Source organism: Aythya marila (assembly GCF_965140915.1).
Source record: "Aythya marila genome assembly, chromosome: 1".
NCBI lineage: Eukaryota > Metazoa > Chordata > Aves > Anseriformes > Anatidae > Aythya > Aythya marila.
Window position 1 is genome coordinate 103,868,512 of NC_139042.1, and position 112,386 is coordinate 103,980,897.

Here is a 112,386-nt window from a genome sequence, read left to right on the forward strand (position 1 = left end):
AAAATGTGCTATCCGGCATCTAAAGGCAGTACAGTTTCAGCCTCAGGCTTTTCCACAACTGTTGTGCTTGGGGCTACAATTAAACTTTTCAACTTTGAAGAGAAATATTTTTAAAATGAGAATAATCCTCCAAATTATTCTGACACAAGTTGGAATGTTTACTTTTCATAAATCAATAAGGAACATTTCCACACCCGGTGATGAACTTTAAACAGGATTCAAGGTGCTGCAAGAAATTTACCACCTCCAATACTCAGGTTAAGGCAGCATGGGGAGCATTTCAGTGACAGGCAGCGGTACATGATGGAGTTAGTCAGGGGAAAGATTTATTTACTTCTCTTTGTAGGAAATGGATTTCCTAAGATCTTAAAGCCATTGAAACACAGTTCCTAACACTTTAACAATCTAGGGCATGCATTATATACATGATACTCCCTTGCATATTTTGCAAAGGATTAAAATGATTAGTAGATATTGTAAGAAGTCGCTGACATGAGCAGTATGTGCTACAGATGGTTATAAATACGTCAGTAGAAGTTTGCTTCAAAAGATTTCATTGACGAATGGTGTCTTTCTTTCTTTCTATTTTTTTTTTTTTTCTAACCACAGTGCAGTATTTTCAGGACATCCATTGCATGGCCATTCAACGTAATGGTGGCATTGAATAATCAGTCATTAGGTGAACAACTAGAGAAAAGCTATCAGGACAAAATTATATACTTTTAATGTATGAAAGTAGCATGATCAGAAGAATTGTCCATACACTCATGTTTCTGGGAAGGAAACAGCATCCACTGTTAAGTTAGCCATGCTTTTGAGCATGGGCAATAGGAAGTGTTCCCACACCCTTGCTCTGCCTTTCACACACCTGAGCTATCTACAAGCTGTCAGTAGGGAGGGCAGACAGTTATCTCAGAAGCTACTTTGACCTTGGCTGTTCCCTCTGAGGGAGATCTGAGCCAGTTGGCTGGTCACTCATGTCAGCCAACCCACCCCAGCCCATGCCCCAAGGAGCCAGCTATCCACCTTGTGCTGTAACCAGGAGAGTCCATGCCTGAATGGCCAGGCCAGAGCTGCCTGCAAATACCACTTTGAAGCCCTGGAGAGAGAAACAGAGCAGCAGGGCAGCCACACACACATGTATATGGGCTCTCTGCTATCTGGCATTTTAAGGGGGTGGCTGTTCACAGGTGTTATGGGGAGGTATACACCAAACTGGATGGGTAAAACCTTCTCCTTCCCAGCAAGCCATCTCTGCTTCTGGGGATCAGAGGGCTAGAAATAATAAGAGGCACTTTAAATCACAAATTTAAAGAAGTCAAAGGTCCTTCTTTAAAGTTAGCTCTAACCACTTTCTCCCCAGATAAATTCCTTCATACTTTAATTCCCAGGATATATTACTAATTTTCATTTGTTGAACTATTTCAGTTCAATCTGAGTTCAGAGCAACAATTTCTCTCTCACACTCAACTCCCCACTTCTTGCCCTGCCCAATAATCTGAAGCACACTGTGATATTAAGTGATATATAAGTGATATTAAGGATGCATTTTGGACAGCTTTTGTTTCTTGTTCATACAAAAAGGAATGACAAACCTGCGCTCAACCATGACTGTCTGCATGACCAGGACATTTGCCACCATGTGATTGATTAACTTATATACAAAGAAAGGTGAATTGCGAAAAAAATGTTAAACCATTTTTTCTTTCCAAAATAGTACTTATGCTCTTGCCAGGCAAGGGAATAACTGTGTTCCTCTTTATATCAAAATTTTAAAAGAGGTTGGTTCAAAGCAAACAGTAAAATGAGCTTAGAGGATTCCTAACTTGATCACAGAATGATGTATGCAGTCTTCTGAAATATCTGCAATTTTTTAGAATCAACAAATTGCCTAAAGATTCAAAACACCCAACAGGCAAATCATTTCTGGTTGACATGTTATTACGGTTTCCTTGGGCTCCATCTGCCCTTCACCCAGCTTGTAAATTCTCTGGATCGAGGAGCGTCTTCTTTCCCCGTTTGCAGAGCCTCCAGCACCAATGGTTCCCAGGCCGATGGGTATTGTTTTCACTGTAATAATTGCAAATATCTGATTTACCATGGAGCCTCTGTAGCCCTTCTGAGGTTATGCAGCTCTGCTTCCCTTAACTTTGCAGCCCAGTTTGCAAACTGTACTTATTCTGGGGAGTTTCTGACAGAAACTTGGCTTTTAACAAGGACTTAAATTATGAACAGTTGCTATTAGACTGTACCGAAATGCCTTCTTGAACAAGGGTAGACTGAAATCCACACATACGTGCTTTGCTGTAGGTGGCTTTCAAAGCCCACTTCCCTGGAAAGACGTGTTGCCTTACTCCTCTCCAGGTGTTAATTTCAAGCACTCATGAGCCAGAGAGTTCCTCTGAGGTGACAGAGGTCCTGTTCCAGAGTCTGCAGTGGCTTCCCAGCCACGTCATTAGTGCCTTTGGGGAGGAAGCATGGCCCCATGCTGAAGGAACCAGGCTTCCTACCTGGATGTTGAATTACTGGAACTGCAAATACTGTGCTTTGCATTAGTCATGAAGAAAAGGCCTCAAAATCCCCTCTGCCAGCATCCATGGCCAATATGAAGCATCAACGGCACATGCTGCTATTTTTGCTGGGATTATTACTAATATGCATTATAATAAGAAAGCTGCTCCCTACTCCTAATGAGCAGAGAGGATTTAAACATCTCCCTTGAAGAGAAAACAGGTGATTCATCTCTCTTACTGGGAGGAAAGACTGACATATGCTGAGCATATTGTACCCTCTCTTGTGAAGCGATAAAGCTTCCTCTGTAGGCAAGGAACACTAAGAAGAAAATGCCTTCCTTTTCTCTCCCTTCCCCCCAAAATGGAAACCATTTGATCCTTCCCTACGCTATAAACAAAGCTGCCTGTGTGCAATTGAGAAGAGCTGTTCAAAGATGTGAGATGTACAACTGAAGTCAACCACAGAAAGAATGGCTGAGGCTTGGCTACAGCTAATTAAAGTCATTCCTTTACTTATGCTGGAAACCCAGACGATCTAAAAATACCTTGGCTCTTTTTTCTGCCTCTGATTTTAGGCATGTGCTCTCTGTTTATTTCTTTTTGGTGGCAGAAAAATGTTACCTAAGAAGTTGCCCCTCTCTTTCTTTATTTTTTTTTCTTTACTTTTTTTTTTTTTTTTTTTTTTTTTCACATGGGCTTTTCATAAATCCTTTCCTGGACATAGGAATACATAGCCAGGACACAGATTTTACAACAGTTGGAGAATAGCACACATCTCATACATCGGTAAGGTATATTATAAAGTATAACCATTTCTCTGTTGAAAAAATGCAGGTGCCTCATTTGTGGTGGGATTTTTTTTTTAGACTGCAGACCAGCTAAATAGCTGAAGCAAGATTCTTACCCTTATTTTTTCCAGCTTGTCACACAGTTCTAATACCATCAGCTTGACTTCTGTGAAATGGTCCTGAAATTGCTCACACCCAAATTTTTTCTTTGAGCAGAAGGACTGGATTAACAAAAGGAATGTTGCTTTACACCATACTGACGTCTGTGTATGTGCAATATTGGCATCTCAGAGAAAGGGTCTGATCTGATCTGTCTGGCTAATTTTGAAATAAGTCAAGAGAAGTTCCCCAGCTTACTCTTACTGGCTTTTGTTTGAGGCCTGGATCATAAAAACATATTGAAGATCATGGGATCTGGAGGATGAATTTTGAAAAGTTTTCAATAAAATGGGTGTTTCATCATTGTTAGGAACACAGAAGCAGAAAACAACTATTTATAACAGCTTTTAGGTTGTTGATTGCTCTTTTCATTTTTATTAACTACTAAGAAAAAAATAAATAAATGACCTGCCAGTCACACTGGCATACAAAATACAAAAAGAAGCTGATGATTGAAAAATGTATTTTTTCCCAAACATGGTCATGAAAATGCTATCTTTAACCAAAACTTCAAATGTCAAACTAAATGATGTGTCAGTTTCATTTTTTTATAAGCTTCATAGCTGATTGGAAACAAGATTATATTTTCAACCTTTTCAGCTGAAAATGTTGATTGAAATTAAATATCTACTCCAAAATAGCAAATTTTGCATATTACATGAGCAACAGCTCATTCTTGTGCATATAAAAGTAAGCATTTCATGGTATGGCTGTAATACTTACACTACAATCCAAGATGGTATGAAAGAAGAAAGCAACAAGAATAAAACCAGCTTGTAAAAGGACCGTGGTATGACAAGAACAGCAGAAAGCACACGACCCATTCTTGCCTGTTATAGTTTTTAAGTTGCAGCTCTTATTCTCGCTTTTGCAAAATCAGTCAGAAACTTTAGTCTATGCAGGATTCTCACAGGACATTTAACATACTGTCATTTTATTTTATTTTGTGGGTGCTCTGTCCTTGCCTTTGGGGAGCAAGCTCCCTGTGAAGATCTAGCAAAGCGGCTTTCTCACTCTGGCATCCTGGGGCTGCTGCAGTCACTCTGGACACCCAACACTCCCCTCTCCCGACCATTTGGGTCTGTTTCCCAAGCCCAGACACTGCTGCATCAATAAAGGAGCTGCTCCAAAGTAGTTCCCCCCAAGTTAGCTCTGCAGTCCTGGCATTTGCCTCCTGCTTCCCTTCTCCCTCCTTCCCCTCTCTGTTTGCTCAGCCTCTTCCAGGCCCACCAGCAGATGGGGAAGACAGTGCTGCTCTGACAAATGTGTTCATCTTCATTTGGATAGTCCGCAAAGCTACACGTGTGTGGGAGACCCTACTGAATATACACACCCAGGCACTGACGGGACTCCTGCACAGAGCACTGAAGTGTGCTTTGAAGCTTGGAAAAGATAAAAACTACCTGCAAAGCAGCACCAGGTCCTTCCCCTGCAGCTAAGTTTCTCTAGGTACAAAAGAAGCCCACCTGTGGGCTACCGAAGAGCTATTAAGAGATATATCACCGGAGCCAAGCCGCACATCTAGGGGTGTGCAGAAGGAGGGATGTACTAAGGGGAGGTCTTTATAATACCAGCTCTACTCCATTTGGCCCCAACAGACTGTCCCATCCACAGTCCATCCACCCATCATGGCATGCAGTGTCCTTCCAATATCCAGGGGTCCCTGTGTCCCTGCAGCGTACAGGGGCTTGGAGTAGGGGGGCAGAGTAGATCCCTTGCCCCAGCGCCATTGCTGCCCCCAAGCATGGTGCTTGGAAAGCTCCTTCTCACATGCTCAGCTCACAAACCTCCCTCTCCACTCCTTCAACCGCTGTGTTCACATGCTCTGGGAAGGTATGCCAGCTTTCCTGGGTGATGCAAGGGATGGTGAAATAAATGCAGTAAAAACCTCATTAAAAAGAGCTACCTCCTGTCAAAGCAAGCCCTGAGCTCTGAATGGAGACCAGAGCTGAGTGGGGTTTAATGGAGAACAGAAAAACCCTAGACTTTACACTTTCTGCTACAAAATTATATGAATAACCACACTTACACAGAGCATATAAGCACACATGTGGAAAGACTTGCAGTAAAGTATGATTAAGACCCTCAGAATTGCCAAAGCTGAGCAATGGCAAGCAGATGTTTCACAGGGACGTTTGGTACGGCAGCATCATGGCAGGAGGGAGTTGTGCCTCTCAGAGACTCTCAAAAGCCCCTTCTTGACTCAGTCCCAGATCTCTGGGAGTTTTCTCTCATTCACCATACCCTTCAATTTAAAGGAGATCATGAAATGTAGAGAGATGATGTGGTGTGCCCAATCCTGCAGGTTAGGTCAATAGTACGGTCCAGAAACAGCCATGGACATCGCTTCATGGAAGGCTGAAAGCTGCACAGCTTCCAGGACTGGCAGCCTGTGCATAAACTGAAATAAATAGCCTGAAGTGGCAGCTTGACAAAAGGTCAGGGAAAATGTATTAAATTAGTCTCCAGAGTAGTGTCTGCCCAAGTACTGAAAGCTGAGTTATCTGAACCAAATACACAGAAACAAGCAAATATATGTGTATATATGTATATAAATATGAAAGGAGTGCAGATAAGAGAAATAGGTGTGTTGCTCTGAGTTTATTTTCTTGGCATTGGAGCTGAATTTTGAGTGGCTGCATGCCAGACAAGGCACGAATTTACCCCAGTCTGTCAAGTCACACCATTTTGCTGCCAGCCCTCTGCCCAGTGCAATTGGAGGGCTTCACCTTCCAGACCGTGTGGGCTGCCCCTGTCAAGGAGCCATGGTTCAGCTCTACATGGACATGACCCAACACGAGGCTGTGCTGGGGGTCCTGTGGCCATCGGGATCACAGCACCAAGCTGTGCCCCTGCCAGCTTGCAGCTCAGGACCTCGCCTGCAATGCAGCTGCTGCAGCCCTGCAGGGCTGCAGAGACCCCTCTGATACCTTGGAGGCAGAGTGCCCAGGTGTGAAGACCCCATATCTTTCTTCCCCATATATTTTTTAATTTTTTAAACTTACATTACTAAAACAATAAGATTTTGCTCCTCTAGGGGCAGAGAGCGTCTTTTCTGCAGACATGCAATCTCTTCCCAGACAGATGTTAGGAGGTGAAAATATTTTTCTTTTGGGTGTCCTTTTTTACTCCCTCTCTGTGGCACAGTGAAAAAAAAAAATAAAAAAAAAAAAAAATTACTGCAATAACTTTCTGCCAGTGCTTTCCCTGGGTCCTGGCAAAGGGTGTGCAGCTGGCTGAGATTCTGACTAGTTAATCACAGCAAGTCAGGCTTTAACCTTTAAATATCTGAGAAGGGGCCACCCGTAACAGATATAAGGCTTGAATTTATGGTCAGGTTCCAATGGAGAATTTATGGTACTTTTCCCCAACATTTTTGTGTTCGACTGCCATACTGAGATCATGCTACATAAAAACTGTCAAAAAACTTGCAGAAGATGGACAGAAAAAGGAAAAGCAATTGAATCACTAAGTATAAATAATTTTAAAAACAAGTCAGAAGATTCCTATTATAGCTGATACCCTGGGTGAAAGAAACTTCAAAACATCAAGATAAATGTCAAACACTCACCCCTGGAAGTTAGATTGCTTAGAGCAGGTGGATATTTTTTTTCCCAAGCAATAAAATCACAGAAAAATCTCATTCTGGGTTAACCAAAGCTAATCACAACTCCAGGTCAAAGCATCATACATTGATTCAGTATGATAGGAAAAAAAATAGCATTCAGAAAATTTCGAATGTTTCAGCTCTGTTTTCATAATGACATTTTCAGCTTCTCATTTCACAATAACATTTTCATTTCAAATTGACCTGAAAAAAGGTTTTCAAAAAAGGAATGAAGCACTCTGATCATCCTGAGGCAATTCCCTCCTTTATCCTTCCTTTCTTCACTGCTAATGAACCAAATCAAAACCCCAAACCATTACCACTTTAGCTGCGTTGCTTAAAAGGAGAAAGAATTCTTCCAAGAAATTGAAACCTTTTGTATACCAGCCACCTAATATTTTTTCATGGGTTACAGACCAATATAGTACAAGTTCTCTTTGGATTGTGGACAAATCTAGTAAGTGCTGAATTCGTTTACTCCAGAGCACTTTCAGCAAATACCAAGGATGCCCTCGTTAATATTCCACAAAGGTTTCAGGATCAACAGTAGCATGCATAATAGTATTTAATAACAGCCGGGCTTATTATCAGAACAATTTGGCCTCATCTGGCCTCTTTTGGCAAAATAACATGCATAATAAGGTATGTTAATATTAGGCTCTTTGGCAGGTCTTAGAAGATGAGACGGTACAGCTGGCAGGATGAAATGGAAGCAGCTGGAAGAGGAAGACTTGGTTTCTACATATTAAAACATTTGACATTTGGTATCTGAAGGGAACACTGTTTGTTTAGAGCTAATAAATAACTCGCCAACAATGACAACTTGTAATGACAGCTTTTATTATGGTCTGGTTAATCCTCAAATTCAGCTTTGTCCTTTTAGACCATCTGCCGTCAATTTTTTGCTGTTGTTAAGTGTTGCGCACTTGAAAAGTTGTAGCCGTGCAAATACAGAGCGCGTGTCCTGGAGTCGCTGCGTGGTAGGGGGCAGAGCTAGAAGATAAGCAAAAGTGAGTGCACAGATATCCAAATGGGCAAGCAGAGATGTTACCATAGATCATACGGTATACCCTCCAAGGCAGCAGTCAGCGGATGCTGGTTTGCGTGGAGGTCTGTTTGAATGCACTTTTCTTCAAGCATTCACTTTTCTAGGCATGGGAAAATGCCACTTTTCTTCCCACTGGATGAATGTGGCCTCTTTCTGCCAGAGAAATCATAAGCCTCTCTCTCTACAAACATCAAACACATGCCAGCACCCATGATGCCTTCAAAGCCTGCAGTGATAACTAGGCAAGGCCATACATATTCCTTGCAGACACATCTGGTCAGTGTGGATGTGATGTTGCTGTTTCTGTCATGGTCCTCATGATGTCTGATGTCACTCATTTTTGGTACATCATTGGAGCTAAACATAGTTCACAGAAAAGAGTGCTTTGCACAGAACTATGCAGAAAATGACCTCTGCTTTCAAAATCCTGGCTCCAGTGTAGTGACAGGATTGTCCTGTCTCCTTTATTCCTATACCTAAAATACCTGAAAAAGAGGTATTTTTTCACCTTACTGAAAAGAGCCACACCATAGAGGCTCGTCAGATATCAGAGGTACTTCAGATATCTCAGTAGATCCATCAAGGTTTTCCTGGCTCACACTCTGGAACTGAGATATCTAGTTGGTTCACTGAGCTTTCACATACTCTGCTGGATCTCCAGCACTCTGCTCCTGCCTGCAATAAGGTTTCCAGCATGACCTTGAGTGAAGTCTTCAACTTCTTTGTCCCACAGGATTCCTACCTGTAAATGGGAATAACATCCTCTGTCCCAGACAAGAACTATGAGGTTAACTTCCCTTTCATTGCTACAAAATGCCTATCTGGAGAGCATTTACCATACAGGCCATACTAAAGAAACAACTGTTTTAGGCCAAAGAAAAGTCATTTGTAACACTGTAGGTAGCATATACATAAAAATATTCTTCAGTTTCCCTTAGGGAAGAAATGAAAAACTTCCAAATGAAAAGTTCAGCCTTCATCTGTGTGGGATTTCTTTTGTTGTTTAATGAGTAAGATCCCAAGGAAGAACTGACTGCCCTTTTCAGACACTTTTTTCATGTAGCGGAGTGTTTTTTCACCTGTTAATTGATTTCCATCACATTACTCACGTTATGAAGTACGCATCACAGCAGCCTTTCCTGAATATTAAGTGCAATATATAAAAACAGGTCTGTCTACTGATCATGCATTTAATCATATCTAATAATGCTTAAATATAACCACAGAGAGTAATTAGAATCAAGAGTGCACATCTTACTACTGATTTCACAGCACTTTTTTTCTGTGAATTTGCCTTTGAGATCCTGAATTAAATGAATCAAGCAGAATATTTTAACACACTGCTGCTTTATGAGCAGCCTAGGATGACCAGTAACTCTCAGCATATTTAGAAACAGGCTCTAATTAGGCCACTTACATTAGTCAGTCAAAATCGATGTTTACATAAAAAGCCTTCAAGTGAACGCAGCAGAGTGAAAAATATTATCTTTTTTTCCACCTGGGCAGATTAGATGGGGGTGCCTGCCAGGCTATCTGCTATGTGTATTTTCATCAGTGCTGAGGAGCTGCAGATCCAGCCCAGCCTAGTGGCCTTAGCACTGCTCAGCCCAAGGCGATTCAGGCTGCGAAGAAACAGGTCCTGCCCAGTGAGGCACTTTCACCACCTACAGCATGGTTTCCTGATAGCACCCAGTGGTCATCACGCTAGGAGAACAGCAGATGACTTATTTGGGAAGGTTTGATCTCTGGAAAACACCGTGAACTCAGCCCCTTGCGAGCAGCTTGGTAATTCCTTTAAACTCATGAAAATTTCCCCTTGGGGGTGTAAGAAAAGCCCACTGTGTCCTACCTCTGCTCTGACGTGGCAAGCTCATGGTGGCAAGAGGCCTTTGCTGTGGTGAAGGCATCGGCCTGTGTCCAGCTCTCTTGGGGTCATCCTCTGTGATGCTGGGCAGCTACCTGGATCTTTTCCTTTGGTTACCCCTCTGTAAACGGGGTATGGGACTTACTTTTGTGCAGAGATGGTTTGAATTTAATAAAGCTCATGACATCCTCAGCCAGCAGAGTTATAATAGCTGAGAGACACGCTTACAAATATGTCAACCCAGAGGTCAAACATATTTCTGCAGTTATGTCCATGTTTTCTACTACTGCTTTAAACCAGCTTTGTCCACAAAGCATAGAAACAGCATCCCAAGGGGGCTGGAAGTCCTCGCCATGGCACTGGTGCCTTCAGCACCTCACAGCTTATTGGTGCTACCTGAGGTAGCTTTCTCTGTCTCTAAAATAACTCTTTATAAAGCACTTACAAATTTAGTGACAAAGGCTAACAGGACACTGAGGAAATTCAGAAATTCAGGACACTAAACATTCTTTTCTCACTACTCTGGACATGATCATTAGAGAAATATACATCAGGAAAGCCTCATAACCAGACAGTCTTGGATTTTTTTCCACTAACTGAGCCACAGATGTCCTTTACAGATAGAGCTATAAAATACATATAAATGTTTGTTGCTGTGTGTTTCTTTTTTAAATCTGTCTCACTCCCATCTTTCATTGGGACTTTGATTTGACTTCTTAGAAAAAGCAATGAAAAACCTTAATTAAAATTTTGCTGCTCCCTGGACATCTGTTCCTGACTGTTATATAAAATATTACACATCGTTATAAATATACATTCAAATTTTATTTTAAACACATTAGTAATTGGGATTTTATAGGGCCATAGTGATTTAAGCATAGGATTGCAGCAATAGAGGCATATGTGCACACACATGGCCACAAACCTATATAGATGTCAATATATGTATAGGATGTATATGTATTCATATGTGCATGTATAGAATTTTGTGATGTCAAAAAAAAAAAAAAAAAAAAGAAAGCTATTTGTCAAATAAGCAGTCAACTTTTTTGTTTACAGTGTGTGCTTTGCTTCTAATATTGGTCTTGCAACTGCAAAAAAAAAATGACTCAAACTTCCTGTAAGTGAGGGTATTCAGGGACAGCAATAACCTGCAGCATTTTTCATCCTTTTTGGTGCTTTATAAATGGATATCTGCTACAAGGCATGCATACTAAAGCGCCTCTTAAGGATGCATTTGTAAGCACTAGTCCATTCATGCTGCATCCAATGCATCCATCCGTTACTGTCAATGCTGCAAAACTTAAAATGTTGCAAAGAAAGCTGTCAGGGCTCATCATTCATTTATTCACTTGCTCTGAATGATCCAATAGATGTGATTTTTTTTCCCCAGACACTTTTGAAAGAACTTGCAATGGGTTTAAAAATAAAAGCCTCCTTGCAGTTATGAACCTAGTTACCATCAGAGACCTGATCCATCTCCAGGGTGAATCTAAGTAGTCTCAGACTTTCTGAAACTTTCCTGTGATCACTTCATGTCACATAAAAATGCACAGCTAATTAATAACAAGTCTTTATTGGAAACTGCTCCAAGTATGAATCACTCCCACTTAATGTTCAGCTAGAAAGTCTAGGAGCAAGAGCCCTTGAGCATGCTGCCTCAGAACTGCTACTGCATTTCCAAGGTGTCCTGCTTTCAGAACCAAGGAGACAACATGTGGCAATTCCTCTCTAAACACTCCAGCCCAAAGCTGAAGGTGAGGAATTGGCCAGAGCAGTGCGAGCAGAAGAAAAATCTCGGTATTTCTTCTCATGTCATGTCAGACAACATGGGACAACGAGTGCAGCAAATCAACTGCTCCACAGATTCTCTCAGATAGGTCACTTGTTCACCTTTGGACTTTCCCTGTACTCCTGTCCCTCTCTGTTTTCATTCTTTTTTCCTTCCACATAGTCTCTGGAGCTACTGCATTGGCCTCTCCCAACACATGCAGATGCACAGAGCATCTCATCTCAACAGCACAAACTCAAAATGAAAACAGTCTGATGTCTCAAGTAGAAGTTTGACAAGGATGCGTGAAAGTCCATGAGACTTGTCATACAGTCTGTGGGACACACTGGCCTATTGTATGTGGATGTGTCTAATGCTGGATTTATCTAAGCAGGACGAGGCTTCACAAAATGTTTGCTCTTACCCCTTGGTGGTCAACAGGAGGAAATCTCATGTCTGTGTTGAGTTACTGCCTTTAGCTCGCACGTGCCTCTGCATTGCCTGTATCAGTAGAGGCCCGTAATTTAGTGCTATATGCTGTATTATTTCACAACTTCATATGAAATTTTTCCTGTACTCATTCTTCAAACACTCCTGTAAGTCAGAGGCAAGAAAAGAGTCCGATGAGGAAGGATCCCCCCTACAAAGGTACCGTAATGAATTTCAGGGTGGTTTGTAAAGATCCCCAGCCATATGAGAGATATGTCTGATGATTCCTTATAGATAAATGTCTCAGCTGGGTTTTGCATCTCTTCAGCATTATATCTGATATATATGCTTGATGGATTTTCAAAGCCTCCAATTTACTGGGGTAGCTATCAGGAAGACATGGAGGTCTGAGGCCTCAAAGCAGGCATCAGTTTCGAGTATTGACATGTATCATGACACTCTGGTTTAATTAGTATTACAGAACAGGTGAAGAAAATCTGTCTTAATAGCACCCTATCTCGGGAAACAGGTGTCTCTGGGAATGATGTAATACACACAGGAATTAACAGAGTTTGCATCAGATACAGGAGATGTCTTGCTCCATGAAAAGGGATTAAAACACAGATAAGCCTCCCTTTTTGCAAGCCTGGGAAACAATTACTGGAGCCAGCGAAACAGCCTGAGCTGGTTTGCTGTGCACAGCTCAGCAATCTGAAGAGCACTTTATCCAAGCAGTGTGTGGCCACTCTTTATGGGGCAACAGAAACCTCAGACCAGGTGTTGGTCCTGGAAAATTAATAAGGGATCTCGTAACCACCTGACATAACCATGGATTTCCGTGTCTTTCTCTAAAGCTTAACAGAAGCCCAAGCTTCCTGTCGTGGTGACTGAAAGAGACTCTCACACTCCGTACGTGACCTGGTGCAACCAAAACCCAGCTGTGTCACCAGTGCCCCACGGGGAGGTAACTTCCTCCTCACTTCTTCACCTGAGGCATGAAGCTGGTGCCCAGCATTGCAGGCCCTTATACAGCAAACCATGCTGAGCTGCAAATGGGTGACAGGGAGCTGTCCCTGGCCCTAAAACCAGCCAGCATGAAGAGCTGCAGGATGCAAGCTGTATCCTGGCAGTGGAAGAGGTGGCGAGGATGTGCTTATCTACCCTCTAGGGAAGAAAACAGCTCGTTTCATGCAGGAGTGGATGTGGCAAGTCTGACCTAAATCTGTGACGGCTCTAGTGCAGCAGACTGGAAACTCAGTGGCAGCTCCAGATAAATTAAAAATGGGGCAGGCTTTTGTTGGATTGTGGAAATGATTAGCGTGAAACATGATTGTGTCGTACTTAATTGCATTAATTGAATGTTCCCACATCACGTTTCATATTCAGAGCGCTGCTGAATATTGTATGGAAAATAGACACACAGAGGCTTAGCCTAGCAGAGAAAGACATAGATTTTCTGATTGTGAAAGCATAAGGATATACCTGGAATGATTCTGCATGTTGGGTGTTTCCTCTAAAATGAGCAACAGGTGAATAGTCAGGTGCTGGTTTTCATTCTTAGATTCTGGCATTAACTCCCACGTGCACTTTTCAGCAAGGGCAGGAGTCAGACTCATAAAGAGGCTGCTTGCAGGTTCAATCAAGCCTCACTGACAGATGGTACAGTGGGTTTCTCTGAGCCACGTCTCAGGATTTTCTTCTTAGTTAACTGTATTAGCTAAAAATCAGAGCTGGCTAAAACCTGCTAGTTTGCATATTCAGACAAATGCTCTAAATCTTCTTACACCCCTTCAGTTCTGTCAGCCTTTGAGGGTAATTTTGCTGAGAAAGATGTTTGTGATTGTAAAGTTGCCATAGGCATTTTAACTGGAACAGCCAGTATCTGTTTGGAGCTAGTTTGGGCATTTTATGGGAACCAATGTTCTTATGAATATGCTTATCAAGCTCTCAAGTAGGTAATTGTTTACATCTTTCATCAAGCTCTACACAGATAAATATGTATTCACTTTGAAGGGAGAAATCATTTTTTCTGACGAGCACAATGACTGGCTACTTCAACACAAGTTCTTTGTTGTCTGACTGAAAGGTCAAGTTAACAAGTTCAAGCCAGTACGACTGCTCCGGTCAATCCACTGTGCTCCACTGTATGATTTCCTAAAGGAGCCTATAATTATTTTAAATTGACGGATCTGAAAGGCACTTCCATTCCAATATCTTTTTAACTTTAGAAATTGCCAGGCTGATACTCAGATATCAATTTTCAGGCGGCTACCGCAGGAAAGTGCTGAGCAATGGTCATCACACTCTGTTTTGACGATCTAATGAAGGTTCCTGAGCACACAGAAAATTCGCCTGCAGTACAAGGGTCAGTAGGCAGGCATCTGAAGTTGCAGGGACAGAAAAGCTGAAACAGAGTTTCTGGAGCGGACATGGAGGCATGAGCTTTGGCTGTGGCTAAGTGTCACAAGTTGGCTGCTCCTCATTTTTTGGCCCATCTTCTGGCTCAAGAGCTACAGTTCTCATCACACAACATAAGGAGCTAGTTCCAACATTACAAGATAGTTTAAGAGTCAATACTGTGCAACCAGGGTCAAAATCCAAATGTGGTGTAGCAATGGGGCGACACAGCTACAGAGTGTTTGCTGTTGTGTCAGGATACCACCCCCAAAACCAGGTGCATTGGTCCTACAGGAGGTGTTAGGAAAGATCTCAGCACTTCTGTATCTGAAAACAGAAATATTATTTCAACTATTGGCACTGTCTACACGTACATGGGAGAACCCTGTTACGTTTTTCTGCTGGAATTGTTTGAATTGACATGTTCTTACTTTTAGAGACATTTCCAAGATGATGATGTTTTGTAATAGTTCATCATCTTGAAAATTACAATCCATTTCCACTTCTTTCATGAGGAAGGCAGTAGGTTGTCTGCAAAAATCCTGTGTCCTTGATTTATGTGTTTAAACTCCTGTATTGTTTGCTCGTTTTCTTCAAAAAGAGCAAAACACTGTCATGCCCTGCTCTTATCATCTGCCAGATGACGCTGAGCACTCCTTGTTCTGCTGGCTCATCTTCCTCAGACATTGTGTTTGGTCATAAAGCGGTCTCCCCCAGCAGCTGTATTGCCAATGAAAATCCTTCATAGGTCATGTATTAGAAGTTGGCATGTTGTACATGTGAAGGAGCCAAAGTTAGGAAACCTAGGTGTACAGCATGAGCTTTATAACTCAGTGTCCATGCCTCTAAATAATGACTGTGTGTGTGGGTTTTTTTTTTTTTCAAGGAGTCATCCTTATCAGTTTTCATTGCCCTTCTGTCATTGCTGATCCTGTTTTCAATGCCTTGGGCTTTAGATAAAGGGGAAAGGATGGACACAAATCACAGGGACATCTTGGAAGCCAAATAGCAAAAGAGCTTCAAATGTTATGTAGCCTGATATCTGTCATCTCAGGAGTCCCACCCATTCTCAGGGGATGTTGCCTCTCTTTGAAATCAGCGACATTTTCTGCTCCTTCCTTCCCTCAGCTCTTCCCAGAGGAAAGCCCCCCAAGCAGTGCTGAGGGGAGGTGGAGACCCGCCATTTCATCACAAAGATTTCAAAAGAATGGGACTCCGACAGCCTGAAAGGAGAAACAAAAGCCAAGGGATATTTCCTCTTTGCCCTGTTAAAAGGTGAAAAGGGACTCGCAGGGTCTCTTTTCTCTTCTTTTTGTTTGCAGCTGAAGAGGTGCTGGGGCTCAGCTGGGGGAGTTCCTCTGCTGGAGGAGGCTGCTGTAATTGCTTTTCCAGCTGGACTGCTCCAAGGCAGCCTCTCCTGCACCCTGTGAACGAGGACCCTTTATTTACATGCCCCGGGCACAGAGACACCTAGGGAAAGGCCAGGGCATAGACACTGTCCTGCTAGGTTTCTAACAGGTACAAGGCTCTCGAGCACGTGAGAAATTTTGGGTGCCCTTGCAAAGCCAGAACCATTCCCATTTAGAAACCAGTGTGTGGTCAAGCAAGATCATAGCTTGAATTAATGGACAGAGCTCACACAGCATTGCAGTCAGTTCGTGGACTTAGGGAGAAAGTAGAGGTTTCCCCCAGAAAACCATAAATGAAGTACTGCTGCTGTGGGGTCTGCTGAGGATTGTCTCCAAAGAGAAGTGGAATATTTTCTTTATGGTGAACCACAAGAGAATGTTACTACATCCTGCTCTTTGCATGGCATATAAATAGAACAAGGAAAGGAATGACTAGTTAACTGTTTGACCTCAGTTCAGAAAAAAAAAAAAAAATGCTCCCAAGAAACCTCAGGAACTCACCCCATTAAGCATACAGGAAAATGTCACAGATCTGGCACCTTAATTATATGCTAATAGCATCCTACTAGGAAGAAAAGCTTCAGATGTCTGAAGGAAAAATATTTGACTGAAAGGGGTTGTGTATGCTCACATAGCATTTCCCAACAACTATCACTTCTTTCTTTTTCATCTTTTTTTTAGCATTTGAAAAACAAAGAAAAAAAAAAAAAAAAAAAGCAGACTAAAGAACTAGGTGAACCTTTGACATTTGTGCTTGATTTTCAGCCCCTAGGCATGAATCAAAACCAAAACAAATCCCGCTGCAGATTTGTTCATCAACTGTGCAGACTTTCAATGACCCTTCTGTTTATAATACTTTTCTGATATAATTCTTGCTAATATTGCGAAGGGCCTTTGCCCAACGCTTCCTGGTGAACTTGTCTGCAAAACAGTTAGCATTTTTCTATAGACTTATTTGCTCCACATGGAAAGAAAAAAAAAAAAAAAAAAAAAAAAAAGGCTCAGCTGGTATAAATATGTAGCAAGGTTAACAAAGGTATGCCCAGATATTCAATGCAAGAGCCTGGTATGACTTTGATTGACTGGCTGATTTGTTCAAATCATTACTTCACAAGGACTTTTGCATTACACCTGAATGCTCATTGAGTCCTCTACTAATACCAGAAGCTAATGATTACATTTAATTGGGCAGTTCTTCTGACTAATATTTACATCCATTTGCATGCGGTGCACTTATTAACATTGGAATTGTGCTGTATTTGATTGCTAAATATTCTTTTGCAAAGCTTTTAGCTGAGGACCTTAGTTTTTTCATTGCTTCAAGCCTCAGTTTGATTGGTACTTCAAACCAGGCCTGAACTTGCAGGCAAGGAAACCACAAATTGTCTGCTGGATCCCAAAGAGGTAGGAGGCAGCCTGGCATGCCCCAAGTCTTTCCTTCAAGGTTTTACAAGTGGGAGGTGTTTCACGGGGCTCCAGCTGGGGAACTAGGATTCCTCGTCTGGTGGAGCTCACGGTGGGAGCAGAGGAGCTTCAGCTCTTGTTACAAGGCCTGCAAAACAGCACATCAGATGTGAGCAGAGTCAAAGTTGCTTGCATGTTTAAGAATGACAGCGATGAAAGAAAAAGAGATTACAATGTCTGGAAATAATTAGGAAAAAAAAAAAAAAGTTCCGGAAGGACTACTGAATATTCATAGACAAATTAAAAAAAAAAAAAAAAAAAAAAAAAAAAAAGAGCCTCTTGATGAAAGCAATCCCTAAAATAATGGTAGAGAACTTGTCTTTGTCTCCACTGAGTTGAAAAAATATTTGAGCCCAGAATGCCAGCTCCAACCCCAACTAGCAAGGGACTCGTGTGGCAAAGGCTGCATGGAGAAACTAGCAAAACTGGTGATGGCAGAACAGATACTATTGTAAAAGAATTAGTGCGTTTCCAGGGAGAAGTCATTATTCCGGAATAAAATTGTTTATATTCTTTTATTTAAGAATAACACAAAGAGGTTATTCCAGGATAGCTATGTGAAAGCCTAATGTGACAGTAGCTCTTCCAGTTATTTTATCCAAATGGGCAAGTCTTTACTTACAAGGACAATCCTGCTGACTTCCCAAGAGTGTCTCATATATGGAAATGCTGCAGACTTGAGATCTCTACCTTGCTTGTTACAAAAACGTTACCAAAAAATGTCTTTTGCTCCCATTTTCTTCCTCTTTTCTCCTTCAGGATAGCTATTTTTTTCTTTTGTTATTTTTGGGGTCTATAATTCTCAGCAAAGTCTATGTGATAATCCCTTCAGGCTTTATTTAACATTCAGGAAGTAGCACTGCTACTCGGGCAATAAAAGGGGTTTTGTTTTCTACCAGAGGGCATAAATCGGGTTTATTAGATTTAATTTATTGGATGAAAAACTGTTTTATTTAAATTATGCTAAAAATATTAGCCTTGTGTGTGTCACAAGGATTAGCAGTCATGGGACACAACAACATGGTTTTAAGAGACGTAGAATAGAGACAGATGAAGCTAACTTGAGGCTTTCTTCTTGCTAGAAGATGTGCTGTTTACTCCAATATAAACAGGCTATATGGGCTAGCCAAAAGCAAAACCCCATTCAAAGCTATTTGGGTGAGTTAGCTTTACTCTGAGATAGTCTTGTTTGTGTCCTACTTAAGTGACTCGCTCATCTGCTGGATTGGGTAGAAAGGAGAGGAAGGATTTCATGGTGGGGAGCAGGCTGAGCAGAAAGCCAGGAAGTAGAGAGGAAACTTTTCATCTAGCTGAGCTTGGCTGATCCTACAGCCTCTTGATCCCATAGCCTCTTGTACCTGCAGTCCCCACGGTGGCAGGTCCCAGCACAGCCTGCTCTTGGCGGTGCCATCCTCCTCTCTGAGGCACTTCTCACTGTTCCTCCTCCACCTCTGGTCCTTGTGTTGGGAATGGGATGCAAATGTCTTTTGCAGCGCTACCTAGAGCTAGGCACTTTTTGTATCTAAAGGTGCGTTTTCCTTCTAATTTATAGCTAAATAGCTCAAGTACAGTAAATATTTTTGTGGGGAAGACACATGGTGCTAGAGGCCCCATTGGACTGACCAAGTGTACCAAAGGTCAAACTGTCACAGACATTTTCTCCATGAAATTCATGATCACTAATATATAAGCAGCCTTTTTAAGAGAAAATTTGCCTTATGTCATTAATGCCTGACAGGCCTCATAGCAAGTTGCTCTGCCTGTACAAGTTCGTTCCTTTCCACCACCTCCATTCCAGATGAGGGGATGTAGCCATCACTCCTTATTAGCATTAAATGATGCTCTCTCTGCCAATTAATAGCAAAGAAGCTGTACATATGTCCATAGGATCTGCATTGAGATCTAATAGAGGAAAAGTGTCTGCATGTACTCATGAGTGCATGAGGAAATGGGCGTATGTCTGCGGGCATGTTCGTCTGTGTGTGCAAGTGTGTCTGCACACAAGTGTTCACAGGCTTGTACGTGCAAAATGGAGACAAACAGGCTGTATACTTGAAGCAGCTGGAGTCCATGTGAACAAAAGCAAACAACAGGAGCCTCTATTCGATCCGAATGGACAAATGGGGTCAGGGAAGTTCTCCCAAACTCTCTGCCGAGCACTTCAGCTCACACAGCAGCACTGAACGCGCTGCTCTTTCCTCGTCTACTTGACGGGGCTTCTAACTCCTTCCAGATGAATGTTGTTTATTTAGCTTATTGATTAAACCAGCTGCTGCAGCTAACAGGAACTTCACATTATACAGAAAGACAGATAGGAAACTTTACAAACTTTAAAACTGGCGACCCTTTCCCCTGCCCCGCTTTCAAGTGGATATAGCTGGTTCTTGTGAAGAGAGGCAGCTTGTGCCACACAAGGCTGAGCAGCCACAGGACCAGGAGTCCTGGTGAGGAAATGAAAGGAAGTTCTGCTTGAAGGAAATTTCTAGAGTTCGGGTGTCCGTTTCACTTTTTAAAAAGAAAATAGCTAATTTCCTTCAGCATGAAAACAAAGGTGACATCAGGAAATACAGTCACTAAAACATCTTGATTTACAAAAATGTTTTGACTGCCTTGCCACACAGATGAGTGACCTGGTGCACTAGACAAAATGCTTTGAACTTGAATGGAGGTAACATGGCTCTCAGTGACCATCTGAGGTTACCTGCAGACTGACTTTCCTGGGGATTCGTCACTGGAGCACCTTGTGAGCATGCAAGAGCTAAGACCCTATTCCCTCAAGGTGTAAAGCTCTCATGGAAAGCAGGGAACAAGGAGTTATTTGGACAAGCCAGCAGAGCAGCCTGGTAATACACCTGGAAACAGGCCTCTCAGCTCACCTCCCCGCTTGGTATTTTAGGCACAGAGCCAGCTTTCCCCAGTTAGCCATGCCTGTGACCTTCATTTTTTCAGTGGGAGGTGACATGGTTTCTTTCTTTCAGGAAGTTGTTGACCCATCTGTGCACCTGGATCAGTCATGAGCAGTGCAAAGCTGCATTGGTCCAGTTTTTCCTGAAATCAGAGGAAACTCACTCCCTAGCTGGCACTCTGGGGCAGATGAGGAGGCAGCAAGCATTACACAGCTTTCTCCTGGCTTGGTCTGCCTCACAGCTACACACATGCAAACCACAATCTCACTGTCTGATCACCCACTGATCAAGGACTGTGTAGGGGCTCCACCAAAGTAAACTGCAAAGTTTTCCTTGATTTTAACAGGAGAAATTGGAGACTCCATCTCACTCGGTCTGCCTTTCCCCTCTGTTTAGGACTTGCTGGTCTTACAGCATCTCACTGTCACGTACGAGCAAGGTCTTTGTTTGCCAACCTTCAAATACATTCACCAGCCTTTTCAAGACAGCTGAAAATCCCTGGAGGATAAAGGGGCAAAAGGGTAAGTCTTAATATCAGGCTGCTGAACCTGCATAACTGCTCTGCAGCCAGAGCAGCCTAAGTACTTCATGCCCTAAGAAAAGAGAAGTTGGGCCAAGTTTAAACCAAACTGCCCAAGAGCATAATTTCTTACTATGTCCCATCCCCAAGACCATGAGGAGCCCAACCAGTTGAGATAATCAGTTAGATATTAGGACACACATTGCAAAACCAAGCTTACAGTCTTAAACCGCAGGATTTCCTATGGAGTGATGACTGATCTCCACTCCCTTCGCCAGCACTGCAATAACTCTAGCTGCTCCATGTCCTCTGTCACACACGTACCAGATGAGCACTGTCATGTGCTGCAGTTCTTCTGAGGCTATGTTATTCCCAAGCATATAATGATTTAATTCTGCCCACCTTTCTCTCAGTAGTACATTCTATACTGCCTTCCCACCACACTGCTGTATTTAACAAAGTCTATAGCCCTCAGTTACCTTGGATACTCTTACTGCTTTGTCAATCTTGACTGAAATGTCCACCAAAAAAAGTTATTACAGAGAGAGACAACAGGCAGTCAGGCAAGCCCACCTCCATAAGACAAAAATCCCAGACATGTACTGGCACAGCGTATATGAAACACATTCAAATACCAGCTTGTAGGAGACTCAAAGCTGTGTGATGAGGCACTGCCACCAGCCTTCCTGTGCACTGCTCCTATGCCTGGTGTTTCTCCCCATGAAACAACCACCCCTTGCTGGTTTCACTTCAGAGAGAGGCACTGGGACTTGTGCAGACAAACACAGAGCAGCCTGGAAGGAAATTGCCTTCTTGTTCCTTCCTGATAGGGAGCAATCCCAGGGAGTATCTGACTGAAAGCTATACATCTTGAATGTGCTCCCTTCTGCTAAGAAAACATCCAAGGGAGGACATCTTTCCTACAGCTTGGAGAAATTCCAGCAGCTTGACAAAACATCACCACTGTGATACACAAAAAATCCCAGAGGAAAAGATAACTCAGAGTGATCTCCCTGCTGGTTGACACGTTGAATGTTTCCTTGGGATCCTATGCTTCATGGAACCCTAGAAGCCTAGATTCTTCTAGGTTGGAAAAGACCTTCAGGATCATCAAGAGATGTCTTACCACACCAAGTGGAGAGATAGCAAACAACTATTTTGCTGTGAGATGCCAATTTATCTGTAATACATCCAATTGAAACTGTGATTTTCCTCAAATCCTTCTTTTCCTCCAGGAAGTAAGGGAACTACAGCTGTGCTGGAAACCAATGTGGATAAAATGACTGAATTTGTGAACATTTTGAAAGGTCACTTTAGCAAATGAGTTTAGCAAATGAGTTTCCTCCTTTAGTACCCCCATTCACTGCAACTTTTTCAAGTCCCATCCTAAGCACAACAGCCTGAAAGGTACAGAACTGTTTAAAAGCAATCCTCTTGGCCATGCCACCCAGTGGTACTTCTACATCATCATTTCCTGTCAGTTCCCTCTGTGTCCTTTCCACCCACCCAAAAGACTTCTCAAGAGAAAGCAGAGGGCAGACAGATACTACTCCCATCTTGTGCTGTGTGACTGAAGTATGACTTGCAAATTGTTCATTTAGAAATAGGAGATGGGTGAAGAAGTGAAGGAACAAATTACAACCTCTTCTCTGCCCCAAACAGGAGAATGCCCTCATCAGTGTCTGAAAATCATTTTTCCAGTATAGCATCCTGAGACTCTAAACACAACAGGTTTTGCTGATGATATTCAATCCTTTTCTTGTTAAAATAAAGGGTAAAGATCCTCACTGGCTTTAATGGAGCTAGGCTCTTGGCTGGCTGGTGTGAGCCAGCACAGTACCTGTATGGGCAGACTGATTCCCCTAAAGCTGTGACTACCAAGGATGGGGGTGCACTACAGGGACAGCAGGTGAGAAGCACATTTATTAACAGCCATATTGTTAATGCAAATAAAGGCAGATGGCATCCCCACTTGAGTGAACGCAAACCCCTAAGAGCTTCTGAACATCCTGAGAGTTTTAATGACCTGTTCAGTTCTTAGTGATTTTGCCCTTCAGTCAAAATTCAATACCTTTAACCCTACAATAAGGCTGCTATCTAGAAGGGACAGTATTTCTCAGGTTTTCACTAAATAATGATTTTAACTGGCTTTCTTTTTTGTTGTTAGTGAGTATGATTTTTGCAAGACAAAAATCCCAGAGGAAAATATGGTCTTCACCAGAATTCATATAGGGTTTGAAGAGACTCCAGTGTGAAAGTACTTTTCTTGCAAGCAGTAACTCTACCCGTATGTGTATTCTGGTCAGTATCAATGTGATCATCTGTGGTAAGGTAGTCTCAAGGTGCCCCAGCCAGGCTCAGGGGTTCATTCTCCTGAGCTTTGGTGACAGCTGAAGAACTGTAGCAAATAAAAGGGAGAGGAAGGATGGAAAGAAGAATGTGTGAATGCATAGGAAAGTGTAGGCATGAATTTGTGAAAATACTCTCTAAACTATATAGTGTTTTTAAACCAACACGCAAACACAGTAGTCACCAGCATCTTCCAGTGGCTTCTTGTTATTTCTACAAAATCCCTTGAGGAATCCCCATGAGAAGAAACACACACGAAGCTGTGGTATAATTCCTGAAACTGTACAGGGCACTGTGGTAGCAGACTCTGTTATTGGTCTCCAGAGATCAGATGCTTTCCAGAAAATTACACCACCTCCAATTCTACTCCCTCCAGATATGACAGCTGTGGTGTCCAGGCTCCCAAACTATGTGAAGCCACTTACTGACAGGGTTACCATTGTATTGTTTCTGTTTTCAGAGATAACATTCACTCTTCCCAAGCAGAGCAGAAAAAAAAAAAAAAAAAAAAAGTAATAATAAATAAATAAATAAACACAAGAGCACGCAATCTCCAAGGAGAAGAATGTGATCAACCCCAAAAATTCTGTCATGTGCCACCAGGGCAGACAGATGTCCTCTTAGGGGTAAAACAGGCAGCAAAACAAGAGTTCCCAGGGCTCATACTGCAAGTATTCTGAAATATATTTGAGAAACAGAGGAAATAGAAACTAAAATATATCTTTTGGATTAGCAGTAAATAAAAACTTGTGAGCAGGGAAAACATTGCAAACAACCAAGACAGTGTTAGAAACATGCCAGTTCACGGTGAGATATTGAAGCTGAAGTGCTGGTCCCATGGGAATCAGACAGTGCTGGGTAGCTTACTGATTCCAGCAGATGCAGAATTTCCTTCCCTGTGTAGTGGCAGCTATTCGCTTAGCTGCAAGATCAAGAGACAAAAATAAATCAATCAATAAATAAATAACAAAAATGAAAATAAAAAATAAAATAAAAAATGAAAATAAAAAATAAAATAAAAAATAAAAATAAAAATAAAAATAAAAATAAAAATAAAAATAAAAATAAAAATAAAAATAAAAATAAAAATATAAATATAAATATAAATATAAATATAAATATAAATATAAATATAAATATAAATATAAATATAAATATAAATATAAATATAAGGGGGAAGTTTTTCTGGCATTTAAAATAGGTTTTTGTTTTGTTTTGTCTTGTTTTGTTTTGTTTTGTTTTGTTTTTCTGAGCTATCTAGCTTAGATAACAATTCTGTCTTAGTCTTATTAATGCTGCTCTCTGCCCTGTTGGAAGACTGCTCTGTGTCCTGTCAGTGCTATCTTTCAGTTTTTCCTGGTCAAATTTACAAACACAATGTTGTTTAATAAACTTTTAAAATGGTATTTCCTCCTCTCAGTGTGGAATTGGATCTTCCTCATCTGACTGACAGACCATGTAGCCTTGAATTATTTGGGGTCCATTGGCCATGTTGCTTATTGATTCACAGGATTTTCCCTGCAGCCCGATGCAACCTTCTGTTCAAAGTTGTCTTTTGCCCCTGTATGTGCCAGATTTGACAACAGCCAGCATCAGGCACATGGATTTCTTTAGCTTAGGCCAGTAACTCTTGACCCTTGGTGAGAACAGAATAATCTGAAGGACATTGCTGTTGGGTGTTGAACAACTTGCAGCCATTCTACAACTGAGCCAGACATAGTTGTGTGTCCTTGCTCACCATCACTGAGGGCCCACAAAACACGTGGACAACAGAGGGGAGGCCTGGAGCATCCCTAACACCCCAGCTGTGGAAAGAGGGAGACACGATAGGAGACAAGCTCCATAATAGCTCCCTGCATTTACCCTGAGACATCAAGATTTTTAACATCTGGTCAAGCTTGTGTTTCACCAACAGATGTGATTGCTTACCCCCAAAGTCACCCTTGTATTTTTTTAATTTCTCTTAAATGCCAAAGAGCCATGTTTGGCCAGAAGCTGGACTATGTTTACAATATCTACTGAAGCTAACTTTTTATTCAGAGTAATGTTCGTATTGTATCATCTGACTTGTGCTGACACAGTGTCCAGTGATGAGACAATATGTCCATGGTTTCTCCTCTACATGTCCTAGGATCAGATAACCTTGACCATTTCAAAAGGATCATACATGAGCTAGCCCAAAGCCATTGCAGGAAACATTACTGATCTGATCATGTGAACATGAGGCAGTTATGTATCCTTGTTTTGAGTGGAAATCAATGACAGTAGGCAAAAACCTATCCAAGAAAAAAAAAAAGTGACAGGTTTTTGTAAAGGAATTCAGACAACGCACTCTGTGCAACTTTCTTACCTCATGACTACTACTGCAGCCAGGGCAGAGGAGAGGACAAAAATGGTCATTTGAGAACATTTTATTTCTACAAAACAACAAATTCCAGACTGAAGTTTACTGCTTTAATGATGATTTCCCATGTACATTACTGCATTATGTTGCACAATCATTCTGTGTTTAAGGAAGAAAAGATTGTGTGTGCCTAATCATGAGTCAGTGCCATTGGCAATTTAGTCATTATAGGCTGATCAGACAGAAGTTTCACAGCTGGGGACCATGAATTCGACTCCGGTGGCAGCAGAGAAGGCAGACTCAGTGAGGTGGAGGACTACAGGCCATCTGAAACATGCTCACAACCCCAAGCAGTAAAAGGTCTCCAGTATTTTGCAAGTAACTTTGTCTCTCCACTGCTCTGACAATATCTATGTGCTCAGAACTGCCTTTGCAAAGTCTGTGGTGAGTAAAGCACAAGCAGAAGGGGTGCAGAGTGGCCAGAGAGGTGAGCTGTGAGATGCAACACCAGGTTGCACAGCATTGCTAGCCAGTTGAGGGAAGGGATTGTCCTGCTTTACTCCACACCGGTGCAGCCTCCCCTCAAGTACTATGTGTAGTTTTGGGCACCACAATATTAGAAGGTTAAAAAACTATCAGAGAGCATCCAAATGAGGGCTACAAAGATGGTGAGTGGTCTGGAGGGACATACAAGGAGCAGCTGAGGCTCCTAGGTTTGCTCAGCCCCAAGCAGAGCAGGCTGAGGGGAGGCCTCATGGCTGCCTGCAGCTCCCTCACGAGGGGAGCGGAGGGGCAGGCGCAGAGCTCTGCTCTGTGGGGACAGCGACAGGACCTGAGGGAACGGCATGGAGCTGGGACAGAGGAGGGTCAGGCTGGGGGTTAGGGAAAGGTTCTGCACCCAGAGGTGGTCAGGCACTGGGTCAGGCTCCTCAGGGATTTTTGGGGTGGTCCTATGTGAGCCAGGATGACTTGCTGATCCCTGTGGGTCCTTCCAGCTGAGGAGATTCTATGATTCTATGACAGAGCGTAGAACAACTCTGGTCAGTTGTTCTACCTGAACAACTCAAACAAGTTAAAAGTGGTCTTTCATCCTTCACAGCTGAGAATGACAGCTCACAGAGGAGGTGCCAGCCTGAAACTCAGTGCCATAGCACTATGTATGTTGGGTCCTGCTCTCTGGCTGAGGCTCAGGGTCAAACTTTGGGCTGGTGGAGTCAAACTTTGGGCTGCTCCACTCATGGAGCAATGGGATGGGATGCAGCCAGCACTGCAACCATATGATGCTGCCAATTTTTGAGTTGTGTTTTGAATACCGCAGTGGCACACAAGCAGGCATGTGGGCAGAAAAGGCAGCTGGTCTGGGGAAGAGTATACCAGCAGCTCCCAGATGGAGTGGGGTATACATGGATGAACTCATCACCAGGACTGCAGAGTCTGGCACCACTGGTGTTCAGAGAGAGAGAAGAGTCTCCATGGACTTTTCAGGCAATTACAAGTCCTGCATGCAATTCCTCCACCGGGGATTTTTGTGATCACATGAGCCTCTTTGTGTTGAGGTCTTCTCTGATAAAACTCACATGTTATGGGTCAGGCTGTGAAGGACATGCCACTGAGAGATGGACACTCCTAGGAGGTGGCTCTTCCTTCCCTTGCTTGCTTTGGGGTAGCAGGCACCAGACCCAACTTCTGACACATGGTATCTCACATCAAGAGTGACATGGCAGCTCCACATGTCCATGAAGTATGGGCATGGGGTAAGAAGAGCTGCAGGTGGATTGGCTGCTAAGACAGTAAGGGTTGATAGTCTCACGCTGACCATGCTTTCCTTCTGGCTGACCCACTAAAGTTAAGGGAGGAGCTTCAACATGGTGGTGAGGAATCTCCATTTTCAATTAACCTTTTTTTTTTTTTTTTTTTTTTTTAATTCAAGACGGCCAATAAAAACAATTATGAATTTAAATCTGAATGGACTATGTTCTGCTGGAAGAAAGTGCCCTGAAGTGAATCTGGTCTAATCATCTTCCCCAGGATCATCCAGTATGTCTTATTTCTGCAGAATAAAGCCATTGGATCTAACTAACAATGTGGTCAAATGACACATACAAATCAAGAAAGAGGTCTGCAAGTAGTGTCCCTGAGCCTGGGCACCCCAGCTTGGGGACCCAGCTTTCACCATGCGTAACAGGCTGGATTATTACTTGAGCAAGGCGGGTAATGAGACACTGGGCTAGATAAAATAAGCAGCATGAAATTTAACAGCATTATTATGAATGGGGACTTTCATGGCTAAGCCAACCCTGCCTGATATATTTATTACAGCTGGGGAGGAGGCACTTCAAGAAAAGATTTTTTTTTCTGATAGTGGCAACCAGGAAGAGTTTATGTATTTGCAAATGGCTTCCAAACCCTGTTAATTTCTGCTCAAATACAGAGCAATGTAAGCTTAACCTTCTTTTCTCATCAGCTGCTTTCAGAAAAGCCCTACTGGCTTGATGTAATGCAGTTCTATGCTTATACAAATCTTAAGGAACAGCCATTAAAAAACAGCAGTAGTTTCAGAAAAAAAAAAAAAAAAAAAAAAAAAAAAAAAAAAAAGGAAAAAAGGGGAGGTGTACAGAATTCAGTGATTTGGGGGAAAAAAAAAAAAAAAAAGAAAGAAAAAGAAAGAAAGAAAAAAGGAGAAAACAACTGTAGTGTGAACAATGAAGAGCCTATTGTTACTCATGCAGAAATCACGGCATGAAATCACCGTGTCCCAGGATATTTTTAAATACATGTTCAGTGGGAAGCTGTTTTGGTTCTTTTAGGAACTAAGTATTCAGATAAGTGAGATTTGCCAGCAGCATTAATTAGCTAGTGGTTAACGGTGTGCAGTTTGTCATTCAAAAGTTCAGCTGTAGGCTCATTTTCTAGAGCATCACAGTGCCACTGAAAACTAGATTATGGTTTATTTGTAAAATCCTTAAATATGCAAGTTTTCGTGTTTTCTACCTCACATTACTTTGCTTTGTAAAAATAAGCTAAAGGGTTTTAGTTTCTGTCAAATCACGGAAATTTGCTTCTTGATATGGATTAAATGAATGCTTGCTGCACTTTATTGCTTCTGTAACATCTCATGTGTCAGAAGCAAAAGACAGACGTGAGCTCCAATTTACTCTCAGGATTAGAAAAATCTGTTTTATTCAGGTTTCTTTTTTTTTTTTTTTTTTTTTTCTCCCATAGAAAGCATGATAGGAGTAATAGCAATCCTCCCCAAGGAACCTCCAGGGAAGTAATAGATAAGAGTCCTACAGACTCCTTTATGGCTCAATCATAATAGCTTTGAGTCTAAACAGTATTTATTCAACAAACCTACACCTCCTACCTTCCAGTAACAAAATAGGGCAGCTTGCAGTCCTCAAGTAGGCTGCTAATTCATCTTGAAAAGCAAACTGGTGAAGAAAGAAAGGCAAAAATGCAGCACTATGTGGTGGAAAAACCAATGTCCTGAGTGAGCAGAATGATTTGGAGAGGAAAATCTTGACTGCCACTGTTAAGCAGCAGTGAAATTCTTATGGAGATGTGCCCTCTCCTGGCCTCATTGGGAAAGCATGAAGGGACGACGTGTGCCGGGGGCACAGGCACCAGAGGGAGGTTTGGGAGCCTGTATTCCTCTGCTGAAACATTTGTAAGCAAATAAATGAAATGCGTATCAGCCTGGCCATTCCGTATTAACAAGTCAAGTCATTTGGGTCAAGATTTAAATAAATAGAGGGGCTGCCGAAAATTCAGCTCCCAGATGGCCATTTAAGCACTGATTTTTCATAAGTGCTGGAACACCTGAGCCTAAAGTGGGCTTAATCCCCTTAGATTTCACTTGGATGTTTGCCAGTAGCTTGAAAGTCACACCTCCTATTTAGATGCCTGAAAATGGTTATTTGAACCCAGCTTTCGGTCCCTGTTTTGTTGTTATTGCTGGTCTTGTTTGTTTGTGGTCGTAAATTGGGGCCCTGGAGGGAAAGCTTTACCCAAACTGAGCCAGGAAAGGCTGCCCAAACAAGCTGTGCCAGACTGCATGAGTCCTGGCTGCAAGCCCTGCACCTCTCGGGGACTGCTTTAGACTTTGGCAGAGAGCTGTGGCCCAGGGACCCCACAGCAACACACAGGCAGGTGCAAGCAGTGCCTATCTTACAGATTTCCAGCTGTGGATCATCCTTTATTTGGGTACATTGGTGTACAGGAGTTGGATCACTGGTTGTTAAAAATCACACACTTTATTTCAAATATGACTTTTGTGTAGCTTGCAGTCCAAACCATGGGCCCTTCCCCTTGTGCCAGTAGACCGAGGGTGCCTGCATTAGCAGATCCCCACTCCCTGGGGATGAACTGATGGACAACATTTAAAATTCTGGTCCCAGGATAAGCTAAAAAACTTGAATGGTTAAAATATGTAAAGAAATAAAGTATGATTTCCTATCCTTCTGATATTCTCCCGGCATCTTCACCATCCACCCTCAAACCATGGATGTCACGGAAGAATGTGGTCAAGGCACAGACTCCCTGGTCTTTCTCAGTATTCCTGTCTTCAGACTGTGGTCACTACTTCAGTAAAGTACTGGGGGGGGAGACGGTGATGCATCTTATTGATTTATAAGTCTGTGGCCTATACAACCACAGACCACATGGCCCATTTGGCTACCAGAGCTGTTATATGCAAATATTTACACTTGGACCCACACGAGATTTTGGTTCACAATTAGATCTCATTTTTCAATTGATCAAGGCAAACCATCATTTGAGAAAATTTGAGACGTCCTTCTGCTTTCCCAAGTGGCTGTTGGTTTTGTTTGTTTTGTTTTCCTGCCCAAACATGAATATGGCATGAATAAAGCACAGATCCCAGGCTGCTCCCTTTAATTCCAGTGAGCCCCAAATGTGGCCCCAAATAATTAAAATTATTTGAGTCTTGGAGTTAGCTCAAACTATTTAATTCTTCCATCCTAAACACCATGAGAAACACACGTCTAATCCTCTTGTAGCAAATTCTTAACAGAGAATGAAATTACATGGAAAGTGAATTGTGGAATATCCTGAGTTGGAAGGGACCCACAGGGATTATCGAGTCCAACTCCTGGCTCCACACAGGACCTGAATGGTTCTGAAATATTTAAAATGTTGAGGCTCTACTAATGGAGTAGATTCACGTGATATTGTGTAGTAATATAATGTCATTTTGACCGTTTGGCATACAAAAACAAGTCAGAAAAGCCAAATGCATTTCTAGTTTTTAATCCCTTACTATTCAAACATTCTACTTGCTGTACTGAGGTACTTGGGAAGTTTTCTCTCAGTTTACAGAAAATTTGAAGCAAATCTTCTGTCATCCTAGTATAAGAACTAGCCCCTGGGGCTTAAGGGGGAAATGTAGCTTTTACACCATCAGAGAGGGAAAACAAGCAGATCTTTCCTGATTTATGGCCTCAGCAGTTTCATCATAGCAGTAAACATAAAGCCTTGTACTATAAAATTACATAGGTTTGGTCTCCTGGGTAACTTGGCTGAGCTTGGAGATTTTAGTTTAAAAGAAAATATGATTGTGTTTCTGTGCTCGTTTTCAAGCTGCTGATGATACTCTGCTCCTCTTGCCACACAGTATGAAGCCAATGGGAGACATCTGGAAAGAATCGCCTAGATGGTGTCATGCTATGTAGAAATGAGCCCTCTATTGTCGTCCTGTAGCACAGTAAATACAGCATCTCCGTTAGCAGGCCATCGTCCTCCTATTCTCATGGTAACAAAAGGCCTAAGGGTTTGAGAAACATTGTTGGCACTTGTCTGGTCTTGAACTTATTTAGCTTGCTTGTAGCTGTAACAGCACATCGCCAGTAGTCAGCTTACTAGAGTCTAATTTGGTTTAGCTATACTGGTGAAACTCTCTAATAAACAGCTAATTAGTGTCTAATTTGTTTTTAATTTTAGATTAGTTTTGTAAAACTAGCTATTACGCCAAAGCATTGTACTATATATGATCACTAATTTTGCAAGCTTGTTATCATTATATTATTAAATTTGTAGGCCAGCCAGGAAGATGTTGACAACCAGCTGCCTGGAAAAGTTCAGGAATCAAGCTGTCCCCAAAAAACACACCCACTGTATACACACCAGCACATCACCTGGTGACGAACCTGGCACTGCAACCAGCTACAACATCCCAGCTAAGGAAAAAGGACCCTCCATATATAGAAAGTCTATATATAACAGTTTCACTAGTTTATTAGTAGGAATTAGAAACAACTGGAAAAATGTAACAGCAAGCTCTGTTATTTTAACTGGACTGGTAATAGCTGCTGCTACTATTTTGCATAATTGTTAAAGCGCTAATTACAGTAACAATACATTCCAATTTTTGGCTCCATTTAAAAGGAGCCAAGTGTTCATTCTAGGCATAACATTATCAGTTCTTGTTCATCCGACCATATGGATATTGAGTAAAAACCTACTAGGATTTAGCTCATTTTGCTGTTTTCTTTGTTATTTTTTTTCCCCACTGAAAATTTTCATTGAATGATTTTCTTTGACTTTCTCTTCTTTTCAGTTATGGAATGTACTTCCTGCAATCCTTTCTTGCCCTGAAGGCTTGTGAGAAGGGTTTTCAAAGGACTGGCTGCTTTTTATACAGAGAACCTGACACGTACCTACACTTCAGTGCCTGCTCTGGTGTTGTTCCCCATTCAGCTGCAGTTTGTGAGAATAAGTATTTTATCCCAGAAACAATCTGCTATGTCAGTCTAGTCTCTGGTAACTGTATCAGACAGTTTGCCCATGTACACAGCACCTAAAGGAATGCGATGTTCAAATCTCTCTGGAACTAAACTGACTCAGGTGCTTTGCTCCTTTTGGAATCCACGCGTCTATTTTTGTCCTGCTCACTCCCACAGTATCAAGCTTTCCTGTCAGGATATTGTGTGCCAGTTTTCTCTTTACCTTCTGTTCCTTCTGCTCTGGCACATTTTCTCCAGTTCAGGCTCTCTTTCCAACTTTCTCTATCCTATCAGTGTTGAAACGGAAAAGGAGGAGGAAGAGTCATTAAATGGAGGTGGATTTCCAGCTAGTGGAGTCTCAAATCCTAGATATGGATAATCATCATGCATTAGGGGATTATCGAGGAGTGAAGGTCTCCCACCGAATGCTTGTTTCAGTTCACATATTTACCTCAGGTGTCTAAACAAGGATGCTGCCTTTAGTCATAAAAGGAGCCCCTTTCCCTGCATGTGGAGGACAAATCATCCCTAACGTCCCAAACCTCAGTCAAGAGGTGCTCTCCTTTTTCCATGAGCATTCAGGGTGCAGCCACAGAAATGCCTCCATCTTTGTCTTGGTTCCTCAACATGCATCCACCCACATTAATTCCCCCCTGCCAAGTGAAATCTCTCCCAGCCTTGAGTAGCATTTTTGTTTTGAATTTGCACTTCACTTTCCTTGTGTCTTCTCAGCTATCTTTCTTGCTACCTTAGTCTCTTCCCAGAAAGTCTGGGCTGGTTCTGTGGTTCTTTAAACTTAACAGCAGCAGTTACCATTTTCAGCCCACAGCCAGTGCTGTCTGCTGGGCCTCTGCTCTAATACATCTCACCATACACTGTGTACCTACCTGTTCCCTACACTTTTTTTTCCCAAATCCATCAAAAGTCTTGTCCAAAACAAGAACATTATTTTTGGCTCATTTCCTACTCATGAGTTCTATTGGGTTTGTTAATGAATCAAAAGTTATTCAACAGCCAGAAGAGTTTTTAGACCATCACCTTTTAGGCCTCTCCCGAAACCAAGAGCTACAGCTACCACATGGAATAGCAGCCACAAGCTACCAGAGGCAGTAGAGAACATCTTTGTCGGCCACTCCATTTTCTTGTCAATAAAGGAGTTGCTGTCCTCACATTTGGTCCCTCACGTTTCCTAGGCCCTTACTGACAAATACGGCTGCGCTGCTAAATGCTTTCCAACCCCTTCAACAGTAATTCTACATGGCTAATGACTACCACATTAATTACTGCATTCGCCCCAGCCTTGAGACAATTAAGGGCCACAGTAGGTTAGTTGTCACCCACACAGAAAGGGAAAGCATACTGGATATTTTTCCTCACAGCACGTGCAATTCACAGGGCTATTGCCAAAGCTGACATGTGCTGCTGCTTTACAAGGAACTTATCACCAGTGGAAACTTTGGGCAGTATCCTTTCATATCATAAAAGTGTTTATCTCAAAAATTAGCATATATAAAAAGGAGACAAATCATCGCTTTTTCAACCAGAAATAAATCCCCCTTTTTTTTCTGCAGCAGTAGCTAAACTGTCTGGAGGTGCTGGATGGAAGAGTTCCTGTCAGCGTTACCTTGGCTAAAGAAACAGATGTTTTAAAAATTGTTTTATTTATTTTTAAGCTAAAAGTAGTTAGGTATAATAGGTACTTCAGGCATTGACAATGTAGCAAACAGTGCTCAACAGTCATAAATGGAATGATAGGACAAGCAGAAGTCTGAGTCATGCTTATTAAAAACTGAAATTAGGCACTCTGCAAGCAGTAAGATGAGAAACAATTCAAGACCTGCTCTTCGTCTTGAACATGACCTATTCACTAAAATAGAGCTCACCTGTCTATTCCCCCCCTTCAGATACAGTTTATAGAAGCTCCAATCTCATCTAAGCCAATTCCCAGTTTTCATCTTTCTTAAGCATATGAAGATGTTTAGCATACCTGTATCAGCTTTCATTTTATTAAAATGAATTAAGTTCTTTAAAAATGTATTAAAAAACTGCAAAGAACATATGCAACAGGATCCATTCATAAATATTCTTTATGTACTGGATGTACTGTCTTCCCCACTCCCAATCCTTTCCTCCTGGTGTATTCTGTACATGCAAAGTTTTGCTTGTTGTTCTTATCAGTGCTTTGGGAATTGTTTTCAAGTTACAGAAAAGCATTTTAGAGTTTGAATCTACCGAAACCTCAATTTTTAATTTTCAGAAGACACATTATATCACTTCCCTCTCTAAAGAGCACATAGAATAAGCTGTAAAGTAGTTATATTTGAAACAAATCCTGCCATATTAACTGGGTACAGAGTTTAAGAACTCGAGAAATGAGGTGGTACGTTTTTCCCCTCACATTGCATTAATGCATAAAGTGCCAGGGACTGGTATCAGGAAACACACCATAGGGCATGCAGAACCACAGTTAAACTTCCTATTTATCCTGTATTAGAAGGTAGAAACTGGGCATAGAGGGAATCACCACCCAGTAAATACTGCTTATTAGGCAAGGAGAGATACCTTATATGTGACTATACGCTGTCCATCATGCTGGCTCACTAAAATTTCAGTACTAGCTTGAGTTGTTTAGGCAACTACAGCTTTCATTAGTGTCTAAGAATGGTTCACTGGCAGGATTATATCTTTTGGGTTCCTCCATCTGCAGATATTTTTCCCATAGTAGCTAGAAAAGATGGATAGTTATGAAATGTACATGCAAACGAGCAACCATTTCTTCTTTTGAATGCTTGCTTACATATATACATTTTACTTTCATTATGCATAGTAGATAATTAGCATGTCTCCTATGTATTACTATCTAAACAAATCACAGAAGGAACTCAGGTGACCAATATGTTTAGGAAATAGCTCTCAATCACAGTTAGCAGCCCTCCATGTTTAAACTACAGGTGCTGCGTGAGGATCAGCGGACTTGGCTCTTTCCGTCAAGGGTACAACTAAATGCTTATATGTGTGCTGGATGTCATTTGATGTAAGAACACACTTGGAAACCACACCAAGGCTGACATACATTAGTCTACTCAGTCTCTGACCTCAGAGCACTAGTTTGGACATCAAATAGTTAGAAAAATATTAAGTTCATCTTTGTGTCTTGCTGCTTGTTGGTTGGAGGACATTTTAAAAGAAGACAGCGTAGTTCTTTGTCGTGGTCTTTGGTCAAAAACCTTGAGATGTTCATATCTGAAAAAAAGGAAAGTTCCATTGAGATCCTTATAAGCTTAGCTCGCACCCCTGCTCCCGTAGTACTTAATACAAAGGAAATCCACGTATTAGAAAACATGTGGAAAGAGGATTATGTCTGAAAAGGCAGGCTTATCAAGCCATCAAGCTAGCTCTCCTGACAAAAATGTATTCACTATACCGTGAAAACCAACAATCCTTAATTAAAAGGCAGAACAGTTTATGGCTCTCTTCAGCTACACAGAAAGAAGTCTATGGTGTAACTGAACAGCAAAATCATGCTTCGGAGGAAGCTGCCTCACAAAGGATACTAATTTGATTGGAAAGATTAGTGCTTGTGACTTAACACCTATCATGAAATTGCTATAAAGTGGTTCAGTTACTTGAACATGAAAGGCTAAGAGAGACAATCAGAACAGGCCAAATAAAATGCTACTTCAAAACAAAATAGAGGAAAGTAGAAGATAGAGGGTAGGGTGTTAGAAATAAAGAAGCTTTCAGAAAATACTTACCAGTGGGAAGAAGAATACGAAATTCACTCCAGGCTTTTGGAGAAGACTTGAAAATTAGTAGTAAAGATCAGTTTTGGGTAATGGGGAAAAGAAAAACAAAATTATTCTTCCCTTAGACTGTTTTCATTTACTTTTCTTTTGTTTTATTGGTGAAAAAAAGTTACTGAACATGAACACCATATCAGAAACCCTAATGCCTAAATACACAGAAGAACAAAGTAAAAGCCAAAATATCTACATTGAAACAAAGTAATGACAACCCCTCTTAATTAGCACTGAATTCACTGCTCGAACACACACCAGCCTTGTTTGTTTTCCTTCCCTTGAAGCTGTCACACATGACCTTCAGTATTGAATGGAAAGCCATTTAATCAAATGCTCTTAAAGCCTTCTTTACAGTTATTTCATTTTAGCCTTGAGCTTGCAAAAAATGTTACTGGGCCATTTCTGTCTCTGAGCACAGGTCAAGCAAAGGTTTGAGAGACAAGAAAATAACATATATTGCTACTTCACCTGAAGTCAGAGGTGTTTTTTTTTTTTAATCAGTTAGGAAAGATACAAACCCAGTTCAGCAGATACAGGTTTACAGTGAAATCAGGAGATAAATGCTTTGCTGTCAGAGGTAAAAATTTAAATAAATATTTACATATGAAACAAAAGTCTATACAAACAAACTCTTCCTGGGGCATTCTCTTTAACGGAGAAGGCACTCATCAGTGGTGAAGAACTGTTGCAGTAGAACAACGCTGACTACAGCAGCCACCTCTGTCTTTCATTTCTTTGCTCAGTTTTCACAGTGTTCCCACAGATTCCAAAGTATTAGAAGGACAAGTTTCACGCGTATCCTTCTCCAGCAGTTTGTTTAGATGCAGGAAGTTCTCTTCCAAAGATTATTGTGAAGAGAATCAGACATCGTGAAGAGATTCAATACTCGATTCAACAGCAGTCAGTCTTGCCTCCAGAGCCTTTAGTATGGTGTCTGCCTGTAAAGTAAACATGGAAAGATGCCTGGTTAGAAACAGAAATCAACAATACAAAAAACCATGCGTAGATGCCAGCATTCCATTTTCAGAGGCAATCTGATTATGCTGTGCTCCCAGCTATCCCCCAGCTGGGATCAGAACCTCTTTGTGTAGCAAAATACCACTCCTTACACAGGATCTCAATACAAAGTAAGAGCAAAAGCAGGAAGTCAGTTTAAACGCAAGACAATCCTATAGAAGAGACACGATTAAAAGCTAAATGAAAACGTGAAGGTTAGACCTGATGATCTTTCAAGGACCCAGGCTGGTCTATGAACTGCCAAAGTCAAGCTGTCTTTCTCATTACGGACAGATCTAAATCTAATCTAAAGCTGTATTTGATAAATAGAAAACGCTAATTAATGTGAAAACTAGAAACGAAGTTACTGAAAGCCTTAGATAACAAAATAGCACAAAGTGATAGCATACGTTAAAACCCACAGCGTTGACCTGGATGAAGTTATAGGTTGCTCTGCAGAAACAATTTAAGGATATTAGCATTTCACAGTGTTGATGTACACAAAGAATGATGCTAGGCTAAGTCTTACCCTTTCTAGTGCTTCTTCCAAGGCAGCTCGACTTTCCAGAGTTAGAGGTTCTTCATCAGTAGCAGCCTGCTTTTCTGAAGATCCTAAAATGTAACTGATACGCTACAGTTTAGATCATGCACTTTTCACTCTGAAGGCAGAAGAATGAGCGTAAGATTCATCCACCATTCTCGACGATTACAAGATTACAGTTAATACACTAGCACAGTAGAATGATTCCAGCAACAACAACAACAAAATTTAGTCATCTTGCAAACAAACTGTTTGGTGGAATGAAAACAGTTTTAAGTTCAAATAGTAATGCTCAGATAAAAGGTAAGAGTGTGGGGACTGAATTCTGGATGTAGTTATTGAGGAACAATTTAAGACCAGTTTCAAGTGCTACAAATCAGATAAAACCAACATAACAGCAGACCTTCATTTTCCAGACACTTTTTGACTGTAAAATAGTTACACAGGAGTATAAATTAAGCCCCTGTGCTTGTGTTCTCTGCTGATGACACACACCTCCAATGGTTTGGAGCCAGGCATATTGTGTATTACCTATGACTGCAGGTAGTCAACAGATTGCAGGTATTAGCTACGACTGCAAGGTCTTTTTCTGTTGTCTAGGGTAGAGCACGTATGTACTCACTTCTGAGAAAGTGAGAAGGAACCCTGCTGTGTTGTTTACAGGAATTTTCAGAGGTGGTACGCAGTTTCTAATACTGGTGACCCTGATACTTTCCTTTTCTAGGACTTGTCTAACATTACACAGATGGTGCAGCTACAACTTCAGCGCCACGACGCTAGCAGCAGTAACACAAGGTGCAGAAACAGCTCTCTCTATGCATGCTGAGAACGCTAACAGCAGCGTCCTTGAATATGACGCCCGGAGGGTGAGGTTTATCTTAGCGAGAAGAATCCTGCCTTTACCTTTCAATCGAGTCAATGTTGAAACAGAACAAATCCCTCTTGTAGTCCAGATGTTTCGGGGTGCACCTGTAGATGCTGCCGAGCGTCCTGGAGCAGCCGGAGCAGAACAACGTCTCAATCATGCTTTGAGAAAAAAAAAAAAGAGCACGTAACATTTACACAGGAAGGAAAATAATGACAGAAAGCCACCTGTGCCCAACTTCATCCCAAACAGGGCTCATCCAGGGTGACTTGGGGCATTCAGGGCTTCTTCGCGCCCGCCCGCCGGCCCCGCGCCTCACCATCCGCACTCTCCGGGCCGCTTGGACAGCTTCTGCTCCTTGTCCACCGAGACGCTGGCGGAGGCACCTGCGGGGAGGCGGGGGGGGGTAGAGCTGACCAACGGCCGCTAACGGCCGCCAACGGCCGCTCCGAGGGGCCGCTCCGGGCACTCACTGCGCAGCACGACGCAGCCCGTCTCCTCGTCGTTGGTCACCCAGCTGAGCGTGTCGCCCACGGGCCGCTTGCAGCCGGCGCACAGGAACACCATGGGCATCAGGTCCTCGTCGCCCTCCGCCTGCCCTGCCGGCGGCGCCATCTGCGGCCGCCTCCCCCCCCCCGCCGCCCCCACGGCCGGGTCCCGGCCGCCGCCCGCCTCCAGCAGCGAGAGCGACGAGTCCAGCTCCGCCATGCCCGCCTTCGAACTGCCCGCGCCGGAACTGGCCGTGACGCGCTTCCGCCCGCCAGCCGGAGCCAATCCCCTCCTTAGAGGGGCGGGGACTCTGCGCGTAGGCACGCCTCATTTCCATAACCACGCCCATCCCGTTTTATGGCCACGCCCCTCGAGGGCACCTCCCCGTGGTGGCCCCGCCCCCTCCCCAGCCGCTGCCCGGGGGCAGCCCCAAAATGGCGGCAGGGGCTGTGGCTGTGAGGTGAGCCCCGTGTGGGGCGCGCCGGCCCCTGTGAGGGGCGCCTCGAATATTGCACCTAAGCACGCTGCTCACAGAAAGTCCCCCACACAACCTCTCCCCCGTAGCTCCCCAGGGTGCCTCGTTGGTTTCTCAGTCTCCACGACACCGTTGGCACGCGTCCATCCCATCGCCATGTCCCCGCCAGCCCCAGGCACGCTGAGGAACACCCTAACAGCCCTCCGGGGAGCCAGGGTCACGCCCGAAGGCGGCTGTCCCTCCTCTGTCATGCACCAACATTAATTTCTGCCAAGCACGGTCCGGCACCAAGGCAGTCCTTGAGCTGCGGGGTGATTTACACAGGCATCGCTTACGCAACCTCTTTCTGAGGGCGCTGAAGCACAATGAGGGACAAAAAAAAAAAAAAAAGTATTTGGTTGGAGTACTGAGCTGGTTTAAAATGCACTCCCTCCTGACATGGCCAACAGGACCAACTCGTCAGAGTACTTTTGGTCCTATGAGTATTACTGGGATTACATAGACCCGATCCCAGTGGATGGAAGGAAGCTGAAGGTTAATAAATGTAAGTAACGCTGACTGGCAAGTGCTGATCCAGCACAGCGGGCAAAATGTGGCAGAGCTTGTCGCACTGACTTGGTTTTGCTTCTTTGTAAGAGAGAGTTATGTGTACATGGTCTGCATGGACGGGTGTCTGCTCACCCAGCTGCCTTACCTGCGCTGTGCCCTAACAGCACTAACTGCTAGCAATGCCGCTCTTTGCTTTGCCTCACAGTGCTTCAAACTCTAAGGCTGCTGCTATTAACTCTTATTTAGAAGGACAGATATTTTTCTTAACCATTTGCTAAGTATAAACCTTACACTGTGCAAATCTGTAGTGTGGGGTGTGAGCTACCTGCTTGCTGCTCCCAGAAAAGTCAACTACATGAGCACAGGTTTTTTTGTAAGACTATCCTGTTTTGTCTTGGGATGTATGGCTTACATTACAACTGATAAATATTTAAAACCTTGGTAAAGGAAGATGTTTGTGTTTCCACTAGTCAGGAACAACAAGCTGAAAATATATTCTATTGTTTTTCCTCCCGTGATTTACTGCTACTGAATTGTAAGCAGTAATATACATTATCATCAAAACACTTGTTGCCATGAAAGCTGATTCTGCTGGGTTTAGGAGTTTATTTTCAAAGTGCCTAATGTGACATAATATTCTCTGAATTCAGCTGGGGACAGCTAATTCAATTTCACACTTGGTTTTGCACAATGGCATGTATTTTTGCTATTATTTAAGTCAATTTTTTTCTAATGTAACTGCATTGGTTTGGGTTTACTAAAATAAAATCAGTAGTGTCGTGAGGGATTAACTGAAATGGGTATAGCTGGATGGATTGATGAAGATCAGAGGCGACCATATAGGCATGTTTGAGCCGCTAAGGCTATGGGCAGCACTCTCCTGGGATTCCCATCAAGTCTCTCCCTGTGGTTGTATCCTTGTCTGAGTAATACAGCTGTGGGCTTTACTGGTCCCTATTCAGTTAGCTGAAGACAACTGCAACTAAATGGGTATGGGAGTCACTGCCTCTAGAAAAGCTTTTTTGCCTGCTCTGAGGAGCCTAGCATTTGTTGCCTCCAACTTTTGGTACCAAGAGCAACATACCTTAAATAAGGTGGCGTAAATACCCCCAGCCTTCTGTATATAAAACCCTGCTCCAGAATACTGTAGAGCAACATTTGGTGCTGCTGGGAATGGGCAGGTTATGAGCAGCTTTACACCACTTTTCTAATTCTCTTAATTTTAAAGTTATGGCAGATAATTGCCCCCAGGTTCCTCCAGGGAACCTCTGAAACACCAAGTTTAGCAGGCTGTAAGTCCCCTGTATGTGGCTGGACTAGCAGAATTCAGGAATCTCAACATTATTATTTTTTTTTTTTCCTCCTCATTAATAGCATCTTTTTAACATTTGGAATCCCTGATATATCAGAGAGGTGGAGGTGGAGTTTGTGTTGCAGCATTTCCCTCCGTAGTCATTTGTAGGATATTACTCTTTACCCAGCTGCTTGTTTTCTTGAAACTTGTGGAAGTTCTGCTTCTGTGAGAAGACGCTCCCCCTCTGTTAAATTTTAATTGAAATGCATTGATAGTTTCACAGAGGAAATCACCACATACCTATTTGAGTGCTTGCGACTGATCTCATAAGCCTTATTTCAATTAAAAACAAAACAAAAGAACCAAACAGAGTAAACCTTTCTCTTACTGATTTTTTTCATTTGTTCTCTCACCCTGAAGACACAGAGAAGTCTGACACCTGTCAGGTCTTTTTGTATTCTGAGGAGGTGACTTATGTGACCAGACTGTGTGTTTACACATCCAGTCTGCTCCTTCAGCATCTTCAGCTCATTGACTGAATAACAAAGGAGTGGAGGCCTCCCAGATATAAAATTTCCTACAAGTTCCTACAGCTGGTGGTTGAATAATGGAGGAAGAACACTGTGAACGAAGACCTCTACTGACCAAAAAGCTGCAGGCAGAGATCGTGCCCTGTTAGGCACCAAAGAAATCGCCCTTAAGCTCAGCATTGAGAAACAAGTCTGCAGGAAACCAGGCTTCCGTATTTCAGCTGCCCATCTCCCAGGCAAAGAAGAGAAAGAAAGAGGAAATAGCAAGGTGTGGGATATACTATTTTTCCCCTCTGCAGGCTAATGTTAAGGCAATTGGTGTCCCCTGGGGCGGCTGCTTATGTAAGGTATTTCTAGGCAGCATGCCAAAACGGAGCTCTGCTCCGTGATTTGTGTCTTTAAAAAGCCCACATTGGCTGTATCAATCTCTAAATTCCAAAAGTTGGGTTTGGTTTCCTGATAGGCAGGGAAGTTAAATTGATGGTTTGGGGGTTTTGTGCTTCTTATAAAAACAGACATTTTTCCATGTCAGCCGTCCAGGAGGAATGGACATACTGCGTCATCTTAGTACTTTTATTCTTCCTTCTCCAAATACCGCTGGGACAGCAAGCTATAATAATTTTGCAGCTGGTTAGTTTCTTCCTTGCTTTGAGGAAAAGGGCTAGTCAAGCAATGAAGATACTTTGTAGGTTTTCCCATCTTTACAAAATCTTTACGTTCATATATTTTCAAAAGCTGCTGTTGGGATTATCATCGTCATATGCTTGGAACTCTGTAAACAAACTAGATTCAGCAAATCCTTGCCTGTTGTGCTGAAGACAAAATGAGATAATTTCTCTTTAGATAGGGCCATAAACATTCCAAGTTTGGCAAAATGTGTGATATCTCCAATATTAAAATATCTACTGGATATTCCAGAGGGCCTCTGGTGATTGACTGCAGTGGGACTTGAGCACTTGTTTAGGTGCATTGCAGAATCCACCCAAATAAATTACACGTTTGTCATAACCCTTGGGATGGAGTGATAACTCCCTAATTCAATCTTGCCCTATATATATATATATATATATATATATATATATATATATATATATAATTTATTTATTTATTTAATATAAAACAGAGACCTGAATCTCTGCACTTTCTTTCCTCTGTTATGTGGCCTGTCCCAGAAGCATGGTGAGAATGTGTTTGTCTCATGAAAATGAGCCTAAATCCAGCTATAAAGACTTGGTCTTGCTTTCTGTTAATAGCATTGTGTACTTCTATCCATTTTGTATAAAAATAATAAAAAGCTTAATTGGCCCATGAACTAATAGGATATTTAAAACAAATACACACCCATACAAACGGTGACTCTAAAAGTTAGCACTCGGAGAGCATTTTATAGATTGTTAAAATATGTTATCCCAGTTCAGAAAAATCCTAATTGCAAGGCTTTAAAAACAGTCGGGAAGTTTCTGTTTATCCCTCTTGAGTTCAAATTTCCCATGAGATCTGAAACAAATTCGATTAGCTTCAGTGAATTCCATGGATCATACTAAAACTTCTCTTAAAAGGTGAAACTCAAATAGCTGTGATATAGAGGGCTATAAATTCCAACTCTGCACTTCTGTCCGCTTGGCTTTGAGCACTTAAATACTGAGCTTTTCAAAATATTTCTAGATCATGAGCTTTTTGGTTTTGGTTTAGTCTTTTTAAACACAAGTCAATAATTTTCCCCTGAGGAGCTGAGACTGGCCAGTAGCACCCAGTCACTGAGTCCCTTCATTTTTGGAAGAGTAGGACAGAATATTGGCCCTCACATCCTAATTTACCTTCCTCTGAATTAAAGCTCAGTAAAACTTCATTTAAGAGGGGAAGAATGAAATAAGCCGATGCTCCAGAAGTCATTTTGCACATTCTCATTTCTCAGTATCCCAGCCAAAACTGAACTCTCTGATAAGAGTTCCGCTGGGTCAGCTCTAGTTTAAGGTTTAAAGGAGCTGGAATAACTCCCCCTAATCTCTTGGTGGCTCTGATGACAACACGTTCTGAACTTTTTCACAAAGAAACACCTAATCAAACATACTGGACCTGTTTCAAAGAACATGAATGTTTTTTGTCCTTTGAGATAGAAGATTTATTTTATCCTGGTCAATATTTGTCTCTGGAGTCAATGACCCTTCTTTTTCACCTCAGTCGAAGTGGGTAGCCAGTGATGAATTCAGGGCATTTCTCGGCTTGTGCCCAGCCCAACTCACAACCTTTCCAAGGCTTTAACTGGGAAGTTCACCACTGCACTGATCCCAGGAAGGAGCATGTTGAACCAGTGACCAAAGGTGCTACTGGGGCAGGAGCAGATTCATCCCATCTAATAGCAAGCCTATAACTGAGGCAGTAATTTCAGCAGCACTGCAGCCTTAATTCATTAAGGACCAGCTCCCAGAATTGCTTCTGAGACCCATTAGTGCTATTTTTTTCCTTTCACTAATTTAAAAAACAAACAAAATCAAATTTTCATCTGAATCAGAGATAACAGCAGTGGCAGGGCCTTAGGTTGGTTTAAACCAATTCTGAACACGTACTGCAGTGCTAGGAATCCACTTACTGGTTCCTTACAGAAATCAATCCTGGTAAAGTAGGCTTCATTTTGAACAATTTCATGATGATGACAGAAGTATTACAGCTGGGCAGGGGACAATCCACAGTCTCTTCCACTGGACTGTTGTGTTAGGAGGGTCACGAGTGCTTTTCAACATGCTTTCCTGTGTGAAAGTCCAGCATTTCCTAGTAGAAAATATTTTCAAAGCTAGAATTCCCTCCCTAAAAGCATCCTCTTAAGGGTCACGTGTAGTACCTTTTCACCTGAGGGCAGGATGTGGCTGTGCACTGAGCAGTAGCAGCTCAGTCTTGAGTACAGCACTGTGGTTTTGTAAAAGGAACTGTATTCCCTATGAACAGCCAAAATGGAAAAACATCCTAGGTACTCAGGATTACCTTTCAAAAGTATGCATAGTCCTAGTCACCATCACACTTACTCCATTTTTTCCAGCCTTTCCCCAGCCCTGGCCATATACTGTCACAATAAATTGCCAGGAGGCTCTTAAGACTTTTAGCAAATTGGCACTCACATTCCCCTCTCTCGGGGGCTTAATTAAGTTGAACTAGTTCCATGACACACATGATCATAAACTATACGCTATAAACTATACAGATCATAAACTATATTGCTGCATTTCGCATTTGCTGTGTTACCAGTAACAGAATTACTGTGTTGTGTTCACAGATTCTATTGTCATAGCCTTTTGGGTTGGACTTGCTGCCTTTGTGATGTTTCTTTTCCTTATTTTGCTGTATATGTCCCGCTCTGGATCAAGTCCAGTAAAGTAAGTACAATCAGAAGTGAAGTAAGTATAGCTAAGTGTGATCAAACTATCTGCATGAACCATTCATTCACTGCTTTGAATGATCCAGCAATTACATTCAACATTTATAATTGCACACCGAGATGACACTTGTGATGTTGTGATTTGGTTTGAGTGCCTCTCAACCCACTGCTACTCACTGTTGGTATTAATCACCTGGATAAAAATAGGAATTCGTAACTGTTGGGGTTTGCTGATGAGAGAAAGATGGGGGAAGAGGAAAGCACAGGGACGGGCAGAGAGGCCTGGTCTACCTGGTGTGTTGGCAAACCACACATTTTACTTATGCCAGTTATCAAGGCTGTGTATTATAAACGTGTCTGCTTTACACACAGAATGAGGGAGTACCCCACGTAAAGCACACCCAGGAAGGAAGTGGGAATAATGATGGTAAAGTAGGTGGACATGAGCTCCCAACGCAATCCTGTAAGACTTGATTAAGAGAAAATTTACCAGTGAGATCACAAAAGTAATAATCCTATATGTGGCATTGTTTAGACCATTCCAAGAATGCCGTACGTGTTTTAGAATGCACTCTTTAAAGGGGGTTTTAAAGAAATTGGGAAGAATTGGGGAAAAAAATGAGATCCAGAAAATACATCCTATGGTGAGAGAAATATACTCAAATCAATTAGTTACTCAAGGAGCAGCGGCTCAAGGATGCTGGTTATGAACTATCTGTTTCTGTCTTTAGAACAGCTTTTAGTGCCCAAGAGCCCGATGAGAACAATCAAAGGGTAAAGTGTGGTCAAGTATTAAAATGCAATGGCTGGAAGCTGCTGCTGCTCAAGCTCGCCTGTTCCGCATGTTTTATCTGAGGGCAGTGATTCACTGGAACAATTTAGAGTGGTACATTAAGTTGGTTGTGAATAATTCTTTTTTTGCTTGATGACTTAATGTCTAAAAAACACACAGTTGTATTCATCCCAAAATTACTGTGAGGAGTCAATGGGCTAATGCTCTATGCCCTGTTGTGCAGAAGCGTCTTTCCTGCCTGAAATAAGTGAGTAGCTCACTCCCTAAATACTTTAAAGTTCTTGGAATTTAAATTAACTCTGTGAAAATACTGATGTATAGCTCTCTGAAGATCTAAGCTTATTTTATATTCTTTTCTTGTTTGGCAAATCCTGCCAATAGACAGACAGTGCTTTCCTTCCCAAAGGGGGCCCACATCTGAACTGCAGTCCTTCAGCATAGTAAGCCCTGGGTAAAACTACAAACACACTTAGTCAGAGGCAATATTAATCATTTGGAAGTGTAGTTGTGAAATGACTTGAAGCACCTGCCAACCACGAGCACGTAGCATTCACAATACCAGTCAGTTTAGGAGTGAAATAACATGGTTCAACTGGGTTTTCTCTTGGGCCAGAATCTCCTGGAATTAGCCTCAGGCCATTTCCCTGCAATTAATGCTTACATTCTGTTACTCTTACCTTGGTAACTTAATTGAAATTTCAGTAGAAGTACTATTCACCACTAGGGAGACAGAGATGGGTCAAAGCTAGTGAGCAGCCCCGTAAAGCATTATGATAATTTTCAAGCTCAGAGTGTGTGCAGTACATGTAGCTCTGTAGGAGGGCATCTAGATTTACAGGGAGATCCCAGATGGGCATGTTAGTGTCAGCCAGACTTTTTTACAGCTGGGCTTGACAAAACAAGGAAATATCCACCAGTGGCAGATAGGTGGAATAGCTAACCTGTTTTAGTAGAGTATTTCCACCCAAAGCCTCCGTGGCTGAAAAGAGACACCGAGTAAAACCCCCACTGGACAGGTCTGTCCCCAGTTCTCTAAAGGATTACAGACCCTGCCCTGTGAAGAACCAGGTAGGGGCTGCTCGGGTACCTGTAGGGGATGCAGACACAGTGCCCACGGATGTGCAGCACCCACGTGCTGAGTGGGAAGGTAGTTGTAACGCTGCCTGTCAACCTGAACTTTGTCTAAGGACAGGTTTCTGTTTGCAGCTTTCTACATTTGGTTTGCTTTGTTTGCTGCTGGGTTTTCTGGCAAACACGTTTTATGCAAACAGGGATGCATTTGCCCACTGCTCCTCCTAATCTGATCAGGACACAGAAAATTCAGCTCAGCAAATTAGGCAGAGGTTCAAGATTAGGTCACAAACAAGCAGAGGGAAGCAAGGGTGTAATATAGCAGTAAAAAAAAAAAAAAAAAAAAGGAACACTAATAGTCTAATTTATTGGCACCCTAAGGCCTCTGGCATGCTCACAAAAGGTAACAGCAACAATAAAAAAGGCAACTTGCCCAAATAAACCACAAAGCAGGAGGCAAGCTAATAATACAAGAAACACATGGAAATGGACATAAAATTACACGGTAACAGAGGCCTGTTCCCATTAATCTGCTGTTACTGAAAAAAGTGGCAGAAGACTGTACGCATGAATATCTCGGTGTGTTTAGATTTTTTTTAGAAGTATCTTTTTAAAAATCACTTCTATGTTATGCTACTGAATTAAGTGCTGGGCTTACAAATATCTGTCTTCATCCCCAATATGTTCAGTCTCGCCCACTGAAAGCTGTTGTGACCAAGGAGGTTTTTGTGGAAGGCCTAGGAATCATTAATGGAAAGCAGTATTGGATGAGGTTTGCTTAGGGCTTTAAAGCATCCTGTCTTATCAGTTTTCTATGCTTAAAATATACTGGGAAAAAAAAAATAAAAATTAAACCCTCCAAATTTGCTCTTTTGGATTGAGTTCCATTTGTTTTCTAACCACCTGCTCCAATTACTCTTCTCTTCATTTCAGCAATAAAACATAGTAAAAATTCTTCCTGTTAGCTTCCACCATCCTCCTCTTTCTTCTTCTTTTTCTGTAATCCATTCATTATCATTGGCATGACTATCAACTATATTCAGCACGGCTATCTCCTTACTCTTTTGCCATGATAATCATGACACCTTCACCTAACAAATGTACATGTGCGTCACTGGTCAAGGCTGGGGAACTTTTACCTTCACAGTTTCTGTGTTCATCCGTCTCTCTGTCAAACCCAGGGGCACATAGGACGTTATGTTCTGTTTCAGCTTGCTCAATTGCTTGGTGAAACAAGCATGCTTTCACATCTGAACATTTATAGGAGCATATCTTCTTGCTTTCACTTGTCCCCAGTTGACCGTCAAGCAAACCCCTACTGCCATAGGTCAACTGTCTTTATCGTCAGCTGGATCTCTGTGGGGTCCCTGAGGATTACATTTTGGCATTGTACGACATGCAGTGATCATCTCTCTTCTACCACTGTGTACGCCGATGTCTTAATATGTTGGCAAGGCCATGACATCTGCCACAGGATAGTCTGCTGACTTTTAGCTGCATACCCATACAGAAAAGAAGTCAAAGTGTCTTCCGATAGCCGTATGCAATGACTAGATCTACTTATTCCACAGCATAATCCTGAGATGCTGAGAGGTCCCGGACCCAACGCTGTGGTCTGATTGCACCACGCTCTTCTCCGCAACACAGAATGGTTTGGTGCCAAGTCCGATGAGCAAGCTCAAGGGAGGGGCGAGGGTTGATCCTTGCAAGACAGCTGCAAGAAAGAATCCATGTCCTAGTCCCTTTTGTCACTGTTATGCCATCCCTACAAAAAGAAAGAAAAAATGGTTTGGGACCAATTATTTCAAATCCATTAGCATGCCAAGGCAGTTACCACACTGTTGTAATCAAGAGCCAGCACTAACATTTACATAAACTGTATTTCTTACAATCCAAAATGATATATCCAAGTGATATATATATATTTCTGTTCTTATGAATATTTAGTGATACAGAAAATAGGGTTAGTGGCTGGAAACATCTGACTGGAGGCTTGAACGTGATGCAGATAACACAACTTCCTTGTCCTCTCGGGGAAAACCTGTGTTCCCACTGCTGGCTGTGCATCCCTGACGGCCTGACTGAGGCTTCTGTGGACATCCAAAGTCTTCAGACAACCACTTGCCTCACAGACAGTGTAATAGGGGAGGAAAAAAATGAAGATCTGCATATCTGATCCCTTATCAACACTTCTTGCTGTCATGGTAGCCTCAGAAGGGGAATCTGCCAAGTGGCTCTGGACTCCTTGGCAGCATGAGCCTTGTGGACTCTTGCAGTAAGAAACCTGACTCAGTGTTTTGATATTTTTCCCCCTAACTAAGACCAACTTTTACCTGATATTGCGGAGGCATACAGTAACATAGCTTCGGGATCCCTCTTGCCAGACAGAGATGTGTGACTTGGCTTTAAAACACTTGTTCTGCAGCCAGCTATTGTCTCAGTTTGCAGGTGAGGGCTTCCTTCACGGACAGACAGATACCACTGCTTTGGTGGACAGACTGTACAATGTCCGTGTGCTCTTTCAATTCTCTGCTCCATCCAGATCAATTGCAACAGCTGCTTCATTCCTGGAACTGGGGAACTAATTTGGATATTTGGCAGCTCAGGGATTTTGATCTGTAGGACAGAAAAAAAAAAAATAATCTGTGGTAATATCCTAGATCTCATATGAGGGCAGATAATTTTCCTTTTTTTTTTTTTATTTATATATATATCTTCAAGATTGAAATATGCGTTAGTGAACAACATACCCACTGTGTCTCTCTTACAATAACAAAAAGTACCTATTCCTGTACACAATGGCAGTCAATCTGATACTCAGGGTGCCAGATTATATTCCTCCTGCTGACAATAAGAAGTGTCATAGCTCTACTTGGCCATGCCACCTTGTCTTTGGGGAGACGAAGTTCTTAATAATACCATAGTAAGAAGATCATCATGAGAGGTACTTCTCTGATAAAGCAGGTCATGCTCTGCTCCTGTTCTCTGCTTTCTTCAGCCCTCTCTCTCCTGTATTTAGGACAGATAAATTCTTAAAGCTAGCTTCCCATATGCAGTGTTCCTGGGGATCTATCCCAAATTTTCCCTGGTACAGTTTCTCAAACAGCAGATAATAAGTTTTCCTCAAGGCTCTGGTTTCAAGGGATGAAGCTGTCTTTCACACCTCCATCGTTAGGAGAATTTTCTCTTTTCATGCTGACAGACCCAGATCCTTTTCATGTGAGAAGTTGTCAGACCCAGAGGAGCACAGGCTGTTAAAATGGTTAGCTGTGAACTGTCAAAGCTGGTTACAGGACTTCAGTCATCAGAACTCAAATTACAGGGTCTTCACAGAACAGCATTCCCGCTGCTGCCATCAAAGGCTGACCACCTGGAGCACGCTCCATACCTCTTGGCAGGCATCTTGGCTCTGTCTGATGTGACACTGGTACAGTGGTGCTGAGGTTGCTCAGGGAGAACTAATCTCCAAGTGAAAAATAAGTCTGGGGTTTTGGTTAGCACCAGCCAGAGTCTGCATGTGCGTGTGAACTCACAGACAGGAAGAGAGATTGCTTACGAGTGATCAGGGTCCTTCCAAAAACCACATGCATGATCACTGCAGATAGACCAAACTATACTAAATATATGAAAATTTAGAATTATAGTATAATCTACTACAGGTTTTCAAAGATCAAGTCTGTCTCTGGAAGTCCATAAATACAGAATATTGACTCTACATTTTTTTCCTTACTATCTCTAGCTTTTCTGTGCTGTCACAATTTATTGTTTTTAAGGAGAGCCATTTTTGAAAAACCTGCAGTTCTCAATGAAGATTATTATTGCCAGGATTGAGGCTTTAAAATTAATTTTGTTTGAATAGGTCCATCTTACCTGGCTGTCCAGTCTGTACTATGACTCTTTGCTCTTCATTGTATTGTTGTATCTTGATGTGCAGCTTTCTTTCAGAGTGATTTTACACGTGCTTCCAGATCACTGATGAAAATGCCGAGATGCACCAGGTGCCTATGGAGCCCAGCCTGGAACATCCACAGCCAGTGATCATTCTCCAGTTACTCTTTGAGAAGACTAGCTCACTTAACACCTGTTTAACGGGTTTGAGGCATACTTCTTTTTAAAGAAATCAATACAGAATATTACTTCAAATGCCTTGCTGCAGTTCAGATAGCTCACATACATGCAACTAACTTTATCTTCCAAATGGGATTCCCCTAAAGAAATGAAATCAGCCATGTTTCACTATCCTTATCTTTCTATAAAACCACACTGTTGGGAATTACTTTTTTTGTCCCTTGGAATACTTGTTCAGTTGTACCTTATCTTAGTTTTAATTCCATGATTTTTTCATTTTGCCTGGGGCTGAGGTCAGTTACATTGGCTTGTAGTGACCTGGCTTGACCAGTTCACTCCCTTTGGGTACTGGGACACCAGGGCCCTTCCATCACATTTCATCTCATCACATTTCTTCACTGTTCCAAGGGTGGTTAAAGATTAACAAGAGCCAGCCAGAGCTCTCCTCAGACAGTTTGCAGATCTCTGGGAGGCAAGTTCTCCCGCTGATTTAAGAATATGGATAGCTAGCTGATGATGTTCAGCTGCTTAATGGACTGGAAAGAAAGCATCCCACTTTGGTAAGAGTATTTTTGTCTTGCTTCTGTCAAACAGAGAGAAGAGAGATCTCTTGAATATGCCTGCATCACATCAAAGCAAACTCCAAGTCCACCTGCCTCCATCCCATGGTGGGCGTATTACTGAGACTTTGGGGTTTTGTTTTATTTATTTTTGTAATTACCGTTAAGCAAGATCCCTGCTGAATTAGTTTTGTCAGGAACAGATATTTGAAGCTTTCATAAGTAATTAATATAAATTCGAAGTTACAAAGTTTATATTTTCCTTCCTCAATATTATTCAAAATAATTATTTCCCATACAATTATTTTCCCAATTTTGTTACTTCTGTGTAACCACTGAAACAAACGTAGCTTTTAGTCAAAGATCCCCTCTTTTTTTTTGTCTTTTAATCTGTGGCACCAGGACATTAATAAGACTTTTCAAAAAAATTTCCATTTTCACTTATACTTTTGGGTTACATTTTTCTTCCCAATGTAATTTTCCTCCTCACCTTTGAAGCCCTAAGAATGTAGTACTAGTTGGGATCATCTTGTGTTTAGCCATACAGAATGAAATTTACTGCTTTTAGCCCAAAGCTATCTGCCATTTATTTTTTAAGGGCGATGTTTGGGAAGCTGCTGGGAAGAGGAGACAGGGTATGCTCAGCTGTTCTCATATCATCATCCCCTACACCCCACCACTAACTTGATTTTTCTGGCAGAACCATAAATCTTTGCCATGTTATTTGTACGCTGAAAATTTCATGCTACCCTTGTCCTATCTTCTTTTCCTTGCTCAGATCCCCACCCCTCCTTAAACTGCCTTTTCCCAGTGCTAGTGCCAGGGAACCTCTCCCAGACATCACACATCCCTCTTGCTGTTGCCCCCAGTGTAAGTGGCTCTGTTTCTTGTACTCTCACTCAATTTACACATCACTCCTAACCCCCTTCCCTTCCAGGACCAGCTGTGAGAGGTCCCTTCACTCTTGCTACAGAACAAGTCACAGCAAAGTTTCTGGTTTCCTCTTTAAAAATCCAGCTAAAGAACTGGATCAAGGGCTTAAGGGCTGGACTGAAGGTCCAATGTTGAGTGAGGGAGTTCACCAAATGTGACTCACAGCTCACCATTTTGCTGTTGGTCACACTCTATTTGCAGGTAAGGACATAATTCTGATGGTGGATAAAGAGGGCTGAAGTCCAGAAGCAACTCACATGCTGGATTCAATGTCTTTTGAGTTGGGAGAACCATCATCTTTATTTTTAAAACATTAATAATGTACTTGCTTATGAAATTGCTGCTATCTTCCAAACTGTGTTCCCTGATAACAGTATATTTTTTTTTCTTTCCACATTACAGACAGGTGATTGTAGGGAACCAGGTAGAAGAAAGCAGTTCCAACAGTGAACAGCCTCACTGCGATGACCTCAGCAGCCCATACATGGATGAGGTTGCTCCTGGAACACCTAACTAACTCCCTCTCAGATGAAATTGGCATTCATGGAAGTACCTCAGTCTGAAATAAAACTGGAACGGGTTAAACAAAAACAGCTGGACAGTTCTCCTGACTCTAGAGAAGATTATATCCTTAGGCTGCAGCTGGATTAGTTCAGGAAAAGAAGAAAAAAAAAAAAAAGAAAAAAGATGTCTTTCAACAAAGACTGAAACTGATGCCTAAAAGGAAGCACTAACCACTGTATTGGAGCACTGTTGCTGCAGTTGCCTGATTAGAAGAGCATTTTAGATTCTGATGACTGCAAAATCTCTCTCACTTAAGTAAAGATTCAAAATCATCTTTCAATTACGAGGTGCAATGGGTGTGCTGCCTGCTGCGTGATTCTCATTAACACCCATTTGGCTGAGAGCAGATTTGCTCCTCCAGCAGAAAGCACGTAGCAGTTACACCCCATGTCCTGCAAAGAGTTCTGCTTTGCTTACCTGAGCGCACGCAGAGCCCTCTTATCCTCAGGGGTGTCTCTGCAGCATCAGTCTTCACTCGGTTTTCTTGCTGTGAAAGAAACCACCAACACATTGATCAGGCAGCACAACATTGTTTATAGCCACAGTGACACAAGTCATCTATTTCTGGCTCTGTCCTCAGCTCGCAGTCTCATCAATTGCATCTTAGAGACATCTCCACTTGGCCAGCCTCTGAAAAATAAGCAGTAACGTCAAATGCAACATCAACAATAAAACTTTGCTTATGGAAGGGTTACATCTTGCTCTACTGTCTTAAAGCTCAGCAGTTCCCTCAAGGATAGAATATGCTTTGTATTTATTTTCCTATTGCAAAATTATATATATTTGGGTTAGATGAAAATTATTAAAACACTGGTTAGCTAGAACAGCGTTTAAAAAGCTATTGGCAGCATTCATTATCTCAAGTGGTTGTGTCTTCCTGAATAAACTCATTAGCTTTAGCAGTTGCCCAGAAATAGTTTTGCTGCTAATAGCCAGTCCCCTTTTGCTTTCTCTTGGAATGGCAGGTGACAAAGAAACTGAACAGTCTCGAAATGGTATCTTAGGGCTACAGCAAGCACGGTGCCGCGATTGCAGAGTCGGGCTGTGGAAGGCAGCAAGGGCTGGAGTGGGTAAAAGACCCCACAGCGAGCTGCTGGGCTGAGGACCGCACACAATTCATTCAAAACCTGAGGAAAAACTTAGAAATTTCACCTCGCCAAGCAGGCAGCCACAACTCCTCCAGTGAAGCACTGCCAGAGCGGCCGCATGCTGCGCAGGGAGCGCGGGCTGCGATGTTAGCAGGGAGCGGGTGGGCTGGGCTGTGGTAAAAAAAGCCTCAAATGCAAGAGACAGACCAAACCACCAGGCATGTATTTGTGCTGAGTGTTGTTTTCCTTAAAAAAAAAAAAAAAAAACTCAAATTTTTTAAATCTCTGAGGTAAACACTTCTGCAGTTTACTTTTTGAGCAAACCAACTACTACTTTGGTTAGGCGTGAAACCCTATCAAGGCCTCAAGTCTACCAGGTCACGAACAAGTGGAGGAAACAAGGGGAGACTGCAGGAACTGAAGACATTACATGGACAGAGATGTGTCAGAGAGACGAAGTTTTCCATTAATCAGCTCAGATGGCCTTCCCCACCTCTCAGATATGCTTATCTCTTGCTGCTTCACACAGGACACACAAATAACAGTGGTGGTGAAAGCCAGACTACCTTCTGTTTAGCAAAAAAGTTCCCCTTGCCTTAAAGGGGGGGAGAATTTCTCCCTGGTCAGCACCTGTCCTACCGCAAGTCGTGTCTACCTTGTGTCTACAATCACACCAGGAGGCTGAAGAAGACCTCACCATCTCAACCCATTTTCCTCCTCAGGGATGCATCTGCCCTGACCTAGAAATCCTCTCCAGCAGCAGGACTGGCTCCATTGGCTCCATCCTCCTCCTCGCTGACTTGTGACAGACCCCACACCTGCTTCTCAAGAGCCTCCTTTCCACAGATGGCTTCCAAGGGGATTTCTGAAATGTCCTGATGCTCCCATTCGTAACGAGGAGCATTCTTGCAGTAGGCACACTGAAACACGTATGTGGTATGTAACCACAGAAAAGGGTGTTAGTGCTTTTGTTTTGTTTTGTTTTTGTTTTCCTATAAAATTATCTGGAAACGTTCACAATGGCTTAGGAATTAAAAGATTATGATTACTGCCTTTTTTTTTTTTTTTTAAATACAAGATAAAATAAGCAAAATGCAAGCTTATTTTACATGTCTAACTCGGAAGGAGGGGAGAGAAATGCATTTCTTGCGGTGACATTTCTATACACACCCATTTCAAGGCCCTTTCAGTGCTCTGCTGTTCCCAGTTAGTGCTTTTATTTCCCCTTCCCCCAGACTCCTCAGTTAACAGAGGCCTTCCCTCTGTAGCCTGCAGCATCCTCACCCTCTTGAGAATGCTGCAGCCATCAGCCAACAAGGCATGACCCAAATCACCTCATGCCGCAGGTTCAAATAGTTGATGACCATAAAAATCCTACCCCAAAATGCACTGCGCCCCCCCTCCAAGACATGATACAAGCAACTGAGCCCGGTTGCTCACAGTACGTGAAGCCCTCCTACCATGTCAGACGTCTCCTCACCTGCACGCCAGCACCGTGGGGCTGAGGTCCACTCAAACCTGAGGAGCCCCACCTGCACTCAAACCTGCAGGTACCTTCTGTACATACCTCGTACCTCAGGAAGCAGCGTGTCTTTGGGGTTGTTGCCTTCACCAAATTCTTGTCAACTTTGAGGAAAAGGCTTAAAAGGCCTGTCCTCATGGTGATTTCTGTGAGGGTATGCCACTGGGCCCACTGCAGGGCATGCTTCTCATCACAAGGACATCGAAGCAAATAACTTGCACTAAGCTGTAGGAACTCCTTGTTTTAAAACACAGGCCCATACATGGGGCAAGCTTTCCACTTCTGAATCCTCTCTACAATTTATTTTATTGAAGCATATTTTTTTTAAATGACTCACCGTGTAATTTATTATAATGAATTTTGAGCATGTTGGCAGTAATTCACACACACAAATCATTCAACTGCTAACCATCTGCTTTTTTAAAGATATTTGACCATTATTTCCTGAAGGACGCCGTAATAATCTTTTAATTGCTACATTACTACAACACATTGAAGCTCACAGAAGCAGTGAGAGACTAATTCGTTTCTAAAAGTTCCCACATGCAGAGCAGCATTGTCTTTACTGAGAAGCAGATATGAGCTATACATTTTTGACATGAGAGGCTGGCAGCTTTAAATTGTTAGCTTATTTACATGATTTTTGCTTCCAAACCAACCATAAAAAAAAGTGTATGAAGAATACTCTTCTCCAACCTTGAATGTTTTAATAGCAATGTTGGAGATACTAACAAAACACTAAAAGCCAGGGAGACATCAATCAATACTGTTTTTTCCAAACATTTAAGGCTATCAGAAGACCATCATTTAAATATGCACCCTCATGGCAGGCTCACACATAATTAGCCTGCATTTAAGAAAGCATACTGACACACAAGACTGGCTCTAGGTGCAGTCGTGGTCTCCTCATGCTACTGTACACTTCTGTAGCACCACGCACCTTGTCAGCTAAAGCCAGCTGTAACCTTGACAGTCATCCTACTTATTGTAGCAGTGACAAAACTGTGTGCAGACATCGCCATTTCCACTAACAGAGGGAAATATCACAGTGTGCAAATTGTTGTTTAACCAGAAGTAATTCAGCATGCCCATTTGCATGTGATGCACTTATTTCCAGAAACAGATCTGAACTCACAAATTGCTCTTCCACGTGGGTGAGCTTCAACAAATGAATTCTGCTCTGGCCAGTAACACAGTTGCACAATTTTTTGTAAAGCAAACAGGGCGTGGGAAAGGGTATTACAAGGCACAGAGGTGCACTCTGCAAAACAGCCTGGGCTTGCAACTTGTGGAAGACTGTAACAAAGGGGGTGTTGCACTCAGGGTTTGGGTTTTGTTCACTTGGAAGGGTCTACAAGTACATCTACTCCTGGTCAGTAACACATTAGATATTGTGATGGGTTGACTCTGGACTACAGGCAGCTCCCACCCAGCTGCTCTCCCGCTCCCCCTCCTCAACAGGACAGGGGAGAAAACAGGATGGAAAAGCTAAGGTCATAATTAAGACAGGGAGATTGCTTACCAGTTGCCATCAGAGGCAAAACAGACTTGACAGGGGGAAAATTCATTTTATTTATTGCCAATAGATTTGGGCAGTGACTGAATTTCTCTAGTCCCATGTGAAAACACATTTCTGCATTGCAGTCTTTACATTGGTTGAATGGTTCTATCTCATTTCTTACATTCTCTCAAACAAGTCATACTATAAACCATTGCTAGATGTCTCTCAAGACAGCTGAAAACTCTTTCCCTGCATGTCATGAGTGCTTTCTGTTACAGGCAGATGAGATGGCAAGACAGCTTTCCATTTAGCTCCAGTTCTAGCCACTTATTTCATATTTTGGCACTTGCAAATCCTTTGGTTTCATTCATCTCTTCATTTTGTTTTTTAAATTAAGTAGAAAACACCTTTTCATTGCAAAGAAAATTTCTTGATGCCACACTCTAGGGATTCTGTATCAATATTATGTCACACTTTAGCCTCTAATGGGCTTGCAGCATTTTCAAGATGTATTTTGCTATTTTTAAACCAAGCCTTCAAACAGATATTATGGCTTATTTAAGAGAAAATATTTACATGCAGAAGCAATCCTCATTATTTGCATCTCACGTTCTTTTATTCTTTGAAAAAAGCACATTATATAAATAACACAAGGAGTGTGCATTTCTGATTTTTTTCTCTAGTACAGAATTTGTACAAAGCACCTAGGCACAGCACGTTTTCATGAGTCAATTTAATAAATCCTGTTTTACACTTCAAAGGCTCAACTTCAGACCCTGCGTGTTTGCATACCTGGAATGGTTTATTATCTGCCCTCAAGGCCATGTTCAAGAAATATGTATCAGATTTCACAGAGAATTTCCAATAAAAAACATGTATTATCAATCAGCAGCAAGTCATTGGAGTTTTAGTTCTCTCTCTCAGCTTTTCAGAGTGGAGAGAAGAGAGGTCTTCATTGCAAGTTCCAGCAGTGGTGATGGTCAGGACTTTTTTTTTTAAATAAAAAAATATGTATATATATTAAAAAAAAAAAAACACACACGCACAAAAAAAACAGAAAGCCGAGAGAAAAAATGCTTTCAAAAGGAATTGAAAAAATGTAAGAATCCTACACCATCATGATGCCAGTGTTCAGCATCTTGTCTTTGTACCGGTTTTATCATCTTGTACCATGAAGGAAGCTGGGTTCTTCAAAAAAATAGTAGATCATCACGGCTAAACTCCTGAATACTTGTTTGCACTTATACTTGACTGTGGTGAAGTACTGCAGTCCTTTTCCCCATCTTACATTGGAGAGAGGATGGAGACTGAAATAGAGTCCAGAGGCAACACATTCATCAGCCCTTTTTGGTTCTTCAGAAAGTTAAAAGTGGTGTAAATGACATTCAGTACCCTTACGGTTGAAGAAAAAGGAAAATTACGGCTTTAATGTTCCACTGAGAGATGATGAATACAAGTCTTCCCCCCTGAGTTTGCACACAGTAATAAAATATTGATCTTATGACAAAGTAAGTTAGATTTGTATGAGGAACAGTTCAGAAGGGTTTCATGGCTCACAGCAATGATGACAGAGCATATAACATTAAAGACTAAGTGTCAGTTCACTGAATTAATGCCCCAATGTAGCCGAGTAAAGGGTTTTGCAAAGAGGCACAATAGTTTCTTCTCCTTGTTTATGAGTTTCCATGTCATCATTGTTTAATTTGTCATCTGTATTACTGCAGATCAATTTGACATGGGTTATTAACATATCTGGCTCCTGTGCTCCAAGCCATATGTCCCCAATGTAAACAGAAGTCAGGAATACACAAACAGCTGTGGAAGAAAAATTAGAGAAAAATCAGAACAGATATGCTTATATTTCCACATTCACAATACCAAAATAACCCACTTTACCTCCAGAACTATGTTTTACTAACCCTTTCCTAGATGGAAAATGTGGGTTTTTTGCTCATAGAAAGCCAACGATCCTTCCCATAGTGAGGAAAGAAAGTGGTTTCTTGTTAGCACACCCTTCTGACAGGTTTAAATGAAAAGCTTTGAAATTTGACCTGTGTCTTTCTCTATCAAATAGGAACACTGAGCAGTACACGGATCATAACCCACCTGGACTTATTTGTTGCAGACTATTTTGTCCCTTGGAGTTGTGTGTTATACACCTCACCGAACTCCATTATAATCCTAGAAAGGAAAGTTTCTTCCAGGGAGTATGACTACTGTACTACCAGAAATCCCTACAGTACAGCCACGCTCTGTGCTACCAACCCACATGGCCACACCACCAGAGATAAAAATCTTCACTTTGTTGAGTGATGAGCACCAACAGACACAGGCAAACTTCAGTTCTGTTGACTAAAAAACCCCATGGAACTACCATTAGCCCCTCTGCCTTGTAATGCAAGTGGAAAAGAAAAGACAAGTTACCTTTCTTGTTCACCTCCTCTTCCGTCATCGCTGACAGGCACAACGTTTTCACGAGCTCATGAAAGCTGTTGTTAGTCAGGCCCTGAGCATCCATGAGGTGAAGCATGATTGAACTGAACAAACAGAGCTCTTCCAAGTGTCCAGCTGTCCCACTGCTGGCCTCACAGATCTGGGTGTAAAACTTGAAGATGTTGTTTCTCAGCGTCTCATCCCCGAGCACCTCCTGCACTACCCCTGGGTGCGGCAGGACGCAATTCTGCAGCCACCGCAGAGTTAGCAAAACATTTTTCATATTGAGACTGTGCTCAACCATCGACTTTACGAGCCATTTAGTTACTATGGAAGTGGTCGCACAGTTAAGATTGACTGTTTCATCTGCAAGGTCACCAGATTTGAGGGGCTCCTCTGGATGTTTGTTAAGCATTGCCGGGAAAGCAGGTTCCCAGTGGGCAAATATGGCATTCAGATCATCTCTGCATTTCTCCAGCTCAGAGACTTTTAGCTCCTCAGCAGTGTCATCTTCTCTTTCCGTCTCTTTCTTTTTCCGAGCGTGATGATGTCCTTGAGACGAGGCTTGGGATTTGTTCTTTTCTTTAATATTTTATGTAAGAAAAACAACATCAAAACAGACATCAGGTCCTCCAAAGGACTTTGTACAAAATTATTCAGTACAGACGGCATTGTGTGTTGTTTCAGTTGCTAAAAGGATAAGTAGTAGCCTCATTAACAACCTAACTGAGCCTGTGCAATTCAGAGGAAACGGACTACAGGCAGCTCCCAGTAACTCCCAGGCTGAAACACCTCTCTCAACTGGATTGCCTAACTTGGACACAGACAATAATGAGGCCCTGGCTCAAAGCAAAGCGATGGCAGTATTTCAGAGGTCCATGAGATGCAGTTTTGCCAGCAAAGCTACATTATTTATACCAGGTCATGAGAAATCCTCAAACAGCTGTTCTTTGTGCTAGTGGAGTCACAGCACATGCCAGCCCACAGAAGGTGATAGCAGCAGTTACGCTGCTTTTTAATAACACAGGCTGAAGGAGCAAAGCCTCCAACACAGCTGCATCCCGGCTGAGTGTGGCTGATAAAGTACTGTCAAACATGGGCTTGTAAATTTTTCCCATCCCAAATGTGCTAGATCTGCAACTAAGTTCTATTTTAAAGCTCTTTCCCTTTTTAAAACTGAATTGCTTTAAGGCTTCCAGAATTGTGTTAAAGTTAGAAATCACTAGAATAAAGACCTGAAAATTGGCTTTCCATTTCCATTCCTCCTCCGCCGAGCTGTAACTGATTGACAAAAGTTATTAATACTTTCTGTGAAGTATGCCTAACTTTCATGGTTAGTGTATAGAGAAGCAATGTTGTTGGGGTTGCTTAAATATTTTTAGTACTTACTAAGCAATTCTTTGATTTGGTATTTCTGAGCGAGAGTCTGCACATCATCCTGGAGCTGCAGGTCTTTCTCAATGACACTCCACTTATGCAACAGCAGCAAAATGTCTTTGTTTGAGAGAACACTGTCGTTCACAGTGAAGCGACTCATCTCCTTGAAGGCCTCAGCAACTGTAGCACGATATCCCAGCACGGAACTGAATGTAGTCAAAAATTGAGCCAGTTTGGATAGATCTAAATTAGTCCTATAAAAATAAAAACAAACAAAATTGCCATGTAGTTTTCTGCATGCTAATTAATAAAATGCAGTGAGTACAGGTTTTTCCTCCTCACAGTCCCCTCCTACAGTTTTTTCCTGCAGTTCTCCACACACATACTTTTGTTTCTCAGGATGCCAGTAATAATTAATTTTGTTCCCACAGGATCTCCACTAGTGTCTGGCAGAACAGATCATGCAACATAGCCTTTGCTCTCCTACTTGTAAAAACTAAAGGCATGTGGCACACAATAATGAGGCCAGAGGTCCTGGAGCTTCACCTATACTTCTTTATTTTGCATGTATTTTCTAGATTTTGAGGAAATAAAAACAAACATGGATTTCCTAGGCTATGGGAATACTTGTCTGCATGAAGAGCTGCAGGTGTTATTACGAACACAAACAGAACTGGTCATCTATCCATTTCCTTACAACTCTCCCTGCTGCAGCTGCTGTGCATTGGCAGCTAAGTTCACTAAATCTGGAGAGAAGAGACTGACCCCTTCTTAACATCATCGTGTAAAACTCTGCACGATTTCTCCTTGTACAATTTGCAGGCACAGTTCAGAAACTGAAGGGGAGAAAAAGCATTAAACTATCCGGAGATCAAGAAATTCTTCAAGACTTAATAAATTTCAAACTGGACAGGGGATGACAAGCAAATTGATTAAAAATATAAACAAAACAAACAAAAAACTCACCTAATGTGTTTGACTAATGTTATCAAAATGTACAGAAATTCATTTACAAGCTGAATAGGAAGAAACTTCCTCTTCTCCTGGGATTTTTTCTTGCTTTCTCTATTGCCTCCTACATTTGTGAGCCACAGAGTATGGATTAAGGAAATGATTTTATTTAGCAGCTTGTTTTCCAGAAATCTGAAACAAAGAAAAAAACAAATATCCATTAGGAAGACAGATCCAGGGGGAAAAATAGACAAGGAAAAATAGGAAAAAGTGATCACATTTTTGTACAGAGGATGCAAGAAGAATATTCTTCAAAAGTACAACCACAAATTAAGCAGTGAGTGCCAAAGAGACCCCAGACTTTTTGATTTCCAACTTGTACCAAATTGTACCAAATAGAGGTGCAAAACAGCAGGGCAGGACTCATCCCCAGCACCAGCTCCTGGGAACTGGATGCAATGTGCTGTTACCACTGTGGGGTTCTCAGTGGGGACTTGGTCAGGCTGATCACAACACCGATGACCTTGACATCTTGTGTGAACCTGCCAGGAGAATCTATGCAAAAAAGATTGTGTGTGCATGCCTGCATGCATATATGAGCACGTATGTGAGGGACAGGCAAGTGGAGGAGGAATGTTATAGCAACCTCAAATTCCCTGTCTTGCCAAGTCAGAGGTCCTGCAACAGGACATGAAGTGTGGGTATTAGAAATGAAAGATTCATGTACACAAAAAATAACTTTTTTTTCTAATTTTTTCTACAGCCATAAGTGCCAAACATCACAACCACCATCAGGCCATTTTTGTATGTCACCACTTGTTTTTATATTCAGTTGCATAATTATTTCCTGTGTGCACAATGGGATTGTTCTCATTTCACCAACAATATTTCCCTAGTTACCTTTTCTCTAAAATATGCAGTATCCAGGTTAGGAGGCTGTGGTCTTGTATGAGCTCATAAGCAGCTTTGGTGACATGGGCAGCATTTTGTAGTATCTCCAGAATATGATTCTGAAACAGAAAACGTAATTTGTTCTTTTACGAAATCAGAATATAGTCAAGATATTATTATTATCTATCTTTGAGAAGTATAATGGTAGCAATCTGGCTGTTATCCGGAATTTAATCAACTTAAAGTTAAAATGTTTTTCCAAACACCACGTGTTCTTAGCAGCCCCAGGGAAAAAAAAGATCCTCTTTTTAAGGCTTCATACACACAAACACTACTCTTAAAAAAATGAAGTCTTTAGGAGCAAGACAGCTTTCTCTCTGTCAAAGAGTCTCATTCCTAACCAAGATACTCTTAACAGACTGGATTTCTCAGGGTGGATGTCTTTGCACATTAGAGCTGCTTTCTTCTGAACTTTCTTCCAGCTAAAGCACTGTACAGATAACATGCTAGTTAGGGAATAAGCAGACCTAAATAAGCAAAGACCCTGATCATATGAGGAAAACTGAAGCTGCTGCAGTATTTTTTTTTTATGAAGAAATAGAAGTAAGACTGTACAGCCAGACCATCAGCTGATGAGGGTGACTGAAGTTCCATGATGGCAGTGATCTGTTCTATTCAGGAGCCAAGGATGTGACTGATTTAGACAAAAGTAGGCTTTTCCCTCCCCAGCAGATGCAAAATCAACATAGAATAGATTTTCAAGAGGGAAAGGGAAGAGTCAACTGCTCCTTTCTGCTTCGTATTTGGTTAAGATCTCTTAATGGTGCAACTTATTTATTTATTTCTTAAAATATATATTCTTACCTGGGAGACCTCATCACACAAGGGACTGTTGAAAAACGAAAGGATGACATGGAATATCCTCTGGTAGTCATAAAGCTGGTAGCAATGTTTATCACGCAGCCCTTCTCCGAGAAGTCTGAGAACCCACTCACGTTCTATTTTGTGCTGGAAGCCATAATAAAAATAGTTCCGTCAGACATTTAAAATATCTGCTCATAAAGCACAACAAACTGGTCCCCTGGGAATGCCAGCACAGTCTTAACAGCTTCTTCTGGACTTCTCAACCTTTATCCCCATCAAATTTAATCAGTAACAACATCCATCAACAGTTACTCTACAGCCCAAATATGCACTGAAAAGCTTGAAAAGTTCCTAAGAAGTTTCTAAACTGAAAAGTTTCTAAAAAAAAAAAAGTTTCTAAAAAAAGTTTCTAAACTACCTCCATTGAACTCAACTTTAATAATCTAAACTCAAACATGAATCAAGCTGCCTAGGACACAACATTCTGCTTGTTCTGCTATACAGTGCACAGCACAATTCATGATTTCATTATCTGCTATTATTAAAAAAAAAAACACAAAGAAACAGAAAAAATACATATTCAAATATAAAACAAAACTAAGAACTCAACAACTACCTTCCTTTAATTAACTAATTATGGAAGATTAAAATTTGTTTGCATTTTCATAGCTTTTTTCTATTATTTTCAGAAGAATTAGTGGATACTTATGATGGGATTTGCATTACCTCAAAATCAAAACTGTAGAAAAGCTGAAAAAACCCTGGTACTTTCCTCAGGTCCAAGTACTGGTGTGACAGAAGGAATCTGTTTATCTTTGTATACATGTGCTCCTCTGTGAAGAGAAACAATGGTTACTGAGGAGGAGGACAATGTTCCCAATACACAACCACGCATAAAAATAAATGCAACCTGTATTTGCCAGTTTTTCAGCTCGCTGTCAGAACAGCACGCTAATTACAGCGAGGAGGCCTTGTGCTCTGAGGCTGATTTTATTGTTGGCCATCCTACTTCTTCTCTTCCCCCAACCTAAGTTCATTCAGAATGTGCACACAGCAGGTTCTAAGATAAATATTCAACACGGCTCGGTTTTCAGCAAGTCCAATGTTACTTCAATGACAAAAGAGAAGCCTGCTGCAAAGTTAGAGGCAAATCTCTCCACATTTCAAGCTTAAAACTTCACATCAGGCAATCACCATTTTCAGTCTACAGATACACATCAGGACAAAAATTCCACAGTTCTCTTAAAATACTAGAATCCCTCCAATTTTACTATTTGACACAAAGCATTGTCAACAGCAGCTGGGAGCAAGTAGCACTACACTTGTCCCTAGTAAACATCCATCAAAGCAGTGGATAGCAGAAGTGCTTTCTCCTGTGCCAGCCACAAGGTTTCACAAGGGAGGGAGGCACCTGCTCAGCCCTGACCTGGGATTCTGCACTGTGATGGTTTGGCTCCATGTGCAGACCTCTAGGGCACAACTTGAGCTGGGCCAGAGTAGTTGGAGGGGAAATTCAAACACAGAACCATTTTTTTTTTTTAAGAGCTGCTAAGGTTTGGCCATTCCACAGGGCAAAACAGGCACCCCAGCAGAGGCTGCCTTATGAGCACGTTCAATCCAGTCCTATGCACGTTTACAGTTACCTCACAACTCTGTGCTATCAGCTCTAATCATGAAACATGAAAATACCCTATGAAAATTGTTACTGCATAAGTGAGAGTTATAAGCACAGAGTTATACATTTAAGTGTACCTTTGAAATACATGAAAATATATTTTATGGCTGCTGCAACTCTCACAACTACCTCAGTCTCCAGGACATCATCCCATGCACATGCACTCTCTCCTCTTTAACACGCCACAAGTTCAACACACACAATAGGTTACCTGGCTTCAGCATCTGCTGTGCCACACGAGCGATGTAGAGGGTTAAAGAGAAGGTAAATCTGAGGTTCTGCTTCTGGATTCCATTTTGCACAGCATCCATGAGATACAGCAACTGCAGCACAAGAACCCAGGGGAGAAAAGCTTGAAACAGCATCCAAACAAATACAACAGGAGTGTGTGAATGCATAAATAAGTTTTTAGAATATTTCATAGGCAATAATCAAATATCAATTCCATTGGGATTTCCATTCCCACAAGTAAAAACCATAAGAATTTCTAGAACATTTTCCCCTTTTTTTCCACCCATTGATTACAGAAGGAGCAAGCACAAAGTGAAAGACAAACAGTGGGATGGAGGATAAAATGCTTCTGTTGGCTCTTTTATCATGTGTAGGTAGACAGATGAGTAAGGCAGCACCTCTCCTGTAAGTGGCCATGACATAAAATGTCCAAATGATCAACTGAGTTCAGACTCACCTGCCTCTGTTCTCGGAAGCGAGCTCCTTCCAGATGAGAACGAAAAGAAGACAGAACAAAATATGCTGCTGCTCTCATGTTGGCATCGTAGCTGCTAAGTGCAGCCACTGTTAGGCCCAGGGCATTGACTTCAACAAACTTGTGACATGCCACTACACACTCTGTCAGAGAAGAAGGGAAAAAAGAAAGAAAAACATTCAGCACATCATACTCACATGTCACAGGGTATATAACAGCACTATAATCCTTAACAAAACCTCTGCTCATAAACTCCAATTTCTAGACCTACCCTTACAAACTATTACTTCACCACATCTGCATAAGCTGAAGGCGCCTTCAGCTAACAAATCATCCTGCAAATTACGCTGCAAGAATTCTTTACCCGAGCTGAAATTAAAGGTGGTTACCCTCATTTATTTGAGAGGGATACAAGTCTGCCTGGTAGATCATGCAAAGTTAGGAGTAAGTTCTGTGAACATCACACATCTCACTGTTTCAGGAAAGCTAAGTGCAAGAAAGAACAAGGAAAACTCTCTTCTACAACCATTTTCTGGGCATTTGGTGCCTGAAAGAAAGATCAGCACAGCCAACGGAAAACCTACCTGCATTAAAGAGCTTCTGTACTAGAATGGACAGGAGAATAATATCTAAATAAGCCATAAGCCACAATAAAAATAAGGAACTGTGATCATGCATGCACAAGCAATTCTGCTGGTAAGGCATGTCCCTACTGAAGTACTGAGCTGTACCCCTCTGTCCTTATAAGACAGAAAAGACTGTCCAGCAATGAACAGTAAGCAGCCAGATTAAGAAAACACACCCTTGAATCTAGCATTTATCTTCCATACAGCTTTGTCACCAGGATGTGGAGTTTCTTATTTAAAGGCTGTGTGTTTTGAGGAGCCTGTGCCGCTTCTGCTCACTGATGGCTAGAAATGACTTGATGCAAAACCTCCAGATTATGTCCTGTCCTACTACCTAGTGTATGCCATTCACCAGTACTGGAACAGAACAGCACCTTGCTTGTATTTTGCCAGCTCCAGTGAAAATGTATGGAGGTTCTGAGTTCAGCAATCATTTTCATGCAATTTCTTGCAATTCACACTGAAGACCAAGAAGAAGTTTTGGAGAAATAAACATTCCTATTTAAGAGGCTCTAGCCTTCAGACAAGTGACTATATTTGGTCCTCTGATTTCCTTCCCAATCACCACACACATATGCCTAATACATTTCAAAAATATATATTAAAACTAAAAAAAAATAAATCACAGATTATTTATGCCCCCGCAGCAGCAGCTGGGCTGTTTCCCTGCTGCCAGAACTCCTCCTCCTCTCTCTGCCTGGCAGTTTCACACCCAGCTCCTCTAGTTAGGGGACAGGTCTCCGCCTCCCTGCACTGCCTCCCACCCAGCATGCTTCAACACGGCCAATGCAAAAGCATCACTGAAGTGCAGTGCCAGGTCTTTTCAGTAAGTGGTTTTAGCAATTATTTCAGTACTAGGAATTACTGTACACTTCCCTGCACCGCTCCTCACCAAAGCACATCCACTTTAACTGGCGTAGTTCAAAAACAGCTCAGCCATTCTCCTAGGGAGCAAAAAGATGCCTGGTTTGTTAGGATGGCACTCCTCTCATCTCGCCAGAGCTCGTACAGATAAAGCTCCACCTCCCTCTCCTTTCAGGAACTGGGCAAGGACACCACCTGACCGCCAAAAGGAGCGTGTAACAGCACGTAGATGGAAAATGTGAATAATTTCATGCAGTGATATCACAGAGAAGTCCAAGGTCCTTACTACAGCAGTAAAGTTCAAGCTGCTCACAGAGAGATTTATTTAGAAAAGTTTCTTCCACTGCAAACATGCACTGGAAATATTTTCCATCCAGCTGACCTTCAAGAGTGTGCTCAAAAACTAACTAAGCTAAAATAACAAGCTATTATTAAAAATAAAAATAAAATTAAAAAAAAAAAAAAAGCTAATTCTATGTCTGTTTAAAGTACCTTGAGAATCATGATGGAAAAGCTTTTCACAAGATGCTTATCAGAGCTAAAGTTAGACAGAACTTGCTATCTGCCTAACTCCAGACTTCGTTTTTACTCAGTGAGCATTAAACACTGTGCCCTAAGTCTGTGTTTATAAGTTCAGCAGTTATATAACATCTGTGCAGGACACCGTGCAGCCAGTACAAAGAGCGAATAAATAAAGAATTGGGGATTCCAAAAGCAGCTGACATGATGTAGAAGCACCACGGGACTCCAGCTCACAAATCATTTGTGCCCTCTAAAAATGCCCCTCTTAGGGCACAGACTCTCACTGGGTGTGGAGTGATTTAGAGAAGTGTTTTTCCCCACCCCAGTTTACCACTCAGCCTATGCTGAGGGCTAAGGCTAAGGGCTCCTCCTGCACAAGCTCCCTCAGCCCTGCCGCTGCTGCTTTGTGGCTGTCCTCGCTGTGTGACTGTACCACCAACAGGTCACCTCATCCCTGCCACCAGTTAAACTGGTGGCCAGTGACAGCGTTATGCACTTTTTCAGCTATTACACCTAGGTCCAAGAGAGCCTCGCTCATGCTCTTCATGACTAACAATCCCAAATCCAGCATTAACTGGATTGCCTAAGATCCACCCTACTGCAAAATACCTCGTAGCTTTGGTATTTTTTCCTCAGAAAATTAGAACACGAAATTATAAAGAGCAGACTGCAACTACACCTGAATAAAGGCTAAGAACACACAAAACAGGTACCGTACTATAAAGGTTTAGGTGAGCAAAGTAAGACTCAGTTTGATTTCACTGAAAGAGTTATCAGCCTGCTAATTGCTTGTGATGTTATTGTTGTGGAAAGCAAAATCCAGTTTAACTACACGGTGGTTAACCACAATCAACACAGAGAGGGCGCTGGTTAGGAAATTCCTTATAGTTGCCTCACTTTGATCTTTAAATGCCCTCCAAACAGGCAGCTGCATGTGAACAACAGCAGGGATGTCCATATGCACAGCAGTCATGTCAAACAAGGAAAGTGAGGCTAAGCAAACGGTTTTCAAGCACCGTGTAGATTGTATCAGATTTTCCAAAGATAATGAGCACAGGCATGTTCATGATACACAGTGGCCCCACACATCTGTCTGATGGAAAATTAATTGGCTGATGTTTCCCTCTAAAATAAGCACAGCCTGTATCAGGTCACATCTCCACTCATTTCTCTCTGCATCCCTCACAGAAAGTCTCTCTGGTTAAGAAACCACCTCATCCTTCCTCAGTAAGGGCAGCTTCCACCTTGTGCCCAGAGCGCTCCTCTGAACGCTGCAGGGCATGTTCTCCAACCTGTCTTGTCTCTGCCCAGCTCCTGTTGAGAACATGGCTGAAAGTAGGTGATTATTGCTCCTAAAAATTCAGCCACAAGGCAGCCCCATTTCAGAGCATTCCCATCAATTGCAGGTGGGGCACCAGAAGGCACCAACTCTCCAATGCCTTTTTTGCTCATCATGTTTCTGTGACACCAAAACTGGCACAGGATACAGCTCTACACAAGCACCAGAAAATATACAACCTTCCAGCAGAGGATATTCTCTACTGGTCCATTTTACATTATAATTGTACTGTGCTGTACAGAATGATATTCTATAGATAACAGAATACAAATCTTTGTCTAGTTTTTAACTCTCCTAAGCTGTTTTTAGTTCCAGTTTAAAAATCTCTCATCATATTAAGCATATCACTCCCTCTCCACAGGGTTAGCCAACTATATTTGAAAGAGATATGAAGGAACACCTAGTCTTCTGAAAAAAAATTGGTTGGCATGCTGTACTACTGTACCTACCCGAGTACCTAAGTTCCACTAGAAAGATAACCCTATTTAGAAAACTGCTTTAAAAGAAAAAAAAAAAAAAGACTTTAACAGTAATTATGTCCAGTTACTTTTTAAGCCATTCTGAAAATTACAATGCAATTCAGTAGATGGTTAAAGGATGTATATATTTTCTCTCCCCAAAACAAGGCACATGATTTCTTTGAAGAAATTTTTCCCTTAGACTTTGAATAACAGAGCTACAGACGGAGCCATGCAGCTCCCACAGCAGAGTAAAAATAATTAAATAAAATATCGAAGAGGAGCATTCACTTTACCTGGTCTGGTCAATTCACTGAAGAGCTGAAGTAGAAAACAAGGATCATAGAAGTCATCAAGACTCTTGACATTTTCATCTCTATACAGCGACTCTTCCAACTCCTGAAACCAAATCCAAACCAAGATTGTGTAAACAATGACACTGTTTTCCAGTGCTTGGTTTCAAAGTGCCCCAAGCACTTCATCCCATTATGCAGCAGCAAATACTAAACCGTGTAAAATCTAATGCAACACAGACCAAGACACTCTTCATTTTATACTTGGCTTTCACCATCAGGGTTCCAAAACCAACAGAAGAGATATAGAAAGGTGTCATCAAACTATCTGAAAGACTAAAAAGCCCACTGTCAGCAAAACCTGGCACAGTGAAATTGAACAACTGTTAAGAAGTCAAATTTTGATTTCATTTATACATGGCAATATTTGCAATGCTCCACAATCACACCTACAGACAAGATGTGGCACATTTATTTATTTTTCAAATGAGTTGCAATATAATGTTTCATTTCAGAAAAAACATTCAGCAAAGTGCTCTAATGCCAGCCCTCTTATTAATTTTAACGCCACTCCTGATGCAAACAAATTGCAAGATATTATATGAATGCAAAAAAGAAAGGACTAACTTAAAGGTTCTTTTTCTACAGCAAAAGAAGGTAATTCAGCAGTTTGAACCACAGCACCTCTGATGGCAGAAGATGGCGATGCTGAGGGAAAGACTGAACTGTCTTCATCATCTTTTCTCGATCCAGCAGACACAAAATCTCCTCCATGGTTGGCTGCTGCCATAGTGACTTCCCTAGACTCTTGCAAGTCTTATGATGCTCCACAGCAGCTGGACCCCACAGCAGGTTTCTTAAACATTGTTAAAAGTAAAGGCATTAGTCAACAGGCTGATAGCACTGAGCAAAAAGCAATTACAGAGGCTATAAATTAGTATTTAAAATTTCCCTTCACTTGTACTCATTAACATGTGAGAACTTGAAACCAGAACTAGTTTCCCTGGCAACACCTTTTTCATCCATCTCAAAGCTTTTCAAATTCAGTCTGAGGGTGTCTCATTAACTATTTCCTAACCTGTTAATCCAAGTCAGAACTTACGTTCTCACAAAAAAAGCTTTTTAACTTAACTGCATTTATAGCTTAAATATGATAGCAGCTGCATGAAAATACAGTGAAAAAGATCTGGTCAGAAAAAGTTGTCTCAAATGCGACTTATATTTCAAAACAGCATCACAGTGCTTCAATAAAACAAAACTTACTCTCCTCCTCTGAATTGCCCCTTATATCCCACTTATTTTGCTATTGTGATTAAAGTGCTATCGATATTGTTGTTTACTACATGGGTACTGCCAACACCATGCTTCTCTGTCAGCAAGGCAACCAGAGGGATGGCTGTTAGGCTTCTTATCACCCAGAATCTGAAGGCTCCCATCTGTAGCACAAGCTGGACTCCTGGGTATTTACTTTTCCTGAATGCGCTCTATATTCAAACACTTCAGTGCTGGGATCAGGTCTAGCCAAGTGTCTGGCTACCAGTTCACTTCAGGGTACAGTACAAAATTGTTCCTCCTTTAAAAAGGCTAGAAAAGTTTTGGGCCCTAATTACCTCTGAAAATAGTCTCCTCCTATCTTAACACCCTCCCATTTGCAAACACTTTCAGTGAAGATTTATGCAGCACGCAGCTGTTGCCAAAGTCCTTACTTCTGGAAGCCACTTCAATTCCCTGCTAACAAGAACCTTCATGTACTATCCCCCATCACTGGCTGCAAGGATCATCTATACTCTTGGACAAAGCTAAGGAAGGAAATTAGGTTCATAATTCAGAGTCCAGTCCTGCTCCAACTGCCAGAGCTTGTACTCTTGCACAGCTGTTAATATTTCTGCCCATACCTCAAAGACAGAAAAGTGCATTTGAGCAAAGCAGAAAAAAATATCAACATCTGTAAGAACTAACCGCAGCTGACTTCCCTGTGGACTGATTGTACAAAGGGCCTGAATAGGATTTTTTATACAAGACATGATTCTCTATTAAGAAGCACATTGCTGTATTCCAAGACTGCACAAGAATGAGAGCTCCAGTCCAGAGTAGTATCAGACAAGGCATTCATACCATGCTAGTAGCCCAAATCTAACTACACGTTTATGCAAGAGCTTACACATCACTCCTCCACTGGCATATTCCTCCCCTCTCCAGCAAAGCACCGTAACAGAATGCTGTGCACGCAAGGGCAAGAGCATCAAAAAGGGCAATGGTTGTGCTGAGTAGCAAGTCCTGTATCCCAAGAGAACAGGGAAGAAGTTCTACATTAACAATTTCTGTTTTCACCTTTGCTTGTGATGAAATCTCCACAGTAGGCTCTTACTATGGTGACAGGGGCACTACTGAAATTGAAATCCCATCACTGACCCTGCAGACACCCACACACTGATCCCTTAGTCCAAAAGTCTGGGCAACATAGATATTATATTTTATCAGTCCATAGGAAAAATGTTTCCAAAAGCAACGTTCACCTCCAGGTCTGACCTTGCTCACTGTTTATCTCAGTTAAAAATAAGACCCTGGAAAAATGACAATTCTGAGGCTGATTATTTGCAGATAATTAGTCAAACAAAGGAAGGCGGTCAACTCACCCGGACTTTATGAGACTTTGATTATTCTTCTCATACAACTGAAGCAGTAGCAGTATCTTCTGATCTAAAAAACAACAACAAAATCCAAAGTCAGTCACCTATGAAGATGAAAAACAGATCTGGTAGGAAATACCTTTCCCGGGCTGACATACCTACTGTACTCAGCGAAGCCCCGTAGGCACCCAACAACACAGCAAGGTGACTGCTCTCACAGACAGAAGGGCTCAGTTTCACAACTGTCAGCAGTATATCCACCAAGGCCTCTGAAATAAACACACACAGGCTTAGGTTTGCTGCTCCCCCAGTTAGATGGTTTGCACAGAAATGCACACACACATATATGCTCTCTAAATGTATGTGCACACATAATTATGCATTTCAAATAAAGATCTAGCTCTATAAACAGCAAAACACCACATTTCCATGACTACACCAGAGGATGATCAGAAGGCATTCAATCCAAGGCAAAAAAAAATGTGTTGAAGAAGTTAAAAACAGTATTTCCAAGACAAACAAACAAATGCTATTTCCTAATGCTATTTCCTAAATGCTATATCTACAGGAATATAAAAAACCAAAATAGATCATAAAGACAAGGGCCTAAATGAACATGCTCTTGACACCAAGTTTCTTAATTACTGAAGTTAGCCTCAAATAATCCATCTCCTTGCTCTACATAAATACATTCAGATGGTGAAATGCATACAGGATGCAGCAAAATCTATTAATTACTTTTAATTTCAACTAAATTTGTCACTTCTTAAGAGCTTTTTGCTCTTTTCAGGTGATTTAAAACTTTGAAGTTGTCTACCTGTTGCTCACTGATATACACAAAATTTATCAAGATGTTGCCCTGAGAATTGCCTACCCTTATACAGATCCTTCAATCACTGAATCACAAAGTGCTGTACAGTGGGAAAAACTGAGGTGTGTGTAGGTTAAATGCCTGGCCCAAGGTCAGGCAGTACTTCAGTTGGCAGAGACAAAGAAATAAAGCCAATCCTGTGCAGGGACTAGGACCCAATTTACATTGCTCATGGAAGGAAAGTGCAAACTTTCATGAGGAACATCAAATATACATGGATTAAATTAACATTTTAGATGTAACTTGTAGAATGAACTTAAAACTTCGTGTTAACCTATTTAAAGGTCTTCCATCACACATTTCTAACGGAACCTGTAAGCGCTTCAGTGATCTTACACTAACAGCTTCACAGAAACCAAAAAAATCAATTTGAGATTTCAACAGGATTAAAAAAAAAAACACCTTAGCAGCAGTTTTATAAAATGTAAGAGTTGTACGTGTTTAAAACTGGCACCTACAAAATAGAGGTAGGATTTAAAACTAAACGCTAATATTCTGCAATTGTTTAATAGCTCTGCAAATATATGTAGGTGGATAGGTTACTGGATGGGTAGAATATAATGTGAGAAAGACAAGATTACTAAATATAGTTAAAGGGAAGGAAGAAGAAAAAAAAAGATACCTCTTGTCTGGATGTTCGTGCCATCTTCTTCTCTTGACCTTAGCATGGCTGACAAAAATAGAGAGTGCTGCGTGACCATCATGTGAAGTTTGGAGAGCTTGACTAATCTCTGACTAAGTGAGGATTCTTCCTTGTATAATAACTGAATAGCAATGTTCAAGACTTTCAAAAACGCTTCATCTCTGTAGCGGTACCTTTAGAAGCAAAGATCACAGAACAGTCATACCCCAACCAAAAGGAAAGCTGCTTGAAAAAAAATGTTTAAGAACTCAGAACTTTGCAAAGAAAGCAAACTTAATAAAACCACACGAAAATTAAAAAATATGAAAATATGCACATCTTCCCCTTAGCCATTTTGAATGAATTCTTACTAGTATATGATCTATCAAAAGGAAACAGGATAAGGACACAGTCACACTTGTAGCTGCAATAAGCTTAAAAAGGAATGAGAACTTTTCAGACTAACCCTTCAGACAGCAACCCTTCATATTAACACTTCTGCCTACACAGAAGTTAAGATTATCCTGAACTACCCACATCCTTTGACTCCTTATATTTAAATGGTTCACATTTAAAGTGAAAGATCAGATTCTGTTTTCATATGAATTGAATTTGAGAAATACCTCAAATAAAAAGGAGTTATATAGGCATAAAGCTTCTTCATGCCAGTTGAAAAGAAGCCAGTCCAGCTATCTAGTTAGCCACGTCAGTTACACACACCAGAGCACATAACACAAATCTGGGGAATTCAAGGGAGACAGGGTGTTTCCAATATAAACAGAACAAGGCCAAATGAACAGAACAGCATCTTCGGTGCCTCTCAAAATTACTTACTTGAGTCCCGTCTTCACAAGGTTGTACCAGTCATCTGGGTCCACTTCTTCAACAAAGCGCTGTGCATGCAGTATACAAAAAGATATTTACATTTAGCATGTAGAATTTCTACAGAACCAGCAATTTGTTTCATGTACACACTAAAAACAGGCAAGCCAAACACTTAGGTGGGACAATCAAAGGATAACAGGGAAGAAAACCCTTGGACACAACAATCCTGGTTCAAATGAAACTGCAAGTCTGGTTTTGTTGGGCCTGGGAGAAAGGAAGCATACTGGCTGTATGTAATTAAAGAGCAAGCTGGTCTCTAGGTACCAAAAAAACAAACCACCAGAAAGAGGTCAAAGGCTGCCTGGAGAGACCTTCAATTTTTACGTCCTACAAGGATTTGCTTACCACACCCAATTAAAAAAAATACAGCAGTACAGAGGGAATGATCGAGTAGGTGTGCTTTATGATCAGTCAGTTGCATTTCTGCCATTCCGTTCAGAAGGCATGGCATGTGGGTCTTGTCAGAAGCACACCTCTCTTGTCGCTCTTTATGTTTTTCTTTAAAACATCCATCAGCAGCCTTTGGTTTTTAACTCCATAACACCTCGAACACTGATTTTCAAAGAGCACTGTTAGCAGAAAGCTATCATCAAGAAACAACACAAAACTGATTCTCATAAAGGTCTGGCAGGACAAAATTAAGTCTGTACAAGCTATTAAAAGCCCACAGAAGCCATAATCACTGAAACAAAAAATAAAACCCAAGACACAAATACAAAAGCATTGTAACATAAATCCACACAGTCACAATTTTGGATGCTGGCAATGGACATAAGAAGTCTCACCAGCAATTCTTCTAGCCTCAGCAGCATTGACCTTTCCACTTCTTGCTTGCTTTCCTCTTTATTGTTGTTGTATACGGCAATTAATCCCTTCATGCAGGCTGCTAACAGGCTTCTCCTCCAGGAATTCATCTCTTCAGAGTTTTCAAGCACTCTAGATACAGCATCTGCCACCATCCAACTGTGGAAATACAGATTTGCATTCATACTTATCTACCACAATGCTTTATGACACAAATTTAGTCATGGAACAGGACAACTGGATTTGCTTACCTCTCATTATTTCCTGCTTTCTCTAGAGCAGCAGGAAGCTGGTCAATAAGCTTTCGCAGCCCTTTGCTTTCTGCAGATGGCAACAACTTGGAAAGAACTTGCAGTTTCAGAGTGACCTCGTTTGATGTTTCGGTGTCTTGAAATACACTGGAAAGCTCTTTCCACAGAGCTTTTCTCAGGACAGGTATAACAGCTGAGACAACTGGAGGGGGCACAGATTTCACAGAGCGTGTTAAGCAACAACAGACTTGTAATTACAAAAATTCCAAATCAATTCTCTAAGCAAGCCCCAGATTACTTACTTTCTAACTGTTATACCACAGTAGCTGCTAAAGTGCCACAGAGAAGTGCACTCTGTAATATCATCATTAGAAAGTATTTAGTATATACAGCAGATAACCACTTGCTACACAGCTGATGCAATTAAGCATGGGAAAATTACACAGACATTCAAAAGGGGGACAACTTCACAATAAAAAGCCTTGTCCTTGCTTATCAGGAAGGATGAAATCCTTACCAGTTCTCTCTGCCTATGGACTTGTAGGAATTTTTATCTCACGTCAACAGACACCTAACAAGTACCTTATAAATCAACTCGGTTTGCTAGCGGTTTCCTATACTTCCTACACCAAACCACATGGGAAAGCATGAGAGATTTTTCACATGTGCTAAGTATTAAGGGTTTCAAAAGAGAAAACCAGGCAACAGCGACCATATTGCTTTGGTATAACATCCAAGCTTCACTACAGTCCTTTACTTTTTATATTGGGAAAGTGTTTAAAAAAAAAAAAAGAGAATAATTAGATGTAATTAACTTCTATGAGCTCTACTTGTTGTGCAGAGGATCCAAGACTTTAAGACCAGAAGAGCTTACACTGAGAATTTGGCCTTCTGAATCAAAATGAGTTGTGATGAGGGATGAGTTGTGGCTTTACCTGTGGAGGGTCGGGTGAAACCATACTGGTCTCTGCATTGCAAATACGTATTAATGAGCGGAAGAAAGCTCTCCATGTTCTTCCTCAGGTACTTTTCAGTGTCACAGCTTAGACACCACAGCTCGAACTGCAGCAGGTGAGTTCTGCAGTGCTTTATCAGTGTGCCCACAATGGCAAGGCAGGTTTCTGACCCCTGGTTAAGGCAGTAAACATGCACCTCTACAGTGACCATGTGTGCAAATACTGGCTCGCTTTGGAGAGCATGAAGGAAAACTTTCTCCAGGTCTTTACTGGTTGATGCTGACATCAATATCCCCAAAGCTTTAAAGTGCTCTGTTGATAGTAGTAGTTCTCCTCGTTGGGGTTGCCTTTGGTAGCTCTCTGTGAGGAGCTGCACCAAAATTTGTCCATACAAACTCAGCTGCTTTCCTTTTTTAGGGGATTTTTCAGATTTCTGAGTAGTCAAGCTCATCTCAGGAAGCTGCAGCATGGTTAAAGTGATCTCCTTCAGCTGAGCTGCAGACATGTACACATGTAATTCCTGAAGAGCCTCCAGCTGGTGAGACCTCTTGGGAGAGACCTGTTTTCCTCCTTTCCCCACAGCCTGTAGCTCTTTCAAGACGCTCTTCCTGATTGCTTCAAAATATTTCAATAACACATGTACGTGATCCATGCTCTGCAACATCGGGGCACCTGTCTTCAGCAGCTGGAGCACACCAGAATTTACATGAGCTGACAGGAGTTTCACAGTGACAGGGTTTAAACTGTGCTGAGGAAGAGAACGTTGTTCTAAAGCCAGGAACCAACTCTCCAGCGTAGGATGCTTGAAAATCAGCATGAGCATATCTTCTAGGGTCTGTAACAAATGGTTATAACAACATTACTGAATGGATGATTACAGATACAGAAAAAGAAAATCGTATTATCTGCCCATCTTCCAGAACATGTTTATTACAGTAACTGGACATGAAATTGCCTATTAACTGGTCAGAAGATAAAAATATTAATGAAATACAGGCATAGTATTACAATTCTTCTAACATCTGTGATGTGGGGGGTATGCCTTCACTGAGCATTTTCCACATCTAAACACATTTCCAAGGGAAAACCATTTCTTCCTTGATACAATTCCATCCTAATCTCTAAAAATCCATAGAACGTATGAAAGGAGAGAAAAATTCACTTTTCCCTACATCCTTCTCCCAGACCTTACCAGCAACTCTCTGCATTAACCTGTTTCCATTCAATACACCTCTGTGAAATATAGTATATGATGTCCTGTTCATTCCCTGCCCTTCTGAAGGCCTGGCAAAAGCTGTAGTAAGCTCCCACAAAGCAGCAAAATCCTATTTGAGCCCTTATACAGAGATCATGTAACAGACACACTTTAATCCTAACTGAAATCCCAGAAGTCCTCAAGACTTATCAAGTCACAGTGCTCACAAAGCCTGATCCAGAAGAGTTTCCCTGTTCTCTGTCACTGTTCATTAGCCAATTTCATGCTCTGGTGATTGGTGACAATGTATCAACAAAATCTGTGGTAAAATATCATTCAAATCTCAGATGATTTGCTTTAATAAACAGTTCAGTAAAACTTATGGATGAATAAATCAAACCAAAGTTTACTATCAGGTAAGCTTCTGGGCCATATATCAATGGGTTCTGTACCTTGTCATCTGAAGACTCCTCTGTAATCAGAGATTCCTCATCCATAAAGAGATCTGATGCATTCTGATGCTCTTTTTGTTTCTGCCGATTACCCAGCTCTATCTCATTTCCCCGGCACAACAAGCTGCTCAGCAGGTCCAAAAAGAAGTCAACAAGGCTGGGACCAGAAGTTTTACTAAGCTGTGAAAACACAGACATCTTAGAAATTGAGAAGAGAGGAAGATGGAGACAAAGACAATTATCTAACAAGTAACAGAACAAATTAAGAACTTCCCAGATGACAACCTTTCTAGGGGAAGCAATTCCCCATTGTAGAAACTTGATTCTAACAAAATTCTCAGGGTACCAAACAAATACTTAAAGATTTTCATCTATAGTGTGACTTCCAATATAACACAGGCCAATGAATTTCATCTCCAAAAAGGCTTCTTATGGAGACCCAAGAACCAAGATAAAATCCTAAGTTTATTTGCACTATATGCAAATCAGCAAAGTAACCCATGCAAAAGAAATCAGAGTCCTCAACAATTAAAAGGTTAGATATTTGTTTACAAATTAGGTGCAGGTTTGTCTGATGCTCTATAGCCTCAGTGAGAGCTGAAGATGTAAAAAAGCTGCAGAACTGGATCCTAAAGTTTTAACAGCAAAGTAATTTGTACTTGCTGCATAAAAATAAACCAAATAAACCCACAGTGCCAACACAACACATCACTCTTACATTGCCAAAGTCCTCCACTGTGGATTTCAGGTACAGCAACACATGCTTTACTCCTAATACAAGCTGTTCAGATGGGAACTGGGAAGCCAAGTCTCTCAATTTTGTCTGGATATCATCTTCCAGTAAGGTACTGCTTCTTCTTGCATAGGCCTGCTTTAGCACAGTTGCAAACACAGAATCCGGGGCCAGAGAAGGTTCTTTGCACGCCTCTTTGCATTTTTTAAACTGTTTAAAATGGAAAAAAAAAAAAAAAACAAAAAAACACACAAGAGAAAATTAAAGACGAGTATTACCTGAAGTTTCTTTAGCTACCTGTTTTGTATCCTGGACTGACAATCCAGAGTAGGACCCTTGTGCTCTGGCTTCACTTCCCAGCCACAGCAAAGACCTCTCCTGTTGTTAGAGAAATACCCTTAAGTGCATTTGTGTCCCCCCGATGGGATCAAGAAGTCATGATTAGCTGAAGGTAAATGCACTTTCCAAAGAAAATGTAACCTTTATACACGGTGGGCTTTTTTGTAACACTGGCTCAAGCATTCAAGTAACTGCAGGTATTCCATACCACAGGTTCCTGAACTTGCTGGGGTATCCAGAGATTATAGTACTGGTTAAATTGGTAGAGCTGAGGATATTTAGAAACTTTCAGGGACTGCAGATCTTTATCATACAGCTGGAACATCAAGCAGAGGGCAAGGGCATCTCTCTGAGAGTGCAGAAGGTCAGTGAAAACAGCAACGAGATACTCTACGATGTGTGCTCCTGGAAAGACAAAATAAAAAAAAAAAAATGACACCTCTGAAGTAATCTGCATAAACACACACACACACACACAAAGGCCTCTTTCCTTGAGACCCAGACAACAAGCTTTAAAGCATTATTTTAAAAAGTACTGAATGGGATTAAAAAGTGTTTTTGACAAGCCAGACAAGCATTCCCACCTCACTGAGGTATCTGAAAAAAATCCTCTATACAGTAGTAGTCCTTGGCAAAGTAAATAATTACCCTACTTCAAAATACATGCTCAGATTGGCCTGTTTCCTCCCAGACAAGCATAAAACTAACTCTGTCCTTACTGCATTGTGCTAAACTTGCCTGCATAAACTCCAGCCCAGCACTACATAAGAGCAGAAATGATTTGTACTGGAGGGAATACACTTAGGTTAACACACACTAGTTAAATTTGGAGGATTTTATTTCAGACCTGTCAAAGTTCCACTTCAGAAGCTATTCAACAGCCAGATATACATTGGACTCAATGAGGTGAAGGCTAGCAAAGCCTGCTCTCAAGCCAACAGCTCCCGCTGTGACTTCACCAAATCCTTTCTGCCTCCAGCCATTGAAACCACCTTCCTGTCAGGATCCATGTATCCCGTGTTACTGAAGCACAGCTGTCTCATGCCAAGATTATCCATGCAGGGACACTCTGCACTGCTCCTCAGTCCCCTCTGTAAAGGGCTTTCTTGTCTGGCCTGAGGTTATTTGCTTCCTCCGCTTCCCTGCACCTCACCTGGGAAAGGTCAGCTCTCTTGCTCTCACCTAGACAGTTTGCTCTCCCACAATAGAGTTCCCTACATTTTAATGGTAGTTTGTAAAGTGCCCACATTTCCACTTCTTTTCCTACTCCAGGAACCAAGGAAGAGCTTATCTAGGGTCAGGAGAGAAGGACCCATCTCATAAGCCTCTCCTTAGCAAAGAAAACCATGGAAATGTACCTCTTTCTGCTGGCAATGGTAATAATAAGGTCTTGTGGAGCCCACTCCCATGAATGATACAGAGAAACAAAAAAGTTTGTACCTGTTTCATTTTCAGCCTGAAGCAGCAGTTTATTCCTGGCTTCTAATGCAGCAGGGACAACGGCACTGAACGGAAATGTTTGGATAATGGTATCTTCGTTTAAAGTGAACCCGATTTCTTCATCTAGGCCATCACTATCCTCAACTAGGACATCCACCATATCAAGGACATCTATCGTGTGCAGAAAAAGTATAAGCAGAGGATTCAGCCTAAGTAGGTACCAATGGAAGTATAATCCAACACTTCAGGAAAACGAGGCTGCTTCTGAATACCCAAAGCAGAAAAGGGATAAAAGACAGGCCAAAAATCATTCTTACAGTGCTCAATTTCAGGGCTTGCCATTTAACACCACTGTTGAGCTGACAGAAGGGAAGAGAAGAGGTGCATCAGCTGCTAAAACCATGATTGCATGAGGTAAGGACTACCAGATCATTATGGTGACAGGAAACATGTATGGGCAAGTAGAAAGGGAGCAGCTACTTCCCTATAAAAAGAAGAGCTGGGGCAGTCCTTGAAGAGCTTTTCAGCTTGGTATAGACAGAGAACCAAATCTTGGTCATGAAAGAGTTAGCAAGAGATTTAACATATGAGGAATAGTGTTACCACATATTCTGTGGCTGGTAATAGAGCCAATTTAAGGCACCCGATCCATCTGGGACTGAGTGTTCAAGTACCTCAATTATCTTAAATTTATGTACTGCAGAAGCCTACGCATGGACAGTTACAGCAGAGCAGCTAGCACATGGTAAGCTGGCTAAGTGTCCACATCTGCAGAATTTTGATTATGCCTGCAGTAGGACTGTGACTGGTCCCTGACAGCACGGGCAGCAAAATTCCAGCCACGTTCGTTAGAAAGCTCCTTGTGCACCCCAACCCTCTCCTCATGGATGAATGGAGATGAGCAGCCCCAGGGGAGGAAATGTAATAGCTTTCATTTTAGTCAGAAAATGCTGCTGCAGGACCCTGAAGAGAGATTTAAAATACTGCTGGAAAACCATAGCTGCATCAGAAATTACTTTGTTGGGCAAAGACGTAACTTTGCAGTTCAGACTTCTACTTTTGATACTAAATATAGCCAGAAGCCTAGCTCCTACAAATATATACTTAAGCAAGAATTCTATGGTTATCAGTCTTCAGTTTGCTTGACTACAGCTAGAAGATTTAGCACAAAGTCCCAGAGCACCCTGTTGTTGAGGGAATCGCCACATACCATCAATGTGAGAGATGGGAATGCTGACGTTATCAGAGTCTTGCTTAAACATATTAACTTGAAGCATGCTGGCCTCCTGGACAACGTCTGCCGCTTTATCTGTATATGGATAGGGGTTTGTCACAAGTTTCAGCAGGATCTGTTAACAAAGGTTGAGAGATAAATGTAAGTGCATGGGCTAGTAAGTCCACAGAAACCATGATTTGTTAAGACAGACTATGGGCTAAAAGCTCTTGGAAGCTAGGGAGGTTTTAGGAGGACAATTCCCATATGCGTCTGAGGGAATCTGCCTGTGGTTACCACTGCACGTTGGACCTGTGCCTGGTGGAAAATGAAAGGTCCACTGCAATTTTGCAGCCGAAGTGCTACCACAGACTGAGTCCCAGGGGAAACTTATGGAAAGGAAGCACTGGGCATTTAACATCCTGCAAAGTAAACAGGAAACATCAACTTTTCTTGTAAAAGACTACCAGTTTCTGAGGTCTGATAATTTTGGCAGGTATTACTGTGTAAAGAAGAGGAGATAAAAGCTATCCCCCCACCCCAAACGCTCTACTCTTACATCAACAATCCTGTAATAACGACTTATCTTTCTAGATTTAGTTTTCCTCCAGATCACTTCACCCTCCTCCCACCCAAGACAAAGCTGTCAGCTCTGTGTAAAGAATTACAAGCACTGCCTTTCTCAGAATTCATTCACTGATCTCTGAGAGGTTTCTCAACAACAGCAACGAAATAATTAGTTTCCATTAATGCTATTCCTGGCATTGTTTATCCAGCTAATTTGCACAGTTGTTACCCTTTCCAAAAATTGAATCACTGCTTCCTTCTTGTCTTCTTTTGTATTATCCAAGTGTTCCAGCCAAACTGAAAGTTCCTTCCATGTGTACTCAAACACTCCACTGTCATGTAAAACCTGTCCAGAAAAACAGAAGGGGGTAAAAAAAAATAAATAAAAATATAGATCTCTTTGTACTGCAAATTCATGTTTTTTTCTTGGAAAGAAACGAAGAGCAGGTGGTTGAAAAGAAGTAGCTGTCATTCTCACGCCCCCAGTTCAAGAGGCCTTATTCCTACTTACTAGGGCCACTCTAACTCCATAACAGTCCCAAAATGAATGCATTTCTTCAAATGAAAGCAAACCTCCCAAGATTTAATCAGCTGGCCTCAGATTAACTATGGCCAAGGCTTCATCGTTGCTGTTTTGCTTACTGCTCTCCCAGGAAGAGCTGAGAGGTGAGGCACGAGTGGGTTACAGCTGATGAATGAAACCTGCTAAGCTCTGCCAGACATACACAGGCTCTGTAGGAAGTGGGCAAGAAGCAGTCCTAGCAGCCACGGGGAAGAGAATGGAGGTCTTTAAGAATGACCAAAGAGGCAAAACACAGCTTAATCCCTACTGGAAAAATCAGCTAACAGCAGCTTCTTCTTTCTGCTCCTGTCTTCTCAGAGCCTGTCCTCCTCTCACCTGCTGTGTGCAGCACAAACCCTGCACAACTCCATCTTGTTCCTGTCCTCACACAGATCACGCGTATGGGATGGATCCCACATGCACACTATTCAAGTCTGCTGTCAGCAGCTGTCCACTTGACGGACAGCAAGCATGTCACGATCTCACTACGAGCTTTCCTTCCTATGCATTTGGAAGGCAAGACTTCAACAAGCACTAGGGACACAGGAACCTACCACAGCACTGCCTTACACTGGAAAGGAAGGTCTCCCAAAGGCTAAGAGCCAGAAGGACTCCTGGGTCAACACAGCAAAGTCCTGCTGTTGTCAGCAGTCAGTCAGCACAAACACCACTGAGTTGTTTGGTCACAGAGCATTCATCCCTTCCACCTCAACAAACCTTACTCTTGCTATTTCGGGGGAGCCAGCTGTGCTGCTTTAAGTGGGTTGTGCTTCTTTGTGACCCCAGAGTGTCGTTACAGTAAGAAAAAAAAAAAAAGGCCAGAACCATTAAAACAGCTTGTTGAGAGGCTACTGAAAACTACTAATAGACTACAAAAGAAAAATCATTGCTAAATTAAATCAAAATCAGGCTATTTGTGCAGAAAAGAGTTGGGTGAATGGGTAAAGAGTAAATGAACTGCAGGCCATGACCACTGCTCAGAGAGAAGTCTGGGCATACCTGTAGGTGGTTTGGGTGGGGAGGTAGACACAGTTTTACCACAGTCAAGTCCCAGGTGTTAACATATTTAGAAAAATTTGCCCACTTTCACCCTATCTAAATTCAGGCCCTTTTCTGAGACACCCAAATGAGGAACTTGGCGAACCTCTGCTCCCTCTGTGAGAGAAAGGAGTAGGAGGAAGAGGAGGAGGAATGGCTGTCTGAAGGACCATCCAGATGGCAGGCAATTTGAACTACACAATGGTGTATCTGCCTGTCCCTCACTCCCAACAACAGAAGAAACCTTGAACAGGTTCCAAACTCTGGCACCTACGTTGGATGCCTGAAATGATGCGGGATGAATCCATGCCTTTGTTTCTCCCCATACCCCAAATACAAAGAAAGCCATCACAGCTCATTTGCTCAATATTTACTCTGTGTACACCCCAGCAGCTATAAAAATAACACGGCTGCTTACAAGAAACTGACAGGATAATTCATTTAATGAGGAAAAAAAAGAAAAAAGATCCATTTTTAAATAACTCACTATTTTTGGCAGAGTCTCAAAATAGAAATACACTTGCAGCTCTTATGAAAACAGGCAGGAACAGAATGTGAAATCCAAAAACATGCTTTCCGATTATACAGCACGGTGTTGAAAAATAAGCAAAACACACTCATTAGCATCTATTCTTAGCAGCCTTTCTGCTGACATAACTGCCCTAACTTCACTGCTTCTGTCTTCTCTAAGAGAAAATGAAATAGACTGAAAGTAAAAGAGGAAACAAGAATGAGTCAGGCAGCCCACAACCCCACTCAGCAAAAGAATCCAAATACGCGAGAAAAACTGCACTGGGTAGATTTGGATTGAGACATTCTTCATCACTGCAAGACAAAGTTAACCTGCTTCTAGTCCCCTGCAGTGATCAAGGGAACTACAACCTAATTAAATCACTCTAACTTTGGTTTAGCGTACTGGACGTTACAATTGGGCCCTGTAATTGAAGCTAAATGCAGAAATTAAACACAAGAAGCTATATAGATAAACTTGTACGCAACTATAGTTACGGGACATTATGGTCAAGGCTCAGAACACCTTTTTAGTTTTGTTCTCAGGGAGAAAGATAGCTTGTTTGGTTGGGTTTGTTTTTAATGTAGGACTATCCCTACTAAGATAACTAAAAGATGCCCAGTCTTCTTGAGACTTGTAGTTGATGAGCACTTCTGAAAGTCAGATCTTTCCTACTTAAATGCACAGAAGTGGATTTTATTTCATTTTAAGACAAAAGCATTCCTTAAATCATAGTTTGATTCAGACTAACAAGATTTTTATAAGGGCAGAGCGAACATAAGACTTGAGCAAGGCAAGAGTGACAAAGTGCAGATTAAATACATCAAGGTAAAAAAAAAGGAAAGAAAAAAGAAAGATCAAAACTAATCTTTGCTTGATCAAATGTCTAGGCCATTGCAGGCACAAACTACATCGTAACATTTAACTCAGCCTAGGGGATGGACAAACACTGAAGATGTTTTTCTTACTGTTTCATCAACTCTTGCAGCAAATTCAGTTGACAGCATTTGTTTTCACAGAGTACTTGGCTAATAGGTTACAGCAATTTCCAATAACAGTCACAGGAAATGGAAAGAAGACTCTGTTGTCCACACAAGTACATAGTAAACGTATCTACCTTATCTATCTTTTTTAAGGAAAAGTTCTTAGGATCTTGAAATTTCAGATGAATGGAATATAGTGAATATCCTGATATTTCAGATCAAACACTTACCTTGATAATCAGCTTTTTGGTTGAAATTTTCAGATGAGATTGGTTACTTGTAATGAACATTTTCATCAGTAAATAAAATACTGATTTTTCACCGGCTGTCTTTTCTGTCTCAGAGACATCCTATAAGACAAATATAATAAAATTCCTTTGGTACTGCAGAACTGTACAGGATTATTTTGCACTACAGCAGATATGTAATAAGTATATGATTTTATAGACAAGTCCAAAAGTACCAAAGCCAGCAGTTAATGGGATGATTGCATTCTGTGAACCAGGAAGATAAGTATAATGCGGGGTTTTTTTTTGAAAATGGGAGAAGAGAGGAGTAGCAGAAACACCAGCTAATACAAGAGTCCCAGATAAAGCCACCTTTCTCCACAATCATCCATTCTGCTTATATTTCTGTTATACCCAGGAATTCAGATTTCCTACAAGTAGTGCCTGAATAAGACAGTACCGTAATCATTTAAGAGATTGAACTTGATCCTCAAAGAAAGGAAAACAATACAAGTCACAGGGATGCTGAACACTATCCGAATATCAAAAGACAATCCTCCAGCCATTTCCCCAAATCAGAAAATTCTTACTTTTGCAGTTCTCTGAGGACAACAAGAGCTGAAGAAATCCTGTCAGCCCTCTTTAGGTAGACAAAAATTTCTGTCCTTGCTAAAAACTCTTCAGCTCAGAAAGAATTCTTTACTAATGTTAAGTCTGTAATTTCTACCGGTGATACAAAAAGAGTTACCCTCTAAAAGAACTAGACTGGGACTAGTTTAAAAGCAGGCAGTTCTGGATTTGAGGATTATGGGCTAAAGAAGCATAAATCTGCCTTGAAGTCTTACCTGTACTCTGAACCAGGCAAATTTATTTGCAGGAAGTTCCAATGCCACTTTCAGTATATGGTACTGCAGAACAGGGGGGACCTCCTCTCGGAGGCCCTGTTCAGTGACGATACCTGAGGTTTGAAAGCAATAAATTATCAACTTTGGAATATCTTACTGAGATCATCAGGAACACTACGAATCATTTAGGGTTTCAAAACACCACTCTGAGATAAATTGGCAATTCGTTAAGTTTCCAGACCATAAGACCTGCACACACAGACAAACCTATCATGGTTGGACAATCTAAGGCTGGAACCCAGCAGGAAGAGTCACACCTGCCCCCAGCACAAGCTATTGCTGTGCTTGTTTTTTGAATACAAAATCTCTACCATCAGTCTCAGCTACCCTGAAAAGCTGCGTCCTATAGGAAGCCAAGACCAAAGTATAGAATTTAAGTCAACAGCAGATCTTAATTCTTATAACATTACAGTATTTTTAATAGGTAATTGAACTTCACATTTGTATCTCTTCCTGCACCGCTCTTATCATCTGCTCACAACTGCTATGGCATAACACCACAACTATTCACCCTACAGGTCACAAAGTTGTGCAGAGACCCTCACTGTGAGCTCCAAAAATTGACTTGCCCACACTTTGACTGCAGTCTGAGATCAGCTGTATAAAGCTTTGATGGCAGCGTACTTTTCATAGTCTGTATAGCACCTTTGTGGTCCACATCAGAGAGAGAACAGTAAATTTTAAGAAATCAGCATCACATCAAAAGCCTAATCAACAGCAAGACCAAATAAAACAGTACCAGCTGTTTAATGTGCACACTGATAAAAGGCAGAAAAACATGCTGCCTTTGGAGAGTATGTTTCAGTCAGGGCAAGGAACAACAGAACTCCCAAGCTGGAATCCAAAGGAGGGAAGTTTCATGATTAATTTACCCCACATCATTGTCTACCTTATCCTCTTTCATCAAAACAAATATCCAAGCTCCCTTCTGACACTTTATTTTCCAACTTAATTATTTTATTGTGTAACAAAACATACCATCAAAGAGATTTTTGCCTCACAAGAAGGTGTTCTGCCTTTTGTCCATTTTGAAAAAAAGCAGAGCAGTGGAAGAAATAACGCGACAAACAGGATGTGTGATTTGGATTTATGTGATAAGACAGCTGATTTGGGAGAAGGAGGTGGGGGTGGTTGGTTGTTTAAAACCCCTTTCCCCCCTGACAGGCTTTAAGCATGGCTTTCATATAAAACTCTCATTCTTATAAATCCCAGACCTGCCTAGGACTTGGACAATTGTTCTAATTTGGCGGCCTATGAGCTCTGCTGGCCCACAGACAGCAATAATGCCCAAATAACATTTTGCTCTCTCCTCCAAATGAAGAGAGTAACGGCTGTCTTTATTGTACCACAAGCAGTACTGGAAGATCTTATCCACAGCCCATGATTTTGTGGGTCATCATCCTTGCTGCATTAAGCAGGTACAGGACATCTGTTGACTCCTGCTGTGTGAAGAGGCATACCCCCAGTGAACGCGACACCAGAGACAAAACACAACAATATTGCTAACATGCTTCCTCGTATGGGTTTTTCACAGGATAACGCCATATAGAATGCTGTTCTACTCCCCACACGCTGCAAAACCATAATAAAACCAAAAAACATAATAAAAACAAAACAATGAACAACACAGCAAATTAAAAATATATATATACTTGAATGCTAAGATTTTCCAGAGAAGACTGGCAAATTGGTACGTGATTCTCCTTCACCCCAAACTTTCTGTGACCTATCCTGTTAAAACAAAATCTGTATCATTGTGGTTAAGAAGAATGTGGAAGTAACTTACTTTGCAAATAGCCAGTGACACCAATGAAGGTAAAAGAAATATGCATCACATACCTTTTAAGAGCTTGCTAAAATCAAAGTTGCTCCGTGCTACCAAGTGGGGCACAACCTTCTGATAAAGGCATATGACCTGAAGCAATGCAGCTTTCAGGAACAGTGTCTCAGCATCATCTGAACCTAAATCAAGCATTAGCAGAATTAGTTCCTTCTTCCTTCACATCAAGAAATAACAGTGTAGCACCATGAGAAACACTAACAATATTTTCAATAGACTTGGCTATGAACTGATCATTTACCTTCCTCACTAACAACAGAAACAAAAGACACATTATGGAATCCCCAATTTCCTTTTCCAGTATTCCTGTTTTAATTTTACAAGTATTCTATCAACTTATTCAGTGCTTGAAGAGACAACTGTCGTTTTTATTTTGATTCTGAAGTGCTCACACAGATAAAGGTAACCTCAACATTTTACCAGCCTCTAGAAGAACCCAGCCGGTCCCACTGCTGTTCAATTTAAGACTAAAAAACAGAAAAAAGGAAAGGAAGAGATGATAGTCGGGCTGCTATTTTGGGGCAATACTATTTTAACCAAATGCCAGGTAGGTTTGACTGGGGAAGGGCATAAGCCAACACACTAATTTATTAGTTCAGTTAAAGATTTCTTTCTTTCCCTTATTTCTTTTTCAAGATGTCTTAAGAGGAGGATGACAACATGTATCTGGAAGAGAGAAATGCCAACCCCAGCTAAGGCAGCCATTTACTTCTTATGAGAAGCTATTTCAACAGCTAAGTATTCTTTCGGTTTATAACATGAGGATGCATAAAAGCTACTTGTTATCCAGTTACTAATGAGAGGAAGCAAAATAAATGAAAGGCAGCCGGAACTTTTTTTTTTTAACACTTATCTTCTTCCTGCTAACTAGCTCTCCCTCAGGGAGCCATGAAGAACTGGATGGATGCCATACACAAACGTTGTCATTGTTTTCTTGAGTCTCAAATTCCATTAAAAGAGAATTTTCTGGTTGCCACAATGCAAATAAAGCTGCAAAAGGTGCACTAAGAGTAACTAATAGAATATTAGCAGCTTTCTAGCATGAAAAGAAACTAAAGGTACAGTTCTTAAAAAAAAATAATAAAAATAGCTGCTCCATTGGTTTTAGCAGGCACTCTACCAGTAAGTAGCCTTGGAGGGTCAGCACTGAGAACTAATCCGCTGCCTGAAGTCACACACAGAAGGACATTCTCTGAAGAACTCTCTGCTCCAGAAAGTCTCAATGTGGAGCATGCCCTGTCAAGGGCACAAAGCTGTCTGTAGATTTATCTTCAGCCTATAAGCAAACCATTGCAGGCTGCTAGCCAAGCTACAGAGGAGTACTAAAAATTCCAGTTCCCTGCAATGGGACAATGAAAGCAAGTCCTTCAGTAAGGACGCTGTTTTTGTGAGAGTAAAACTGAAGCCTTCCACAACAACCCTCTGTGTCCTGTTTCCACTCCTGTGCTTACAGCAACGCAAGCATTTGTATAGCCACAGTAACTAGCTGCTTCCCAAAAAAATGATCTCATGGTAAAATAACATGCCAGACTAAATCACCCAAAGGGATTTTTCAGCTCCCCTGCCTGTTTTATTGTGTCACAGCAAAATACTTGTACTAGCACAGGAGGATCAAGGACAGAAGGGTTCAGTTTAACACAGGGAACTACAAAGTCCTGCGCCTGGGGAGGAACAACCCCAGGCACCAGTACATCCTGGGGGCCACCCAACTGGAAAGCACTTCACAGAAAGGAACTGGGGATGCTGCTGGACATCAAGCTGAACACAAGCCAGCAACGTGCCCTTGCAGCACAGAAGGCAAATGGTGTCCTGGGCTGCATTATGCAAAGCGTTGCCAGGAGGTTACAGAAGAAGATCCTTCCTGTCAGTTCAGCACCGGTGAGGCCACAGTTGGAAAGCTGCATCCAGTTGTGGGCTCCCCAGTGCAAGAGAGATATGGAGCTGCTGGAGACAGTCCAGGGAAGGGTCACAAAGGTGATTAAGGGACTGAGACATCTCCTCTCTCTCATGAGAAAATGCTGAGAGTGCTGGGACTGTTTAGCCCAGCGAAAAGGCTCAGGGGTGTTCTCATCAATGTCTATAAATAACTGAAGGCAGGGTGCAAAACAGATGGAGCCAGGCTCTTTTCTGTGGTGCTCAGTGCCAGGACAAGAGGTACAAGGCACAAACTGAAACACAGCAGGTTCCATCTGAACCTCAGGAAACACTTTTGTTTGTTTTTAAGGTGATGGAGCACTGGCACAGGTTGCCAAGGGAGGTTGTGGAGTCTTCCTCCATGGAGGATCTTCAAAACCCAACTGGACAAGGTTCTGGGCAACCTGCTTTAGGTGGCCCTGTTTGACCAGGGGGGTGGGACCAGGTCATCACCAGAGGTACCTCCCAACCTCAAGTATTCTGTGACGCTGCAACAGCAGAAAGTCACACTGCTTAACCTCCCAGGAGCAATGCCAGCCTTCATTTATGTCAAACTTTTAGGCCATTATGACAATGGTCAGAATTAAACTGCCTGAAGAACTGAACAAAGCAAAGCTGAGTAGTAAATGCATGGCTGGTATCTGGACTCTGCTGGTGAACTGCCTTACACGGGGACAGGATTTTACACCACCCATTCACACACATGTAAGATGTGATGACTTCACCTGCTTTGCCTACCATGTTGTTCAGCAACTTCTGCTGTCTCAGTCGTTTCTTCCACAGTGGAAACCGCAGTTTCCCTTTTCTCCTCTTGCCCATCAGGACGTTCACTCCCTTGCTTCAGAAGGGACTGCCAAACAGCTACTATATTGTTCATGTCTGGTAAAAGCTAGAAGAAAACGGAGAAAAATTGTGTTAACTCTCCTGTGTGAGACAAAGCCACTCCAATGAAAATCTTTACAACCAGCCAACATGAGGAGCTGCTGCTCTTCACTAAGTTTGCAACTGATCTTCTATTCACTCTCAAAAAGATCTGAAATCAAGTAGTTTACCTTCAATTCTGCATAACATAAATACATGAAAGAACATTTTATTGAAAAAGATTCCAGTAAAAAGTTGTGTTTTTATTTTTTCCCCCATCTGGATAGCATATTATCAACTCTAAGGCTACCTTGTCTAGTAACTTCTAATTGAACAAACTCTGCTGACTTCAATTTACTTGAACCAGGGGAATTTGCTTCTGACCCTGCTCTTGAAACTCATTTGCAGCACAACAGCTGCCGATGTTACAAATTTGTCTGACAACAAAGTTTTATTCACATTTCCATCAGCCACATTTGTAAGAAAATCAGTCTATTACCACACCAGTTATTAACATTTCTTAAACCACAGCTTCCCCCCCCGCCAAGACACCATCTCCTTGCTTTCAGGCCACAACCACTTAGGGAGAAAGTGCAGAGGAGTAGGTACTTGCCACGCAATGACTCATGTGAGACCCCAACTGCCTTTTTACTTTGTACCTTGCTGATGGCTTCTCTGTACAGCTGTACAAATTCCTGCATCGTTGACAGTGAGTAGATTTCTGATTTTTGCCAAGTTTCTTCATTCAAGCAGTACTCAATATTCTTCAAAGCTCTTTTCAGAACCATTGACACAAGTGACAGTATGCTGTGCTTCACTACTTTGCTGGGTAACTGGAAGAGGGAAATTGAATTCATGATATTTCAGTAACTCTTCTTACTGCTTTGAACGTTCTCTGTATGTTAACATTTGCTAATGAATTAATTACTTTCTAAGCTTTGGATTGCAGGAGAGAATCTGTAGGTTTTCAGATTCCCAGCCCAAACTGCTAGGGAGCATTGGCAGAACTGGTGCTTGAGAATACCTGCTGGAAGCAGTACTGATAGGTTTTAGTTCATGTTCCAGTGTTTCCCCATGCCAGCTTTATGCTGCAATTGACCATATAAAACTTACAAGCAACTTAAACTTCTTGGATGATCTCACGCTTAAGTCAAACAGTATTAATTAGGACATAAAAATCCACTGAAATATAAGCTGCTCTTACATTTAGTCCTTGGGTGAACATTATTTTATTGCACACTGCAGGGACTGTCGTTACCATCACCATAGAAAGCAACCTGGGAAGAGGAATGAATTCTGAAGTCTTAAAAGAGTTGGAAATCTCTGGTTGAACCTCATAGATCTGAAATAAAAACAGATTAATCAAAATTAACAGTCACAGAGATAACAGCTTCTTCTGAGGAATGATTTACAAAAGAGCTCTGACTTTTCAAACATAGGTGACAGCACTAAATATCAACTTTTACACAGAAATGCTAAAGAGCATCCCCCTCAGGCTATTCAATGAAATGAAACATCTGCATGCAACCTGCACCCCTGCTACAAGCCAACACTTTTAACAGATTACAGGTCGCACTTCCTCACTTCAAGCTAAAGCAAAGGGGCAGAGAAAGACTCAGAAAGGACAGAAGTTTCTTCTAGCTAGGCTTCTATGTTGCCGTACCTCAAAAACTGTATCAACAACATGAGGTATCTCGCTATTTCTTATGCCCATCTCTTCCTTCCTGGTTTAGTTAAATGTTTATACAGCCTCCTGCTCTAAATGGGGCTCTTTAGCAAATGACCTTCCAGCTCACTCTGTCTACACTTTTTAAAGCAACTATGGCTCTGAGCCACAGCTCATTTTCCTTAGCACCCACAGAAAACAGGATGCCATTTCTCCCCCCTTCATTTACTAACTTTGACATTTAACAGCATCCTGCTGCTTCTTTCCTAACATGTCCACAGTAATTGATGGTGTTATTTCAGAGCCATTAAGTCCTTCCCTTTTAACTCACTTAAAACTCCATCACCTAACTTCCTCATTGCTGGTTTGTTTTAAAACAATTAGTTACGAAACTCTGTGCCTGTCTGCCTTTTTAGTGATTTTAATAAACTCTCTTAAAATACTGTTCACTTACAGCTGTGAACACAATATATCTTCAAACAAGCGAGTTTCTTCCAAAACAGAACAGCTGTTTCTAATACGAAAATAAAAAACACCCCCTGATCTTCAACTTATTTGCTGATTCATTCCAGTGAAACTCTTCACTAGGAGGACCTGGTCTAAGTTAAAAACAATTCTGTTAGTTTATACCTAACATGGCCACACCACAGGCTGACTGGGTCCTGTATGGCAACAGTACCCAAACTATAATAAATTTTACACAGCAATGGCAGCACTTGTAATGTGTTATAATATCTGTCTGTAAGAACTGCAAAGGCAGGCTTCCCAATCAAAGGTCCTTTGCTTGGTAACTTTTCACTAGGTCTGGAATGTCTGACTTTGCCATCTTTCCTATTATGATTAGGGGTATTTCTGCAGTATTGCTTAGTCAACACTGTTCCGGTTTTCAGAGGAAAAGAAAGAGTGTTGGAATTGCACATTTCTATTTAGAAGTGGTATGCATCTTTCATACTCTTACCTTTTTGAGTAACTTCATATTGTCCATCCAAGCTGACTTCACTCTAGGAACAAAGGAATACTGAGTCTCCTTGAAGTACCTATTCAATAGATCTGGGCATACTTTAAGAATGTTCACCACGAGATCAGCAACCATTTCATCTTCTGTTGCAGTTTTTAAGCCAAGCAGAAAGCGCAGAAGCACCACATTTCCTCCCCTATCAAAGATAAAAAGAAAAAAAAAAACATTTTTAAGAAAGAAATCCTCACTTCAATACATGCAATTCTAACTCTACAACTCCAAGTTAATACTGCAATGCAAAAAGTTAAATTGCCTCTGTCACTGGGACAAATCCAAAGCAAGATCTCTCAAACTGTTCACATAATCTGAGTTTATATTGACAAAAGTAAGAACTAAAGTTATGTCTATTTTTTTTTTCCAAGACAAATAGTAATTACCTTTAACTAAAACCATAATGTTTCACAAACACTCTAACCAAACTTCACAAAGCTGAAAACGTACTATTACAGCTTTAATATTAAACTTGAAAGCAGTCCATGTTCTTTCAGTTCTCCTCCCCTCCCCCCCCCCTTTTTTTTCTCTGTATGTCCCTAAGCAAAGAGAAAATATCAGGTTAATACCAGTTAAAATTTTGCTCTAGCACCACTCAGTATCTGCTACTATGATCTACTGCCTTCATTGACCAGCTAACATAATGAAGCAGAGGCATCCTATGGTAGTCCCTCCATAGAATCACAAGAGTCTAAACTGTTTTCCCAATGAATTAAAGTATCAGTGTACATATATTTTAACTAGTCACCCAGTGGAAACAGTAAGGTAAAACAGTATTTCAAGATTAGGTGTTGCAGACCAAACTCTGGCATTACTGAAATCAACAGTGACATTTTGCCAAGTTCTAGGATAAACCACATCTGGTTTTACCATATATAAATTAGATTAGATATTTTACCATCTGGTTTACACTGCAGCTTTGGTATTTTATTTTCACACCACAAACCTGTGGTCCAGAATCAAACCTTACAATAACAGACCTGGTATCTAGTCATTCATTGAAATGGCTCAGAGAAACACAACCAGTGCCTCCAAAACCCTACAAATATATATAGCTGAACACTCTCTACTCCAGTAGGCAGAGGCATAAGGCATAAGATATAGTAGTTTGCTCTTGTGAAATTAAAAATAAAAGCAAAACAAAAAACAGCAATATATTTCTTTCTTGTGCTACAAGTTGCTGAGACAGAAGTAAAATTAAGCAAAGTTAACTTGCAAGGGCCTGGAAAGGCAGACAAGAAAACTAGTGATGGCTTTCTTGTTGCTAGCACGAAGCACATGTAGAATCTCAGCTTACTGGTCATTTACCTTCCAGAAGTTCCAAGACTTGGATCATAGAAAGTTATGCCATGTTTCAGAGAACAGCAGAGGTCCATCAAGAAATTATGAACAAGTTCTCGTACCATCAATTTTCCCACATCTTCAGAACCTTTAGTTACCTAGAAAAATCAAAAAGGAGTAAAAAAGACATGATTTTCAGTATCAACGAAGAAAATTTTGCCTCAATTTCACTCTTCTATAAATTTTATGGAGCTCCTTTTATACAGAAATGCTAAAAGAAAGTTTAATTTAGATATATATAACTTATGTAAATTGGGGAAAGGCCACACCGGGATTTTGAAGACAAGGATGTAAAATTACAAACTTACAACCTTACAGGCAGGTTCAGTATGACGAAGTTCAGAAATACAAAAAATAAGTCACTGAAGCCTTCAGTGTAAAGCAGTGTAGGCCAATTTGGCAGAATATGGAACAACTTTAATATAGGACAAGAAAGATGGATAGCTAACAATGCACTGAATTTGCCAATGTTTCAGGGAAAGAAGGTAGGGTATGAATGCCTTTACAGTCACTGTACAAAAATGGAGGAAGTAACCAAATACTCCTACCTATCAAAAAGAAGAAAAAGAAGTGAACCCAAATTCCATTAATCTTTTACATTACTTTAGGAATGTGATTTTGTGGCCTAGCAGAATCAACTACAGCTCAACCCTTAGAAACCCTGCCAGCCTCTCAAACTGTGCAAGCTGAAAAGGCTGGCAACTATCTTGGAAGTTTAGATCTTAGATAAGATCAGTCTGTAGGATGGAAATGAGGCACATAGTAAGAACACTGCTCCTGGCATATTATCCTATAGAGACATCAATGTGTCCAGGCAATGGAGTACAATATTCACACCCAAAAGCCCCATTTCTCCCTGGTCAACAGATCTGCATGGCAGTTCTGGCAGTCAGGGAGGGGAAACAAACCCTCCTCCTTGAGCAGTGAGAAGCAGCAGAAAACTAGGGTATCTTTTTCAGAAGCCCCAGCAGATCTCTCCTCTTGAACTCCTGGTTACCTAACCACAGCTAGATATTTGAAAACCCATGGGCTGAACACAGAAGAAGAAGAAGAAAAAAGGCAAGATAATGAATATAACTGACAAGAAACAAGCTACCAGACCTTGAAATCTGCAGAGCTGACATCAGTAATCCCATTCCACCTGTAAAGTGAAGCTATGTGATTCAACACTTCTGCAGTAAAAAAGCGCACCTTCTGTGTTTTGGTGACATTTTTGTTTTGAACCACCTGAAAAGAATTAGAAAAAAAACAACTTTATTATAAGTTATCGCAAAATAATGGCAAATTAGCAACACATTCCACAAAATCTTTAACTAGCTGCGCAATGACTCACTTTCAAAGAGGACATCACAAAGACATAACAAGCTGCAGTCCTCAAACAGTATTACAGCCAAGCTATCAACCTCCAACAGGTAGCATCAGCAATGGACACAGACAAACTTTCAGCAGTTTGCAGCAGCATGGTGCCAACATACTGAAGAGCTGTGTATTTTATGAGAAATTGTGCAAATTGTTTCCAGCAGCAAAGAAAACAGAAAACAAGGAGGCAAAGACATTTCCAGTATATATCATACCTTAGTTTTCAGTGTGGAGAGTAGAAGATTGACAGTAGAAACTTTGTCTTCCTTTATTCCAGAACGAAGAATATCTGGAATGAAATCTAAGACGACATTTCAAACGTTAAGTGAAGATGTGAAAGCTATTTTCATACTAAAACACTTCAGTGAATTCACCCCCCATTTCTCTTCAATGTCATACTATTTACTTTACTGTTATTTTAAGAATGAACCAAAAGGCTGCAGTAAGAGTTCAGAATGATGATGCGTCTATAACTATAGTGACAAATATGTAATGCTGCCAAACTTACTTTCAGCATAACTTGCTAATTTCCCAGGTCAGTTATTAATGCCATCTGTCAACTTCAAATATATTTCAGGTCCCAATCTGCTGTGCAGTATTTGAACTTGGGTTAATGATGGGCTTCCTTTCCACTGATGGGCTCACAATTGTTTCACTGAATGAGTCTCAGAAGTTTGCAGGTTACATCTAAAGCTACCTCAACTTTCAGCTCACCTGTGCGTTCCAAGTTTAGAGAACTGGAATGTCCCAGACTGGGTAATGAAAGCCAGCTGGGCTGACTGGCTCAGCACACTGTAAACTGCCATCCCCTGATCTGAAAGAACTGAACAACTGCAAGCAACTGAAGGAAATCTGCAGCTCACAGGGTAGCGTGAACAATAAAAGTAAATAGTTATGACCTGGTTTTACTCCCTCACCATAGAAGAAATGAATTCCAGCTAACAGATGTCCCGTTTTAAAGTCCTGTTTGAATTCCTTCATAACCACACCAAAGGCAGCAATTCACTGCTTGAGAAACATCAGCAGTACTTTTCAAACCACAGAAGCCAACATAAGTCTTACATTCAACTTCAGCACATAAGGGATCAAGTTTTCATTAAGTGTATGTAGGATTTGACTTTCTGGATCCTTGTCAGGTCAGTTTGGACCCCTTCTCCAAGAGATACAGACTGGGCTTACATATAATGCTTCCATAAAGGATGCAAATGATGTTACATAGGTCTCCTGAAACACTGACAAAAAACAGTCTCAGAGAGCATACAAGAGTTGGCCTGCATGAGGTCGGAAAGGAAACTAAAGTAAGTGCAGACTTCATCTTCAACGCTTTTCAAAAAAACGTAATAATAAAACACATCCAGTATGTGTTATGAGCAAGTCTAGAGGCCATGTAGTTTTTTTCTGTTTATTGACTCTCTGGCCTCAAAAATTGTATTACATTTACTTTTTTTAGATCTGTGTGATCAAGGGCTTTCTATTTTTGCACTGCCTTTTCAGATACAAAATGTTATTCTCAAGTAAAAGAGGCACTTACTAAAACACTGAAGTAGTTTAAAGTTTTTTGGGTAACAAAAATAAAAATATGCTTTGTTATCTTATTAGTGCTGTTTTAACTGGTTCACATTTTGAAATAGTTCATATTTATTATCATCTTTAAAGGACTCTACCTTAAAATAAATGTAAGCAGTTGTGAAATACCTTTTAATTCCAGCACTTGTACCAAGATTGCATTGTCACCAGCAATTAAAAAGGAGAGAGCAAACTGAATATATGCCATACGGACATCAGGTCTCCCCTTAAAGAAAGAAAAAAAGTATCATTGGTATGCAGTATTAATTTTGCAGTTGTGTACAATTTGTAACAATTGGTTATCATTGTATCAATCCTCTCTCCATTAAAACAACTGCAGAACCTCCATTTATTTCAGTGGGGCCAAATCACAATCCTTGCATTGGAAAAAAAAAAAAAAAAAGACTTAACTTTTCACATAAACCAATCACTGAATAGTTTACAGAAGTTTACCACCACTTTCGCTCTGTTTTAGCCAGTGAAAAGCCAGAAAAGGGTAGCCCACATTTTATATTTCATCAGAGCTTATTAGAAACAGACAAGGCCATTTGATGTTAAACAGTAAATACTACATAGCAGTGTTAAGAAGGTTAGCCTGAGGAGCTCTGCACCCTGACAAGATGAAAACGATCAGCACGGGATGAAAAGCGAAGCAAGCTGTACCTCAGGGTGCTTGCCAGATATCCCACAACTGCAAAGACTCAGAAACATGCCCTGGGGATTTCCTACATAAGGAGATGGGAAACTCCTGCCCCATAGATCAGTTCTGCTGCCTATTAGAAACAATCAAGAAGCATTTCAGCCTGACACAGGACAGGAAGGAAGAGGCACGTTCTTGCAGATGAAAATATGGCCAGAGAGTCTTTGGCAACAGTTTAGTTTTAAATAACTTGGTAGAAGAAAACTGATGGGAGCCAAGGCATAGCATTCCATGGCACACCCACAGACAGACATTTAATTTACCTTCTTATCTCTTTTCTTCACTAATCCAGGCAGAGATTTGTTATTGAAATCAAAGTGGCTGTACACATCCCTTGCTGAATCCGGCCCCTGAGCCACCATTGCTGACAACAGGGTAAGGCACACTCGGCTCATCCTAAAACGAAACAGAGGACAACCTGCAAGTTATTTCTGGGACGACAGCTATGCAAACCACCAACCCAAGAGAAAAGGGAAAGAAAGATGATTTTGTAACAAAATAAATTATCCCATTCCTCCTCTGACATCCACCCAAGCCTTCAGATGTTTCAGGCATAAAGCAATTTGCAGAGCCAGTCCCAACATGGACAATCAAGACAGCCACTCAGAATGTATCCCCACTCATGCAAACCTCTTGCTGCAGTTGATGGGAGCTTTAATTGAACATGTAACCAATTATTTATACATCACAATACAAATTTAGACCAAACACACATTATTACATTATTTATAAAGAACACCAGAGTTCTTTATAAACAGCTTATTTTTCCAAGCATATTTTGCAGGACTGAGGCCTCTGTCCAAAAACGCTTATGCAGTTTACTGCCACAAACAGGTCCATAGGAACTAAAACTGATATTAAAGATAATGACATGCATTGCATAGGCCAAAGAAAAACTGTATTTGTTTTTTCTTTGGTGTTGTGCTAGTTGAATGATGGCAATTTTCTTGCACTTAAGTGCAGCACAGTAGCCGTGTTCTTGGCATTGATCTAAATCCCAAGATTTACTCTCAGTTTGGATTCTTGCTCACTGACCACTGGGAATATTTGCCTGAGAAATTAGAAGGGAAGTTAAATAATCAAAACTATTGTTTAGGCCATGATAATAGCAACTGGGGAGGAGGGGAGAGGGAAGAAGGGAAAAAGGAATGCCTACTTATATTCTTCCCAAAAATTAAGCTGCAGTGAGAGGCTGGATATTCATCTCATAAAGTAAGATAAAAGGAATAACATGCCAAAAATTAAGGACTCCCAGATTCCATTGAAATCTGCAATTTATTTCAATGGGAACACTGACACAGCCATCAGGCACAAGCATGAAGTCCTCCATCACCTGAACAGCCACTACTCAGTAAGAGTTTTGGAGTCTGTCCATGATTTTCCACTCATGGACAATCTGTAAGAAAGCAATACGATGAAAGCAGAGATCCTATCTAGACATATCACTAGTATAAAAACCCCTTTGCACATCCACGAGGTAGCACAGAAAAAGCAGAGCATATTATTTTACGATGCTCACATTCTACGTATTTTTATTGTGAAGAACATTATGAAAAAGCAACTGACAAAATATCAAAAACTTTTCAGCATGGGCAGCTTTGTTACTGAAAAAAAGGATGCCACCACAAATATGTGTGATGGCATCACTGTGCAGGTTCTAGACAGGTTTCTCCAGAAGTTGTAATCTTTAAATTATTCATAAGTGCAAATCTTGCGCAGTTTCAAAGTTTATTTTACAATATACCTATCCACACACATTTGGAATTGTATGTGCAGTTAAAACACTTGTTGCAGTGAGATCAGCTCAGTGGTCTAGGAAGCATGGTCATGTCCATGAACTGGAAACCTTGGAAAGACTTCCATGTGCAATCATTTTACAAAATGTGGAACAAAATCATTAAGTAACAGTGGATCATTAGCAATAAGTCAGGCTGAGTTTTGCAGTTTCATGTATTTATGTGTAAGATCCAGACAGCCCTTTGGGACCAATGCAGAGCAACTGAGAGATTCTCCTCAACACTATGGAGAAGACTTACCTGTAATTTTCAGAATACAATGCAGCATAGATCAATCGCATGTAGGTATGAATCATCTTTTTGACTATGTTCATTCCCACAACAGAAAAATGGGAGAGGTCGCTGGCTGTCCTCAGTAGAATGGCTTCCAGAGCTTGAAAGATTAGTATCATCTGTAAAATACATAAATATATTAATATATTTCAATATCAGATAGGGCTTGAAACTGTTAGCTGAGCAAACAGTAAAAAATGCCTTTAAAAAGAAGGGTAACCGTACCACAAGAGGAAAACTTCCAAATATGAAGGCAAAGTTAACTTCTGAATTCTCTCCTAAACGCTTCCTTTTCTAATGGATCAATTCTGAGAGTGTGAATCTTCAAGAAAGCCCCTATACAGACACTATATGAAAGACCAGAGAGTCACAGAGGGGCAGACAACTCCTCTTTTTTTTTTTTTACAGCTGCAAAACTAATGAAATTCAAAGGACAACTTTGTTTGGAAGCCCACACCATATGTGCTGACTAAAGGCCTGGACAACCCTGGACAAACAAGAAAAAGGGATCCTTCTTCACATGTGAATGGAGACCTACGTGCACATGCATGATTTATCTGTATGCACAACAGCAGCTTCTGGGAAGGCAAAAGCTGACTGCAGCATAAATCTTAGCACAGGCTGGATGGATCTTTTTAAATTGGAGGCCAAGACCTAGGGCTGATGAACCTAAGCTGTAAGAAGGAACTGTTACTAACTGCACAATGAAATCTGCTGGAGGAAACCATGTGAACTGTTCCAGCTTCATAATGAACTCCTGGCTGAAACTGGAGCCCACTCTGCAAGGGGAATGTATTCATCACAAGTATTAGCCTCCATTAGTAAAAGGATCTTGAAGAAAGCATTTAATTGAATGTGGTTGTGATTACACAGATTGTCATTACACAAACAGAAATGACAAACTAATGCAAAGACCGACACACAGAGATTAAAGTGAAGAGCATCAAATTTTATATTGTAAGCAGACCTAAGTTAATAATGCTGCCATGGTGCTCACTGTGAAAGGAGCTTTTTAATTATTTAGTTTATTCGTCATATTCTGAGGAAGACAAATTGTTTCCAGCCCAGGTGATAAAAACAATGTCAGATTTAGCAGTGGCTTCTTGGACATGCTGGTGTGTCAGGGAAATGTCTAGTTATGAGAATAACTGTTTTCAGCAGACTATTTTATTGTTGTGTAGTTGTTTCTGTTGACCCCTTAATTTTATTTATGGTCTCTTGTTGACAGTTAAAGACCTGTAAGAGGCTAATTTTGGCTGGACTGCTGGTTGTGCTGCGCGTTAAATACAGGGATGTCTTTGGGATGGAAAGGCCATCTCCCACTTGACCAATGCTTCTGCCACTGTGACTTCCAGTGAAAAAACGAATAAAAAGGAACCGCACACCTAAGTGTTATCAGGGTTATTTATGCTGCAGAGCATCTCTCTGGCAGCGCTGCTCCCAGTCCGGGCAGTCCTCAGGGCTCACCTCGCTTTCTGGCTTCCTCTCCCCATCCAGCAGCTTGAAAATTTCGGCGCACTCCACGGAAATCTTGACGTAGCCCTCCACCACGTCGTAGAGCTGTGCAGCCGGCAGCTCCTTCGCCACGGACACGAAGGTTTCCAGCCCTGCAAGACAGCGGCGACCTCCGCATGAGGGGCTCCCCCCGCGGCTTGCAGCCAGCCCACCGCCGGGGACGGCGGCTCCATCACCTGCCCCTCGCGGTGTCCCCCACCCCCACGACCCCAAAGCGGGGTCCCCACAGCCGGCCCCTCACCCTTCCCGGCGGTGCTGGGGTCCCGTAGCAGCGCCTTGAAGCGGACACCCGTGAACTCGCCCTCCTCGCCCCGGGCTCGCTTGGCCGCCGGCTCGCCGGCCCCGGCCCCGGCCGCGGGCACGCCGCGCCGCTTGGGCGCCATGTCGCTGCCTCCGCCCCGGATGCGGCCCGGCAGGAAGAAGCGGCCTCCTGCGGCCGGAGCTGAGGGGAGAAGGGGGATGAACCGGGCTGGGCTGCCTCAGAAAGGGCTCTTTTGGGGGTGTTGTGCTTTGGGGTGAACGGGGGGGGTTGCCCTCAGTGGGCTGTGCCCCGAGGAGCGGGGTGGGAGTGAGGAGAGCCTCGCCCGCAAAGTGCTGGGTGCGCAATGCCGGCAGGTGGGACTCGCTGCACCTGAAACAGTGCTGCAGCACTGAGGCAAAATGAACACCAAGCTGGAATAACGACCAGAATAACCCGTTGCTCCTACTGACAAGTAACAAATAAAGGCGACGTGACTTATTAAAGGCTTTCCGTGAGATCATATTTTTGGTCAAAACTGTTTTTTTGGCAAAACCGCGTGGAAAATGAGCGGCCCAGAAGAGGGCAACATTAACAGTGTATCTAGCTCTTAGGGTGGGCAAACGCCTTACGTCAATCGGAGATGCTGCAGTGTTTTGAGAACAGACGGTAGGGTAAAATAAAAGATAGCAAAGTTAGAAAGCACAAAGTGATAAATGCAGTCCTTATATTAAGTATAAGGAATCCTTAGATTAGATATAATGTGGCACTCAAAAAAACTGGGGATGGATAAAAGCAAACGTGAGTTGCTAGATATTAGTTACAAGGGCTTTTTTTAGAATAACTGAGTAGAAAAGGCTGAGAAGCATCTCAGTGCTGCTAGTTATGGCATGCCCCATTCAAATTACGTTAATCATTTACAATATTTCCAGAACTATTGAAATATTAACTCAAAAGATTTCAACTATTTCTCTGCTTGTTTTGATAGCACTTTCATGTGGAATTCACCACAGTATAGCAAATCATGCATTCAGTTAATCCTTAAAAGATCATCAATGGGTTGTTCTGAATGGTGGGAATCCTTTATTTCACCTTGCATTTTTCTTGAAAATCACAGAATCACAGAACAGTTTGGGTTGGAAGGGACCTTAAAGCCCACTTAATGCCAACCCCCTGCCATGTGCAGGGACACCTCCCACCAGACCAGGTTGCCCAGGGCCCCATCCAGCCTGGCCTTGAGCACCTCCAGGGATGGGGCATCCACAGCTTCTCTCGGCAGCCTGTGCCAGTGCCTCACCACCCTCTGAGTGAAGAATTTCCTCCTTATATCTAATATAAGGTTTCCCCGGAGCCTTCTCTTCTCCAGGCTGAACAACCCCAACTCCTCCAGCCTGGCTTCACAGAGAGGTGCTCCAGCCCTCTGATCATCCCCGTGGCCCTCCTCTGGACTCATTCTAACAGGCCCATGTCCTTCTTGTGCTGGGGGCCGCAGAGCTGAATGCAGGCTCCAGGTGGGGTCTCATGAGACCAGAGGGGGACAATCACCTCGCTCGCCCTGCTGGCCATGCTGCTTTTCATGCAGCCCAGGGTACGGTTGGCTTTCTGGGCTGTAAGCACACTGCTGGCCCATGTCAACCTTCTCATCACCCAACACCCCCTAAGTCCTTCTCCTCAGGGCTGCTCTCAATCCATTCTTCACCCGGCCTGTGTTTGTACTTGGGATTGCTCTGACCCAGGTGCAAGACTTGGCCTCTGCCCAGGTCCCTTCGGATGGCATCCCTTCCCTCCAGCATGTTGACCGCACTTCTCAGCTTGGTGTCATCAGCAAAGTTGATGTGGATGCATTCGATCCCACTGTCTGCGTCACCAACAAAGATGTTAAACAGCACTGGTCCCAACGCTGACCCCTGAGGAACACCACCTGTTACTGATCCCCACCTGGACATTGAGCCATTGACTGCAGCTCTTGGAGTGCAGTTATCCAGCCAATTCCTTACCCACTGAGCAGTTCATCTGTCAAATCCATGCCTCTCCAATTGAAAGACAAGGATATAATGGGGGACAGCATCAAATGCTTTCTACAAGTCTAGGTGGATGATGTCGGTTGCTCTTCATCTACCCAGCAATGCTGGAACTGAAGATATGCAGATATAAAAATACATTTGAAATTCCAGAAATTGGAGGGGGTACATATAATGTACATATAATGTGTGATATAAATAGCATTGTCAAGAGGGGTGTGCTTTGTTTTTGAGGGGATGGAAGCAAAGGCTAGAACTAATATGACCAAAGCAAAATATATATATATTAAAAAAAAAAAAAAAAAAAATTTAAAGGGTTCAAAGCACCCACATTGCTAATAGCTTCCAAGTAACTCATAGCTTTTGGACTTTCAAGTCTGATCATTATAATCACACCATATCTCATAGAATATTAGTACAAAAATACTACCACAAAATGCTAGCAAAAATGATTTTAATTTCAACTTATATTCAATCTTTCTCTCCCCTCACTGCCAGAGTAGCCATGAGCTACTTTATGGCTTTAATGAGGATGGTGAGGAAGACTGTTTGTTTCACTTCAAACCAGATTACTTCCATGATGTTGTTGTTGTGTACTATGATGAGCCTGCACCCCCTCCTTTCTCTGTCATATTTATGACAATTTTCTTCCCTGGAGTCTGTTTTTTGGCAAACACCATTCAAGGAGGCCTGCTCACAGAATGAGACATCAAGCTCAGACAACGTTGCTCTGCCCTGTTGTGCCTGCATGCCTGCATGTTTAACAGATGTAAGCAGTGAATGACTCAAGTATTAATTTCTGAGCTGCCCAATTTTCGGTAAATTGAAATGTACTCCCGTGATTCTTGCCAGATGAACAAGTAATCATATCCAAGATACACATTGCCCCTTTGGCATTTGCTTGTCTGAAAAATAATTCCCAATGCCTCGCAAGAACCTTAGCTCTAGCCCAAGTTTACTGAACAGTTCCAGGTACAAAATTTATCAAGCCAAGTAACCCTTTCCTGCATCAGCCATCATCCAGCTTCTGAAGCCTGTGCTGGCTTGAACAGCATCTCGTGTAACAAGCCTTAGCCCTAGAGTCCTGCCCAATTTGCCTTCGCTTCCCAACTTGAACTTTATTCCTAACTCTAGGAACCTCATTTATTCAATTTTGAAGACCAAATTCGTTTTGTTAGGTTCTCACCACTAGCTTCTTGAAGGTCTATCATCTGGTTTCAGCATAAACTCTCCCATCCTGCTCACCCACCCACCATCTGTAGCCTTTAGTCATGGCTCAGCAACATGCCAGACCTCAAGCTTAAGTTTGTTGTTTTGAACTTACATCATTTCTTAACTCTGCCCTGGTGGACCTTCACTAAACTTGGCCTTATCTCCTGGCCTTCAGCTGCACACTACAAATGAGTGACTATCTCTAAGGGTAGAGCAGGACTGCTGATAGACCCATACCTAAATAGAGCAGTATAGCCCATGCTAATCCCAGACCAGATTTTACCTTTAAAGCCACTGATGTTTGGTTTAGCAGAGCCAGGAACTGCCCCTGCCTGTTATGGTACCACTGCACCGCTACTGCTCTCAGTGCAGGTATCACCTGAAGACCTCACACAACCTGATCCACTACTCCACACTAACTTTGGTCCAGATTGTGGAGGAAATGCAGCATTTTCTTAACACGTTTTTTCCAATAAACAGCCTTCAGCTGATGCACAAATTAATCATAGAAGTAATTCTGAGGAACTGAATCTCATCAAATACCACATTTAAAACTGCAATTCTCAATGTTCTTTCATGGCTTATAGGATTATTTCATAGAAATGTTTATTTCTTTCTTTTTTTTTCTCCCCAAATTTCATGTTCCTGCAAACTTGATGTGAGAAACAGCTGTTTATCAGATCTTCTTGCTTTCCAGCTTGTGAGCTCTGAGCTGTTGGTTCACAGAGGGAGAAATGATGGATGCTGACAGGAGGTTGGGTGTCAGGACCCTTTCCTCAACGCAGCCTCTCAAGAAGGGAACATTCCCAGCACAGCCCAACACCATCACTTCTTCCCCATCTCACGTCCAAATGCAATGTGCCCCACGCTCTCTCTCACCACCCTCACTCAGGGCCAGCTCATGAGCTTGGAGACAGAGAGGTTACAGAGCTGGAATTACAGAAGTTTGGAAACAAGGGGTCTGAGCGGTGCCCCACAATTGGGTACGGACTCAGGAGCCACGTGGGTAGGCTGGGCTGAGGTAATAACCCTCGTGAAACGGCGTTGCAATGCCAATGCCTCTCTGGCATAAGCAGTTACAGCAATTTAGTAAAACCACAACTTCTTCTGCTCTTGAAGCTGAAAAACAAAACGACCCCTCCTTCTCCAGTCTCTTAGTTATTTCAACCACAGCAGCGCTTTTCTGAACAGCTTAATGAGTGCGTTTTAAAACCTGACTAATGACAGTTTATCTTCCCTGCCATTACACCAGAGTCCTATCAATATCAAAGGACCCAATTCGCCTGCGGCGTCAGCAGCACGAGCCTGCATTAGCACCAGGCTTTTGAGCCGGGGCACGGGATGAGTTGAGAATCAGGCTGCTTGCCCAGATGCTGAGGATGAAGGGGAAGACTGGGCAAGAAAGAAAGAGGGCAGAAGAGGGGAAAGGACAGTGGGCAGGCTGGGATTAGATAGTGGAGGTATAGGCTGAAAGCAGCTGCAGATATCTACTGGGGGTGAAGTGAATAAAGCCTTTAGTTCAAGGCACAGAACAGGACCCTGGCTCTACAGGACAGCTGCATCCAGAGGCACAAAAGGGATAGCTTCCATGAACACTGAAAGCCGTACCACCTTCTACTCATGGAATAATATTCAACCACCAGTAGCCTGAGTTAGTGTAACCACAGACACTGAGCATCTCTTCAGAATTTACCATTGAACCCATACGGTTCAGTAAGGAAAAGCCAGCACTCATAAACTCTACAATGCTATTTCCAAATTTCTGTTATTTGCTTCTAATTTTGGGGTGTTCAGTTTGAATTGCTGTGAGGTCTGGATCTCAAAACCATTAACCCTCACTGATTAGGTATTGATAAAGGCTTGTATTTTCTGAAACGCTCCCAATTTAGCATGCCTTTGCATACCTAACTTGAGAGACCTTGAGAACAGATTTTCCAAGGCTTTTGGAAAACCCACCAATTTTTCAGTGCTTTGACATTGATTTTGTGGCTGCAAAAAGCTGCCGTCTTGAATTTCAAGCACACAAAATCATTAGTCATTTTGGAAAATCTTAGCCTAAATACATACTAAAGGAAAAACAGTGACAACAACCAGCTGAAAGGCAGGCTCATAAACCCATAATAAGGCATTTTTGCAAGTAAACAGGCTGATTTCCAAGAATATGGTCCACCCAGCAGCTCTGTCCTAATGTCCTTCCTAAACCGAGAGGCAAGGCATGCAATGTCCTCCAGTCCACATTTTAAGGTCCTTTTTGGGATGTGACCAAGGCTGACTTATATGCTTTAAGATGGCATGGAGAGCAAAGCCAGGACCTTTTCCTTGGTGCACTTATTCCTCCTCCAGCTTAGGTATTTTTTTGTTGTTTCCAGCAGCAAGCTCTGTGGGATGGGACAAGCCTCTCATTTCTTGTCTGTACAAGTGCCCAGCATGCTGGGTGTACTGCTAGAAAAAAGAATCTGCGCACAGGAGAGGTGCCAACAAGACTGGCAGCATGAAGGAGGATGAGGAGCAGTGACCTTTCTGCTGTGTGCGGTGAGGAAGTTGAGATGGAGTTCAGATGGAATGAAACATGAAAAGACTGGTTTTACAAACTTTGTGTGCTTCGTCTCACTGCTCTTTTGTGAAGTGGCCAGGCTCTCTACGGTGCTATGAAAAGTCAGGCCAAGAGCTGACTACGTAGGATGCAACATATGATCACAAAACTCATATCTTGTTAGTTCTCATAACTCCAAGGTGAATCAAAAAAAAAAAAAAAAAAAAAAAAAAAAAAAGTCAGAAAATAGCAAATACTTCCCGTGCTTTGAAATCTGCTGGGTGAAATACTATACTCTGTGTTCATTCGGATTTCTACCTGCATCCATGAAAAAGTTTTTTAACTGCAACATGCAGAATTGATCCTCTCAAGATCAAGTTACTGCACACTTGAAGACCTTGTTAGAACTCAAAACGTGTGGCACCCTGTTAGAGCATCCAAAACACACTTAGAGTTGAACTATACAAAAAGCTTCTCCATCACTATTTTCATGCTTGTATCCATAGAAATAGAGGTTGAATCAGGAAAAATGTGCTATGTTATTTTAAATAATCACCATATAGTGATTACAGTAAAGCATGTGCTTTGTTTTAACGGGTTGGACATTCATTTCCATAGAAACAGAGAGAGGAGAGCAGCCTGCTTGTTTGAACTGTCTTGTAGATTTCATCTCTGTCAGAAAGCAAGAATATAAAGCGTTTAAAAATGTGGGAAAATCCTGGGGTTTTGTACTTAGATTTTTTTTTTTTTTTTTCCCCCAAAAAAAAGCCAAAGAGAGCATAAGTGAACTTTTTTGGAAACTTTATTCAGGGAGGAAAAAAAAAATCAGCTCCCAATAAGTTTACTGGGGAGGAAAGAAGAAAAAGGGGTAGAAAGTATGGTGGGGAAAGGTTATATATGTGATTTTTTTTCCTGAGTTAAAAGCAATTCCAACCCAACAAGTGCTATAATTTCGGTATTGTTCTATAAACCTGTGATTTTTTTTATTTTTTTAATTATCTTTTGCTAAAGGGAAATTTTAGGCCACATAACTCAACTTTCTTCTATTATTTCACATTGTAAGTTTATTTGCTAAGCCATGATACAAGTTTCAAATTGACAGTTTGGCTGAAGTTCAGAGAAAAATGAATAATATGGAGAAAAATGAAGAGCTTAGATTTTTGTTTTGCTCTTGCAAAACTTCCCTGCAACAACAAGGTTCCTGCTTTTTTTTTTTGACACTGTAAAATGATTTCTTTTCTCCCTGAGTTCAAAAGAGAGAAGCTGTTTGAAGCAAGAATGCTATCTAGCCTGGATATAACTTATAATCTTTCATTTGTCTTTGGGGAAAAAATGGTTCTTGCTCCAGTTTCTCATAAGGAAAGGCCAAGACTGGGAGATTCTGTAGTTCTACATGCTGAACGTGTCTGGATTAGTTATGTTGTCTTCCAACTGCTGAGCGTTGCCAGCTTGCAAAAAGTGCTTTCATGGCTATGGCATAGAAACATGTTCCGCACATCAGGATAAATAACGCCTCCTGCCTCTCTACCGTAGTGTTTCACTCTGGTGTCTCTAACCTCACCTTATCAGTTAAGCATGAGAATGGAAAAGTGAGGATTGCAAGAAACACTACACATTTTAGGTGAGTGTTGAATAGCAAAGTATCACCCATTCATGAAAGGGAAGGAAGGAAGGAAGGAAGGAAGGAAGGAAGGAAGGAAGGAAGGAAGGAAGGAAGGAAGGAAGGAAGGAAGGAAGGAAGGAAGGAAGGAAGGAAGGAAGGAAGGAAGGAAGGAAGGAAGGAAGGAAGGAAGATACTCAATGCCCTTTTTCCTGTTTGCTGCAATGTCTGTAAGTTGCTTTCCCCCATAAGGAGGCTCCCCTAAAAGGCAGGCATCTACACAAAGGAGCACCAGGCTGCACCTTTCGTTGTTTTTCAGCCCTGACTGCTTCACCTCCCTGGAGGTTACCTACAGCAGTCTGAGCCTCTCCCAGCTCAGTCATTCCACGTGAACACTGACTTTGTGTTCGGGTTATACCTGCACAGTGCCAAAGCATACCAGGCTCATCCTGCACCACCAGATGGTCTTTTTCTTGCAGCACCACAGGGCTAGAGAAGGCAGTATTATCTCATTGGGAAGAGAAGATTCACAAGTTCTCATTAGGCAAACAACCCTGCAGGATCTTTACTCGGGCAGATTATGACAGGGTAAAGGGGAATGATTATAAACTAAAAGAGGGGAGATTTAGATTAGATATTAGGAGGAAATTCTTCACTCAGAGGGTGGTGAGGCCCTGGCACAGGCTGCCCAGAGAAGCTGTGGATGCCCCATCCCTGGAGGTGTTCAAGGCCAGGCTGGATGGGGCTTTGGGCAACCTGGTCTGGTGGGAGGTGTCCCTGCCCATGGCAGGGGGTTGGGACTGGGTGGGCATTAAGGTCTCTTCCAACCCAACCCATTCCATGATTCTGTGATTCTATGATCTTATGATTCAAAGCTTTTCAAGCATGAGTACAGGATGATGTTTCTCAGTGATTTTTGATGTTTTATATATTTTTCTGCGTTGGTTGTGCTTGTCACAGGTCCTCTGTCTACTCAGAGCCACACATAGTAGATTGAGTTGTAATTATTGACAGCTACGTCCCATAAATTAGTGAGCAATTCAGAGAAAGGGAGGTAAAACACTTCTGATAGAACTGTAGCAGGTAGCCTGAATATAAGTTATCTATATCTCTGTGTTGACTGTATAAGGAGTGAAGATCTGGCATCCTACAGCCATCGGTCATCTAACTTCACTGGTCTGAAGTTACAGGAGATATGTAGCTACGGTAGACATGGCAGAGGCAAGGTTAGGGTAAACAAGTCCACCACAGTCATCTAGGCAGCTTTTTAGAAGATCTGAGTATGGTCCCCAGGTAGTTTCTCTTACAGAGGGGTAACAATATATGCTACTTTTTACATTTCCCTGACATTCGCTTCTGTCTTCAGTGGGAATGACCTGTGATAGAAGCTGCAAGAAGCATCAGATTAAATGCCCTGGTATAGCATAATCAAGGAAAAATAA

The 112,386-nt window shown here is 41.7% G+C and overlaps 3 protein-coding genes across 3 annotated transcripts; 1 reads left to right on the forward strand and 2 right to left on the reverse strand.

Annotated features, from left to right (window-relative positions):
- Positions 1-36,264: 36,264 nt before the first annotated feature.
- On the reverse strand, positions 36,265-39,218 carry MIS18A (MIS18 kinetochore protein A; the record flags this gene model as incomplete). The annotated part of the gene is made up of 5 exons (XM_082762005.1): positions 36,265-37,046; positions 37,634-37,727; positions 38,549-38,671; positions 38,830-38,896; positions 38,984-39,218. 5 exons carry the CDS (start codon positions 39,216-39,218, stop codon positions 36,969-36,971), a joined length of 597 nt encoding a protein of 198 aa, XP_082618131.1. The 3' UTR covers positions 36,265-36,968.
- Positions 39,219-39,456: 238 nt separating this feature from the next.
- Positions 39,457-55,344, forward strand: MRAP (melanocortin 2 receptor accessory protein). Its single transcript, XM_082768040.1, has 3 exons — positions 39,457-40,018; positions 45,116-45,215; positions 53,045-55,344. Exons 1-3 carry the CDS (start codon positions 39,913-39,915, stop codon positions 53,157-53,159), a joined length of 321 nt encoding a protein of 106 aa, XP_082624166.1. The 5' UTR covers positions 39,457-39,912; the 3' UTR covers positions 53,160-55,344.
- URB1 (URB1 ribosome biogenesis homolog) lies at positions 55,260-103,723 on the reverse strand (the record flags this gene model as incomplete). The annotated part of the gene is made up of 39 exons (XM_082768026.1): positions 55,260-59,132; positions 59,742-60,332; positions 61,140-61,381; positions 62,094-62,270; positions 62,979-63,088; positions 63,834-63,977; positions 64,560-64,666; positions 65,720-65,831; positions 66,197-66,357; positions 70,320-70,422; positions 71,001-71,172; positions 72,953-73,016; positions 73,105-73,215; positions 74,440-74,633; positions 75,274-75,332; positions 76,110-76,287; positions 76,380-76,581; positions 77,315-78,170; positions 78,983-79,162; positions 79,701-79,925; positions 80,263-80,459; positions 81,495-81,665; positions 82,705-82,843; positions 83,504-83,620; positions 86,599-86,718; positions 87,441-87,553; positions 89,340-89,462; positions 91,993-92,143; positions 92,775-92,948; positions 93,320-93,457; positions 94,740-94,935; positions 96,099-96,229; positions 97,233-97,358; positions 97,706-97,791; positions 99,186-99,282; positions 100,020-100,152; positions 101,793-101,944; positions 103,293-103,432; positions 103,582-103,723. The coding sequence occupies 39 exons, from the start codon at positions 103,721-103,723 to the stop codon at positions 58,927-58,929; spliced, it is 6,840 nt and encodes a 2,279-aa protein (XP_082624152.1). The 3' UTR covers positions 55,260-58,926.
- Positions 103,724-112,386: the final 8,663 nt, after the last annotated feature.

Excerpts from the sequence above, each read along its gene's own strand:
- MRAP (XM_082768040.1), top strand. The coding sequence starts at position 39,913 with ATGGCCAACAGGACCAACTCGTCAGAGTACTTTTGGTCCTATGAGTAT. Across the intron at positions 40,019-45,115 it reads GAAGCTGAAGGTTAATAAAT|ATTCTATTGTCATAGCCTTT; the intron begins GTAAGTAACGCT and ends TTGTGTTCACAG. Across the intron at positions 45,216-53,044 it reads TCTGGATCAAGTCCAGTAAA|ACAGGTGATTGTAGGGAACC; the intron begins GTAAGTACAATC and ends TCCACATTACAG.